At 38.5% G+C, this 144,179-nt stretch overlaps 9 protein-coding genes and 1 long non-coding RNA gene across 19 annotated transcripts; 5 read left to right on the forward strand and 5 right to left on the reverse strand.

Moving 5' to 3' along the window:
• Positions 1-388: 388 nt before the first annotated feature.
• SdhC (Succinate dehydrogenase, subunit C) lies at positions 389-62,370 on the forward strand. The gene is made up of 3 exons (XM_067763959.1): positions 389-407; positions 61,612-61,694; positions 61,751-62,370. Exons 1-3 carry the CDS (start codon positions 405-407, stop codon positions 62,271-62,273), a joined length of 609 nt encoding a protein of 202 aa, XP_067620060.1. The 5' UTR covers positions 389-404; the 3' UTR covers positions 62,274-62,370.
• Positions 1,920-4,508, forward strand: LOC137250627 (RAB6A-GEF complex partner protein 2). Of its 6 annotated transcripts, none has more exons than XR_010953024.1 (6): positions 1,920-2,149; positions 2,220-2,437; positions 2,514-2,785; positions 2,839-3,497; positions 3,659-3,728; positions 3,828-4,508. XR_010953024.1 is itself a non-coding variant. In XM_067783777.1 (5 exons), the coding sequence occupies exons 1-5, from the start codon at positions 2,034-2,036 to the stop codon at positions 3,660-3,662; spliced, it is 1,269 nt and encodes a 422-aa protein (XP_067639878.1). In that variant the 5' UTR covers positions 1,920-2,033; the 3' UTR covers positions 3,663-4,508. The 6 variants fall into 6 exon arrangements, 2 of the variants coding, with proteins under 2 accessions (XP_067639878.1, XP_067639859.1); XR_010953025.1 differs by having other exon boundaries at positions 4,183-4,508; XR_010953022.1 differs by having other exon boundaries at positions 2,839-3,728.
• Positions 4,287-5,460, reverse strand: LOC137250641 (RNA transcription, translation and transport factor protein). The gene is made up of 3 exons (XM_067783798.1): positions 5,309-5,460; positions 4,926-5,252; positions 4,287-4,861 (listed from the first exon to the last, which is right to left on the reverse strand). The coding sequence occupies exons 1-3, from the start codon at positions 5,367-5,369 to the stop codon at positions 4,509-4,511; spliced, it is 741 nt and encodes a 246-aa protein (XP_067639899.1). The 5' UTR covers positions 5,370-5,460; the 3' UTR covers positions 4,287-4,508.
• LOC137250650 (zinc finger protein 569-like) lies at positions 16,895-18,856 on the forward strand. Of its 2 annotated transcripts, XM_067783819.1 has the most exons (4): positions 16,895-17,236; positions 17,326-17,647; positions 17,717-17,817; positions 17,882-18,856. In XM_067783819.1, exons 1-4 carry the CDS (start codon positions 17,006-17,008, stop codon positions 18,821-18,823), a joined length of 1,596 nt encoding a protein of 531 aa, XP_067639920.1. In that variant the 5' UTR covers positions 16,895-17,005; the 3' UTR covers positions 18,824-18,856. The 2 variants fall into 2 exon arrangements, with proteins under 2 accessions (XP_067639920.1, XP_067639909.1); XM_067783808.1 differs by having other exon boundaries at positions 16,896-17,236; positions 17,326-17,817.
• On the reverse strand, positions 27,398-29,406 carry VhaPPA1-1 (Vacuolar H[+] ATPase PPA1 subunit 1). 2 transcript variants are annotated; one of them, XR_010953040.1, is made up of 3 exons: positions 29,316-29,406; positions 28,436-29,237; positions 27,398-27,924 (listed from the first exon to the last, which is right to left on the reverse strand). XR_010953040.1 is itself a non-coding variant. In XM_067783854.1 (2 exons), the coding sequence occupies exon 2, from the start codon at positions 29,211-29,213 to the stop codon at positions 28,575-28,577; it is 639 nt and encodes a 212-aa protein (XP_067639955.1). In that variant the 5' UTR covers positions 29,214-29,237; positions 29,316-29,406; the 3' UTR covers positions 27,398-28,574. The 2 variants fall into 2 exon arrangements, 1 of the variants encoding a protein (XP_067639955.1); XM_067783854.1 differs by having other exon boundaries at positions 27,398-29,237.
• Positions 30,491-36,823, reverse strand: ZnT86D (zinc transporter 86D). Of its 2 annotated transcripts, none has more exons than XM_067783840.1 (4): positions 36,518-36,823; positions 36,160-36,400; positions 32,833-33,273; positions 30,491-32,774 (listed from the first exon to the last, which is right to left on the reverse strand). In XM_067783840.1, exons 2-4 carry the CDS (start codon positions 36,338-36,340, stop codon positions 32,266-32,268), a joined length of 1,131 nt encoding a protein of 376 aa, XP_067639941.1. In that variant the 5' UTR covers positions 36,341-36,400; positions 36,518-36,823; the 3' UTR covers positions 30,491-32,265. The 2 variants fall into 2 exon arrangements, with proteins under 2 accessions (XP_067639941.1, XP_067639932.1); XM_067783831.1 differs by having other exon boundaries at positions 36,456-36,823.
• On the forward strand, positions 42,434-43,334 carry RpS25 (ribosomal protein S25). 2 transcript variants are annotated; one of them, XM_067783883.1, is made up of 3 exons: positions 42,434-42,545; positions 42,828-43,104; positions 43,165-43,334. In XM_067783883.1, the coding sequence occupies exons 1-3, from the start codon at positions 42,543-42,545 to the stop codon at positions 43,236-43,238; spliced, it is 354 nt and encodes a 117-aa protein (XP_067639984.1). In that variant the 5' UTR covers positions 42,434-42,542; the 3' UTR covers positions 43,239-43,334. The 2 variants fall into 2 exon arrangements, with proteins under 2 accessions (XP_067639984.1, XP_067639992.1); XM_067783891.1 differs by lacking the exon at positions 42,434-42,545 and adding an exon at positions 42,682-42,703.
• Positions 45,791-47,001, reverse strand: Tctp (translationally controlled tumor protein). The gene has a single exon (XM_067783870.1). It carries the CDS (start codon positions 46,881-46,883, stop codon positions 46,365-46,367), a length of 519 nt encoding a protein of 172 aa, XP_067639971.1. The 5' UTR covers positions 46,884-47,001; the 3' UTR covers positions 45,791-46,364.
• LOC137238937 (uncharacterized) lies at positions 57,935-59,049 on the forward strand. Its single transcript, XR_010949251.1, has 3 exons — positions 57,935-58,158; positions 58,213-58,413; positions 58,509-59,049. It is a non-coding gene; the product is annotated as an uncharacterized lncRNA (long non-coding RNA).
• Positions 58,953-60,051, reverse strand: LOC137238936 (uncharacterized). Its single transcript, XM_067763958.1, has 3 exons — positions 59,997-60,051; positions 59,719-59,899; positions 58,953-59,662 (listed from the first exon to the last, which is right to left on the reverse strand). Coding segments are annotated over exons 1-3 (768 nt in total). The 5' UTR covers positions 59,999-60,051; the 3' UTR covers positions 58,953-59,077.
• Positions 62,371-144,179: the final 81,809 nt, after the last annotated feature.

The raw sequence follows: 144,179 nt of genomic DNA on the forward strand, positions 1-144,179 counted from the left end.
TCACCCGCTGAAGATGGGCGCCGCCATATTGAACAGCCTGTCAAAACGCTGAAAAGTAGCCATATTGAACAGCCTGTCAGGCCGTTGACAGATAAGAGATCACACTTTGTCATCATTCACAATGGTGGAAAACACATACCATGTTTCAATTATGTACAGGTTGGCTCATCTCATCAACTGATTTTATTTATGTCATTGCATGGTCGAAGGGATTGTCAAAAGGAGATGGCAAACTCAAAATGAAACCAACACATTGGCAACATTTTACTTACACATACAAAAACTGCTAAGTTTTATGTTTCCATTCCATACCATTCGCACCAACACCAATACACAGATTTTGACAATTTGAACAGACATATTTTGTTGCTTTACAGATGAGCCAACCTGTATATAGTTGAACCATGACACATACCATAGATGAATGGATTTGCAACTCTTTGTTTCGAGAGAGCGCTGTCAAAATGCACATTCTTTATAACATTTATCAATGATGCCACTCCAAACAAAAATGAATAGATCTGAAAATTGGGATTTTTGACATACATTTCGCCGATTATAGTTTCAATCATTTAATAAAATGATAGTCGTAAAATATTTATTTCCTTAAAGTTATTTTACAATAATAAGACTAGTTAGAGTTAAATATAAACAAATCTAAGTAAAATTTACATTTCGATTAAATTAATTAGTCAAATATTGTAACGCATTTAACCCGCAGTGAAAACCATATATTCTTTTGAAATTTCAGTAAATCGGACCTATGATATAATAGTTAACATTATTTAATGGATAGGGCTTATCCTACATGTCTGGCGTTCCAGGTTCTGTGATCAAAATGGACTGGTTGCATCGGGAGTTCATATTTACAAAACCTATTTTTAGTAATAACTTTTAAATGGGAAATAATATTTACCCTCCGCCTTCGAACTAATAATACTTACACTAATAAGCCAATTACACGGCTCAAGTATCCTTGTGCCAATTACCAATTTGTACACGGATTTGCCCGGTGTGTGCACTGGTTGCGCTATTTGCGCAAAGAACTGCGCTAAAATCAAAACGATTTTGATATTTACGCATGTCTGCAAATATTGCACATGGTTTTTTCTTCGTGTGTGGTAAATCTTACACAGTTTACCTGGGGTTCCTGATGATATAGCATCAGTAATTATTGCTTAAAAATGTTAATATCGAAGGCGCAAAGACCATCTCTAGCTTGTAACAGGAATTCACACAAATTCAATAATAAATAATAATTTTTTTATACAATTAGAACACATGTGTCATTTGTTGCGCTAGTTGAAAAATGAATATTGTGCAGTGCTGCAATGAGTTGAGCTGGTCTTGCAATTAAAATATATATTTTATAAATACAATGGAAAATAAACACTTCTGTGCGAGTTTTTCGACTTATACCGTGAATTACCAGCACTGTGGAAAATAAATAGTGAATTTTTATACAATTAATACCTTTTTTATACAATTAAAATACATGTTTCATTTGTTGCGCTACTTTAAAAATGAAGATTGCGCAGTGGTTTTGAGCCGTGTATGTCAACATTTTCATTTGCACAAATTTCGTCGTTTTATATTTGCGCATGGTTTTTGTGTCATGTATGGGCCGTATAAAACAAGTATTTTTATCCTTTTTCACATAATTTTTGAACGCTATTCTACAGTTGTAGGTCAAACTAAAGTTTCCCAAAATTTTTGGCATTTTTCGTTTTGGCTGGCACATTTTTTGTTCTGGCACCCGCTTCAGCTGGCGCGAGGGATTTATCCGTGATTGTTGCCAGCAACAACTAGAAGATAAATCCCTCGTGAGTGCGAAAATATGAGAGCGTAAGAAAAAAATTCATATCAATCTAATCTATGACACATACCGACATTGTTTACTATAATCACACTTTGTCATCATTCACAATGTTTTCCACTGCTAGCACATTTATAAACAAGTGCAATTAATTACATTCCAAAATAAAAAATTAATTAAATTGACAAACAGAAATCAGTATAAGCAAATTACTAAAATGATCGAAATCAAAGCAAAATTAGTACGCGCAGATTCAGCAATATACGCCTCCGGGGAACATGTTGAATGTTTGATCGAATTTACTCACCGTGGCAAAGTCGACAATGACCCCAGGTATAATATGACGGACATTTTATATATGTAATTAAGTGCAGCGTCAAACTTTATCAATCTGAAACCACAGCCATGAAGAAAATTTAGCTTGGGCTTCAGCACAATTGCATTGTTTTCGTAAAACAAACTTTAATGTTGCTACTGGAGATAAGATCAACGAATTAACGGAATTGGTGGGAAAAACTGCGTTGGATGCTGTAACACAAACAGGTGGGGAGGTCATTATCGCAACAAAACCAAAGATTTTATTTTGCGATTTGAAGTTGCAGCCGGGCGAGAAGAAAGTTTGTAAGTTTAATGAAATGGGCATACATGAATCATAAAAGGATACAATTTTAAATGTTTGTATTCTATTCGATTCTAGACTTCTTCAACGAAATATTACCTCGAAATGGCCCACCTACTTATAAGGGTCATGACATTAAGTATTTCTATAAAATTACAATAGCCACTCAGCGAGTCAAATCTAAGGTGCAATTGCTCAATGTGCCCATACGTGTACTTCCAATACCGATTATAGCGCGCCCTGATGAAATGCATTTTACTGAAGAAACAAATGATCAATTGGCACCAACTAATCCATTTCTTGAAAAGCGTGAAATTTCCGAACTTGAGATATCATGGCATCACCTTAAAGTAAGATTAAAAGTATAATAAATATTTTCAAAGTGTTATAGGTCCTTTTTTAGAATGTAACTGCACGCCGTGCACCAAAATATTATCGCATTTCTAATAAGCGCGGATTTGTTGGACGCTTCTGTTTATTTAAACCATCATACAAAATTGGTGAAGATATTGTTGGCAGTTTGGACTTTAGCGATTGTAAAGTGCGTTGCGTGCAATTTTCTGTAAAACTACAGTCGCAAGAAATATTACAAAGCAATGCTAACACGGTTGGTGTTGATTTAAATGATAGCTCATCTGTAAATTCTCTAGACTTAGCTAGTATTGCAAGTGGTACAGCAATTGATAATCTACATAAATCGAAAACGTCTGGTAATGTACGTAATGTTGAAACTGAAGAACCTGTTGGAAAATTGAGCACACTATCCATTATTCATCAAGTGTGTTATGCAATGCTAAAAACTTCAGTTATCATACCTATTCCATTACATGTAACACCCTCATTTCGCACGGATTTGGTAGATTTACGATGGCGTTTACATTTCGAGTTCGTTACTAGCACAATGATGAACTTTGGAAAGCCTAATCCAGTAGAAGGGGAATTGAAAGCACCCGCAGAAATACCTGTCGAAACGATGGTATGGAATCTACCAATAACAGCAATTTATTCAGCCAACCCTCTTCAAATATATTCACCTAGTCAGACACATAGTCTTTTTATAAAGTAAGCAGTACTATCCGACTTGTTGATTGGAAGGAGCATGTACATTTTTGATCTAAATAAAATGATGTTTTGTAAAAACAATGTACTTTTAGCTTATCCAAAAATAGAAAAATTTATATCGCATCTTCTTGTAGCATTGCTTCTCCCCATCATATATGTAGGTAGCATCACACACAAATTGTCATCATTATCATTCAACGGAAGTCCAAGGAAACTTGCAGTTTCAATAGGGTAAGAGCATATCTTCTTTTATTATTGTTGTCGTTTAAGGGTTATGTCATGTTACCATTCATTCATTCATTACTTAAATATACCATTTCTTGATTTCAGTTTATTGCATTTTCATGAAATTTTTCTTGCTAAGTTAATTTTTCTTAATTCGTAACTGTATTTAGTCTGATTAATATGTTAAATTTGTAGACAAATAAATAAATAGTGAGAAATTGCTTTGTAAAGTACTAAGTATAATAATCCATTCTTATATGGAAAATGCATAAGTGTAACAAGAAGTGGATAAAACCCGAAATTGTGTTTGCAGACAAACCAAAAGCGTTATGTCATCTTCAGGTTGTATATAGACTGAATTGCGCAAAACTAAAAAAAATGCTATGGTTGACCATTAGAGAAAACTTATACTTTGTTGTGTTTTATTATATCTACATATCTGACATGTCTTATCCGTTAGCCCTTATTCAGCTACAATCAAGACCTCCGGATGTTACCATGCTCATTCCTAATACATACATCTGTTTCTTTGCCTGGGTATACTAATATTGAAACTGAAATAGCTGTTTTAACGTGATCCTTTATTATTGCATTTTTAGCTAAATGTCTATTTAGATAAAATACCAAAGTTATTTTTAATGCATCGGAAAAGGTGAATTAGATATTAAGATTCTGAATGTAATATAAATGTATGTATTTAAATGTAAACTAATTATGTATTGAAATTAAATGACATGCTGAAATAGTTCCTTCTTTATTTTTCCAAGTTGTTCTACTTCAAGCAAATTATCGTCCCACTTTGCCAAGTTTGGTGTCAGTTCTAGGATTTGCAGTCAATTCTTGGACAGCTACAATGGTTTCATTAATTTTTGTTTGCAACTCACGTAAACTTTGTATTTGTAATAGGCGCAAGATACGCACAGGATAATCTAAAGCAGTATCATCCGTTACTACATCATCACCCTTCTCGAATGGAAAAGGTTTGCCAGTTACCGCTTGACGATTTTTAGCTGAAGGAGAGAGTCTTTCATGTACGACACGTGCGATGGCTTCCAATTGTACTAGATGATTGGGATGCTGAGGTACTTTCAATTTGTTAGCCAGCGAGCGTACTCCAGCAATAAATTCTTTGGAATTAACTACAAAAACAATATTACATTTGCCAATTATTGAAATTTCAAGTATTTTTTTCTGTGAACTTACAATCCAAGTTATCGAAAAAGTTTTCAGCTTTAATGCTAGGTGCAGCAGACTTTTTTTGTTGTTTGGTTATTTCTATAGAGTTTATAACTTTGTAATTATCTGGCGCATCCAGGAATTCTAAACGAATAGCATAACCCAACAACCAAGTAAATTCTTCTAGTGGAGTTCGAAATTCTGGCATACAAAGATCTGTTTTGTAATTATCATACGCCTGTTCCCATATGTCAAGTTGATCCACCTTTCGGAGATCTTCGCGATCTTCTATTTTATATTGACGAATTTTTTGATCCTCCAGCCACAGAATGGTGCTGGCAAACACTTTCCTATCTATCATTCAAAATTGTTGCATTAATGTTACCTACAGATACACAAATTAAACTTACCATTAATATCCACGTTACTGGGAGCTGGATGTTCCAACGCCTCTAGTTTAAGTTTTATCATGATAAAACAGAACTACAATAAAATTACTTTACCAAGCTATACTTTATTTAGTTAGAGATGACACGTTTATTGGGTTCGTAAAACGTACTTTATCGATGCTTTCAAAAGGAACCCTACAAGAATGCTTTAAGGTAGATGGCTTGGGATACGTCGAGATATAGGTATACTGTTATACTGTTTTCACACAGAAACTTATACTGTTTTCACACAGAAACTTATACTGTTTTCACACAGAAACTTAATGATCTCATTTCACCTGCTAATGTAGTCGTAAATTTTTTGCTTTCACACAGAAGTACCTGCTCGATTAGTATGAAGGATGAGACAGACAATCATGGCGGAACGATACAAGGTGGGAGCATGGTGACATACCTACAAACAAAAAAAATTCCATGTACTTGTAAATTCGATGGACAAATGTCAAAATCGTACTGCGCCGGTAGTTGATGTATCAAATCAAATAAAAAAGGTTATAATCAGCTGTTCGATGCGGCCACCTTGTATCGTTCCGCCATGCAGACAATGACATTTGCTTTGAAAACTAAGAAGCGGAACGCTGCCAACAGAGTTGCATTGTGCTTTTGACTTCATTAGGCATTCGATTAGCTACTAATGAAATAATAATAGATGCGAATTTTGTAGGGAAGATTGAGCTCAATAAGCTTCTTAATGTAGAAAACTGCCTTTATTATTCAATAAGCCGTCTGTGTGAAAACAGTATTATATATGAACGTATTTTTTCACTGAACACTCGCAGGTAGCAAATAACTTGATATCTATTGCTGCAAGGTCTACCTGAGTCATCCATGATAGCTGTTATGAGTTTAAAAGCCAATACTTATACAAAATTATATGTACATTCATGGCGGAACTATACGAGGTGGTAGCACGGTGACATACATACAAATTCAATGTAGTTTTTTCATGTTCATTAATGGACTAATGACAAAATCGTATTGCGCCGGAAGCTTTAGTGTCAAATCTAAAAAAGTACCAATCAGCAGATTTCCGGTGGTCACCTGTTCTTGGTTCCGCTATGTGTTCATTTGATCTACTTTTACCCTTTCTCATCTATTTAGTCTAATGCATTTGCGCTGTATAACCCCTTGAATCATTTGGGTATTTAAGTTGCCGACAGGCATACTTGCCTCTGGTTTGTTTACAAACGCAACATCTTGATTTTTGTGACGATGTTCGCTTTTGAATTGAAATTCATGTACATGAGAAATTTCATTGTGACGTAGCATTCACACATAACGGGATTATCTTCATTTTCGTACTAAATTCATAATCGGTAATTAAGTAACATGGTTCAACTATATGTATGGTTGGCTCATCTGTACAACAAAATATGTTAGTTCAGATTTTCAAAATTGTCAATTGTGTTGGTGTTTGCGAATGGAATGGAATTAAAAACAAAACTAAGCAGTTTTTGTATGTATTAAGAATATGTTGCTAATGTTTGTTTTGCCATCTCCTTTTGACAATCCCATCGACCATGCAATGAAAAAAATAAAATCAGCAGATGAGCTGAGCCAACCATATAATTGAGCCATGTTAAGTAAGCAGCATTGTCCATATAAGATATTTCCTTCGATAATCGGTAATAATGAAGAAATTTTAGAGATTGCGATTTTTCGTTTTAGTCTTAGAACCAGCTCTAGGGTGTAATCTCTAAATGAAAGTACGAAATAAACGCCCGAACAAATGTAGCAGCAGCGGCGCTTCACTTTTTTGCTCATTACCGCGCCGCGCAGTGCTGCATTAGAATACATCCAAAGAATATTTTGCCGCGGAGTGTAGTGCAGCTCAATGTGCCCTTAGCTTAAAGGCCGTGACACAATAGCTATCATCCGGTGGCAAAATCCTGAGCCAGATAAATAATTTTGCATGTAAATGCAGCAACAACGATTTGAGCCAGATAAATCCAGATAGAAGTCTGGTTCAATTTGTGAGCCAGATAATTTGTTAATTACTTCTTTTTAGGTTGGCAACGCGGCCTTTAATATACCTACTTTTTCAAAAATAGATGTCGCTGCTTAGCCTTTCGCCGTATGAGTTAAATGAAAAACAGCGGCGACATCTGCCTATCACATTTCACGTGTGCGAAAATTTCACGACATCTGCTTCTCAAGTCTCTCAATGATCCAGAGCGTTCCCGTGAGAATTGAGCAGGACCTATAAAACTCACTGAAAGACTGTAAATGACATTTTTCATAAAGATGCGCCTAAGCATATATGACACTACTTTATTTTCTGCTTGGATTCCAAGCTAAAAAAACTGACGAAACTTTATCGGACCTTCAAAACACAAAAACAATTCCTATCATGAAAAAGCGAGACCACTATTCCCCCAAAATTAGTGAGTTTGACATGTTTTTGTTTGTGTTTTACATTTTATATTTATTTTTACATTAACACTTTTAACAATAAAAACAATGCAAATAACACGCGAAAATTATTTCGGTCTCTAATGGTTTACTTTTTTACAAGAAAGTTGATTTTAATTGTGTTTTTATTTTTTTGCAGCAAATTTTCAAACTAAAAACAAAATTTCATGTGTCAGAAAAAAATAAAGAAAAAACGGCCGAATGTCAAAAAAAGGTATTGAAATACGAACTGGCTCGTTTGTTTTTAATGAACTAGATTGTATTTTCTTTGTATTTCGTTAGTTTTTTGAAATATAGTTTACAAACTTACACCAGTGCTGAAGCCGTATTATGAGGGAGTGCGACAAAAAATTGAAGATAAAATATAAGAAAAAATACAAGAAAATAAAGAAGGGTCATATAGGTATTAACACAAGCTTATGCATTCCAATAACATCGCCACAACCATCCAAGATGTTGCGTTTGTAAATGTGAAAGAACTTCAGACTTGGCAATTGAAGTTTATTTCGCCTTGCACATTCACATAAAAAATTTCGCAAAGCTCTGAATAATAGAAGGTGGCGCATTGCGCATGTAAACAAAAGATCAGCTGTTTTTTTATAGGAAATTTTACGTCATTTTCCTTTAGCTCTTGTGTTTCTCCCTCTTTCTTTCATTCGTTGAAGCAGTCAAGTGTGACGTAGATGCGCAGAACGAAGCAATTTTGAACTCGTGAATTCGCAATCTTCTGTGTGTGATTTGTCCATATAACTACAAATTACCCACAGAAGATTGTGCATTTACAAGAGCTAAAGGAAAATGAGGTAAAAATTGCTCATAAAAAACAGCTGGGGCCCTATTCAGTAACTGTGAGTTTTAAAATGTACACTTTTTCTTCAACAGAGCTGTAAAACTGTGCAATCATTTTAAATTTTAAATCATTGATTTAAAGCTGGAGACATTGGTGCTTTATCGGTAACCGTATCGGTAACCTTTTAACAGCTGATTCGACCAACCTTATGAGAATTAATGCAATCGATTATTGGTGCCGCTAAGGTCGTAACCGTATCGTAGCCAACCAATTGGGTTTTGGTTTAAAGCCAAATTAAACTTCCTTAACCCTAACGCCATAGTCGTAACCATACCCATATCCATAACCATCTCAATGTGATCAATTAATGCTGCCTTAACCTAAAAATCGTGAAAATTTCATAAAAATGATGAAAATGTAAAAATTACAAACATATTCCACGAAAAATAAGTATCTTAGTCATAACGTATCCAAAACAATGAAGAAAATCTAAAAAAAGTTATTAAATTCACCAACTCGAATATTTTTAGGTTATGGATATGGCGAGAAACCAAAAACCAATTGATTGGCTATGGCGTTAGCGTTATGGTATGGCACCATTAATCGATTACATTCCTTTTCATAAGGTAGGTTCGATCAGCTGATTTATCTGGTTATGGCTTTATGGTTATAAGTCACCATTAAGCCGGAGTCATTGGTGCCGTATGTCGAATCGCTGTATCCGTATCCCTAACGTAATCAGCTGTTTATTGTTACGACGGCAAACCAAAACCCATTTGGTTGGCTTCGATACGGTTACGACCTTAGCGGCACCAATAATCGATTGCATTGATTCTCATAAGGTTGGTCGAATCAGCTGTTAAAAGGTTACCGATACGGTTACCGATAAAGCAACAATGTCTCCAGCTTTAATTCGCCCTTTAAGCCGGAGTCAATGGTGCCGTATGTCGTATCGCTGTATCCGTATCCCTAACGTAATCAGCTGTTTATTGTTACGACGGTAAACCAAAAACCAATTGATTGGCTACGATACGGTTACGACCTTAGCGGCACCAATAATCGATTGCATTTATTCTCATAAAGCTGGAGTCATTGGTGCCGTATGTCGTATCGCTGTATCCGTATCCCTAAAGTAATCAGCTGTTTATCGTTACGACGGTTAACCAAAACCCAATTGGTTGGCTACGATACGGTTACGACCTTAGCGGCACCAATAATCGATTGCATTGATTCTCATAAGGTTGGTAGAATCAGCTGTTATAAGGTTACCGATACGGTTACCGATAAAGCACCAATGTCTCCAGCTTAAGGTTGGTCGAATCAGCTGTTAAAAGGTTACCGATAAAGCACCAATGTCTCCAGCTTTACCGCCGTAACGATAAACAGCTGATTACGTTAGGGATACGACTACACCGATACGACAAACGGCACCAATGACTCCAGCTTAAGAATGCTTACTCTTCATTCATTCATTCATGGCCATAGTGTATAAGTACAAGTGTGTTGACTTCTTTCTGACAGGCACTCGCTTATATGAGCATAACGGAAAAATCTGGGTTGCCATTGTTGTTTCGGTTGAAAACGGTCAATTAGGGTTCTGTGCAGGGACGTAAAAGATTGAAACAGGGTTTATGTAGTCACAAAAGTGTTGCTCCTGTTCCACAGCATTTTAATTTTTTTCGTGGCGAAAATTGTTCAGTTTAGGGTTATTGACTTTCATTAAAAATTTTATTTATTATACAAGGTTACTTCTCTAAGTGTAAACAGCATAGAAAACATAGTTTTTTAAGTGAAAAACTTTTTAAACTCAACAACAAAGTATATCGGTAAAATATTTTCTAGGATTTCTGAATTTCTGTACCCAAGTTCATTATATTTGTGTAATAAAATAATCTGGTAACAGCATTTTTAAACGAAAAAACAACAATGTTATTGCATAAAAACGTATCTAATAGTTAAACTTTCATTAACTCATATTTTTGCCCGCTTCTTTGGTTTGCTTCCACTCACAGCACCGTTTTATTTTCGGGAGGCTTTCACAGCGACAGAAGTTAGGGCGGATTTACATAGACGCTTTGGTTGTGTTGCATCGATCTGAAGCCTTGGCAGGCCCATAATATAAAAATGAGACTCCTTGCCATTTTCTGCGCTTTGAAGCGATGAGAGTTGTAAATCCTCCTTTGAGAATTTCCAAACTTTTTGAGTCCTTTAACATTCAACAAACTTTGCTTGGAAAAATATAGGAGCTCCCATAAAATTAACTCATCTTTCGGGCGAAGCATCAAAAGATTTACATAAACGATTTGGTTGCATGCCTACGCTTTGACGACGCCATAAGAGAAACAATCAAACGCATTGCGTTATCGTTGATTTGAAGCGACCAAAGCGTTTATATAATTTTGCTTCATGCATTTGTGTAAACAGCCATAGAAGTGAAAATTTTCCTCAGGGAAACATGTTACACGCTTTATATTTTGTTAAGTTTCTCTAGACCTTTTTGACTCTAACTTAAGTAAATTTCGCTTTCGGTATGTTTCCGCATTGTTGGTGGCTACAAATCTTCTATTATATATGGGGTATTCCATCCCATTTCGACCAATTTTGAACCCGACCCCTTTAGAATTGGCTGAAAGTTTTTCTTCTTTTTCTAGCTTACGAAAGACGTTTTTCAGAATTTTTTTAAATTTTTTCATCCAACACAAAAAAAGTTACGAATTTAAAAAAAAAACACCGTTTTTGTTTTCAAAATGCTAAAACTTTTTAAAAAATTGACCGTTTGGGATCTTTTTTTTTAAATTTGTTTTAAATGTACTTTTCGGAAAAAATACAAAAACATTTTTAAAGTTTTTTTTTGTAATTTTTCAGTTTTTCGAGATTTTTCGAATTTCGCCATTTTTTTTTTCTCATAAAAAACTTCAATCAATTCTGCAATCATCCCCACTAATCCCGGAGTGCGCCCACTTTTGTTTATTTAATTGAAAAAAAAAATTTAAAATTTTTTTTGTATTTTTTCCGAAAAGTTTATTTAAAGACAAATTAAAAAAAAAAAGATCCCAAACGGTCAATTTTTGAAAAAGTTATAGCATTTTGAAAAAAACACCGTCTTTTTTTTTAATTAATAACTTATTTTGAGTTGGACACCGTTTTTGTTTCCAAAATGCTATAACTTTTTCAAAAATTGACCGTTTGGGATCTTTTTTTTTTTTAAATTTGTTTTTAAATGTACTTTTCGGAAAAAATACAAAAAAAAATTTTTAAGTTTTTTTACAATTAGATAAAAAAAAACAAAAAATCGGCCCACTCCGGGATTAGTGGGGATGATTGCAGAATTGATTGAAGTTTTTTATGAGAAAAAAAAAATGGCGAAATTCGAAAAATCTCGATAAACTGAAAAATTACAAAAAAAAACTTTAAAAATATTTTTGTATTTTTTCCGAAAAGTACATTTAAAAGCAAAAAAGTTTTAGCATTTTGAAAACAAAAACGGTGTTTTTTTTTAAATTCATAACTTTTTATGAGTTGGATGAAAAAATTTGAAAAAATTCTGAAAAACGTCTTTCGTAAGCTAGAAAAAGAAGAAAAACTTTCAGCCAATTCTAAAGGGGTCGGGTTCAAAATTGGTCGAAATGAGATGGAATACCCCATATATTTCCGCGGAAATATATGCACCTATTTAATCTGTTGAAACTACAAAGTTTTATTAAACTATCAAATGCAACTCAGCTTAAAGTACTCTTATGTACCAAAAATGCAACTCTAGACCTGAGATTTGCATCAGGTGAGCCATTGTACAGGTCTACAAGTAGGATATGTAGCAGCACGCACATACACAGCCACGCTCACCTGATAAAATGCTTGTTCTTGTTCGTTTTTTTTGTGGATGCTATTTGGCACTGTTGTACTTCTTAGGACCAAACAAAGTTTAGTAGCTGCTATCGAAAACTGCTTAAAATTTTTTTTTCTTATATTACAAAGAAATATACTTATTTACTTTCAAACGAGCACTTAATTACATCTCTCTTTAATAACCATATATTTTGGACAATTTTAATTAACAAATTGTGATACTTTTTTACGAGGACGATTGCTAAAACACGACCAAAACCGTCGGGGGAGGTATTAATAGACGCGTTTTTGCCTCGCTTCCAATAATTCGAATACTTTTTCTCTTCGGACTATTGACAACAGGACAAAACGCGTCTATTAATTTTTCTTTCCGCTTTTTTGGACGGGTTATTGCAGTCGACCTCGGTTTCAAACTGTTTTTCGCGGAGAACTTTTGAACGGGTAGAAAAACTTAACTCCCGCGTTTGTATTCTTAATACAGAAATAACTACTCGTCCTCAGATACCCCAATTGAAGACTTTTTTATAATTTTCTGAAGGACCCACATAGGTGCACTTAAAATTTCCTACTAAATTCGTTAAAAGAAATTTACCATCACAGCAACCCATATCTGATATTCCGATCCCTTTTTTGCTTCCCTGTGTCGCTTTCGACGAAGCAACCCCGGTAATTTTGACACTTCGTTCAGTGTCAAAACTCATGTTCCACGCAGGTTCCACTAGGTTCCACGCTAGTTTGACACTGACCGAAGTGTCAAACTGCCGTGTGTTAGAAAGGGAAAGAAATTGTTTCCCTCTCATACATATCATACTTGTAAACCTGTACAATGAGGTGAGCGAGGCTGTTTGTAATTTTGACATTTATCGCTTAGTTGACAATGATCAGGTGAGCGAGGCTGTTTGTAACACTGATTACCTGATATGAAACTTCTCGCTCTCTGAGAGCGCGTGAAAATGTGCATTTTTTACAACATTTTCCATAGATGCCATCATGCTCGAAACCAAATTTGGGCATTTCAGAATAACTTTTGGGTATTTTACATGGTAAAGGTTTAATTTATGATTTTCACCGAAAATTTACTCAAGATTGTCAAATGGGATATCAAAAAACTCGAATTTTTGTCAGAATTACAAATCCGAAGAAAAAATAACTCTTTTTTACCTGTGGAAAATTTATCAGTGACAATACCTTTCATCGAAGGGCTGCACACGAAATGGGTTTTGGTAGCAACTTTCGATTGAAAAAAAGCAGCTTCGTAGTCTTCGCATTGATGTAAATGGATGCATAAAGGCCATGTTTTTGTGGAGCGTTGCTACATTCCATTTTTGACAGCTGAGATAAATTGTAGGTATACGTATAGGTTAACGCAACATGTTTAATTAACAGCCTTTTGCGGACGCAGATACTTCACCAAGTGATATAATTTCGTAATTTCTTATACATTTTTTGCGTTTTTTATTGTATGTGGATATACATATGTATGTACATAAACGTTTTGGTCGCATCAAAGTGAAAAAAAGGACTAGCCGCTTATTGTTATCTTATGGCGGTGCCAGAGCAACAAAGCAAAGCAACGCAATTGAAATATATTATTTCATATTTTTTCACTTATCTACCACAAAATATTTCTACAAAACTTTACCTTTTTTATAAATTTTAATAAGTTTTTATCAGCTTACTTTGCTGATTTATTTGAAAATAATCAAACCGAACGGATGCCACTTTAAAACAAAACATGGAATCTCTGGGACTTTTTCCCACAAACTGTGCTATACCAACGCATTTCACAAATACTAACTCTTCTCTATTAGATTTATTTTTTGTCAATGATCTTCATAAAATGATTCACTACACGCAACTATCCGCCTCCTGCTTCTCAAAACACGACCTGATATTCCTAAACTACAACTTCCAAACATCATGTAGGCCAAGTTCGTTCGCGTATCGCGATTACAGAAGTATAGATTATTATTCCCTTGCTGAGTCCGTTGAGTCGGTTGAATGGAGCTTGATTCGTACGTTAACATCGGTTGATGACCAGACAAAGTTTCTGCAGGATAATATAAATAAGTTATTCGATGATCACGTTCCACTAAAAATAAAAACACTTAAATACAAGAATAGCCCTTGGTTCAATGCTACATTAAAACACCTTATCCACCTTCGTAACCAAGCCTACTCACGGTGGAAAAGGTACAAAACAGTCGAAGCGCATAGCTGCTTTAAAACAGCTCGGCTTATTGCAAACAAAGCCATAAGGCTGGCCAAGGCAAATTATTTTAAGTATAAGTTTAGTTCTGCTTTGAATACAAAGGAAAAGTGGAACAAAATCAAACAAATAGGAATTGGTAAGCCCAAAAGTGACCTGTCTCATCCCCCTGATGTCGACATCAACGAAATAAATAATACTTTTGTAAGACTACCAAACTCAGCCGACAATGTGTGTATTGATAACTACTCCGTGCGTATTAATGTTGACACTAGCCCTTTCGAGTTTGTTTGTGTCGATAATTGTGATGTTATCCAAGCCATACTTTCTGTGAAGTCTAACGCAATGGGGCTTGATGGTATATGTTCAAAGTTTTTAAAAGTCATTCTTCCCAAAATCCTTCCCCACATTACTTACTTGGTCAACTCAATTTTGACGACCGGTGTCTTCCCAATATACTGGAAAGCTGCAAAAGTTATTCCAATCCGTAAACAAAATAATGAGTATCGACCAATAGCCATACTCCCTTTCCTCTCTAAGGTCGTTGAACGTATTCTACATGGGCAAATCGTATCATATGTACATGAATACAAGCTCCTGTCAGATAGTCAGTCCGGTTTCAGGTCAAAGCGGAGCTGTACAACGGCACTATTATCTGTGACAGAAGAAATTCGTGAGCGAGTGGATGAAAGTTACATTGCCTTCTTAACACTTCTTGACCACTCCAAAGCTTTCGATTCTGTAGACCACACTCTGCTCTGTAGGAAGCTGGAAAACCTATTTAACTTCTCTGGTCATGCAGTTGCCCTTATAAGATCATATCTTGGCGATAGGACTCAAGCAGTATGTATAGATGGTGAAAAGTCTGACTTCCTTCATGTCTTAAGAGGCGTCCCTCAAGGCTCTATCCTGGGTCCTCTGTTATTTGTTCTGTACATCAATGACTTACCCGATGTCCTTAAGTATTGTAATGTTCATATCTACGCTGATGATGTGCAGTTATTTACGTGTTGTCCTCGTGATCAAACTAGCTTGTGCATAAGTAACTTAAACCACGATTTGAATCAAATATTTTCATGGGCTGCTATGAATGGCTTATGTATAAACCCGAATAAGTCAAAATGTATTGTTATTCATAGAAGGTCTTTTCCCACTAATGATTTAGAGAATGTAGTGTTCGACAATTCCGTTATAGAATACGTAGATACGGCGAAAAACTTAGGTGTAATTTTTAACAAAACATTGACATGGAAAGACCATATTTTTAGAACGGTTGGGAAAGTGTATGGAATGCTTCGTACACTATGGTTAACACAGTATTTCACGCCTTTGCACATACGACTACTTCTGGCTAAAGCGTACTTAATACCTACGCTACTCCATGGTTGTGTGATTTACTCAAACTGTGACTATCTGTGCAAGAACAAACTAAATGTTGTTTACAACAACATTGCTAGATATGTTTATGGGTTGAAAAGATTTGACCACGTATCTCAACATGCTGAAAGGTTGCTAAACATTTCTTTCGAAAATCTTTTAAAAGTCAAAACACTGTCCTTCCTCCATAAACTGATACACACGAAGGAACCTGACTATCTATATCGTAAGCTTATTTTTCTGCAATCATCAAGATCGGTGCTTCTTCTTAAGCACATCAGATACCGCTCGCTAACCTCTGAGCGCCAATTCTTTGTTACTGCAATACGTCTTTGGAACTCGCTACCTACTAGTCTTCGACTCTTAAGTAATGCTCTGCACTTCAGAAAAGAGCTAACATCATTTTTTAACGACTCTTAAACTGGATCTCAAATTGTTGTTGTTAAAATGTTCATTTCTAAGTCCTTTTCCTTTCTCTGTGTCTTCTTTCTTTGTTTGTTAAATACTATTCAATCTATAACCAGCCAAAGGTTATCATCACTACTGCTGTCTTTTAATATTTATTAACTACTTTTCTTTAGTTTTAAGATTTACATTTACATACATAAATATTTCACTATTGTCCGCTATATTTAATTTAATTTGATTAATCTAATTTATTATTATAAATGTTCAATTTTTATAGCTCATGCTATTCATGACTAGCACTGTTAAATAATTTGTCAAAATTGTTGTGCTAGGAACAAATTTTCAAATAAATACATACATACATACATACACGGATTTCTTGGAGAATTTTTTTTGCGTGTTTTAGGCAACTCTATAGCCATCTGACTTCAGACCCCATTCTTGGAAACGAATGAAATTTTGTTTACAATTGAATGAACAGACAGCTGATTTCAAGCCCCTTTCCAGGAAACAAATTGAGAGAATGAAAGTTTCGTATCAGGGTCATCAGTGGCTATGAACGAAACGACCCAACTCTTAGTTGGAACGTAATAATTGTGTACCACACTAATCCACGATGGCCAAAAATATAAATAATTACTTTAATGGGGAGTCAGGTGTGAAAGGGCAATCTGAAATAAGTTTAGATCAGAATATAACATCCGAAAATGGGATGCAATCAGCTGAGCTTTGCTGTCGTGTTTGCCTCCAACTGGAAGATTTAATGGTGCATATTTACGATGGTGGAATTGTGGAAGATTTACAATCGGATCTATTAACACTACTGGAGCGTTGTGGTGGTCTTAAAGTAAGTATAAATGAGCAGCCTAACAAGTTTTCATGTTATACTTTTTCCTCCATGATTTATGAATCATGATCAAACTCGATATATTGTAGATTGAAACATACGACAATCTACCCAAGTACCTTTGTAAGGAATGTACTATCGAATTACTTGTGGCAGCAAAATTTCGGGAAAAATGCGAACGCAGTCAACAATTACTAGCAGGCACAAATTTGAAGCATATTACAGAAACAATGCCAATAGATCTAAATAAGCTAAAAACAAATGATCACAAATCACCAACAAATGGGATTATCAATGGCGTACAATTATTAGACATACAAGCAGCAGACCTAATTGAAGTTGATTTAGACGAAACACTTGATGAAGGTGTTATATTGATAAGTACCAAAGAAGATGTTGAAATGCTAACAGGTAAACATGAACAAGAAATATGCACAGAATTGTATGAGGAAGATTATTCCAAAGACTACGACAATCTAGAAAATACAGGAACTGGGAACTTTGAACAAGAGGAAAAGGCATATAGTTCCAGCAGCACGTTTGAACAAATAACTGCCAAAAGCGTAGCTATGCAGCAAAAGGTATAACTAGGTATTTGGGAAATTACCAAATAGTGCTAAATTCTTAAATTATACTTTTTATTAGCCTCGTAATGGGTTCAAATGTAATTTATGTGGAGCAGTGTTTATGCAGTCTTCTAATCTTCAGCGGCATATAGACAAAGTTCATTTGCTGATGCAGCCATATAACTGTAAGCATTGCGGTAACACTTTTTCATTGGAAGAAACTTTCAGACAACACATGTTCACATGTTCAGGACCCGAAATTTCGACTACATCATCCCAACGTGAATGTACATACTGCGGCAAACATTTGCAATCACCATTTGCGCTTAATATGCACTTACGTACACATACCGGCGAACGACCATTTAGTTGCGCATACTGTTCCAAAGCATTCAAAACCCAATCGGCTTACTCTATGCATTTGAAACGACATGCCAAAAAACCAGATCTCATTTGCTCCATATGCCAAAAAACCTTCTATGAGAAAAGCAACTTAACAACGCATATGCGAACACACACCGGTGAGAAACCGCATTCTTGTAGTTTTTGCCAAAAGAGTTTCTCACGTGTATTTCTTTTACAACTGCATATGCGTACACATACTGGGGAAAAGCCATATCAATGCAAAACCTGTAATCGTAATTTCTCGCAGGTATGTGATTTGAGATATCACGAGCGGACGCACACTGGCGAGAGAAAATTTAAGTGCACCTATTGTGAAAAAGCTTTTATAAAACGTTGCTTATTGACAGCACACTTGCAGCGTCATGTCGTACTGGAATCTGAAAAGGGCAGTATAGCAGCGAATAATGCTAATTCAGAAGTTGTACAATCAACAACAGTGCATGATGAATCATTGAAATATACTATACTTGAGAACAATATATTGGAAGGAGACAGTTATTTTCTATCAAAAGCTGCTGAAGATGATTTTTGTGGCTTACCATATGAGGAGGTAACAAGTCTGACTGAGACAAACCAAGATATTGAATGGAGTAATTACGTTGTTGAGGAAGTTTGAAATTTTTACTAAAATAGAATCTTTAAATAAAAAGCCTGAACTTTTGACAAAAAAAAACCTTATAAATAAATGTGCGCATTATTATGAAAGTGGTCTAAATCATTTCCAACTCCTGGCCTCAAATGCATGGTTGATTTAGAACGAACACATATGTAGATGCTTCTACAAATATAAACTAATAATAATTGCAAATTTACAAATTACCACTGAATTGAAACGAAACGAAATGACTTCGACCACTTTTATAATAATTTCATTTTAAGTAATTTTCAAACCTTTATATAGTTGCATGCAAATCGAATTTTAAAATCGTCTGTTCATTGTCTGACATGATTTCAATAAGCGCTGAGGCCAGGGAATGGCTACGAAGAATTACAAACGATCAAAACCAAGAAGAATTAAACAAGGGATGCCACAGGGTGGTGTCCTATCCCCACTTTTGTTATCTCCTACATTTCAAAGCGATCTTCGCCATCAGATCGATGAGCTTTGCAACAGAATAAACGGCTACCTCCCTGATCTCTCCACTTTTTTCGCCTTGCGAAACCTGGCATTATCACGTACTAAATCATCCGCGACCTTATTTACACGTCGATGGCACTACGCTACCGACTGTCCTACACGCCAAAATCTTGGGTGTGACGTTTGATCAGAATCTACTTTTGGTGAGCATGCAGCCGCAATTGTGCCGAAAATCCAGAGCCGTAATAAAATCCTCAAATCTCTTGCTGGCAGTACTTGGGGAAAAGACAAAGAAACGCTCATTACCATTTACAAAGCAATTGGCCAGCCGATTGCATGCTACCCGTCCCCTATATGGTCGCCAAACCTAAAAACTATTCACTGGAAGAAGCTAGATAGATAGATAGATAGATGTTGTGAGGTTAAGCACTGCGACCTATTGGTCTATTGTGCCCTCATTCTCTTTACAACACTTCATCCAAGCCGAGTTCTCTGAGAAAATCGAGAATGGTTCTCGGCTTCAGAGAGTGTATGTGACTATTTTCTAGTTTGGATGACCCTAGGATCCTAAGTCTTCGTCTCGAGACTGCCTCACATTCCTTCAGGATGTGTTCTGCAGACTCATCTTCGAAATCACAAAATCAACAGAGGCTACTAGCTGATATGCCCAATTTATGCATATGGCTCTTTAGCCTACAGTGACCTGTGAGTATACCTGTTAAAATCCTAAGGCTACTTTTTGCGAGGTTAATCATAGCCTTATATCGCTTCGAGTTGTACCCTCCTATTAGTGCCTTTGCCTGCCGAAGTCCTGGACTTTCGCGCAAGTGTTGCTCTCTAAGGGACGCCTCCTTTTGTCTGAAGTCCTCCCTTACTGGCAACTGGGTGGATTATAATGGCATAAAAAAAATATATAAAAAAAACTGTTATGTATAAAAAGAAGAAATATATGGAAGAGAAAGTGCTCGATAGTGCAGGAGACATGAAGCGTATGTGGAAGTCTTTAAAACATCTTGCTGAGCTCACCGATGACATAAAGGTCGTTAGCAAAATAGTAATTAACGGTGAATGCCTCGAGAAGGAATACGATATAGCCAATGCCCTAAATACATTTTTTGTACAGAGCATAGCTGAAATTAATGATAGCATTGAAATAATTCCAATTGCGGCAGAAACAAGTGTAAATAATGCAATTGAAACTTTTCAATTCACCGACGTAGAGTTAGATGATATAATGAACATTACTAAATCTTTTAGAAACAAATATGGTGGAAAAAAGCTTTTGTCGGAGGGGGTATTTAAAGATGCCATGATTTACATTGCTCACTTCTACAAAGATATAATAAATGAATCAATAAACAGTAGCATTGTTCCAAATTGCTGGAAAGTATCAACTATAGTACCTGCGGAAAAAGTCAAAAATACAGTAAGGCCAGAGGAACTGCGCCCAATTAATACGCTACCCGCAGATGAAAAAAATATGGAAACGGTGGTTAAAAATCAATTAGTGGCATATCTAGATAAATACCAAATTATTATACCTGAACAATCTGGGTTTATGAAAAGCCATTCTTGCAAAACCGCACTGAATATGGTTATTGCGGAATGGAAAGAGGATATAACTGATAAGAAAGTTGTGATCTCAGTCTTTTTAGACTTAAAACGTGCTTTTGAAACTGTGGATAGAGAGGAACTGCTGAATGTTATGTTTAATAATGGGATAAGAGGAAAATCCTTGGAATGGTTCAGAAGCTATTTGAGTAATAGAAAACAGAAGACGATAATTGGAAGTGCAGTTTCACCGGTTGCTGATGTACATATTGGGCTACCGCAAGGTTCAGTATTGGTACCGCTATTGTTTACAATATATATTAACGATATTAAAGAATGCTTGAAATATTGCAATATTCGACTATTTGCGGATGATGCATTGATAACCATTAGTGAAAGAAGTGCGGGCTTTGCGGTATCGAAAATGCAAGAAGACTTAGACTCCCTTTATAAATGGCTATGCCATAGAAAGTTGAAAGTGAACGTGGATAAAACCAAAAGTATGATATTTTGCAAAAATCAAAGCATTATGGGTGCCAATAACCTTAGCAATATTACTCTGAAGATAAGAAATGTTGAAATTCAGCAAGTAGACAAGATCAAATACCTAGGAGTCTGGATCGACAAAAACCTTAGATTTGGAGAACACATAAGTTATTTAGAAAACAAAATTGCAAAAAAAAATTGGTTTTATGTACAGAACTTGTAAATATATTAGTCAACGACACAAATTATTAGTGTATCGATCAATTATTGAACCGCACTTTATCTATTGTCCAACAATCCTGCTATTAGCAAATGACACACAAATAAAAAAACTGCAGATACAACAAAACAAGGCAATGCGATTAATTTTAAAATGTTCGCTTAGAACACCAAAAACTACAATGCTAAATATGTTAAACTGGCTCAGTGTAAAACAGTCGATATATTATTTCACATTGAAATTTATACATCATATGAAATTAGGAATAACACCGAATTATCTGAACGGGAGAATACATTTTAATCATGAAATACATAACTATGGAACTAGAAGCAGCGGAAATATAAGACTGCCCAGAGTAAGAACGGAGTTCGCGAAGAAGACTTTAGAATATATAGGTTATAAAATGTACAATGAATTACCAAATGCGATAAAAGACTGTGAAAATATTAATAAGTTTAAAGCAAAATTATTTTTATACTGTAAGTCATTAAGCATGTAATGTATACAATTTATTTATATATATATATATATTTTTTTTTTTTTACCTTGAACTAGGTCTTAAAGACCGTAAATAAATAAATTATTATATATTGTATGTGACCCTATTGGCACCATAGGCTCGGGTCCTATTGGCTTTCCGGCCGCTGCCAACCTGGCAAGTTCGTCCGCTCGCTCGTTACCATCTACTCCTCTGTGTTCAGGTACCCATGCCAGAAGGACGGTGTTATTGACTCCTAAATTGTTTAATCTCTCCACGCATTCAAGGACCGTTGATGATTTAATCTCAACTGAAGATAATGCCTTGAGTGCAGCTTGACTGTCGCTGAGTATAGCGATTTTCTCGTTGGTATATCCCCGCTGTAAGTTTATCTCTGCACACCGGCTTATGGCGACAACTTCGGCTTGGAAGATGCTCGGATATTTTCCGAGTGTTAGGGATATTTTGGTTAGGGGGCCGAAGATCCCCGCTCCTATGACCTCCGGTGTCTTCGAGCAATCGGTGTACCATATTATAGTGTGTTCCTGGTGAAGCGCCTCAATCCTGGAGGTGTCCCACGTCCATTTGTTCCCCAGCTCTATTTTGAAGCGGTTCTCAAACTTAATTATCTTCCTCGTATCATCTCTGGGAAGTTGGATGAGTGGAATCTGCTCCTGCAGCTTCGCCATGCTCCGTGACTGTATCACTTTGCCTCTTCCACATCCCTCTTTAGCTTTGTTTACTAAAGTACTCCTGGCTGCCTGCTCAATTATTATATGTAGAGTCGTTAACTCAAGCAGCACTTCTATTGCTGCCGTCGGGCATGTTTGCATGGCTCCCGTAATGCAGACACACGCTAAGCGTTGAAGCTTGGGGAGCGATTTTTGTACGGTCACCATGGTTGTTCTTGATGCCAACGCAACTGCTCCCACTATCATAGTGTACATCCATCTTAGGATCTTTGGGATGCATCCCCAGGATCTTCCTGCAATACGTCTGCACACCATTATTGCTCTTGTGGCCTTTGATATGGTGTTGTCAACGTGTTTCTTCCATAAGAGCTTAGAGCCAAACGTGACTCCCAAAAATTTCACCTCAGACGTGTACTCCATCCATTGTGATTTGCCTAATACCTTCCAGTTTTCTTCTCCTGGTGAAGGGCACAATGGATGTCTTGTTAGGGTTGATGCTTAGCCCTACCTCAGTACACCATTCTTTCGTTAACCTCAATGCCCTTTGCATTATGTCGCAAAGGGTGCTCTCAAATTTGCCCCTTACAATGATAACAATATCATCCGCGTACCCCTGACATGTTGTTGTTGTTGTTGTAGCAATGCTCGCCCCACCTAATAGCCGCGACCGATCACAAATTGTCATCAATATCCTCTAACGGGAGTCCAAGGAAACTTGCCGTTTCAACAGGGTGGACCATAAGGAAAGGGGTGTTAGAGGCGTTGGTTCCACATTACAATTAAAGAGATGGTTGGTGTCATGTGGGGACACATTGCAAGCGGGGCATACATTTTGTATGTCGGGGTTGATTCTGGATAGGTAAGAGTTTAACCTGTTACAGTATCCAGAACGAAGTTGAGCAAGAGTGACACGCGTTTCCCTGGGGAGTATGCGTTCCTCTTCTGCGAGTTCTGGATGTTTTTCTTCAAGTACTGGATTCACCGGGCAATTCCCGACATAAAGGTCCGACGCCTGTCTATGGAGTTCACCAAGGACCTGCTTGTGTTTTTTCGCTTCATACGGCTGGGTTCTCAGGTGCCGTATTTCCTCAAAATGCTTACGGAGATGACTCCTTAGGCCCCTAGGCGGTGCTGGTTCGTCAATCAGATGTCTGTTGGGATGCCCAGGTTTCTGGGTATTCAACAGAAACTGTTTGGTCAGCATCTCATTTCTCTCCCTGATGGGGAGTATTCTCGCCTCATTATGCAGATGGTGTTCTGGGGACATAAGAAGACAGCCCGTGGCGATTCTGAGAGCAGTATTTTGGCAGGCCTGTAGTTTCTTCCAGTGGGTGGTTTTTAGGCTTGGCGACCATATGGGTGACGCGTAGCACGTAATCGGCTGGCTAATTGCTTTGTATGTGGTCAAGAGCGTTTCTTTATCTTTTCCCCAGGTACTGCCAGCAAGGGATTTGAGGATTTTATTACGGCTCTGAATTCTTGGAACAATTGCGGTTGCGTGCGCATCAAAATGTAGATCCTGATCAAACGTCACACCCAAGATTTTGGGGTGTAGGACAGTCGGTAGCGTAGTGCCATCGACGTGGATGTTCAATATGGTCGACATTTGGGGCGTCCATGTTGTAAATAAGGTCGCGGAAGATTTAGTCGGTGACAATTCCAGGTTTCGCGAGGCTAAAAAACTGGAGAGATCAGGGAGATAGCCGTTTATTTTATTGCATAGCTCATCGATCTCTGGGCCTGGGCCTGTGGTCATTATTGTGCAGTCATCGGCGTAGGAAACGATTGTGACTCCTTCCGGTGGTGAAGGTAGCTTAGATATGTAGAAATTAAACAAAAGCGGGGATAGGACACCACCCTGTGGCACCCCTTGTTTAATTCTCCTTTGTTTTGATGTTTCGTTTCTGAATTGCACCGATGCCTGCCGACCACCCAGATAATTTGCGGTCCACCTTTTAAGACATGGGGAAAGGGTAGACCCTTCCAGGTCTTGCAGTAACGAGCCATGGTTGACCGTATCAACCGGATTCCTTTGTCTGAGAGCCTCTGTAGAAGTTCATCTACTACCAGGCTCCACAGCAGGGGTGACAGGACGCCCCCTTGTGGACATCCTTTCGTTGTTTTAATCTCTACTATACCGTCCCCACTTGAGGTTTCGGCAATCCTCGTATGCAATAAGGCGTTTATCCACATACGAATTGGACGTTGTATCTCTCTTCTCTCGAGTACCCGATTCACACTTTGTTGTTGTTGTAGCAATGCACATTTTCGTGTGTCGTGTTGTCGAAAGCCCCCTCTATGTCCAGAATGCGCATAGAGTTATCTCCCCGCACTCAAACGCACTTTGGAGATCTGTGGACAGATGATACAGTGCAGTTTCTGTCGACCTGCCTGTTCTGTATGCATGCTGATCTTTATGTAGTGGCACTCTATCGAGAGCCTTTGATCTAATCTCGTGGTCTACAATCTTCTCCATTGCTTTGAGAGCAAAGGATGTCAGGCTTATAGGCCTAAAGGACTTAGGATTGGAGTAGTCCTTTTTAGCCACCTTAGGTATAAATACCACTTTTGCTCTTCTCCACACCGTCGGGTTGTATGTCAGTGCGAGACTATCCCTCATAATCCTGACCAGGTGTGGGATCAATTCCTCGCCCTGCTGCAGAAAGGCTGGATATATACCATCCACTCCCGGAGATTTGTAGCTCTGGAAAGACTTTACTGCCCACTTAACTGTGCCATCGTTAAAGAGAAGAAGCTACAGGCCTACCAAAATACTGCTCTCAGACCCGCCACGGGTTGTTTTCTTATGTCCCCAGAACACTATCTACATAATGAGGCGAGAATACTCCCCATCAGGGAGAGAAATGAGATGCTAACCAAACAGTTCCTGTTGAATACCCAGAAACCTGGGCATCCTAACAGACGTCTGATTGATGAGCCAACACCGCCAGAGGCTTAAGGAGTCATGTTGTTGTAACGATCAGTTTACTCCCCGAAGGTTTTGGGGAGCGTTATCGATGTGATGGTCCTTTGCCGGATACAGATCCGGTACGCTCCGGTAACACAACACCATTAATGTGCTAGCCCGACCATATCAGGAACGATTTATATGGCCACATTAAACCTTCAGGCCATCCCTCCCTCCCCACCCCCTAGTTCCATGAGGAGCTTGGGGTCGCCAGAGCCTCGTCTGTTAGTGAAACAGGATTCGCTACGGATAGATGAGGTTGACAATTGGGTTTTGAGAAGCTATATATTGCGCTTGCAACCTGAAAAGGTTGCGCTACACAACCCCTTGAATCTGGTATTTTAGTCGCCTCTTACGACAGGCATACCTACCTCGGGCATATTCTAACCCCCTAACCCGCTGGGGGTCTTAAGGAGTCATCTCCGTCAGCATTATGAGGAACACAACCGTATGAAGCCAACACACAAGCAGATCCTCAGTGAACTCCACAAACAGGCGTCGGAAACGCGAGTCACTCTATCTCTACTTCGATCTGGATACTGTAACAGGTTGAACTCTTACCTATCCAGAATCAACCCCGACATATAAAACATATGCCCTGCTTGTAATGTGTCCCCCCACATGACACCAACCATCTCTTCAATTGTATTGTGGAACCAACGCCTCTAACACCCCTCTCATTATTGTCCACCCCTGTTGAAACAGCAAGTTTCCTTGGACTCCCGTTAGAGGATATTGATGCACGCATCACACTGTCAGCTGCTACTTTCAAATTAGTAAATTTTCAGTGATTGGATTGTTCTTTAACCACTAGCCTTTGTCAGGGGTCCACTAGCACAAAGAAGTTTAAACCTAAAATTTCATTGAATTAAAAATTTAATAAAGCATTAACCCTTTTTTTAAATTGCATACACCTGGATGTATATTGCCCTCATACCAAACTATCTCGAAATGATCGGGAGTCACGAAATTAGCACGATTGGTCTAAAAATTACTTTAATATGATACCTACCGAATAAGGTACTAGAATGATTCCGAGATGTGCACGACTTTCAGGATCAATTAAGAAATGATTCACAAATGTTCCCGGTCGGTGTCAAATTCGCAAAATGGTTTCGAAAAAAATTTCGCAATTATCGCAGTTTATCCCGAAAACAAAAATCTCGAAACCACCTGAAAATACTACCGACCCAGCGGGTCAGGGGGTTAGAATATACCCGCGGTAGGTATGCCTGTCGTAAGAGGCGACTAAAATACCGGATTGGCCTGAAGGTTTAATGTGGCCATATAAATCGTTCCCAAGATGGTCGGGCCAGCACCTTAATGATGCTGTGTTACCGGAGCGTACCGGATCTGTAAACGGCAAAGGACCATCACATCGATCACTCCCTAAACCTTCGGGGAGCAACCGTATCGCTACAACAACAACAACTACCGAAATCATGGCGAGGTAATTTAATCCCAAAATGGGTGGAAATTGATCCTGAAAACCATCCGGAAATGAGCCACAAATAACCCCGGACAGCGCCAAAATCCCAAAAAAGTCCGAAAAGATCGCAGTCTATCCCGAAAACATCCTTTTATGGTCCCTGAAAAGACTCCCGAGAACAATTCCGAAATATATAAATCACGATAAATGGCTCAAATTCCTTTTAACTTTTATGGAATTCAGAAATTTTCCTATTCGACATACAACTTAAGACTAATTGAAAACTTATTTTTTTAGAGAACGAACAAAATAAATTTATTGTAGAATACTTTGGGATAATTTTGTTTATACAGTTGGTTTTTTCTTTTTATCTATACAAACAATAAATCTTAAATACGAATTAAAGTATTAAATATTTATGCATTGCCATTTTTATATACATACAATAATTAGTTAACTAAAAAAAAAAAAAGAAACACGCACTTTATATGTTTTAAATGTAATATCGTATTATTCATGCTTTAAGTTGATTCAAAGCGAATTTCAATGACTGTTACGTAAATATGCTTTTGTACTATGTATGCACATGTGAGGATGGCATTTGATGCTGAGTGCTTTACATATTTACATAGCATAACGAAAAAAATTCACTTGAATCGGAATATTCTATATCTTAACTCAATAAGTGAATGATGTTAATTAAAGCAACACTGAAGTCGTAGTCGCTGCGCTGATCTGAAACCCCTACTGAAGGTCGATTGAGTTTGTAGCAAAATAACGAAACTTTTCCCAATGAGAGAGTATGCCTTGTTCTAGATGTAGGTAATTTCCTTTATTTAATTTTTTAGTTATGTTTTGTATATTAAGATTTAAAATTAACTTCTAACATTTTGGTTTTCAGCAGTTTGCTGCTTATTTGCACATAGAAAAGAAATTAAGTAACGAAAAATATTTATGGAAAAAATGGAATGAGTTTTAGGTCCGCATTTGCTATTTTATCACGTTTAAATCTTATTCGGATGTATTGACTGAAGATTCTTGCTAAATCTTTAAAATAGAGTTTAGGTAGAATCTTCGCTGTTTAAACGAAAACCACCAATATTTTATTAATGAAAAAAATATTCAATTAATAACTTTTTTGCTTTAGGAGTCTTTCTAATGAAACCTATAATGGCCTCTTATCCCGTCAATTTAACATGTGATAAAATACGAAACTTTCGCACGAGCTCTCTACATTTTTAAGAATATGTGATGAACTTTGAATAATCTATTGGTTTTTTAAAAGATTATTAAGTTAATAAACTGTTTAAATTATATCCATACCATGATCCATACGTAACAACAGGTTCGTTGTTTTGCTGGAATTTTTGACTAATTTAGACAGGTATGCAATTATCTTTGCTAATATGATTTATATGTATATTGATAATACATTCCTCCTTTTCTGAGTTTGTGATATAATTTAATCTTTCTTATCACCCATTTTCACCTTGGAAGTCATATAAATGCCAACAATCAAGCCAAAAAGTCCAATGGCAGAGCCGAAAATTTCTACAATTAAAATCTTTACGAACAATGCTGAGTTTGCAGCATCAGCCAGCGCCGCACCCGATCCAACAATACCAACAGCAATGCCACAAAATAGATTCACCAATCCGACAGATAATCCAGCGCCAAACATAACATATCCACCAAACCAATTATTGTTCATCACAGTTTGGTTATCTAATGCTATGGACATTGTGAATTGTTCTAATAAACCAGATAATACAATGGCTGTAATTAAACCATAAATGGCTACTGCTTCACAGAAAATAACTGAAATTAAATTCTTTGTCTTGATACGGGGTGCTTTAACACCACCGCCCACAATGCTGGTGCCCGTCGTGTATATGCCCAATGCAGCTCCAACAACCGACAATGCTACGGCTAAGCCAATTCCCAGGCATGCCCACATATAGGGTGATGTGGATGTTAGGAACCAACCAACGCTCACTCGTTCGCCTTTGCCAGTAAGTACAAATTGAAGTGTTAGCACAACGCTCGTGGCCAAGAACATCCACCAGAATGTGTGGAGTACAACGGTGCGTATTTGTGCCATTATGCAAATTTACACGGTTCAACTCTAAGAAGAGCAATAATATTTTATAATTGGGAATAATACCAGATGGTAAAATTGATGAAAAACTAATTGAAAACTTACAAAATACGAAATTGCTTTACTGACAGGTGACCGAGAAAAACTTTACTCATCACATGACAGACGAGCAATGCTGCCCTCTGTTGGAAATAATTTTAGATTTTGAATGATGTATTCTTGCCACTCTGTGTATTTGCAAGGGCTGCCACGTTCCAAAGTTTTATAAAATAAAAATTACCCTAAAAGAATCGTAAATTTTAGACGAGTTTTTTTTACACGTAGTATCTGCTCATGGAACTTGGGGGTGGGGAGGAGGGATGGCCTAAATGTTTAATGTGGCCATATAAGTCGTTCCCAGTCGGGCTAGCACCTTAATACAGCTGTGTTACCGGAGCGTACCGGATCTGTACCCGGCAAAGGACCATCACACCGATAACACTCCCCAAAGCCTTCGGGGAGTAATCTTATCGCTAAAACAACAACAACAACCTTCTAGGCCATACCGCCCTCCCACCCTCTAGATCCATGAGTAGTTCGGGGTCGCCAGAGCCTCTGCTGTTAATGAAACAGGATTCGCCATGGATAGGTGCGGTTAACAATTGGGTTTGGAGAAGCTATATATTGCGCTGGCAACCTGAAAAGGTTGCGTTACACAACCCCTTGAATATAGTATTTTAGTCGCCTCTTACAACAGGCATACCTACCGCGGGTATATTCTAACCCCCTAACCCGCTGGGGTGATTACCACACTCCTAACATGTCGTTGTTGTTGTATCGATAAAGACTCTCTCCGAACGTTTTGGAGGGTGTTATCGAAAGGCCCATGAACTTTGACGGATATAGATCAGATAAGTTCCCTTAAAAAGTACCGTTAGGGTACATCCGGCTGACTATGTCGGGAACGTTCTAGGCCACCCACCCCTAGTTTCATGAGGAACTTGAATGCGCTTATCAGCCCTCTTGAATCTCACACTGTGGGTATCCTTTTCAGTATTTTATGTATAAATACCATATCCACCTTCCTCCACAGTAGTCATACACTGACCAACATAATAATAGAAAGATGTGTGCTTAGCTGAACCCCTACTGAATTAGCTCAGGGTAGACGCCGTTCACACACGAAGACATACGAGTTTCTGAAGTTCTCTTTGCCTTTCTAGTCTCTCCCAGTTATCAATTTGTTGTGTATTCCCTGCCGCTGTTATTATTGAATAATCAATCGATATAAATTAAACAGGTTTTTCGCGGTCACATTTACTGCGCTTGAATATATTTTTATTTAAACTGTTTTGATCGCTCGTTGTGTTTAGAAATTAATCGGTTTTTGACTGAACAAAATCTTAATTGGAATGATATTTAATACATACATATTTTTTGATTTTGTTAATTATTTTCATTTATATTTTTAACATGCTTCTTGCTTTCCTCAAATTCTTTATTTGCGAATGTACAGCATAATTATATTAAATAACTTAATGTGTATAAAAAAAAGTTCATAAACGTTTGTTATTGTTAAAAAAGTAGAAAATCATATTTTTATTTAATAACACTCGTTTGCATGTTTAAATAAATTATTTACACAATGTACAAATGCATAGCAGAATAACAATGAAAAGCGATAAATCATTTATGCGGTTAGCTGAAATGCATAAACATTAGACTTGGTCGAAAAAAAGTTGCTAATGTCCGCCCCTAAATTTAAAGATTATGTTGAGAGGGTTTCAGAAAATTTTTTTTTATTTTTTTTTGATTCTTCGAAATACAGCCTAAAAGGTGTTTTTGTTGTAACTTGGTTATTTGACGTCCGATTTTTAAAATTGATATGTCATTATTTTGGCCTTGAGAAGCTTCACATTTCCGTTTAATGTTCTTTTAAGCTATGAAGTGGGTTTTAAATGATTAGGTCAGATAACAAAGATATCGGCTTTCGAATTTCGAAATTCTACATTTCGAAACTAAATTTTTTTGTTAACGCGTTCAGCAAATTGAAAAAGTAAAAAGTAAAAATGTGGGCGTGGTCTGGGTTCCCTTATTTGAAGGGCTGAATTCCCTTTTTGAGAAATTTAGTATAACAGCTGTTATACGAGGTGAAAAGTCAGAGTCTGACTGTATTCAGAAGTAAAAAAAAAGTCGAATTTGTCGCATAGTGTTATTATTATAAATACGACACAACAGGTTTGACTCACTTATTTACTTTGACATCCCCTATTCATGATTTTTGGCATATCTTTATTTACTTTTCAATGCAAACCCTAATAATAATAGTTTTTCCTCCAAAAATATCATGAGTTTCAGGTCTAAGTATAATAAGAATCAGGTAAAATTATCATGAGTTTCAGGTCTAAGTATAATAAGAATCAGGTAAAATAAGAGTTGCAATAAATATTGAAAGTGCTATAACTTCTTTGTTTATTATTTTAGTAATATGGTTTCAAAGCAACATTTTCTTGAATTTTTAAGTACTTTCGTTTGGTAAAGAAAAAAGGATACATTGGGAGTACAACTTTGTTAGCTGACCTAATCATGTGGAAACGGCTTCATAGCTTAAAAGGACATTAAACGGAGATGTGAAGCTTCTCAAGGCCAAAATAGTGACATATCAGTTTTAAAAATCGGACGTCAAATAACCAAGTTACAACGAAAAAACCTTTTCGGCTGTATTTCGAAGGATCAAAAAAAAATTAAAAAAAGTTTCCGAAACCTTGGCAACATAATCTTTAAATTTAGGGGCGGACATTAGCAACTTTTTTTTTGTATGGGGACCAACCCAGTCTAATAAGCATATACTTATTTTAAATTTAAACCATAATTTCGTTTTTCATTAATACACCTTCAATACTTATCATGTGTTGTTGTAAATACCAGCTTCGCAATTCGATTTTGTTGCTATTGTAATAGTTGCTGCTCTTTACATTTGCTTCATTTAAATGAAGCAACAAAAAGTATTGAAAGAAATACGGCACATATTCTAAAAATTTGACTAATACCGTTTAGTCGTTATATCCCACTGCTATCACACGTAATCCAATTGTATATAGATTTGTTTAACGCCAACTGATTCGAATATCATGCGCGCATGTGTTACTACATATTTGGGATCAACATTTTTTGAAACTTCCAGTTTTATAGCACCCACATAAAAGTCGGAGCATAACGTCCAGAAATGTGGATCTTGTACCGCATAAACGCCAGCCAATCCAGTCACCTTTTGATAACATTGCGGCAACGCGCGATCAAGCGCTGATGGTTGTCTTTGCATTAATATTAATATGGATTCTTTTATTAGACCAAGTACACTCATAGCAATAAGCAAAGCAATAAATATTGAACAAATTGGATCCGCAATCATCCAACCAAACATTTGCATTAGCACCGCTGATACGATAACACCTACTGAACCTAAGGTATCGGCAAGAATATGCAAGAAAACACCACGCATAATTTGTGAATTACTGGAGGATATATCGTCAATGCCTCCATGTGAGTGTCCATGTCCACCGCCTCCATGGCTATGCCCATGTCCTGGTTGGAGGAAAACGTTACTGAAAATCATGTTTAAAATATGTAACTAAGTACTTACCACCATCTAATGTTATCGACTGATGATGATTATTCACATCGTTGTGATTATTTATAACTTGCGTATGTCCATGTGCACTGCCACCACTACCACCACCACCATGGGAGTGACCATGTCCTCCGCCTCCATGTGAATGTCCATGGCCGTGTTGAAAAGCATATATTCCAACCAAATTCACCAATAGTCCAAGCACAGATACAACAAACAACCGTTCGTGCTTTACCTCTGGCGGTTCGATTAATCTTTCCACACCCTCGGATAAAATAAAGAACGCAATAAAGAGTAAAAAAAGGCTATTAACGAAGCCGGCTAAAACTTCTGCACGAACATAACCGTACGAAAACTTATCATTAGCTTTCCATTTTGTAATTACCGAGGCGGCTAAACCGGCTAAAAGACCAGTGCAGTCAAAGAACATGTGAAAAGAGTCCGATATAAGACCTGTAATATTCAAAAGAAAATGCACTGTTACTTTACATATACAAATTTTCAAGTCAAAATGCGTGTGTGGTGTTCGTCGAAGCCACGACGGTCATTTGGGCTAACTTAAGCTTCTGGATGCTTCTCATCTCAAATAATGACCAAAGTGGGCAGTGCCCCCAGGTAAACAGAAGTACGGATGGTGTTGTTTCGTTACGAGTAACTACGAGTACATACTATATCAACATTCAAATTGATATTTTAAAAGAATCTTTTATTTTGATTTTAAATATAAAAATTTATTTTTGTTTATTTTTGAGTTTAGATATTTTCCAACTAACTAGAATTTTCTTTTTTTAAAGTTATTCAAAATTTTAAGTTAACACGAAAAATCAATTAAAATTATTTTAAAAATTAAAGTAAAGAGTACAAAGTAGTTAACACTATATTTACTCGCCAATATATCAACATTCATGTTGATATTTAAAAAAACTTTTATTTTGGTTTATAATATAAAAATTTATTTTTGTTTATTTTTGAGTTTAGATATTTTCCAACTAACTAGAATTTTCTTTTTTTAAAGTTATTCAAAATTTTAAGTTAACACGAAAACTCAATTAAAATTATTTTAAAAATTAAAGTAAAGAGTACAAAGTAGTTAACACTATACATACTCAGTTCTTTGCTCAAGTATTTTTCATAGCCGATTTCCTCGCATAAGTCCCTCCAAGGCGTATCAAAAGACGCGTTTTGGATACAGGATGATCGAAGAAGAAGAAGGCCACCGTGGTGTGGTGGTAGCGTGCTCCGCCTACCACACTGAATGCCCTGGGTTCACACCCCGGCAAAGAAACATCAAAATTTTGGAAATAAGGTTTTTCAATTAGAAGACAATTTTTCTAAGCGGGGTCGCCCCGGCCGTGTTTGGCAAGCACTCCGAGTGTATTTCTGCCATGAAAAACTCTCAGTGAAAACTCATCTGCCTCACAGATGCCGTTCGGAGCCGGCATAAAACAAGTAGGTCCCGTCCCGCCAATTTGCAGCAAAAATTAAAAAGGAGCACGACCCAAATTGGAAGAGAAGCTCGGCCTAAAATCTCTTCAGAGTATCGCGCCTTACATTTATTTTTATGGCCGAAGACCGAAGTCAAAAGTTTTGCGGCCATCAAAAGATTTTCACGAAAAATGACACCGGACATCTCCGAAAACGGGGGTGGGATCGATAGTACTTTTCGCATAACTACTTCCTGCTATGGCCGAATGGCTTTTGTTATTGTAGCAATAAAGACACTTCCGGAAGGTTTCGAAGAGTTTTACCGATGCTAATGGCCCTTTGCCGGATATAGATCCGGTACGTTCCGGTTACTAGTTGTTGTTGTAGGGATAATTACACTGTTGTTGTTGTAGCAGTCCCCGATATGGTCGCCAAGCCTAAAGTCCACTCGCTGGAAAAAGCTGCAGGCCTGCGAAAATACTGCCCTCAGAACCGCCACGGGTTGTCTTCTTATGTCCCCAGAACACCATCTACATAATGAGGCGAGAATACTCCCATCAGGGAGAGAAATGCGATGCTAACCAAACAGTTCCTGTTGAATACCCCGAAACCTGGGCATCCCAACATACATCTGATTAATGAGCCAACACCGCCCAGGGACTTAAGGAGTCATCTCCGTAAGCATTATGAGGAAATACAGCACCTTAGAACTCAGCCGCATGAAGCCAAAAAACACAAGCAGGTCCTCAGCAAACTCCACAAACAGGCGTCGGACCTTTATGCCAGGAATTGTCCGGTGAATCCAGTACTCAAAGAACAGTACCCAAAACTTGCGGAAGAGGAACGCATACTCCCCAGGGAAACGCGAGTCACTAGCTCAACTTCGATCTGGATACTGTAACAGATTAAACTCTTACCAATCCAGAATCAACCCCGACATACAAAATGTATGCCCCGCTTGCAATGTGTCCCCACATCACACCAACCATCTCTTCAATTCTAATGTGGAACCAACGCCTCTAACGTCACTCTCATTATGGTCAACCCCTGTTGAAACTGCAAGTTTCCTTGGACTCCCGTTAGAGGACATTGATGACAATTTGTGATTGGTCGCACCTATTAGATGGGACGAAGCACTGCTACAACAACAACAACAATAAGGACACTCCCCGAAGGTCTTTGAGAGTGTTACAGAGTCTGACGGTCCTTCGCCGGATGCAGATCCGGTACCAAGCCCGACCATCTCGGGAACGATTTGTTATGACCACATGCGACCTTCTAGGCCATCCCGCCCTCCGACCCCTACATCCATGAGGAGTTCGGGATCGCCAGGGCCTCGGTTGTAATGGCACAGGAATCTCCACGGATAGGCGAGGTTGACAATTGGGTTTGGAGATGCTATATATTGCGCTGGTAACGCGAAAAGGTTGCGTTACACAACCCCTTGAGTCTATTTGGTATTTTAGTCCTCTTATAAATAAAATAAAAGGAACAAAAAAATGGAAATTTCAGTACACAAATCACCGGAATATAGATTACTCTAAAAAGACACAATATATTAAAATGTTATGTATACCCCAAACGATTTTTAATTGCGACCAAAATTTATAAGTGACATGTTTGACCTTGGTATTACGTTTTAACGGGTTTAGAATGGAAAAAGTAGGTTATTTGGCTCATTTGATTTATCAACCACTGCTTCTATGGAAAGTATGTGGATGCTTGGAGTTATACATACTCACATAAATGTATGGGCGCGTACGTAAATATGTTACCACAAATCACTCGTTATTGCGATAACATTAAAGTTAGATCGCTAGACTTGAGATTATTCGTGCAACCAACAAATAAAACGTTTCTATATATCCCTGTTCCATAATATTATTAACCATATACCTTTGACCATACACTTACCTAGGCTATTCGTCAATATGCCATAGAAAAGTTCCACGAATGCAAAACTTAAATTTAATAATAGAAAAAGAAATAGATTGCGCGAATTACGATCCGAGAATATTAAACGCTTCCAACTATTAAGTTTTTCCTTGATGCGATAGCTGAAATTGTTGCGATCCTTAAGAGTTAATGGTATCATTGTCAATTTGTATGATAAGTGAAAGTATATGCAGGTGGCACTTGTTTTTTTTAAGTTTTGCTGAAATTGTACAAAAATGAATAATAATTAAGTGTTGCTTTTTTAATTTGCATACGTGTTTTGGTGACTATTTGGGCCTATGCACACGTTTAATATTAGGCTTATTCAAACAATTACCCTCTAACTGAATGTGCTATATTCTTATTGGAGTACTTTTGTTGATATCAGCGGCTGTTCTTTTCACTTTGGTACGCTCTCATACCACTCTTCGTATACACCAAATATAAATTTATGGTTTGGGTCCTTATAAACAATTTTTCATTCGCTGTTTTCTCATTTTGTTTAAATATTGGAGACACTATTTTGTTTAGCTTGATATCATATTAATTTTTGCTAAAATTGTGGTTTTTAATTAATAGTTTTTTAGGCAGTTTTTCTCAAACGCTTTTTACTGACGTTTCGTTAAATATGCTGACGTTTTGACATTTCGTACGTCATGCAAAGTCTTCCTTCTTAGCCGTTCACAACTAATCATTCACAGAAAAGAAAGAACACTTGTTAAAGCCTAAACATTGTGAATGCATAAATGTGACGAATATTTGACAAAACGTTTGTTTAATTACTTAACACCCCTATTATGAATTTTCATACGATAAACGATAAACGCTTGCTAGCGTATCGTAAAAAATCAACTTTCATATTGCGATTTCCACACGCCCGATAGATGTGCTATTGTGAATGACAGCAGAGTTTTGTTTACAAATTGTTGTGAATCTATACGAAACAGATAGCAAGACAAAACATAAATGCCAACAATTCAATTGTCTTGTACGTAAAAGTGGCAAAAGTGTTTAAAAGCTGTAACAATAAAATGTTAAATGTGTAAAAATAAATGTTATAAATAAAGGTAATAGTCTAGTTGAGGGGTCGACTGCTAATACGCTACCAAATATATCGAGAGAGGCGTCAAACGACGCGTCTTGACATCAGTATTAATAATCCGAAACTGGAAAATAAAAATATTAACTCGTTCAAAAGATATTAACGAAAAACCGAAAAAAGACCCGCGGGTACCTCCGAAACCGGGGGTGGGATCCATAGTATTTTTGCGCAGAACACCTTTCTGAGTTGGCGGTCTTCGGCCGCACTTATAACAAATAACCCTGGGCTACGCCGTGCCAAGTCCGGGTGTGTGGTATAACCATGGCTACCGCCACGGTGATGTCCTTCTGCGTTCACAATTTTTTTTGTGGGTACAAATTACAACAACCACATGAAAAGCGCCAACTTCAACTGCAATTATCTCCGGATAGAGATAAAATTTTTATTTTCCAGTTTCGGATTATTGTTATCGAGTCTAATGCACGTTTTTTGACACCTTTTTCGAAATTTTCAAACTAAAAACAAAAATGTCAAAAAAACCCAACAAACTGGCTCTTTGTTTTTAATGAACTAGATTGTATATTTTCCTTGTATTTCGTTAGTTTTTTTCAAATACAGTTTACTCACTTACACCAGTACTGCAGCCGTATTAGGAGGGAGTGCGACAAAAAATTGAAGATAAGATACAAGAAAAAATACACGAAAATAAAGTAGTGTCATATAGGTAATAGCTCCATTATCGTGCAAAAATTTACCAACGATAATTAGCGTAGAAAATTAAACATATGATGAGATGGAAGTTATCAAAGCTCCTCGCATCAGTGAATCCTCCCCGAGCCTCATCCGAAGCATTGATCAGCACATCCTTAAAAATAACGAGTTTATAGCGAAACAAATTCCAGACTCTGAAAAAAGACTTATTGAGTTTGTCTGTAAAAAGATAGAAGACAAATTTGAAAGCTTAAAGTTAGAGGACAAATTTGTGGGCTTAAAGCAGGATTTAAATGAGCTGAACGATAAAGTATCTCGTCTGGACGCTGTATTTGATCGTTTAGGACATCTCGAGGAAGAAGTTTCTCGTCTGGAGACAGCACTCGTGCGCATTGGGCATCTGGAGGATGAAATATCCGCCCTAAAGGTAAAGCTAACCACACAAGAGAGCGAAAGAGAAAACCAAGTAGCTGCTTGCGACGTCCGGGTTCATGGTATCCCAGCTGAGGAAGGGGAAAATCTCCAAAACATTTTCCACCATTCGTGTTTCACATTGAACTTGCAGCCACCCCCCATAAACAACATCTTTCGGTCTCGGAAATTACGCGACAGTGTCACTGATCCAACCATCGTCATAAGGTTCAAGTCTCCATCCGATAGAAATACCCTCCTAAAAACAATTTAGAGCTTCAGGCGTCCGGACCCTGAAAATAAAAGTAAACGAGGGCTCCGTCTAGTAGATGTGGGTATAAATTCCGAAGCTCCATTTTACGTAAATGCATCGCTGACGAAACGGAATTATGAAATATTCAAGGCAGCGATCCGCCTTAAAAGAATGAAAAAAGTAGCCGCTATCTTCACAATCAGAGGCATAGTTCACATAAACCGTAAAGCCAACGATAACCCCGAAAAAATCCCTAGCTTGGAGTCACTCAAGGACCTTGAGAATTCAAGCCCAGATGATGGTAGCTCCTTTCGAGACGAATCCATTAATCGATCTACTAATGCACAGAACGGGCTTCCACGTATTTAGTGTAATAAGTATATTACGTATAAGTCATTTCTTTCCTTTCTGTCACTTTTCCTCTTTCACCTTCATTTCCCATAGCAAATTGCATTTAACCAAAAGCAGTGCAAAGCTTATTGCCAAACCTTTTTATATATCTGGTGCTAAATTATTATAAGTCCACAAGTTTCAAAGACTGCTCTCGAACGTTGCTGTGCATACTTAGCCGGCGTGCGAAAGGTATAAATATCATACATATCAACGCGCAAAGCCTCTATAGAAAACTTGATGAGTTAAGATATCTTTGCGAGACCTCCGATATAGATATTATCTGCATCTCCGAGACCTGGTTTTCTTCACGCCATAACGATGAGATAGTGAAACTAAATGGCTATCGACTTTTCAGAGCTGACAGAAGTGGTCATGGTGGTGGTGTCGCTATATATGTTAAAAGTAGTTTGTCCTGTAAATTACGTTGTAGTTCTTGTACCGGTCATTCTGTAGAATTTGTGTTCGTTGATGTTTTTTCATCAAAGGGTGATAAGCTCCTTGTCGGCTGTGCATACAGACCTAATCACCAAGTAAATTTTTCTGACTTTACTGATTTTCTGCAACCTCTACTCTTAAGTTACGAAAATATAGTCCTAGCTGGTGACTTCAATAGCAACCTGCTCACAGATTCAAGTCTTAAGCTAAGTATGGAATCTCTGGGACTCTTCTCGGCTAACATTACCATACCAACACATTTTACCAACACTAGTTCCTCGCTGCTAGACCTCTTCTTTGTAAACGACTCAGAGAAAGTACTTCTTTACGATCAGCTACCAGTTTTTCTAAACACGACCTCCTATTCATTACTTACAACTTTCAAACGTTGTTTACACCGAGCTCGTTTACATATCGTGACTTTAAAAGTATAAATTATAGTGTACTTGCTGAAGCAGTGGAGTCTGTCGACTGGAGATTGATTCGAACGATGGCATCGGTGGATGGGCAAACTAAATCCTTCAAGACAGTATAAATAAGCTCTTCGACGACCTCGTTACTACGAAACTTAAGGTGACGAAACACAATAGCAATCCATGGTTTGACGCCAATATTATGCATCTATTCACTTGCGTAATCTAGCTTATTCCCGGTGGAAAAGATACAGAACTGTGGAAATGCACATGCGCTTCAAAGCTGCACGAGTCACTGCCAATAAAGCCATAAGATCGGCTAAAGTACATTTCTACGAAAATAAGTTCAGCACCACTTTAAATTCAAAAGAAACTTGGAATAGGATCAAGAAAATTGGAATTGGCAAATCCAAGGCCGATCTCTCTGTCCCCCCTGATGTAGATGTTAACGATATCAATGATAGTTTTCTAAAGTTACCTCCCTCGGCTGCTAATGTACAACTACGGTGATCGTGTAAATGTTGATGCTAGTCTCCTCGAGTTTGTTCGTGTCGATGACTGTGATGTTGTGAAAGCCATACTTTCTGTGAAGTCCACCTCTATAGGCTTAGACGGAATATGTGCAAAATTTGTGAAAATTATTCTACCCGTAATCCTGCCCCATATAACCTATTTAATAAACTCTATCCTAACCACCTCCGTCTTTCCAAAATGTTGGAAAGCTGTTAAAGTTATCCCCATTCCCAAACAAAACAAAAAGTACAGGCCGATAGCCATACTGCCTTTTCTTTCGAAGGTCGTTGAGCGCATCATACATGTGCAGATCGCCATATATGTGCATGTAAATAAACTTTTAACGGACCATCAGTCCGGTTTCAGACCAAAAAAGAGCTGTACTACGGCACTTATTTCTGTGGTAGAAGATATACGGGAGCGCATAGATGATAACTTTACGGCTTTCCTAACTCTTCTTGACCATTCTAAAGCCTTTGACTCTGTTGACCATACCCTACTATGTAAAAAGCTGGAAAACATGTTTAATTTTTCCAGCCATGCAACCAACCTAATCAGATCTTATCTAGACGGCAGAACGCAGGCAGTATGTGTAGATAATAGAAAGTCAAACTTGTTGGACGTTTCGCGTGGTGTACCCCAAGGGTAAATCCTTGGTCCTTTGTTGTTTGTATTGTACATTGATGACCTGCCTCGTGTTCTTAAGTATTGTGGCGTCCACATCTATGCTGACGATGTTCAATTGTATACGTGCTGTCCTGTCGATTGTATGAGTTTATGTATAAGTAACTTGAATCAAGACCTTAGTCAAATAGGTGTATGGCCTTCCATGAATGGTTTATGTCTAAATTCTAGAAAGTCGAAGTGCATTGTTATCCGTAGAAAGCTGCTAGCTACAAATGGATTAAACAATATTATGTTTGAAAATTCTGTTATAGAATATGTTGACACGGCAAGAAATCTTGGCATAGTTTTTAACAAAACATTGTCCTGGAGAGACCATATCTTGAGAACCGTAGGAAAAGTGTACGGTATGCTCCGTACACTGTCGTTGACACAGTATTTCACTCCGCTACATATTCGAATACTTTTATCCAAAGCGTACTTAATACCTACGCTCCTCTACGGCTGTGAAATTTTTTCTAACTGTGATGCTGTGAGTAAAAAGAAGCTCAATGTTGCCTACAATAACATTGCTAGATACGTTTACGGGCTGAATAGACTTGATCACGATTCCTGTTATTCTGCAAAGTTGCTAGACATTTCTTTTGACAACCTTTTAAAGTTTAGAACACTTATTACCTTGCATAAGATAATCTACACGAAGGAGCCTTATTACCTATATCGAAGGCTTTAATTTCTTCATTCTACGAGGACAATGGTTCTTGCACATGTTAAACACTGTATGCTAATTTCTGAACGCCAATTCTTCGTTACTTCGATCCGTCTTTGGAACTCCCTAATCTTGTTCTTTAATTGACTCACCTCTCCTTCTTCAACTGACTCTCTTTACTGATCTTCTACCTTGCCACCTCCTATTTCCTCAAATAATATTATTACTGTATTATTACTGTACTACCTACCCTTGCAATGTCCCCTTTATTCTTATTTCTGTTCTGTGTCCCTAGGCTAAGCTCTTTAAAATTTATTGTAACCATTAAGTCTTATTTTACAAATTATTTATTGTTTATCTAAGTTATTGAAACATTTTTTGAATTTTCGCCTTTGTTCTGTCACTGTTCTGACTAGCACTATAAAATAATTTTGTCAAATTGTTGTGTTAGGAAAAAATTTAATAAAATACAAATACAAATACAAATAGTTAGCGTATGGGTATACCACGATAAACGGTAACGATCGGGTTTCACAGGTTAGAATTTATTTCATAATACTGTATAACAGATTGCAAGCGTTTATCGTGTATCGTATGAGTTCATAATAGGGCTGTTAAAGTGCAAATTTTGTGTGCAAAAGAGTTTTCAATAAGTGCACATTTTTCAGTTTTTCACAATTAGAATGCACCTCCAACTGACGGAAAAATATTTTCAACATATCAAAATAATTGTGTTGAGTGTGCGCCCATTTTAACAACTCTGTGTTTATCTAACAGTCTACTGTGAATACCTGCTGTCAGTGTTGTGGTAGTACTGCTAGTTTCCGGCCTCCATCTTTTTGCTTTTGGTTTCTCACGATGGTGAGTCGTTTGCTATTATTTTCTGGCAAAACGTCTTGGTTCTGTTAAATTTACTTCAAAGTGCACTTTCCAAAAATGGCCTAACAATAAGTAAATTATTATTAGTGGTTGATTTTATATGAACGCATCATTTAGTATATCATTTTAAAATCCAAATGGTACACATTTCGCCGCATAAACTCGTTTTGTTCCAAATAAAAAGAATCAAGGCTTTTCTAGATTAGATATAAGTTTATATCCATTTGATATCGAATACCAATTTTGCTATTATTATATTTACAGCCACCAAAGAAGGACGCTAAGTCATCGGCTAAACAGCCACAAAAGACGCAGAAGAAGAAAGAAGGAAGCGGCGGAGGCAAAGCCAAGAAGAAGAAATGGTCAAAAGGCAAAGTTAGGGATAAGTTAAACAATCAAATTTTATTCGACAAAGCTACCTATGAAAAGTTGTACAAGGAAGTTCCACAATACAAACTTATCACACCTTCGGTGGTATCGGAACGTTTGAAGATTCGTGGTTCACTCGCAAAGAGAGCGCTGGTTGAATTACGTGACAAAGGTAAAATGTATTTTTGTTGATAAAATGAAAGATTTATTAAAATAGTATCCAAAATTTTAGGTCTCATTAGACAAGTCGTTCAGCACCATTCACAGGTGATATATACGCGTGCTACGAAGGGAGATGATGCGTAAATATTTTACCATTTAGGGCGGTGATTGTATGTACATGGAAACTGTATGAAATGACTTTGTGGAAGAATAAAATAATTTCTATCATTTAATACCGTATTTGAAACATTTCTTCGTTTGACTTGTCTACGCGATTTTGGGTTGCGTCAATAACTACCGAACACAGCTGTCGATCAGAACATTTTCAGGCCAGAGCATTTGTTGCAGTAGCATTAGGCAATACTTTGTGTGTTGCGCTATGTTAACACATTCGTTGGCATCACTGTTCCAGCCCGATCATGCAGAAACGAATTGTTCGACTTGTTTACCAAAAAGGTATGGGGCTTGGCAACTACGGTGAAGAAAATCGGCATAATTATTGTTCGAAGTAATGCACAGATGAAACAGGTGCGATGACTTAAAAAGTTCAGCATGGCCGAGTTCTTCACGAAATTTTTGGAAAACTAGTACCTTCATCAGGGCTAGACTATTAAGGCTCTGGCTTCGCATAATAATTGAAATGGTTGAAGCACGGACACCACTTCACTAAACCCATTTCGAAATTGAGTTAGATTCACTGCCGTCCTCTGCGAAGTGTTGTCAGTATTGACTGTCATTATCCGTATATAGACCCGCTACTTAGTAACACCAGCATGCTATGCTAGGGTGTTTGAGCCGCCCAATAATTGCAGCAGTATTGCTAAAGAGATACATAATGGATAGTATGTTACTTATAATCAGAGTAGAGGGTAGTGCATTAACGCAATATAAGAGTATTATATATGTATATGGATGGACCGTGTAGTGTAATGATAAAAAGTTTAATCCACTTAAAATTGAATGCTCTCTCCAACTACGCTTATACTAAATGTGCTGCTATAATGCAGTTAAAATTTATGGTGCATTTGATTTGCTAGTAAGATCAATATTTTATCAACAGCTATCCAAACTTTGTCAAAGAACGCGACGCTCTGTCATAAAAAGTAACACTGCTGCATCAACTGAATCTCGAACACATCCATACAAAAGAGAATAGAAATAAAAAGTGGCGTCACTTCGATATTTATTTGTAATGTACCAACTTGGCGGGTATTACAAAATTACCTTGTACACATTTTTAAGAAATTTATATTAACACATATTATGATTGTTGGAAAGAGGATGAATTGCTTAATTAATACAATCGCTTAAAACAAACAAAAATAACCCATAAAAATGTGTGAAAGCAATAAATTACCCGCAAATGGGACATTACAAATGTATTGCAAAAAGTACGAACCGATGCCCTTTATTATTTCTATTATCTTTGCCCATACTCATTTGCAACACGCATATAAAATGCATAAGAGGCCAGCACCTTCAACAGGCGTTCATAGTAGGTTTCGCCGGACGTGACTCGGGGGAGGAGTTACAGACTGTATTGAGAAGGTTGACGGCGCAGATTGGACACTGGGGAGAGACGCAGCTGCACCATACGTTGCCTGCTGCTGTGTTTTGGTTTCAGCAGGAATAGTCTCTCAGGTAGCACTCTTAAAAAAATTTAAGCATCCCGTGTTTTCAAGTTAAACAAAGCGTTCCACGAAGTCCGTTCATTCACCCTAAGCTTTCAGGGAACTTTTGGTGTTATATAACAAAAATGCAGTGTTACATTGGCGGCTTTGCCCAAGGTTCACTTGCAGGACGACAAATTATTCTTTTAACCCAGAGTTAACCTGATCTGAGGAGTTAAACTCATACATTTTTTTACAAATTTTTAAAATTAGCTGTGAGTTTAGAAAATAACTTGCAAGTGGGCCTTAGACACTGAAATACTCGCTTTAAATCCTATCATTTCACATTGGGCTCTGACCATATTTAGCGCTTCCCAATGCCACAATGCAGCTGGTTCTACGGAGCGACTCGGGATTTTTCCCGACCAAGGGCTACCATTTCAGTGTAAACACTACAACAACAACTATATTTATGCATGAAAGTGAGACGAATCACCGCTTGAAAATGTATTGCGACGCAACCCAGGTCAAAAAATGGCAAAGCCTTTTGAGCGAGATTAATATGATACAATAATATAAAACATTTTGTATAAATGTATGTAAAAGCTTATCTCATATACAATTGTCGATAATACAAGTGATAACTTTTGCGTGCATGTACGCGGGAGGTGTTGGGTGCAGATACCGCTGTAAGCAACAGATGTGTTTATTGATTAATGCGCATGATAGCACATATTTATATACCTACAAATGTATATTTATACAGAAACAACAGCAGTAATCTACATCTGCACATACATACCTAAGACGTCTGCTGGCTGCTACGCCTAATTTTATTGCAAGACAATGACCTTCCGAAATTTGCGACGAAGATTATATCGATGCCAGTTGGCTGAAATTCGCTAATCCATAATATGCATGTATGTACACATTTATTACCTTTTTCAACTTACGCCATTTTGTTTCGAGTTGCACCGATGACGTGAATGTAACGACTGCATATAAGACCAAGATTTTTTTGCCAACGACCTAATTATTTTTTTGAGGTTATGTGCAAACACACAACTCAAGTAATTATAACGCACCTTGTTGGTTGGTTGTTTTATGGCTTTTCTTTAATTTGTTTATATCGTTTTATCTTGCGTGGTACTGTTTTAGTTTAAGTGTATATGTATATATTTTCGACAGAGCAGTTATTTCGATTTATACAATATGCTTTTTTCTTTGCGATTTTTCTTACTTAAACAAATTAGTTAAAAAACCAAATAATTCATATTAAAATTACTCGAGTATATATGTATGCTGCATTTGTTCTTTCATTACTGTGTCGTATACGCTCACATTTGGAGAAGTAATATGCAAACAGCATTTTACACGTTGTGAGAAGTGTACAAATATTTCGAATAACAAATTAAATACATAATAGCTTTTTTTCATAAAGAGTATTACAACTGTAAAATTTGTAGTACATATTCAAAGATAGACGAAATATACGGTAGCATTTTATAGAAACATTACAATCGTTAACTTGATTTTCTGATCTAAACAATCTCTTATGATTCAATTGTAACTAAACAGTATTTACTAAACAAACAAAAAAATATATTTAATCGTATATGATGTGGTGTTTTTAATATGTATGATTACTACGTTTGCATTTTTAGCACTTCTCTTCCTCGAGACCGTGCTTGAAGAACATGAGCACTGGTGTGCTTGTACCATCGATTTCGCGATATTCGCACATTGCTACCATACCATCGCAGTCCATAGATTCGCCCGTGTAAAATTGTAGATCTTTAAAGCGGCCAAGTATTTCCTTCATTACTTTGTTCATGTTAGTTTTGAATACATCTACTTGATCTGGAGCATTTTCCTCCAACTTAGCCAGCACCTTTTTCATGTAGTCTTTGAGGTAGAGTGTGAACGATTTTTTGTCGCCAAATGCAAAGCATTCCTGTAAACGATGATTTAAGACAACATCAACGCCAGATTCCGTGGCTGAATCGGTGCCCTCATCAGCTTCTTCCGCTGATGGGTTGAAGCCGTCGATGTTAATTTCACCGTGAGAACGGGTAACTAGTTTACCATAAACTTCATAAATCACTTCATCTACTAATTTCATTTTATATGTATCGGCAAACATTTCATCGCCGGTGATAATATCCTTGTAGATCTTCATGTTTACAATAGTTTTATTGTATTTCGGTTAACTAGGAAAATTCGAGACCTCGACTTTTTCACAAAAATTAGTCACACCGAGCCACGCGCTCACGTCCACAGCAAACAACAAAAGGAAAGGACAGGCAAGCAGTGCTACCAAACGAAAATGTCAAAAAAAAAAGTAATAGAATGTATGCCAAAAATGCAGGTATGTATTTTTAGCAAATCGTTTCCATAATGACCGGATTTCATCGAATTCTGCGTTAAGCGGGAGTCATTGGTGCCGTATGTCGTATCGCTGTAGTCGTCTCCCTAACGTAATCAGCTGTTTATCGTTACGACGGTAAACCAAAAACCAATTGGTTGGCTACGATACGGTTACGACCTTATGCGGCAGTTACTCACGAACGTACGTACCAAAAACGTGTCAGCTGACACGACCTATCTTATGAGTGTGCAATGTAAACGAAAACTCACCGACGTGCAACGCCCGTACGTACGTAGCCCGGAACGTAGAAATCAAAACAATTTTGATTTTTTCCGTAAGAACGTGTCAGCTGATCGCTCTCTCACTAGACAGAGTTGCCTAGTAAACGATTTTGCGCTAATTTTTCACCGTTTGCAGTTTTATGCAAAAACATTTAATTAAAGTTTGAAAAATTGTGAAAATAATTCGAAATAATTTCGTAAAAGTGCAGATTATAAATATGTAATCTATTTATATTTATTTAATATTAATTCCAGCCTTTTACAACATCAAAAATTAAATTGGAAAAACAATGATGTTTCCATAAGCTTGCATGCAAAATGATCAATGGAAACAGTGCTTATCTGTAAACAATACAAACACAAATATGTTACGTACATGTACACAGACGCACACATTGATTCCTACGGGCTTGAGAGGTCGCTCCAACGTGTTTCGTACGACAAACGTCCGTACGTACGGCACACGTCGGTGGGTAACTGCCGCATTAGCGGCACCAATAATCGATTGCATTGATTCTCATAAGGTTGGTCGAATCAGCTGTTATAAGGTTACCGATACGGTTACCAATAAAGCACCAATGTCTGCAGCTTTAAAGTGCGTGCACACTAAGCGGTGCGACATGTAGCGGCAGCGGCGCTTCACTTTTTTGCCTATTTGATAAACATTGCCGCTCATGGCCTCGTCGCGCAGTGCTGCTGCCGCTAGGTGTGAATTGTTCCATTAGAATACATGCGAAGAATATTTTGCAGCGCAGTGTAGTGCAGCTCAGTGTGGCCTTAGCTTTAAGCGGGAGTCATTGGTGCCGTATGTCGTATCGCTGTATCCGTATCCCTAACGTAATCAGCTGTTTATCGTTACGACGGTAAACAAAAAACCAATTGGTTGGCTACGATACGGTTACGACCTTAGCGGCACCAATAATCGATTGCATTGATTCCCATAAGGTTGGTCGAATCAGCTGTTATAAGGTTACCGATACGGTTACCAATAAAGCACCAATGTCTGCAGCTTTAAAGTGCGTGCACACTAAGCGGTGCGACATGTAGCGGCAGCGGCGCTTCACTTTTTTGCCTATTTGATAAACATTGCCGCTCATGGCCATTGTACAGGTCTACAAGTAGGATATGTAGCAGAACGCACATACACAGCCACGCTCACCTGATGAAAATGCTTGTTCTTGTTCGTTTTTTTGTGGATGCTATTTGGCATGATTTGGCACTGTTGTACTTCATAGGTGCAAAAAAAGCGTATTAGCTGCCAAAGAAAACTGCGTAAAAAATGTTGAAATATTGGAATAAATAATTTATACTAAATTCTTACCAGAGATATAGTTTGTGTCAAAAATTTCCATGTTTTCTTAAATTTTTTTGATAATTTTATAAAATTTGTTTTAAGTTGGCGAAGTACGGAAAAAGCAACCATGTACGAAGATAAACAATCAGACCAACTCTAAATATTCTCGCGGAATTTTGTTCTCGCGGATTTTTTTATTCCCGCGGAAAAATTCCTCCAATTCTTTTCTCCTAGGGAGAAGAATAATTGGGGAATAGGAATTTCGAATTTTCGAAGTCAGCTGTTTTGTCAATTGAAATTTCGTTGCGCATTTCTTATTTTGTTTAAAATATTGTAAAGTTTAATTATTGTTGCCAATTTGTTTGAAATTAAGAAATAAGGTATAAACAATGCACATTATTGCTTTTCATGTGGTATTCACTGAAATGAGTAATGAATTGGTGCCAAGCACCATCAACAGAGGAGCATAAGAAGAAGACCGGCGGGATAACACAAATCCGCCGGACTTGCCTGCATTCATTCTGCAAAGCAATTTTCTGGCAGCCAGGTCAAGTTGAGTTTCGCCATATGCCAAAATCTATTTAAGCCTTCTTAAAAAATCATTGCGCAATTTCTGGATCGCTGCATCAAATATGCGAAGAGCTCTTCCGTTGCTTATGATATATTTTTCGACTTAAATAAAGAATATTGTGGTTGTTGTTGTATTAACAGTGAGAATATTGTGATAGAATGTAAATACATATTTTAGCACAAATTTGTACAAATAAGTGTTCTTTCTTAAAATAACCAATTTCCCTTAACGATTTTGATGCATTCCCTTTAATTTAACTAGTGAAAAAACTTCTATGAAATGGCAGAGAAATCTCCCTCTCCCTCACATTCATAATCAGCCCAATTCTAAACGAAAATTCCGTGCGAGTTTTCTCCCTTCTCCCATTCCTCGTATTCTAAATAAAAATTCCTTGTGAGTTTTTTCACTTCTCCCTTTCCTCCTATTCTGAACAATGTTCGAAAAAGCGGAAACCGGTTATGGGAGAAAAGTAGGTATTATGAATGTGAGGGAGAGGGAGATTTCTCTGCCATTTCATAGGAGTTTTTTCACTTGTTGAATTAAAGGGAATGCATCAAAATAGTTAAAGGAAATTGGTTATTTTAAGAAAGAACACTTATTTGTACAAATTTGTGCTAAAAGATGTATTTATATTCTACCACAATATTCTCACTGTTAATACAACAACAACTACAACCACAATATTCTTTATTTTAAGCCGAAAAATATATCATAAGCAACGGAAGAGCTCTTTATATATTTGATGCAGCCATCCAGAAATTGCGCAAGGATTTTTTAAGAAGGCTTAAATAGATTTTGGCATATGGCGAAAAGCGAACTCAACTCGACTTGGCCGCCAGAAAATTGCTTTGCAGAATGAATGCAGGCAACTCCGGCGGATTTGTGTTATCCCGCCGGTCTTCTTATGTTCCGCTGTTGATGTTGCTGTGGCATCAATTCATTACTCATTTCAGTGAATACCACATGAAATGCAATAAATACTGTGCATTGTTTATATTTCATTTCTTAATTTCCAACAAATTTGCAACAATAATTAAACTTTTCAATTTTGTAAACAAAATAAGAAATGTGCAACGAAATTTCAATTGACAAAACAGCTGACTTCGAAAATTCGAAATTCCTATTCCCCAATTATTGTTCTCCCTAGGAGAACAGCATTGGAGGAATTTTTCCGCGGGAATAAAAAAATCCGCGAGAGCAAAATTCCGCGAGAATATTTAGAATTGGTCTGACTACCTACTTTGCTCCCATAACTGGTTTCCGCTTTTTCGAACATTGTTCAGAATAGGAGGAAAGGGAGAAGTGAAAAAACTCACAAGGAATTTTTATTTAGAAAACCAGGAATGGGAGAAGGGAAAAAACTCGCACGGAATTTTCGTTTAGAATTGGGCTGAATTTCTCTTGTTCTTGCTTGTTCACAATAAAATGTCTTATAGATAAAATCCATATGTTTTGGACAATTTTAATTAACAAATTGTGATACTTTATTACCGGTATAACGATTGCCAAAACACGACCAAAACCGTCGGGGGAGGTATTAATAGACGCGTTTTTGCCTCGCTTCCAATAATTCGAATACTTTTCCGCCTTTGGACTATTGATAACAGGACAAAACGCGTCTTTTCATTTTTCTTTCCGGTTTTTTGGACGGGTTATTGCGGTCGACCTCGGTTTCAAACTGTTTTTCGCGGAAAACTTTTGAACGGGTAGAAAAACTTAAATCCCGTGTTTGTATTCTTAATACTGGAATAACTACGCGTCCTCAGATATCCCAATTGAAGACTTTTTTATAATTTTCTGAAAGACCCATATGGGTGCACTTAAAATTTCCTACTAAATTCGTTCAAAAAATTTACCATCACAGCAACCCATATCTGATATTCCGATCCCTTTTTTGCTTCCCTGTGTCGCTTTCGACGAAGCAACCCCGGTAATTTTGACACTTCGTTCAGTGTCAAAACTCATGTTCCACGCAGGTTCCACGCTAGTTTGACACTGACCGAAGTGTCAAACTGCCGTGTGTTAGAAAGGGAAAGAAATTGTTTCCCTCTCATACATATCATACTTGTAAACTTGTACAATGCTCATGGCCTCGTCGCGCAGTGCTGCTGCCGCTAGGTGTGAATTGTTCCATAAGAATACATGCGAAGAATATTTTGCAGCGCAGTGTAGTGCAGCTCAGTGTGGCCTTAGCTTTAAGCGGGAGTCATTGGTGCCGTATGTCGTATCGCTGTAGTCGTATCCCTAACGTAATCAGCTGTTTATCCTTACGACGGTAAATCAAAAACCAATTGGTTGGCTACGATACGGTTACGAACTTATGCGGCAATTACCCACCGACGTGTACCGTACGTACGGACGTTGGTCGTACGAAACACGTTTGACCGAACCCTCAAGCCCGTACGAATCAATGTGTGCGTCTGTGTACATGTACATAAGATATTTGTGTGTGTATTGTTTACAGATAAGCACTGTTGCCATTGACCATTTTGCATGCATGCTTATGGAAACATCAACTTTTTCCAATTTAATGTTTGATGTTGCAAAAGGCTGGAATTAATATTAAATAAAAATAAATAGATTACATATATATAATCTGCACTTTTACATAATTATTTCCAATTAATTTCACAATTTTTCAAACTTTAATTAGGAGTTTTTGCATAAAACTGCAAACGGTCAAAAATTAGCGCACAAAAGTTTACTAGGCAACTCTGTCTAGTGAGAGAGCGATCAGCTGACACGTTCATAAGGAAAAAATCAAAATTGTTTTGATTTCTACGTTCCGCGCTACGTACGTACGGGCGTTGCACGTCGGTGAGTTTTCGTTTACATTGCACACTCATAAGATAGGTCGTGTCAGCTGACACGTTTTTTCTACGTACGTTCGTGAGTAACCACGGCTTTATGCGGCAGTTCCTCACGAACGTACGTACCAAAAACGTGTCAGCTGACACGACCTATCTTATTAGTGTGCAATGTAAACGAAAACTCACCGACGTGCAACGCCCGTACGTACGTAGCCCGGAACGTAGAACGTGTCAGCTGATCGCTCTCTCACTAGACAGAGTTGCCTAGTAAACTTTTTTGCGCTAATTTTTGACCGTTTACAGTTTTATGCAAAAACATTTACTTAAAGTTTGAAAAATTGTGAAAATAATTCGAGATAATTACGTAAAAGTGCAGATTATAAATATGTAATCTATTTATATTTATTTAATTTTAATTCCAGCCTTTTACAACATCAAAAATTAAATTGGAAAAACAATGATGTTTCCATAAGCTTGCATGCAAAATGGTCAATGGCAACAGTGCTTATCTGTAAACAATACACACACAAATTTGTTATGTACATGTACACAGACGCACACATTGATTCCTACGGGCTTGAGAGGTCGCTCCAACGTGTTTCGTACGACAAACGCCCGTACGTACGGCACACGTCGGTGGGTAACTGCCGCATTAGCGGCACCAATAATCGATTTCATTGATTCTCATAAAGCCGGAGTCATTGGTGCCGTATGTTGTATCGCTGTATCCGTATCCCTAACGTAATCAGCTGTTTAACGTTACGACGGTAAGCCAAAACCCAATTGGTTGGCTACGATACGGTTACGACGTTACGACCTTAGCGGCACCAATAACGTTGACAATGGTGCTTTATCGGTAACCTTTTAACAGCTGATTCGACCAACCTTATGAGAATCAATGCAATCGATTATTGGTGCCGCTAAGGTCGTAACCGTATCGTAGCCAACCAATTGGGTTTTGGTTTACCGTCGTAAGGATAAACAGCTGATTACGTTAGGGATACGCTGTTGGTGAGTTATCACCTTTTGCAATATCAAATACATATTAAAGCCGACAATAAAAACTATATTTACTTTAATAGTGCATGAGGGACAAATTTATAAACATATCAATAAAAACAAAATACAAAAAAAAACTCATTACAAATGAGAATATTCGTACAAACTGCATATAAGGTTTCAATGACCTGTCCAATTTAACTAAACTATTTTTTGAACTTCGATTTAACGGATATGTTTATACGTTTTTTTTTTATTCACTATTACGTTTTGTATTGCTGCCGTTCATATATATGCATGCTTGTGCCATTTAGACAAGCCATGGTTTGCCAACCCGGCAAACGAAGCAGAAAAGATTTTTACCTTCGCCGATGCTCCGCACCTTTTAAAGCTTATCAGAAATCATTACTTGGATACGGGTTTGATGTGCTGGGGGGAACTGCTGACTAAGAGGACCATTTGTGATACCTTAAAATGCACATCAACGTCGGCTTTATCGATTACTCATACGTTGTCTGAAGACCACCTTTCTGTTAAAGGAATCGGTATGTTAATATTACTAAGGGTTTTCGTTTGTTCACAAGGGAAATCCAATTTACAGGACGACAAAAAGTTAAAACAGCAGCGAAGACAAATGCCATTAGATGTTGTCACTCGCTAGGGTTCAATGTTTACAAATCAAAGGATACAGCAGACTTTATTCAGCTCGTTAATGATTGGTTTGATGTTATGAACTCGAACATGAAAACATATGGTTACCCTGGAAAGGTAATCAGATACAACAGGCATGCTTAACGAACGAAACGATATCATTTCGTTACGATAATCAACGCTAATAAACGAAACGAAGTCACTTCGTTTCGTTTATTAACGTTAAAATCGTCAAATTAACGTTAATTTGACGTTCTTAACGTTAATAAACGAAACGAAGTGACTTCGTTTCGTTTATTAGCGTTGATTATCGTAACGAAATGATATCGTTTCGTTAGTTAAGCATGCCTGAGATACAACATGTACAACCATTACTTGACCTTTTAATAAAATATCTTTTTGAAACTAATAAATTTTTAAAGGAGCTGTTTGGAAGATCTCTTTCAAACCAGCTCGATATGCTAAAGAGAATGAACGAGCTCATGATGCAGCCGATTGTTCCAAGATTTAAAAATAAAAATAAACACTATGTCGTAGAGCTCTTCCAAAATGGCATAGTCATGTCTAATCGGGCTTTAGTCATGCTATACGAGTACTTAAATACTAACTCGGATGTGGAATACATTTTAACACATAGGCTAAACCAGGGCGTTCTGGAAAATTTATTTTCTGCTATCCGCAGCAAAGGAGGTCCTAACGATCACCCTACTCCGAAGGATTTCAGATACAGACTCCGGAAATACATTTTAGGTATGATGTTAATTGCTATTGGTATGTCTTACCAACTATGTATCTTCAAATTTTATTTTTGATCTGCATATAGCACGAAACACTGAACACCTGCAAGGTACCGGTAATGTGGGCCAGGATACCACTAATTGACTGCTTACTTTGGATTCCACTCAACCTCACTCCAAAAACTTGTGTGCAAGTGACTTCCTTTGGTAAAGCAATGCGTTCGACGAGAGCCTTGATGAAGAGATGCAGTCGGAAGTTCTCGAAGCCCTCAATCCACCACAAGAAGACCCTTCAGACCCATGCACCACTCTTAGAAATGATCCATTGGAGTATATCGGTGGCTACATTATAAGAAAGCTTCGCCTTGAAGATGAGAAAAGCATGTCAATTTCAAGTGGATGGACCAGCTCGTTGTCTAAGGGTAGTTTAATTATACCATCTGCCCAATTTTTGGATGGCATCAAAAGACTTGAGGACATATTTTTTCAAATAAACGGTATGGATATACTCCATTGCAAAAACATAAAGGAGCGTTTAATTCAAAAAAGTGCCGGCGTTGATCTTCCGGAACACGTCAAACGATTTTTTTTAAATGTCGGATTCATTTCCGTATTCGGAACCTAAATAAACGACTGAAGATTTGTAAGGCCAAACAGAGACTAATGGGTTTCAGAAAGTACATCAAATTGAAACTCTAAGTGTTGTAAGTATGTACAAACTATATACTATATATACAAATATATAAATACATATCTATCTTTGGTCACAACCAGCTACGTAAGCGGCATCTCAATAACTTCATTTTGGGCAAGATTAAGCGTGGAATTGGTATTAAATTACGTGGAAAAGATCGCGGTCAGTTAAATTTGAAATGAATTTGTTTATGGATGAAAACAAGAGTTTAATTTATATATGATCTTCAATTGATTTCTAATCCCGTAAAATCCCGTGTTAATGTGCACAGTTGAAATCATTTATTGGTAGCGAGTTGAAGAAAAATTCTAAATAGATTAAGCCGAGTCTAAATGCTTGAAAATTTCCTTAATTCATTAATATCAAATACTTTCATCATCTTCTTGTAAACTTAACATCCTCTTCAGCAAGCTTACGTATTAAAACATTCATTTACATTTACTTTTGTTTGTTGGAATGCATTTATTTTCTCTGTTTGCAAGAATATGAAAAAAAAAATTGGAAAATGTGAATATATCTAAGCTTTATTTATGTTAATAAATAAACCAACATGTATATATATATATATATATATATATATATATGTGTGTACATTAGTAAAAGAAAGTGCTGGGCTGGATTCAGTAACTGAGAGCTTTTAAATATAATTTACATAAAAAGTGCTTACAATTTACCCAAAATGTACATTTCAAAACTCCCACTTACAATACCTAGACCCAGACTGAAACTTTATTTGCCTTTCCCATAAAGGGTAATTCTATACGACAGCATGATACTCTTAATACACATCCAAAAATATCGGGAGGGGTGTCGAAGGACGCGCTTTGAGCGAGATTCGCGAATCCAAACACGTAAATAAAAAATTGTACGTCTGTGACGTGTACTAAGAGTATCATGCTGTCGTGAAACAATCGCCATAGTCAGTGACAGTCAGGCCGCACTCAATCGGCGTTTGAAATAAAGTCCTGGAATGTGATGCAATCTCAAGACGCAGGGCTAAGTTTATTGGCTTACCGTGGTCAGAGCATTCCCTCGTTCAATCCCTTTTTTGTCGCACTCCCTCCTAATACGGCTTCAGTACTGGTGTAAGTGTGTAAACTATATTTGAAAAAATTAACGAAATATAAGGAAAATACAATCTAGTTCATTAAAAACAAACGAGCCAGTTTGTATTTCGATAGGTTTTTTGACATTCGGCCGTTTTTTCTTTATTTTTTCCTGACACATAAACATTTTGTTTTTAGTTTGAAAATTTGGTGCATAAAAACACAATTAAAATCAACTTTCTTGTGAGAAAAGTGAACCATTAGAGACCGAAACATAATCTTCGCGTGTTATTTGCATTGTTTTTATTGTTAAAAGTGTTAATGTAAAAATAAAATGTTAAATATAAACAAAAACATGTCAAATTCACTAATTTTGGGGGAATAGTGGTCTCGCTTTTTCATGATAGAAATTGTTGTTCCGATAAAGTTTCGTCAGTTTTTTTTTTAGCTTGGAATCCAAGCAAAAATAAAGTAGTGTCATATATGCTTTAAGCGCCAAATACACGACACCACCATTTCCGCGAACATTCCGCAATCTTGTTCGCAGCTTTGGCCATACACCATACGAACTTTTGGCCGAACATTAGTTCTCTTTCAGACAGCGATGAATACGGACAACAATTTACTTCTTTTAATTTTTCGTCGCATAATCATTATTCTTTTTAATTCTATTACAATAATCTTTGCTTTTTACTTGCCACAATGATGGCAAAGATTTATACATTTCGATAAATTCACTCAGACATTTTTTATTGTCCATTTTACTTTTCCGCGCAAGTCTGTTCCGTTCAGAAATTACTACGATTATGAGCTATTTCGCCATACACGCACGAACAGTTCGCGCAAATGTTCGCCAAAAATTAATATTTTGATTTTTGGCGAACATTTGTGCGAACTGGCAAACACCACCATACACGACAGAAAAGGTCGCAGAAACACGACATAACGGGAATGTTCGCGGAAATGTTCTTGTCGTGTATTTGGCGCTTTAGCAAATGATTTAAGTAATCGAATGGCCATTTGTATAAATTCACAATGTACACAAGTGTCTTATGTCCATAAGCCGCTGTCAAAAAAAAAAATAGGGGGACTCATGTAACCGTATAAATGCCTTATAAAGTGTGTAAACGTATAAATTTATCTAGTTTACGCACGAGCTGTCAAATTTTGTATGAAAAATCATTTACACAATAGGGGGACTCATGTAACCGTATAAATGCCTTATAAAGTGTGTAAACGTATAAATTTATCTAGTTTACGCACGAGCTGTCAAATTTTGTATGAAAAATCATTTACACAATTTGTATAAATTTACGCGCACATTTCATTGTGTAAACGCGGTAAACTCAAAGGAATGCAACCTTGCAGACATTACAGACGGCATTTTCATCAAAAATCTCCAACATCAGCAAGTAAAGGCGTTTTAGTTTTGTTTTTTCACTTAATCTTGGTATTTTTTAATTTGTATAACAATCAAAAAAATTTTTTTGGAAATAATACAGCTGAAAAACAATGAAGTTTATCAAGAGTATTACTAGGTGCGTTCATATAACCGAGTGTGTAAATGGATATAATTTTACACCTTATAAGTTTATATGCTATCATGAGTCCCCCTAATATATATTCAGCCCTATTCTGCATTTCGATTACGTCCCCGTTCTCCGTTACGTTCAAGTCGAAGATAGGTATTCTACACTACGGCGTAATCGAAAGAACAAGAGGAAGAGTGATCAAATTTTCGAAATCAGCTGTTTTGCGTGGAATGTGTGAAACAAGAACACAAAAATAGAAAAATATTTATCAAAAATTGTGAAAAATTGCTAAAAATTGTGAAAAAATTGTAAAAATATTGTGAAAAAATTATAAAAAAAAGAGCCAATGGAGTCGATCGCAGCAGCTTTATTGATGGAAGAGGAGGACAATGCGACACAAATGGCTGAGGCTAAGGCTGAGAGACGGAGAATGCGCGATATCTGTAATCCATTTCCGATGAGTGAAGAATTGTGAGAATCTTGTTTACCAGTGTTCAATGTTTTTATATTTGCTTTATTTTTTAGATTCAGGAAGAACTTTAGGCTAAATAAAGATGCCTTTAAATATATTTTGGATATTTTTACCCCAGAAGCACAATCAAATAAGAAGTATTGATGCCAGATATCCTGGATGCAACCATGACTCACACATATGGGGTTTAAGCAAAATTAATGAGTACATGAAACGGCGATATGAGGAAGGTGAAAGAAATACGTGGCTCTTAGGTATTGCTTTACTATATATATAAATAATTGTACATTTAATTAAAAATAATTCAAAATTAAAAAAAATTAATTTAAATCAATAATTTTATTGACAGGTGATGCTGGATATCCATTGCTACCTTGGGTAATGACTCCTTATCGCTCTGTTCATGAAGGAAGTCCACAAAGCAATTACAACATGCGGCACTCCAAAACCAGGAATATTGTTGAACGAACGATTGGAGTGTTGAAGAACCGTTTCCGTTGCTTATTGGGTGCTAGACAGCTGCATTACTCACCTTTAAAAGTTAGCAAGATTATAAATGTTGCTTGTGCCCTCCACAACATTTGCATTTATTATAGAGTGGAAGCTTTAGATAGCAATGAATTGAACTTTCTTTTTCTTATGAAGATCATGACACTAACGACGAGGATTATTCATCCATAGCGAATGGTATACGTATAAACATACTTGCTTCTTTTCAAAACAGATAAAGATGCAAATTTATTTTCATAAAATTTCATTTTTAACTTTATTGATTCTTCATCTATTTAAACAATTAAAATTAGTTAATATTTCATTGTATATGTTATGTATATTTAAATATTTCAGTCTTTTGATTATTCAGTCGTTTTACAAATATAAAAAATTAATAAAATAAAGGAATTTGTTTTTTCTTTAAGCTTAATTATTTCCGTCATAGTCAGGGTGCTCTAATTGCAGCATCTTCATTTTTATTTCAATTTTTCGCTGTAACAGCTCCTCTTTAATCCTGTTGTGTCTTTGTTGTTCTTTAAATTGTTTCGCTGGAGTCTCCGCCAAACTTTCGAGCGATTGATTCATTCGCCGCAAATATGTACACATTTTGTCCATTTTATTCAAAGAATTTTCATGGAACTTCGTGGCATTTGTATAAAATTCACTCTGAATGTATAATTGTTCTTGCAGCAAGGAAGAAGTGGTCTCCTTTACTGCTCTTCTTTCCCTGGGCTGGCTACTAGCTCTGCTAGTGGAAGGTAGATTATCATCAAAGGAACGGTTGGAAATGTCCATTTCAGACAGCTGACCATTTTCAACCCCTACCCTTCCACCGAAATCTTGCGCACCTCGAACACAGCTTGTGCATGTTTCCAGCCCAGTTAGCCCTATCACTTTCTCCTCAAGTGGACTTATGCGTTGGATTTTACACTGACCGCCACCTGTGCCCATCATTTCCTTTTTGTTGCTAGAAAGCTTGCGTTTTATGTAGCACTTCCAATCGATCCACACCTGCAATAAATCATTGCATTTATTTTCAAACAATTAAATTCTCGGTAATCTCTTACCTTTTTCCAGGCAGTAGAATCCTTCCTTGGCGGACCAAGTGCATTTAGTGTACGCGCGACCTCCTCCCAAAACGCTTGTACCTCTTCTTTTGGGCGCTTTTGAAATCCTTGGGCGATGTCCCTCTTACTTTCCAACATTTCGGCAAGTTTCTCATATTGCCCGGGTGTTGTTGTTTTTGACCTACAACCAATCAAAAAAAAAACCACCAGATTATCAAACCAATTGAAAATTTTTATTTTAAATTTATTTTACAGTGATTAACAAACATTTAACTTACATTTTTTATAAATTTTTATCTTTTAAAAGCGCGCAAAACACAAATTGAAATTTTCTACGTCAACAAATTTGCAACGGAGAAAAACGCAACTACGATCGAAATGCAGAATACACAAAATCGAACGATTCGAAGTTGGATCGAAAGAGATTGGAACACAGAATACCAAAATTGCCAAATCAAAAAAATTCCAATCCAAGTCGAAATGCAGAATAGGGCTGATTATTTTTTTTGCTGAACCTCGTTACTTGAAGAAGACAGGGTAAAGAGGAAAGTGGATGTGCATCGAGTTTCTTGGGCTCGGCAACTTGCTTTGTGGTTGTTTCTTCCGCTGTTAAATTCTGGTTTTTGTACAGTATTTCAAAAAAGTGTGCAGTGAATCAAGGCCCGAACACATAAGAATAACCTATTTGACGATCCCCATACAAACATATGCGGTCAACTGCGGGATCGTGTGCTGGCAAATGATTTGACTGCATGTGTTTGTATGGGGATAGTCACAAACGTTATTCTTTTGTGTTTGGGCCTTTATATCTATAAAGAAATAAATAAGTTGAAATCCAAGATACCATTAACTTTATGTCTCTGGTGAAAATAGCAAGAAAACTCAAAATGTAACCGTATTTTCTTTTTCGTTTATAAATGCCCTTATTAATAATTTCTATTTTCAGGAATATACTATCGCGAAAATGCATAAACTTCAGTTCATTTCAGCAAACAATTCGTACATTAAATGCAGCATCGACTCTCCAAATAAAGATTAAGATAGTACCACCTGAAAAACCGGAATCGTTCGGACCCAGAAACCGACGACTTGGAAGGCTTTTCTCACCAAGCTTAAGTATTTATAAGCCACAATTGACTTCTATGTTGTCGATAACGAATCGCACAAGTTCTATTTTAATAACCTTGTATACTTGGAGTCTTGGCGTTGGTGCTCTAATATCTTCTCATGACAATGCACATTTTGTAACAATGCTAGAAGGTCTTAATTTGGGCTCGACTTGCTTATTAGTTTTAAAATTCATGATTGCCTTCCCATTTGCTTATCATGTTTGCGCGAGTACACGTGTTTTGATATGGGAAACCGGAAATTTCCTTTCTTTACAAGGAATTTATATAAGCGGCTATGTTGCACTTGCATCAAGTTTTCTTACCGCTATTGTATTAGCATGTTTATAAATAATTGATTAAAAAAAATATAAATGAACCAAAAAATTATACGATTACAACTCTTGCTCTTGATTTGTTTCACGCTTTGCCAGCTCTTTACATACATAAAACTTTGTGTAGGCGAAGAAGCGCAACAACGTGTTTTATGGAAATTTGGCATTCAAGTGAAGAAACGCAGTCTGCGTTTCATGTAAATTTGGCTTTAGACCGTAGATTCGAATATTGGTTCATCAGGATGCTTCACCATCTTCGCATAACAATATATGTAGGTAAAGAGGATATAGGTATTCCGGTTGAAATGTCTTTTGAAATCATGAGCATTTTTATACTTGGTAGGTTTTACAGGGTTTAAGGTTTGAACGAATTCTTATCACGACACTAGCCTTTATTTTCTGAATCACCCAAGTCATAGCCTACTGTGAACCAAAATCGGCAATGAAGGAAAGAACAAGCACTTAGTATTTTGACAGAAAAATCAAGACGTACAGACACACAGGCTAAAGTAAAAACAAGCAAAGTAATAACAATGTAAGTTAATTTACCATTTTGTTAAATTTATAATAAATAATTTTATTAACGTACAGGTATGCCATAACACGCTCTCTCATTCGTTCTACGGCCTTGTGTCAGGGTATTCAAAAGATGCAAATAACTGCTCCTGCACGGCAAGTAACCTTGAAAGTTGTGTCGGCTACTGAGGCGGTACCAAAGGAAACATTTGATGAAAAAAATATACGTCTGGGGCGTGAAATGTCGCCACATTTAACTATCTATAAACCACAATTAACTTCAATGTTGTCGATCACTCATCGCGGTACGGGATTCGCATTGACTGGTTATGCCTGGATTCTGGGTTTGGGTGCTTTAATGTCTTCGCATGATATTTCACATTACTGTACTATAATTGAGGGTCTGCATATGGGCTCAGCGACATTGATTGCACTCAAATTCGTTTTGGCCTTCCCAGCTGCTTTCCATACATGCTGCGGTGTACGCCATTTGTTCTGGGATACAGGTCGTTTCCTGAAAATTACTGAAGTTTATTTGACTGGTTATGTAACACTTGCTATTAGCGCCGTGCTGTCAGCTATTTTGGCTTGTTTATAAGTGTATATGCATAAAACTTAAAGCTTTGTTTTAGTGATGAGAGTTTATTTAAACTGAAATTTAGAAATTAAAGTGAAACTATTAATTGAGCTATCTATTTAAGTTTTTAAACTTGTTACCTTATTTCTTAGTTACGCAATGAAAAATTACTATAATACACTCATGTAGAAAAGGGCAATGTAGTGCAAGCTCTTAGAATATACATGCGGTGAGGCATGTCTGACGTAAGAGGTGACTTAAACTCACAAACCAGAAGGCTCGAAGGATCAAAATAACCGTTGTAACATAAACACCAACGATTCTGGATACTGTTACACGTTTAACACTTGTCCGGAATCAACCCCGACATACGTAATGTATGCCCTACATGCGATGTGTCTCTACATGACAGCAGCCATCTTTTCAATTGCATTGCCTCTATGCCTATAACAGCGGCATCGCTATGCTCCAACACTGTTGAAACTGCTAGTTTCCTTGAACTCCCGCTAAAGGGCTTGATGACAGTTTATGAGTGGTGGCACATATTGAATGGAACGAAGCACTGCTAACACCACTACAGTGCGGTGTGTCAAAGGGTTGCTCATATCCGTGATATTCCCGCTAGTCTTGCAGGTTTTTATGGCTACAATGAAACACAAATCGATGCCTGATCCAACTTCATCATCAACACGCTAACATTGTTATGTTTTCTTTATAAACACGGTTGGAGAGCAGATACATAAGTGAATCGACCCGATAGTTCGAGGTGTCAAATAAAATTGTCACGCGTCAGTCGGGGTAGTATCAGAAGGTGCTAGTCCTCGGAGCCTATCGGATCGAATTCATATCCGTAAAACAACTGTCCATATTCGTAACTCTACCTTAAAATTTTCGGATAGGGGTTTTGCTGCTACGACAAGAACGCAATTAACCATATTAGTGAAATAAAATATTTCGTCTGCTTAATTGTTTGGGGCCGCGTAGTGTGGTGTTGTTTTAGCAGTGCTTTGTCCAATGAAATAGGTGCGACCACTCACTAATTGTCATCAATGACCAATAACGCCTAACGCTACGCCTAACATACCGGAGTTCCTGGGTTCAAGTTCTGAGAAAAGCAACATAAAAATCTTAAGAAAACAGTTTCTTCAATTAGAAAACAAATTTGTCTAAGAGGGATCGTCCGTTGGTGGTGGTTGGCAAACACTTCGAGTGTATTCTTGCCACCAAAACTTTCCTAGGAAAAATGCATCTGCTTGCCAATGCCGTTCGGAGTCGACATACAAAATGTAGATCCCGTCCCTCCAATTTTCAGGGAAAATTTAAAAGAAGCACGACGCAAATCGGAAGAAAAGCAAGGCCAAATTCTGCTCGGAGGTTTATTGCAAAACAACACAGCATCCAGTCTCATTCTTCTACGGCTATATGATTCATAACATGATGGATAAGAGGCGTCGGTGTCTGCCTAGGGCACAATACTTTAGAATTTTAAGGTATAACTGATTGGTTAGGCACTTATCTGCTCGAAATCATAACCATCGCTCTAACATTTCACTACAATCCATGGCACGCGCTTGCCAACTGTCAGTATATGTGGTAGAAAACTGCCACAGCTCACAAGATATACTATCTATCGTCAGCGGGAGGTAAATAAACTGCTAAATCTTGCATCTGACCTCCTGCCCATATTCGTGTCAGGAATGAGAACTTCGCGGTATCATCGATTGGGCCGGGTCTAGAAGGTTCAATGTGATCATATTAAATCACACCCTATGGTCGAGCAGGTGCTTTGGTGGTGCGTGCTACCGTAACGTACCAGATCTACATCCGGCAAAGGACCATCAACACCGATAGCACGGTCCACAGCGGGTTAGGGGGTTAGAATATACCCGCGGTAGTTATGCCTGTCGTAAGAGCGACTAAAATACCAAATAAATTCAAGGGGTTGCCAGCTTAATATATAGCTTCTCCAACCCAATTGTCAACCTCACCTATCCGTGGCGAATCCTGTTTCATTAACAGCCGATGCTCTGGCGACCCCAAACTCCTCATGGATCTACCGGGTGGGAGGGCGGTATGGCCTAGAAGGTCGCATGTGGTCATAACAAATCGTTCCCGAGATGGTCGGGCTTGGTACCGGAACGTCCTTATCGCTACAACAACAACAACAACAACAAAAACAACAACCGATAGCACTCCTCCGCTTCCCAAGGCTGTCGGTTTTATGTACCGAAGCGACTCGGGATTCTTCCCGACCAAGGACTATCATTTCAGTGTAACCCCATTTAATTTGTTATGCCCCTCCCACAAATTATCATCCTCCCAGCAGCTCCTTGCAGCGGGACTGCGCCATACTATCTTGCTCCGGGAAGGTATCGAGCCCAATCCGGGTCCGTCTCCCGACCTCGTTACTGAGAAATGGTTTTGCTGCGTTTGGCGAAAAATAATCTTTTTAGGACGGTCATACTCTTGTCAGTGTGTTACGTGCAAGGGATGGTTGCATCGGACAGGTTGTTCTGGGCTAGATCCCAAAACCCGACGTCCTCGTAACTTTTATAAATCTTTTGTGGCTCCTTGCTGTTCACGCCCAAGGGTGTCCCGTAGTCTACGCCTACGGCGTAGTCACCCGTCACTTACTCCTAGAGTAACAACGTCTCCCCCACTGCACTTCAGAATTCTGCAGCTAAACTATAATGGATTAACTGGGAAGATCACGGAGATAGTCGATTTCTTGAAGCGGCACAACATCCGCATTGCTGCGGTTCAATAGACTAAACTCACAGCAATATCTGCTTTTCTGGGTATAATGTCCACAGAAAAGATCGCGAGAGCGGAAATGGAGGCGGTCTCGCGTTTATCACACACCACTCAGTGCAATATCACATATTTGATCCCGACATCGGCCGCAGGGACAATGTCTTAGAACGTCACAGCTTATCTGTCCGGTCAGGCGATGTAAACCTAGAAATAATCAATATCTACATCCTTCGTGCCACCTGCTGCCCCAGTGGATTCCGCCCTAACATCAGCGCCTTACTCACTGGCGATAATCGCATTATCTTAGGCGATTTCAATGCCCATCATGATCTATGGTATTCAAACTTGCAGGCGGACAGCAGGGGTGAGATGTTGGCGGATTAAATAGAAGAAACGACGTTCTGCAAAATAAAGGAAGACGCCCCCACTCGTATGGTAGGAAGCTGTCACAGTTCGCCAGATATATCAATCGTGAGCGCAGGACTCGTAAACTCCGTCAACTGATAGCCGATGGTAACATTAGCATCCGACCACCTGCCAATACTTATTTCGCTCGAGCGCACCGCCGACTTCATCGTCACCGAAAAACGCGTTTCATAAAGTTTAAAAACGGAAAGTGGGATGAATACAAATCCTTTACAGACAGCCGCTTTGCATCCCTCCCTATACTGATTGATGCTCGCCAAGGGGGGCATGCTTCCCGCAAGGTCATTGAATCCGCCTCGGCTTGATTTATTCCCGCCGGAAGAATTCCCGAAATTCGGCCTCATTTTCCGGCGGAGGCCGCAAATCTAGCGAGAGAAGTTGACCTTATAAGACAGCTCGATTCCGGCGACCGCATCAGATTGCTTGTGGATAAACAAAAGCGGGCGAAATGGGAGGAGCATCTAAGTAGTTGTAACCCCTCTGCCGGTGTGGGTAAGCTTTGGCCACCGTAAAGTCCCTATCGAATCCGTCCAAGCACAATGACAAACTTTCCATCGACTTTGGGGATAAAGCGCTGTCGCATGCGAAAAAATGCGCAACCGCTTTTTGCCGACATTCTACGGTTGACAAAGACAGACGGTGGGCCAACAGACGCGCACATAAACATAAATTCAGCGCGTCCCCAATTACCATTACCGCCAAAGAGGTTGAGGATGACATTTGTCAAGCTAAACCATCTAAAGCAGTGGGCCCAGACGGCATAGCCATGCCGATGCTTAAAACCTTAGGAACAGAGGGTTTCAAATATTTAGCACATGTCTTAAACCTGTCCCTTTCCACCTTTGTCATTCCCGCAAAATGGAAAATGACGAAGGTGGTCTCGCTACAAAAGCCTGGGAAACCAGCTAAAATGGGAGATTCATATCGCCTGTCATCGGCATGGCTTTAGAAAACTTCATACCACAAACACCGCGCTTAATGCCACTAGCATCCAAATAAATTGCGGTTTAAATCAAAACCCCCACCATAGAACAGTACTCGTTGCGCTAGACCTATCAACAGCTTTTGATACGGTCAACCATGGCACGTTACTGCAAGACCTGGAAGGGTCTACCCTTCCCCAAGTCTTAAAAGGTGCACCGCAAATTATCTGGGTGGGCGGCAGGCATCGGTGCAATTCAGAAAGGAAACATCAAAACCAAGAAGAATTAAACAAGGGGTGCCACAGGGTGGTTTCCTATCCCCACTTTTGTTTCTACGTATTGTGACGAATATTAGCAACACTAAAGGATACTATCATCTCTAAGCCGATACTGAGCAGTGACTTATATGCACATAACCAAATAAATCATTATGTCCATACAAGCAGCGGAGAGCAACGCACAACCACATGCATATATCGAGATACTTCCAAAAGTAGGCAATAATTTGTGGAAGTATCACTCACATACACATGCGCATATGAGAAGCTATAAACGTAGTTAAAGCTGGTAATTTTGATGACAGCTAACTAGTAAATTCTAGAAATGGAAGCGCCTAGAAATATGTCAACGAGGAAACCAAACAGTATAAAAAGCAGGAACAGTTGAGGCACGATAATCAGTTTGATTTAAGCACGCTATCTGTCGAGAAGTAGTAGTGTTATTTGTGAAGTACTTGAATAAAGGTCATTTTGCATTATTGAATAGTGGAGTTATTTATTCAACAGTTTAGTGATTCGAACGTTAGTAGAAGGTTGCAAATAAGAGGAATTTCAGGAAATTCGTTACAATTGGTGTCAGAAGAGAAATTGTTGAATAAATTCCAGAGTTGCAGAGCACAACAAGGACATGGCGAAGTTAAGTGAATTAAGGATCCAGTAACTGAAAAATGAGTTGGAAGCCCTTGGATTGAATACAATCGGCAATAAATCGAACTTCAAGCACGGCCACGAGACGCTATGGAGTCGGAAGGAATTAATGTGGACGATGATGTCTTTCATCCTGATGGGGACGAGACAACAACAAAAATTTAAGAGAAAAACGAAACATCGCAGGCAGCTACCAGCACAGACTTGAACGTGATATTGGCTGCAATATCTGCACAAACGTCGACAGTAACATCGAAGATTGAAGCACAAGAAACAGGTATTTCAGAAATGTGGACACAGATAACATCAAAGGTGGAAACTCAACTGGAATCGCAGGAGACACGTTTAACATCCAAGATGGAAGCACAGGAGGCACGCATTTCAGAAATGTCGTCGCAAATGTCATCTCAACTGGAAGAACAAAAGACAAGTATAACATCCCAACTGGAATCAGAGGAGACACGTATGACATTAAAGATGGAAACACAACTGAAAGAACAAGAGACACGAATAACAGTACTACTCGAAGCGCAAGGGGCGCGTATATCATCAAAACTCGAAGCGCGTATGGACGAGAAAATAACGCAATTTGAGGAAAAAATCGAAGCCGAGGTGGATGCTTTGAGAGGTCGTATACAGGAGTTGCAATTAAATTGCCCAGCTGTTTCAGCAAGCAATCCAAAGGTAAAAACAGTTTGAGAAGACCGCAGCAGTGAACAACTGGAATGCTCAAGATAAAGTTGCAGCTCTATTCGTAGCATTGAAGGGGCCAGCAGCCGAAATCGTACAGACGATTCCCGAAGGAGAGCGGAACAACTATGAAGCACTGAGAGACGTTATGGAAGCGAGCATAGAAAACAGATATACCAAATTGAGTTTCAAAACCGTCACCAAAGAGCGATTGAGACTTTGCAGGAATTCGCCTCGGATGTTGAAATATTGGCTCATCTCGCAAATGCGGACGCACCCGTGGAATACACCGAGAGGGTAAAAATCCAGAGTTTTATAAATGGCATACGAAACGTGGAAACGAAGCGAGCTACATACGCAAACCCAAAGCTGACATTTGCTGAAACGGTATCACATGCATTGACTCAGGAAACTGTCTCCCTATTGAGTAAACCAGCATATAAGGCTCATCGTGTGGAAGTAGAAAGACCAGAGTGGGTAGACACAATTTTGGAAGCATTGAAGGGTACGCAGCAGAAGAATAATGATGCAGTCAAATGTTTTAAGTGTGGAAAGCCAGGGCACATTGCGCGTTATTGCAACACCAACCCTAACAGTTCCAACAATGTGGGTGGTCGTAAACGCAGAGCTGAATGAGATGAGCAGATCTCCAAGACCAATCAATCGTTAAACTAAAGCGAGTCAGCCGCAAGGACCGACAGCTGGCTCCCTCAACTGAATGCCCCATAATCTCTATCTCTCAAATTGGAAGAAGGTCAAACAATCTTACTGTCGGAGGACATGTGGATGGAAGGAATGGTTACTGAATGTAGATACGGGTGCATCTCATTCCATCATTCGAGCGGATTTAGCCAACAAGAAAATAAGACCATTGCATGGAGCAAGATTGCGTACAGCCACTGGAGAAGACACCACGGTTCTAGGAGAGTATCATGTGAAGTCGCAATTGGGAACGTCACGGTAGTACACAATTTTATAGTGGCAGAGATTGTTGATGAAATCATAATTGGAGTGGACTTCTTAATCGACCCAAGCATCAAGATCGACATGCAAAGCAAGACGATGCGAAATAATAACACGGATGTGCCACTTGATTTCGGCTACGAGAGAGACTACAGCAGTAAGCGAGTGCTGGTGGAAGAGAGTCAGCAAATACCACCAAAATCAGAAGCAGTAATCTGGGCAAAAGTTGATGGAGATTTTGGGACAAACAAATTGTGGGTTGTCGAAGCAGCAAACAAATCAACACTGAACGTACTTGTAGGAAGAACCCTGGCTATGACAAAACAAGATGGACATATTCCGGTAAGAGTACTCAATGAGTTCAAGTCACCACTCAAACTGACCAAAGGAGCTATTTTGGGAAGATGCCAAGAGGCTGAAGTAGTTATTAACTGTGAACAGCTCCAGGAACACTTTTCATCTAGTAATACTAATATCTTTCAAATGACATCACGGCATGGACGGAGGGGTTAGAGGAAGCCTATCAGAGTAAGGCAAAACAACAGCTCCTAAAGTACGCGAACATATTTGACCAGGATGGCTCCAAACCAGGCCGCACCAACGTTGTGAAACATCAAATTGACACTGGAGATGCGAGGCCGATCCGTCAAGCTCCTTGCAGTGTACCACTGGCGAAGCGGGAAGTTGTGAGTCAAATCGTACAAGAAATGAGCGACAGTAGTGTCATCGAACCATCAGCTAGTCCATGGAGCTCACCTGTAGTACTTGTGAAGAAGAAGGATGGAAAAATGAGGTTTTGCGTGGACTATTGAAAGTTAAACGACGTTACTAAAAAGGATAGCTACCCATTGCCAAGAATTGACGACACACTGGACTCGCAATCTGGTACGAAATGGTTTTCCACACTGGACTTAAAAAGCGACTAATGGCAAGTGGAAGTAAAGGAGGAAGACAAAGAGAAAACAGCCTTCAGTGTCGGTGATGGTCTTTGGAAATTTACAGTAATGCCCTTTAGACTTTGTAATGCACCAGCTACTTTCGAGAGGCTCATGGATCAGGTATTGAAAGGACTACATTGGAAAACATGCTTGGTGTACCTGGACGACATCATCTTATTGGACAAGAACTTTGATGAACATCTTAAAAACGTGGAGGAGGTTTTCCAAAAAATAGCTGGTGCTGGTCTGAAACTTAGTCCCAAAAAGTGTTCTCTGTTCAAGAAGCAAGTTAGTTACTTGGGTAATAAAGTACGACGGAGGGCATCTGCACCGCGAATGAAAAGATAGAAGCAGTGAAGGATTGGCCAAGACCACGCAAAACTGCATCAATTGAGAAGTTTCCTTAGGCTGTGCACATATTACCGCCGATTTATACTAAATTTTGCCAGCGTAGCCCATAGCCTCCACGAGCTAACAAGAAAAAATAAAGCTTTTGAATGCAAGAAGGAGCAAGAAGTAGCTTTCCAAACATTGAAAGAGCGTTTGTGCACTGCCCCAATGTTGGCATATCCGATTCCAAGAGCAACGTTTATTCTAGATACAGATGCGAGCAGATATGTTATAGGAGGCATTTTATCACAACTGGTCGATGGACAGGAAAAGGTAGTTGGATATTACAGCCGTTCGATTGGAAAACCAGAGAGGAACTACTGCGTTACGCGGAGAGAGCTGTTGGCATTGGTAGAGTGCATTAAACATTTTCACAAATACCTCTGCGGCCAGCGATTCCGTGTCAGGACAGATCACGCAGCGTTGAAATGGCTTATGCAGTTCCGTAATCCGGAAGGACAATTGGCACGGTGGATCGAGCGACTACAAAGCTATGACTTTTCAATTGAACATCGAAAAGGTAGTACCCATGGAAATGCTGATGCCATGTCACGAAGACCATGTAGTTTGGAATACAAGCACTGTTCAAAGGCCGAGGCTAAAGAAGATATTATAGATGTCCGGCTAATGACTATAACGTGTACGGATGAATGGGACAAGGAACAACTAAGAAAGTGTCAGCTAGAAGATACAGATCTGTCACATGTTATGCAAGGGCTCGAACGAAACGAAAGGCCAAATAGAGAGGAGATGTCAGCAGTGAGCCTTATTGCGAAGTCATATTGGGCACAGTGGAACAGTTTAGAATTTATATCCGGTTGCTTGCATCGAGTATGGGAGAGTGAGCATGGTCAATGTAAGAGGAAACTGATAGTTGTTCCCAGGAAAAGGATTCCTGACGTTCTCAACAAGCTACATAATGGTTCAAGTGGAGGTCATCTGGGAATCACGAAGACGCCCGAGAAAATTAAGCAGAGAGGTTTGCAGCAGAGCGAAAGGACCCAAAACCCGAAGTCATGGCCAGATGAAGCAATATAACTCACGTGCGCCATTTGAAAGGATCGCTACGGATGTCGCAAGTCCGTTTCCTACTAGCAACTGCGGAAACAAATATGTGCTGGGGGTTGTAGATTATTTTAGGAAATGTCCAGAGGTATACCCAATCCCAAATCAAGTAGCGGAAACAGTAGCAGAAGTGTTTATAAACAATTGGGTTGCAAGTTATGGTGTACCAATAGAGTTACATTTTGACCAAGGCAGGAATTTCGAATCAGCTGTGTTCCAGGAAATGTGTAAATCATTGGGCATTCGAAAAACACGGACAACTGCATTGCATCCTCAGTCCGATGGTATGATGGAACGTTTCAATAGAACCTTGGAGGAGCATTTAAGGAAAGTAGTAGACAAGTACCATAAGGAGTGGGATACACACATATCATTATTCTTGATGGCTTTTGGCAATGACCTTCGACTGCCAGCTGATTTGAAGTTTGGGATAGATGCCGATGCGGAGAGAAATGTCAAGAAATCTACTGATGTCTTGGAAGAAGAGCCGAGAGAGATACACGATCTTGTAAGGCAACGAGCAAAGATTATGAGTGACAAGATGAAAGCCAGATACGATAAAGCAATTAATTCCAAAGGTTTTCAGGAAGGAGATTTCGTGCTGTTATACAACCCACAACGAAACAAAGGGTTGTCCCCGCAATTGCAGTGTAATTGGGAAGGCCCATACAAAGTTGCAAGACGGATCAACGATGTAGTGTACCGCATACAAACCATTGGAAACCACGAACCAAAATGAAAGTGGTTCATTTGGAAAAGCTGGCGGCGTTTAGATCGAGAGATTTGTCTGATCGGTACGATCAGACTTAGGTGGATGGCAGTGTGACGAATATTAGCAACACTAAGGGATACTATCATCTCTAAGCCGGTACTGAGCAGTGACTTGTATGCACATAACCAAATTAATCATTATGCACATACAAGCAGCGGAGAGCAACGCACAACCACATGCATATATCTGAGATACTCCCAAAAGTAGGCAATAATTTGTGCAAGTATCACTCACATATACACGCGCATATTAGAAGCCATAAACGTAGTTATAGCTGGTAATTTTATAGCTGATAACTAACTAGTAAATTCTAGAAATAGAAGCGCCTAGAAATATGTCAACGAGGAAACCAAACAGTATAAAAAGCAGCAACAGTTGGGGCACGACAATCAGTTTGATTTAAGCACGCTATCTGTCGAGAAGTAGTAGTGTTATTTGTGAAGTACTTGAATAAAGGCCATTTTGCATTATTGAATAGTGGAGTTATTTATTCAACAGTTTAGTGATTCGAACGTTAGTAGAAGGTTGCAAATAAGAGGAATTTCAGTAAATTCGTTACAATATCAAAGCTACCTTCGCCACCAGAAGGAGTTACTATCGTTTCTTGCGCCGATGACTGTACAATAATGACCACAGGCCCGGGCCCACAGATCGATGAGCTTTGCAACAGAACAAACGGCTAATTCCCTGATCTCCACAGTTTTTTTCGCCTCGCGAAACCTGGAATTACCACCGACTAAATCCTCCGCGACATTATTTACAACATGGACGTCCCAAATGTCGATGGCACTACGCTACCGACTGTCCGACACCCCAAAATCTTGGGTGTGACGGTTGATCAGGATCCATATTTTGGTGATCATGCAGCCACAATTGTACCGAAAATCCAGAGCCGTAATAAAATCCTCAAATCCCTTGATGGAAGTACTTGCGGAAAAGATAAAGAAACGCTCATTACTACTTACAAAGCAATTGGCCAGCCGATTGCATGCTACGCGTCCCCTATATGGTCGCCAGGCCTAAAAACTACTCACAGGAAGAAGCTGCAGGTCTGCCAAAATACTGCTCCCGGAATCGCCACGGGCTGTCTTCTTATGTCCCCAGAACACCATCTATATAATGAGGCGAGAATACTCCCCATCAGGGAGAGAAATGAGATGCTAACCAAACAGTTCCTGTTGAATACCCAGAAACCTGGGCATCCCAACAGGCATCTGATTGATGAGCCAACACCGCGCAGGGGCTTAAGGAGTCATCTACGTAAGCATTATGAGGAAATGCGGCACCTGAGAACTCGGCCGTATGAAGCCAAAAAACACAAGCAGGTCCTCAGTGAACTCCAGAAACAGGCGTCGTACGTTTATGCCGGGAATTGCCCGGTGAATCCAGTACTCAAAGAACAGTACCCAAAACTTGCGGAAGAGGAACGCACACTCTCCAGGGAAACACGAGTCACTCTAGCTCAACTTCGATCTGGATACTGTAACATGTTACTCTCTTACCTATCCAGAATCAACCCCGACATACAAATTGTATGCCCCGCTTGCAATGTGTCCCCACATGGCACCAACCATCTCTTTAATTATAATGTGGAACCAACGCCTCTAACACCCCTTTCATTATGGTCCACCCCTGTTGAAACAGCAAGTTTCCTTGGACTCCCGTTAGAGGATATTGATGACAATTTGTGATCGGTCGCACCTATTGAATGGGGCTAAGCACTGCTACAACAACAACAACAAGGATCAAAATAACCGTTGTAACATAAACACCAACCCTTCTGGATACTGTTACAAGTTTAATACTTGCCGGAATCAACCCCGACATACGTAATGTATGCCCTACATGCGATGTGTCGCTACATGACAGCAACCATCTTTTCAATTGCGTTGCCTCTATGCCTCTAACAACGGCATCGCTATGGTCCAACACTGTTGAAACTGCTAGTTTCTTTGAACTCCCGCTAGAGGGCTTTGATGACAGTTTGTGAGTGGTGGAATGGAACGAAACACTGCTAACACCACTACAGTACGGTGTGCCAAAGGGTTGCTCATATCCGTGACATTCCCCCAATTCTTCGGGCAGGTATTTATGGCTACAATGAAACAATTTACAACTCGCTGCCTGATCCAACTTAAATCATCACCTCGCTAACAATCCTATGTTTTCCTTTATAAACACGGTTGGAGAGCAGATAAGTGAATCGGCCCGATAGTTCGAGGTGTTAAATAAAATTGTCACGCGTCAGTCGGGGTAGTACCAGAAGGTGCTAGGCCCGGAGCCTATCGGATCGAATTCATATCCGTAAAATAGCTGTCCATATTCGTAACTCTACCTTCAAATTTCCGTTTAGGGGTTTTGCTGCTACAACAATAACGCAGTCAACTATATCAGCGAAATAAAAGAGTTCGTCTGTTTGTTTTCGCGACCGCGTAGTGTGGTGTTTATTGTTGTTGTTTTAGCAGTGCTTTGTCCCATGAAATAGGTGCGATCACTCATTAATTGTCATCAATGGTCAACAATGGTTCGCTTGATGTCAGCTGTAACAATCCCAAAAAATCATTTCCCAGTTAATGCTGGAATAGCGAAAACAATGTCAGCCTAGGAATGAAACGTAGAATTATTCTTGTCAGCAAGAGCCCTATCGACGAATAAAAATGGGATTCAAGGGGTTATCTAGCGCAAACCTTCCAAGGGGATTTATAACTTCTCCAACCCAATTATCACCCTCACATACCCCTACAGAATCCTTTTTCTTTAACAGGCGAGGCACTGGCGAATTTAAATTCCTTATGGAACTAGGTGGTGGAGGGTTTTGATGGCCTAGAAGGTTCAATGTGGTCATATTAAATCACATCCGAGATGGTGCGGCATGTACTTTAATGGTGCGGTATACCTTAACGTACCGGATCTACAAAGGTCCATCAACACCGATATCACGGTCCCCAGCGGGTTAAGGGGTTAGAATATACCCGCGGTAGATATGCCTGTCATAAGAGGCGACTAAAATACCAAATACATTCAAAGGATTGAGTAGCGCAACCCTTGCAAGGGGTTGCTAGCGCAATATATAGCTTCTCCAACCCAATTTTCAACCTCACCTATCCGTGGCGAATCCTGTTTCATTAGCAGCCGAGGCTCTGCCGCACCAAAACTCTTCATGGATCTAGGGGGTGGGCTCATAGTAGAACGTAAAAAATTTTTCACGCGAGACAATAGACTAAGTTCCAAAGTAGTGGAAGGAGTAGGGTCTGCGGTATACAGTGCTGATCCGGAAATAAGCAGATCCTACAGGCTGCCGGATTACTGTAGCGTTTTCCAAGCGGAAATATTAGCCGTAACCAAAGCAGTAGAAACCCTGGAAGAGAATAGCTTAAGCTGCAACCGTGTTAACTTTTATATTGACAGTCAAGCAGCAATTAAGACAATAATCTCGCATAGCACAGCATCTGAATGCGTGTTAGAGTGTGAGCAGTCTCTGGAGAGAATCGGGACAGGGAGAAGCATATATCTATATTGAGTCCCAGGGTAAATGGGAATAGATGGGAATGAAAAAGCGGACGAACTAGCTAAAAAGGGCGCATCCCTTGAAGCTTGCTCCGTACACGTCCCAATTATACTGGGCGAGATTAAGCGAAGGCGAGAGGTGCACATGATCGACCAAGCGGGAAAGGCGTGGGTTCAAGCGCGGGGCTGTAAAGTGTCGAAGACTATGTGTAGGTCTTACAACCTTAGACTAACAAAAATGCTTCTATCATTAAAAAGAGGACTGCAGACTCATGACGGGTATTCTGACTGGACACTGCCTTCTTGAGTCACATGCCTTTAAATTAGGCTTGGTCAATGATAGCAGATGTAGGAAGTGCGGGTTGGAGGAGGAAACGATCGAGCACGTTCTGTGCTCGTGCCCTGCACTTGCCAGGCTAAGACTCCAGCTATTAGGAGTGATACATCTGTCAGATCTAGAAGCAGCAAGTGGCTTGAGTCCTAGGAAGCTTGTATTATTTGCCAAGAGGACGGAGTTATTTTATAACATAGGCCCTGGTTTTTGATAGGGTTTTTCAGTTTGGTCGTTAAAACAAACTTCTGGTAACAATACGGACTCAATCAGTCTATGTGAGGTCCTCATGGACCGGCCAGTTCAACCTAACCTAACCTAACCTAACCAATAGACTAAAAGAACGCTCCCCTTCAGCCACACTGACTGGAAGTGTGTAAAATATTGTTAATGCTATGCAGATGTTCAGAAATAATACTTCCATCTTCAAGTCATGAAATTTGTTCAGAAGTTGAAATGGCAGCAGCGAATCACTCCCCAAATGGATGGCTTTGAGATGAATAATTTCATCTATTAGATCCGTAGAAATATCGATACCATAAATCGTGCAGAATGCCGCTGCCTTTTCTCTGAGCTCTTCTTCCGTCAGATCCTGATACTTCCACAAAAAACTAAATATAATCACAATGTCATAAACGGTTTCGAAACGTCTTGTCATGTTACCAATCAAGCAGTCCAAAAGAAGGTAAAAAACTTGCTGTTTGAATTGAGTTTCGGAATCACACTCAGGTGATTCGCCAGGTAATTCATCGAACTGGCGCTTTCTTATCTTCCTTCTTTTCTCTGCGAAGGTATTCACAACGCCTATACTCCCTGCCAGAATCTTATATGCTTGAAGATGATGATATGATCGACCAATGATCCCTGAACTTCTTCAAAGGCTACGTATATTTTCTGTTTCTACGTCCAGTGTGGCATTTCTAGCTTGCAGTACCAGATTTCGATGGTTGATTACCATCAACACTTTGAGCCAAATGAAGGCTAAGAGGATACACTCAAATTTCCCCATATATGCTTCAATACCTTTCAAATCCGTTACTGTTTCTGAACTCAGATTCAAAAGCTTGATTTCATCAATAGCTTTCAATATTTGGGGAATGTGAGGTGCGAAAGGTTTCACACTATCCACACGAGCAGACCATCGTGTTTGTGACATGCGGTGCAAGGAGCAATTAGTTTTTTCCTTGAGAATTTCCCATCTCTTCTGCACAACATTCAGCAGCTTGCACTCCACATAAATTTAAACTATGACAAGCACAAGGTGCAAATATTGCCAGGGAGTTATCTCTCAGGATATGACTCTGCGCTCCTTTGTAATGACCGCTTATATTACTGCCATTATCATACTCTTGCCCACGGCAGTCATCCAGTGGAATATTGTGCTTTTTTAGAGTGCTGCGAATCAGCTCAGCGATAGCTTCTCCTGTTTTTGCGTTACAATCGACAAACTCTAAGAAGCGTTCTTGGATTTTCCATTTTCCGGAGTCCCTGTCTAATAAAACATAACGCAATAAAACAAGTAAAGAAGGCTAAGTTCGGGTGTAACCGAACATTACATACTCAGCTGAGAGCTTTGGAGACAAAATAAGGGAAAATCACCATTTAGCAAAATGAACCTAGGGTAACCCTGGAATGTGTTTGTATGACATGTGTATCAAATGAAAGGTGTTAATGATTATTTAAAACGTAGTGGGCCTTAGTTCTATAGGTGGGCGCCTTTTCGAGATATCGCAATAAGGGTGAACCAGGGGTGACTCTAGAATGTCTTTGTACGATATGGGTATCAAATTAAAAGTATTAATGAGGGTTTTAAAAGGGAGTGGTTTTAGTTGTATATGTGAACGCGTTTTCGAGATATCGACCAAAATGTGGACCAGGGTGACCCAGAACATCTTCTGTCGGGTTCCGCTAATTTATTTATATATGTCATACCACGAACAGTGTTGGGAAAAAATCAATACTATATGTTTGATAGCAATTTTTATTTAAATTATTTTAGCGCTTCAAAAAATTATAGTTTAAACAAGAAAATTTTCCCCAATGAATTAAAAATCAAAGGTAAAACTCCTTTCTCAATATTATTGACATGGATTGCTATGAAATATAAAATTACAGTTTGAACAGCAAGTATCTGTAACAGCAAGTGTCTGTAACATCCTCTCCCCCGTTAAAATTTCACGGATTTTAACCAGCCACATCTAACCTTGCTAATTTGGTTACAGGCCGCTTAAATATTCCATATTTTGTTTTTACGGTAGCACATCTAACATTTCCATCTGCTGCTTGCATTACAGATTGAACGATCCCCTTTGGCCAATTATTTCGAGGCAAATTCGGATCTACTATAATGACAACATCATCAATTTTAATTGGATCAACCTTTTGAAACCATTTACTTCGACGTGTTAAAGTTGGTAAATATTCTTGAATCCAACGCTTCCAGAAAATATCAGCAAAGTATTGTACCTTTCGCCAGTTCTTTCGCAAGTTGCAATCGGTCTCAGAAAACTTGCCCAAGGGTTTACTACCGCTGGAAGATCCAAGCAAGAAATGATTTGGAGTTAAGACTTCATCTTCTGTGTTTTCCAAATCTACGTAAGTCAGTGGTCTGGAATTTATAATACGCTCACATTCCAGAAGCGCAGAATACAAAGTATCGTCTCTAAAAATATGATTTGGCATGATGTTGTAAAGTACTTTCTTCACGGATTGTATTAAACGCTCCCAACTTCCACCCATATGTGGTGCTGCTGGTGGATTAAAATGCCATGTTGTTGATGAAGTAACAAACTTTTCAGCTATCTGTTCAAAATCCAATTCACAAACTGCTTTCTTTAATTCAGTTTCAGCGCCATGAAAGTTTGTACCATTGTCGCAATAAATCTCGATCGGTATACCTCTTCGCGCAATGAAATTCTGAATTATCATTATGCAGGTGCTTGTTGTCATATCTCTTGCGATCTCGATGTGAATTGCCCTCACAGTGAGGCAAGTGAATAAGACACCCCATCGTTTTTCTTGATGGCGAGCCACTTTGACTTGCATCGGTCCAAAGTAGTCAACACCAACATAAGAGAATGGACGTGCGAATGTGGATAGTCGGGACCGTGGTAATGTAGCCATTTCTGGAACCGCTGGCATAGATGCTGTATTTCTGCAAAACTGACAAAGCCTACGCACTCTTTTAAGTTCCACTCGTAAACGAGGTATGTAGAATTTTTGTCGGATTTCATTTAAGCAGGTATCATGGTGCATATGACGCAGCTCTTCATGAAAATGGCGAATTATAAGAGTCGTTCCATAATTGTTTTTTGGCAAAATAATAGGTCGCTTTGAGTTTTCGGGTATAGTCAGCGCTAAATCGATTCTACCTTTTATACGAAGTACATTATTTTCATCTAAATATGGCGAACACTTGAAAATAGGACTAGCTTTTTGAATATTGCGTTTTTGTTTCAGAGTAGCAATTTCATCCTTAAAAGTACTAAATTGTATTTTTCGATATATGTAATTTTCTGCCATTGCTAATATTAAACTTTTATTTGGCATGTCGTAATCCTTGTTCATCTTTAGGGCTATCCTCTTCTTTAGCTTAAGACCAAACATGAAAATAGTAGCAGTAACTCGTAAAAGGCGATTCCAGCTTGAAAATTTGTTCAAGTCCAGACAATTATCGTCGAAATTTTCCATAACGTGAACAAATGCTATATGTGGTCTTAATTCCTCCTTGGTTTCCATACTGTTCGTGATTCTTTGAGGCCACGCAAATTCCGGTTGCCACAAGAAATCTGGTCCTGCAAACCACCTACTTTTCAAATCAAACTGGAAAGGTTTCTTCCATTTTGTAGCATCATCTGCAACGTTAAGCTTAGTAGGCACATATCGCCATTCTGAAAGCTTACTTCCTTCGAGGATTTCACCAATACGGTACATTACAAATTGTTTGAAGTTTCGAGGATTTGATCGTAGCCAAGAAAGGACAGTATTGGAGTCTGACCAAAAAGTTCTGCTGTTTACCTGCAGATTGTGCTGCTTGCAAATCATATCACCTATTCGAACTCCTAGTACTGCGGCCATCAGCTCAAGACGAGGGATGGAAACTGGTTGTTTCGGAGCGACCTTTGCTTTAGCAAACACAAGGCATACATTCAGTCCAGAGGATGAGTTTATACGAAAAAATCCTACAGCTGCATATGCCAATTCACTGGCATCTACGAATATGTGGAGTTGAATATCTGAGTCTGAGTTTATTAGGTACCATCTTGGAATTTTAACTTTTTCTATGTCGGGTAGTAGCTTCAACCAAATAAGCCACTTCTTAAACACTTCTTCGCTAATTTCATTTAACCAACCTTCAGTTGTTCTCCAGACTTCTTGTAATATAATCTTAAGATAAATAACGTAGTGTGAGAGGAAACCTAGCGGATCGAATAAAGACATCAGAGTACGTAAGACATCTGTCTTTGTCGGTTTTTTATGCCCATTGAGAATATCCTCATCCACTCGATACAATTTTAAGCAATAAGTGAACACATCACTCTCAGTAGACCACCACATACCCAGGATTTTTTCATTTCCCATTTCAGATGACTGATCCTTGATGGGTACAGGAGTTTCTTCTTCTATCTCTCCAAGACTTTTTAATACAGCTCTAGAGTTGGATTTCCAATTTCGTATGAAGAAACCGCCTTCTTTATGGATAAATCTAACTTCCTTTGCTAACCGAATCGCATCTTCCTCAGTATCCGCGCCGTCTAATAAATCATCTACGTAATGATGGTGCATGATCGAGTCTGCGGCTCTCGGAAACTCACCTGCAAACTCTAATGCGTTTTTGTTTTTAACATATTGTGCTGATGTTGGAGAGCAGGCTGCGCCAAACGTCATCACTTGCATTACATATACGTCAGGCTTTCTTTGAACCTCGTTGTTTCTCCAAATGAATCGCTGTGCGTTTTGGTTAGATTTTAGAAGCCGCACCTGGTGAAACATTTCTTTTATGTCAGCACTTATGACGAATTTAAAAGTTCGAAAACAGAAAAGTACAGATAAGAGCGGAGTCAACAAGTCTGGACCCTTAAGCAGCATGGAATTCAGAGAAGTTCCACGAACTTTAGCAGCTGCATCCCAAACAAGTCGAACTTTCCCAGGTTTGTTCGGATTAATTACTGTGAAAATAGGTAGATACCATATAATTCCACTATTTTCAAAAACTTCATCTGGAGAAAGTTTTCGGGCATATCCCTTTTCAACTAAAGAAAGTATTTGCTGATTTATAATAGGTATATGCTCCGGACCAGACTTTGTCTCTAGACAAGTTAAGCGTTTCAAAGCCGCAGGATAACTGTTTGGAACTGCAGGTATATTATCTCGCCATAACAAACCTGTCTCAAAACGATTTCCTATTCTCCTTGTCGTTGATTGTAAAATTTTATTTGCACGTTCATCTTCGGGTGACTTGAGATCGACTGTTTTGCCTATATTTTCGAGTGAAAGGTAACTGGAAACAATTTCATGTAACCTTTTTAACTCGGATTCACAATCGCATTCTTCGATTTTATGGAAACCCATGGTGTTGTTTGTGGTTTCATTTCCTCCATGAATTACCCAACCAAGTCGAGTTTTAGATGCAAACGGTGCATATGGAAATCCTTCCCTAGTCTTCAAACTGTTGCATAAATATCCATTGTTGAGCCCAATAAGAACTTGTGGCACGGCATTTTCGTAAAACTCCAAAGGTATATCCCTCAAATGAAAATAGCATGACAAATCTTCCTTTGTGACACTTTGTACTGGAAGTGCTAAGTTTTTGACAGTGTGGGCGTTTAAAATATCATACTTCTTGGCATTCGGATGTCGCTGTGAAATTTGCAGGTTTACTAATTTAGAACCATCTTCATTGCGTGTAGTATCCGATGTCCATTTCAGGCACAAATTTTTCGGTTCCCCTTTAAGATCTAATTTTTCGCATAAATTTCTCTCCAGGAGAGTAACGTTAGATCCGTCGTCTAGAAAGGCAAAAGTATCAACCTTTCGGTTGATATTATATAGTGTAACCGGAACTATTTTAAAATATGTTTTATTTCTACTTAACTGATTGGAATGAGCGGTAACAACTATAGATTTGGGTGCAAAATTATGCAGGAGCTTGTGGTGCCTTGCTTCGCAGCCATTAATACTGCATTTTATCTCAGAGCAGCGAAAATTTCCATGCTTCTGCAAACAAATTCTACACAACTTCTTCTGCTTCACCTGGTCCCACCTCTCTGAAAGCGTCATTGCGTTGAACTTCACACAATTCGTTGCTATATGGTTCCCATTACAAATACTGCAGGTTGACTTCAAATTCTCCCTTTCGTGGGTATGCAGACTTCCGCTAACTTTAAAAATACCTGGACTAACTTTAACAATAGCTTCCGAGACGTTTAGTAGCCATTTTGAGAATGAACAAATATCGGCTTCTTCGTTTATACTGTACAATGCCCAATTCATCTTTATTTGAGGAGGCAGCTTATCAACCATCTCCTGAAGTAATAGGGGATTTTTCATGTGGGACTCTAATCCAGATGCTTCAATTGTTGAACACAGGTTTCGGACAGTAACTGCGTAAGATACAAGCGTGTCTAATTTGTCAGCTCGTGGTGGTACTTCGGACAGAAGTTTACTCAACAAATCGTAGATGATAATTTCCGGGCGACCAAATATCATTTTCAAAGTTCGTATTACCTCAGCGACATTTTTTGGGATTAAAAGAAGAGAGCTTACCACTTCCAACGCTTTTCCTCTGAGACATTTCTGGAGTCGTAAAAGATTTTCAGCATCACTAAAGTTACATAATTTATTGCTTTCTTGATACGAGCTGTAGAAAAGCGGCCATTCTTCCGGTTTTCCTGTGAAGATTGGAAGCTCCTTTCCAAAGCTTTGGCGTATTGCAAGTTGTACATTGGTAAAAGGTTGGAGTGGCTGTGATGCTTCTTTCTGAGGTTGAACTTGCGCAACCCATGCCTTTGTTCTCGATTCGGGTTCAACGCAGCTGCCTTTTCCTTCTGAAACTTCAACTTCTGTTAGCAATTGCATTCTCTTCTCGTGATACTGTTTTTCACGTTCCGCGCGCTCTAACTCCAAGCGTTGTAGCTCTAAATTTATTTTCCGTCGATTCGAACTTGATTTTGAGTTCGCTACAGCCGTTCTTGTTGTCCTTCCACTTCGGGCTGACCTTACTTCCTCACTCTCCCTGCATTTAATGCACTTCCAAGGATGGGTTTCGACTTCAGAAGTCACTCCGGCGCAGTTGTAGTGATTCCAGGCATCACATACGTCGCATTGGACCATCTCGTCAGTATCGCCATGATTGCAGAGAGTACAGCTTTGGCCATTTGTTTTCGGAGGTGTACGAAACATTTTTAAAATTCACAATTTGCGCGGCGTATATTGAAATTAATAAAACGATATAATTAATAATATATAATTTTTTGAAGAATGTTGGGAAAAAATCAATACTATATGTTTGATAGCAATTTTTATTTAAATTATTTTAGCGCTTCAAAAAATTATAGTTTAAACAAGAAAATTTTCCCCAATGAATTAAAAATCAAAGGTAAAACTCCTTTCTCAATATTATTGACATGGATTGCTATGAAATATAAAATTACAGTTTGAACAGCAAGTATCTGTAACAGCAAGTGTCTGTAACAAACAGTATTCCTGCCAAAATTCCAAGGGCTTTTGATTTCGCCCTGCAGAACTTTTTCATTTTCTTCTACTTAATATGGTAGGTGTCGCACCCATTTTACAAAGTTTTTTATAAAGTTATATTTTGCGTCAATAAACCAATCCAATTACCATGTTTCATCTCTTTTTTCGTATTTGGTACAGAATTATGGCATTTTTTTCATTTTTCGTAATTTTCGATATAGGAAAAGTGGGCGTGGTCATAGTCGGATTTTGACCATTATTTATATCAAGATAAAGTGAGCTCAGATAACTACGTGAACTAAGTTTAGTAAAGATATATCGATTTTTGCTCAAGTTATCTTCTTAGGGGCCGAGCGGAAGGACAGACGGTCGACTGTGTATAAAAACTGGGCGTGGCTTCAACCGATTTCGCCGATTTTCACAGAAAACAGTTATCGTCATAGAATCTATGTCCCTACCAAATTTCACAAGGATTGGTAAATTTTTGTTCGACTTATGGCATTAAAAGTATTCTGGACGAATTAAATGAAAAAGGGCAGAGTTACGCCCATTTTGAAATTTTCTTTTATCTTTGTATTTTGTTGCACCATATCATTACTGGAGGCGAATGTTGACATAATTTACTTTTATACTGTAAAGATATTCCATTTTTTGTTAAAATGAGACTTAAAAAAATTTTTTTTTAAAAGTGGGCGTGTTCGTCATCCGATTTCGCAAATTTTTATTTAGCACACATATAGTAAAAGAAGTAACGTGCCTACCAAATTTCATCATGATATCTTCAACGACTGCCAAATTACAGCTTGCAAAATTTTTAAATTACCTTCTTTTGAAAGTGGGCGGTGCCACGCCCATTGTCCACAATTTTTCTAATTTGCTATTTTGCGTCATAAGGTCAACGCACCTACCAAGTTTCATCGCTTTATCCGTCTTTGGCAATGAATTATAGCACTTTTTCGGTTTTTCGAAATTTTCGATATCGAAAAAGTGGGCGCGGTTGTAGTTCGATTTCGTTCATTTTAGATAGCGATCTGAGATGAGCGCCCAGGAACCTACATACCAAATTTCATCAATATACCTCAATTTACTCAAGTTATCGTGTTTACAGACGGACGGACGGACATGGCTAAATGAATTTCTTTTTCACCCAGATCATTTTGATATATAGAAGTCTATATCTATCTCGATTAGTTTATGCCGTTACGGATTACCGTTATGCGAACAAAGTTAATATACTCTGTGAGCTCTGCTCACCTGAGTATAAAAATATCCAAAACGGTATCAAATGCGCGGAAAAGTATGCAACATTTACTACCATATGGCACACGGAATATATACTTTTAAATGGAACTTAGGCGGTTATTCCTTATGACCACTTCTTTCTTAATGTTGCATACCTTTCTGCGCACTTGATATGGATACTTTGATAAATATATAATACAATTTTAGCATGAAATACACATGTGGTACATACAAGCATAAGTAATATTTTTTATACTCAGCGCGCTTTGCACACATAGTATATTAACTTTGATTGGATAACGCTTGGTTGTACAGGTATAAAGGAATCGAGATAGATATAGACTTCCATATATCAAAATCATCAGTATCGAAAAAAAATTTGATTGAGCCATGTCCGTTCGTCTGTCCATCCGTCCATCCGTCTGTCCGTTAACACGATAACTTGAGTAAATATAGAGATATTTTCACCAAATTTGGTACACGAGCTTATCTGGACACAGAATAGATGGGTATTGAAAAATGAGCGAAATCGGATGATAACCACGCCTACTTTTTAAGTATATAAAATTTTGGAAAACACAAAAACCTGATTATTTAGTAAATAATACGCCTATAATGTTGGAATTTCATATGTGGACTGATATTGAGACTCTTGATAAAAATTTGAAAATTTTTTTAAATGGGCGTGGCACCGCCCACTTGTGATAAAATCAATTTTACAAATATTATTAATCATAAATCAAAAATCGTTAAACCTATCGTAACAAAATTCGACAGAGAGGTTGCCTTTACTATAAGGAATGCTTTGAAGAAAAATTAACAAAATCGGTTAAGGACCACGCCCACTTTTACATAAAAGATTTTTAAAAGTTCGTGGATAATATATTTGCAAAAAAGAGCTTTATATCAACGGTATTTCATTTCCCAAGTGGATTTATAACAATAAATAGGAAAAACTTCAAATTTTTAAAAATGGGCGTGGCACCGCCCCTTTTATGACTAAGCAATTTTCTATGTTTCGGGAGCCATAACTCGAAGAAAAATTAACGGATCGCGACTCTGTTCATATCCGTTATTTCCGCAAGTCCTCTTATTGATGTGACTGCCCGGGGATATATGGTGAGGTGTCCTCCTTCCCTCTTTTGCTATCGAGCGAAAATTTGCATTCGTAAAAGTAGTGGGTTAAGTCGTCTTCATTTGTGCAGTATAGGGTTTTCAAATTTAGTTCGAAAATTTATTCCGTCCACTTCCCTGCATACTGCTGCTCCACTATCGTTTCTCCTCATTCCTATATGCCAACAACAACTCTATTAGCATTCCCATTTCCTTTAAACAGCGAGAGGTCAGAAGCTGGACAGGGTACACAAATTTTCCCTATAGCAGGAAATATTTCTAGAAAAAATGGACGAGATCGGTTAAAGACCACGCCCACTTTTATATAAAAGATTTTTAAAAGGGTTGTGGACGAAAATAATAAGCTTTATCTTAGCGAAAAAGAGCTTTATATCAAAAGAATTTTACTTTCTAAATTGAATTATAACATTAAATTGGAGAACACTAACATTTTTGAAAATGGGTGTGGCACCGCCCCTTTACGACTAAGCAATTTTCTATGTTTAGGGAGCCATAACTCGAAGAAAAATTAACATATCGTAATGAAATTGGGTACACATATTTTCTTTATAGCAGAAAATATTTGTAGTAAAAATGGACGGGATCGGTTAAAGACCACGCCCACTTTTATATAAAACATGTTTAAAACGGTCGTAGACTAGAATAATAAGTTATAACTTAGCAAAAAATAGGTTTGAATCAATGATATTTCACTTATCAAGTTTTATTGTAAGAGGAAATAGGGAGACATTTTTTTTAAACGGGCGGTGCCACGTGTTATGTAGAAAAGTAATTTATCTGAAATGAAATGTACAATTGAAGATCACGCTGAGTATATAATGTTCGGTTACACTCGAACTTAGCCTTCCTTACTTGTTTGATTTCATTATATCTGATACTGGCTCTGTGTAGTAAGAGCTGCTATCATTGAGCTTCCTTGTCAGTTATGTAGTCGGTACTGCGTGGCTGCCTTTTATTTGTTACATATGTTTATGGAAACGTGTGTTACTCGTTTCCGTTGATGGCATCGTCACAAAGCTGACAGCTGTGCTGTGATGGGTCGATGGTGTTGGCGATAATGTCTGGACATGACCTCAATTGAAGTGGTTCATGTCATTCAGTGTGTTTGTTATTTGCTCGTGTTTTTTTTTGCATAAAAATATCATTTCGTGTGTATTTGGTTTTGTGTGGGTGCGTGTATATGGTTCATGTCCGCCTATCATCTTGATGCAAAATGTGCATGTTCTAATAAATGTTGCTGCTGCAAATTCCATGTGGGTGATCATTTCCTTGTATATGTAAACAAACACATGCATTCATGCTTCCATAAAGTTATAGATTCTCACAAATGTTCGATAAATTTAATAAATTCTTACCTGTTCTAATTCTGTGGTCTGGACCTATATGATTTTAATCATGAAATAGTTGGGCGTGATCAGAGTAGTTGCTGAATTTTCTAACACTGTAAAATATCACTCAGGCTGTCCAGCTTCTGGCTTCTCGCTGTCTAAAGGAAATGAGAATGCTAATACAGTTGTTGTTGACATACAGGAACAAGGAGAAACGATAGTGGAGCAGCAGTATGCAGCGAAGTGGACGGAATTAATTTTCGAACTAAATTTGGAAACCCTATACTGCACAAATGAAGACGACTTAACCAACTACTTTTACGAATGCAAATTTTCGCTCGATAGCGAAAGAGGGAACAAGAGACACCTCATCATATATCCCCGGGCAGTGTCATCAATATTATGACTTGCGGAAATAACGGAGATGAGCAGAGTCGCGTGGATCATATTTATCAGAGTAGCTAAAGAGTTCACGTAGCGCCCATCCATAGCAGAGGTTAAGTCAAAAGAGGTACGGAAAATTTAGCAAACCGTGGGATGTTAGGATTTGGGCCGCAGCGCCTCAAAACAGATGGTTGGTACTATACTCTGAGCTCTGGCAGGGAGACTTAAAATCCGGGAGAGTTGCGCAAAGCATTTCCCCTTCAACAAAAAGCAAGAAAGATAATCTCTTCGACCTTCCTCCTCATTTTGCTATCACAGTCGCTCGAGCTGTTCTAAGTTTTTCTGATTATTGAATCTATCTGTACTGAAATTACCGAACTTTAGTTATTCACCCAGTTTCTTTCAGCTTTCATAAATACCTTCCTAGAGACAGAGTATCTGAAACAAGAGTTACCATTATATGTCCCTATTATCAACATTTTACTAACGTAAATTAAACAAACAAGAAAATGTGAAAACATTTTTATCTTGTTACCGTGAAAAAGAAACTGAACAAAAAACATAAAATATCCAACCTCACCAAATTTTGTTGGAAAAAAGTTGTGTAAAACAATAAAAGTGGGAAACAGGCTCTCGTTCGTTGTTTGGCATACAGTCTGAGTGATATTTCCGCTGTAGTTGTAGTTAGTACTAACATCAATGTCATCAATATGGTTTTGAAAGGGTGAATGTCATTAACATGAATTTCCAGATGTACATATATATGTACATATAAGTACATAAAAACATATTGGTATCAGAAGGGAGTTAACACCCCAGCGGGTTAGGGGGCTTGTGGTATTTTTTTATTCCGCACCACGTGGGACCGCCGTTAGGCATAATGTCACGGGGGGGGGGGGGGGGGGGGGGGAAGGCGATATAGTCGCCACTACTTCGTATGCGCACTTCTCTGCGCTCCCTTTCAGCATGCATCAATTTCGTCATTACTGTAAAGGCCATCTTGCTCAACGCAGATCAACAATCTATTTTTCCGCACATCCGTGGAACTAAATTCCTCCTCTCCAAAAACTCTGTGTACAGACAGTCTTTCGCCGTGAAAACGAGGGCAGTGAAACATTACATGTTCTGCGCTTTCCAATTCGGAGGGACAGTGTGGACAGCTACCCTACATGCTATTCGTATAGCAGTAATAAGGTAGGCTACTAGTATATCTTTTTGGTGCACAAGTTAGTTTTGAGTCTCCTGATTACTCCTAGATATTTCAAGGAAGGCTTTGAATTTATTTGATAATCTCCTATGGTTAGGACAAACTCATCCACAGTCCGCTTTGAGCTCACCAGAACCACTTCTGCCTTATTGCTAGCCATCTCCAGCCCCATGTTCGTCAGCCATTCCTTTATTCTTTCCACGGCGTCATTACATAATGCTTGGAGCAGATCAAGTTTCTTGGCCACTGCTACTACGATATCACTGCTACTACTAATATCATCTGTATAGCCGGGTTAGGGGGCTTAGAATATACCCACGGCATGTATGCCTGTCGTAAAAGGCGAATAAAATACCAAATTGATTAAAGGGGGTGTGTAGCGCAACCCTTTCAAGCCAGCGCAATACATAGCTTATCCAACGTAATTGTCAACCTCAACTACCTGTGGCGAATCGTGTTTCTTTAACAGCCGACGCTCCGGCGACCCCAAGTTCCTTATGGATCTATGGGGTGGGAGGGCGGTATGGTCTAGAAGTTTTCATGTGGTCATACCAAATCTTACCCGAGATGGTCGGGATAGTACCTTAATGGTGCTTTTTAACGGAACGTACCGGATATGTATCCGGCAAAGGACCATCAATATCGATAACACTCTCCAAGGCCTTCGGGGAGTATCCTTATCGCTTCAACAAGAACAACAACAACAAGGAAGTTAACGGGAGGCCCTTTCATTGTCTCCTTCAGACCATTGAATAGTGGATACTTTTCATCTCAATTAACGCCAAAACGAGGCATAGACGGAGGAGGGGTGGAAGTATTGCTAAATATACAAAACTAGGGCAAGATTTGAAGTTGAGAGGGGATATATACTTTGAACTTTAAGTAGTATGCAATTTTGGCAAAATGGTGGCTGACACGCCCCTTTCTTAGATCTAGCCAAATACGTTATATCCCCACATGAATGTGGAGAAGATAGATAGAGATTTAGCTAAGGTAAATATATCCTACAATTGTTTGAGATGAGTGGGAGGGGAAAAAGGACAAACAACTATATAAAGGTGGAAAACCAGGGGAAGAGGGGAGGGGTAGAGATAGTTAATAAGTTTAAGAAATATGCCATTTGGGGAAAGTGGGTTATGCCACGCCCCCCACACAGAAAAAAGTGTTATTCACTGTATCTCTGAAAACATTTTAAGTATACATATGATGAGAGAATTGGAAAAGATTAAGATTATGTGGGAAAAAGAAAATGAAAGGAAATGAATTGAAAAGAAAACGCCAAAGGGAAAAGAAATATGAACAGGAAAAAGAATGATGAGAGAAAGGGGTAGGGTGACGAGGAAAGGTAGGCTTTGGAAGGGGAAGACAGAGTGAGAGGAGTAGAAATGAATGGTAAGAAGAAAAGTAATCACAGATCAGAAGAACAAATAGAGGAAGTGAACGAAAGGGATGAGTTGTGAAAAACGAAAGGGAGAGAGAGGAAGATTAAAAGAAAGAAGAAGGGCATTAAAAAGGTTGTGGGAAAAGAAAAGAAGGACAGGATACATCAGAACAAGTAGAAGAGAGAAGGAGAAGAAGAAGAGTAAAAATTAAGCGGCTGTTGGAGACGTAGCAATAGGGAGTGGAAATGCCGAAAGAAAAACTAAGAGAAATAGGACGGGAAGGGAAAGGGGAAAAATACGAAGCAGAAGAAGAAGAAGTGAAGGAGAAGGAGAAGTGGCAGTTAAGGGGCGTTGAAAGAGCCAAGGAAAGCAGTGGGAGCAAATAAACGGGAAAAGGCAGAGGGAGACCGCGGAAGAGCGAATAAGAACGAGATGGTTGGCCTAGGAAAGGGAGACGAAGAAACGGGAGAAGAATAAAAAATAGAGGAACAGCAACATGAAGAAGATGGTACGGACGAGTCAGCACAAGAAGGGGAAAAAAGAGGAGGAAAAATAAAAGGAAAAAAGACATGAAGAAGAAAGAGAATTAAATGAAGAAGAAAGAGAACTAAATAAGAAAACAAGAAAGAGAAGACGAAAAAAAGAAGGGAATGAAGCTAAAAAATATGATGAAGAGGCAGAAAAAGAAGAATAAGAAGGAGAAGATGATGAAGGAAGAAAAATAAAGAATGAAAAAATTGAGAGTAAAAGCTAGAAGGCCGGATATAAAGAGTGACATAAGGCCAACGGCCATAACGTCAGTTGAACTTATGACCACTTTAAATGGTCGCAAATTAAGTATCCTCTGGGTAGCCGCTAAACACCCGTTTAGCGGTGAGCTAATGTGAGAAGGCGACAACCTGGCTAGGCCACTCTGACATAATCGGTTTAAGGGTGTATAAAATACTCACTGCACTAAGCACTTTATTTGAGTGGAAAGAGGGCACACGTATATATGTATATCGTATATTCACAATTGGGGTTTTTATTTTAAATATAAACCAAAATATAAAGTTTAATTTAATTAACTTCAATTATATAAATAAAGAAAATAAAACTGCGCGACGGCGGGCGGGCGATAATAAAAACTGCGTTGGGTAGCGAACACGAGCGGGCACGATAGATGCGTGAAGGCGGGTAGTTTTAGATAAACTAAAAACAATGAGAGTGAGAGCCGTGGTGGCTGGCAAGCCACAGCTGAGCTGCACTGCCTGCGCTTGGCCGCACTGGCCGGGTGTTGCCAGACGGAGGGGGGCGGACTTAGTCCGAAAATTGGATCATGTCTTCAACATTGTCTTCCATTGGATCTTCGGACATAGGGGAGAGCGGTCGGGAGTTGAGGACCGCCTCTATGCGTACTAAGAGGGTAGTAAGCTCTTCGAAGGAGAACTTCTGGTTTCCTGCTACTTTCGTAAAGTGTATCTTGAAACTTTTCACGGCCGCTTCCCATAGCCCACCCATGTGTGGAGCGTATGGTGGGATGCATTTCCATGAGAATCCGTGAGTTGCATATTTTTCTGCGACGTCTGTAGCGACTTCCTTGAGAAATGTGGTGAATTCCCTTTGAAATACGCGTTGTGCGCCGACGAACGTCTTTCCGTTGTCAGAAAATATCTGATGGGGTAGGCCACGGCGACCAGTGAATCGGGCAAAGGCTGCGTTGAAGGCGTTGGTGGTGAGGTCAGAACACACTTCTAAATGAACAGCCTTTGTGGAAAAACAGACGAACACACAAACGTAAGCTTTCACATACGAAGCTCTGCGAAGGGGAGAAGTTTTTACCATAAATGGTCCAGCAAAATCGACTCCTGTTGTATGAAAGGGTAGAGAATATGTTGACCTCTCGGGTGGCAAGGCTGCCATTATCTGCGTTTTCATCTGCTGTTTATAGATGGTGCAGGTTTTGCAGTGGAAGACGAGCTTTTTGACCTTTTGCTTCAAACGTGGAATGTAGTACTGTTGCTGTACCATTCGGATCATCAGCTGTTTGTCGGCGTGCAGCAAGTTCGAATGGAGGAAGTCTAACAGAAGAGAACAAAATCGAGAGTTTTCGGGTATGATAATTGGGTGCCGCTCATTAAAGCTATAGGTGGCATATGCTAATCTTCCAGAAACTCGCATGATTCCTGAGTCATCTAGCATGGGGTTTAATGTCAGAAGGGTGTTCTTTCTGGGTAAGGGTCCTGACGTTTGAAGCAGCTCTATCGTGTCTCCGTAATGATTCCGTTGAGTTTGAATGAAGATTTTGATTTTGGCATCATTCACTTCGGCGTGGGTGAGGTTGAGCGTGGCTGGAACTTTCAGTTTCCTTGCTTTCATATAGGCCACGACTCTAAGCGCTCGAGAAAATGACGAAAAACGGTCGATTATATCTTTATTTTCTTCCTGCAGGGTGTGGAATACTTCCACATGTCGTTGTTCGGGGGGAGTTGGGTGGTGAGAAATATCCTTTGGCCACGAAGTTGATGGATTGATAAGCCAATTAGGTCCTTCCCACCATAATGGACATTGGACTAAATCCTGAGGCTTGCAGCCTCGAGTGCCCAAATCCGCTGGGTTATCCTTACTGGAAACGTGCCTCCAAGTGGCGTTGTCAACGTTCTTAAGAATTTCAGAGGTTCTGTTGGCGACATACGTTTTCCAGGTATGGGGTGGTTTTTCTAACCAGGCCAGTACGATGGCAGAATCGCACCAGAGAATGAGTTCGTGTTGGGGTAGATTCAGCTCACTTCGCAGCTGTTTCACTAGCTTGGAGAGTAAAACTGCTCCACAGAGTTCCAACCGTGGAAGACTCACGGTTTGGAGGGGTGCTACTTTGCTTTTAGCAGCTAGCAAATGGGATGAAAAACTATTTTCATGGGTTTGTACTCGTAAATATATACAGGCACAAAATGCTTTTTCTGAAGCATCTGAGAATCCATGCAGCTGGATTAGTTTATCGGGGGAATACTGTACCCACCTAGGGATTTTAATGTCTCTGATATGAGGTAAATTTTCATAAATTGAGGTCCATTTTTCGAGAGCTCCGGGCTTCACGTCCTCGTCCCAATCCGTTCCTTCCATCCAGAGTTGTTGCAGCAACATTTTGGCAAGAATCATTATTGGTGAAAGCCATCCTGCGGGGTCAAACAGTTTTGCAACTGCTGATAAAATCTGCCTTTTTGTAGTCGTGTTTTCTGCTGATGGTGGATCATACGTGTATGTGAAGGTGTCGGTTAGCGCGTTCCACTGAATTCCAAGGGTTTTTGGGGAACTCGAATCATGGAATTTAAGGAAGTCGACGTCTAGCAAATCAGGGTCGGGAACGGGTTTTAAAATTTCAGGGTGATTTGCCGACATCTTCCTCAAAGGGAACCCTGCCGATTTTAAGGCTTCGATAGCTTGAGTCATAGAGTTCAAAGTGGACTGTATATTATGACCGCCTGACAAAATATCGTCGACATACGTTTCATTCAACAAAATGTCTTTAGCGAGCGGATATTCATCTTGACAGTCGTGGGCGAGTTGGTGTAGGGTTCGAATCGCCAAATATGGCGCGCAATTTACACCAAAGGTAACTGTTTTTAGTCGGAAATCTTCTATCGGCAGAGTTGGGTGTTTTCGAAAAACGATTCGATGAAAATCTTTATCTTCTTCATGGATGAGTATTTGGCGATACATTTTCTCAATATCGCCGTTGAAAACAAACTTATAAAGTCGCCATTTAAGTATGACGAGCATTAAGTCATTTTGTAGAATGGGGCCTGTATGAAGCACGTCGTTCAACGAGTTGCCAGAATGCGAAATTTTTGATGCGTTGAAGACGACTCGCACTTTTGTGGTTTTGCTGACGGGTTTTATGACAGCATGATGGGGTAGATAAAATGATAGATATTTACCATCTCTAATTATCTCTTGTTGGGAGGCGGGTTCCATGTGATCCATGGTTAAATATTCATTAAGGACTTCAAAATATTTGTCTCTTAATTCGGGTTTTCTTTCGAGGGTTCGTTCGATGCTGATATACTGCTGTTGTGCCGCGGGTCGTGAATGACCGAGTGCCAGATTGGCTGGAAATTCCGATTTGAAGGGTAGTTTTACTCTGTAGCGTCCATCTTCCTCACGAATTGTGGTTGTCCGGTAGAGTGCTTCGCAGTATTCATCATCTGCTGATCGTTGTTGGGTTTGGTGAACTTCTTCCTGTTCCCAAAATTGTCTCAAAAGTTTATTGATGGGGTCATCGGTGCATTCCGTGACATGAGTGCTGAAGGTTGATACCTTTTCAGCTACAGGGCCGCTTAATATCCATCCGAATATTGTGTTTTGGGCAAGTAATGTTCCACTCACATTTCGTAGGAGCCCTTCGGTGAGGATTTGCGGGGTGATATCGCTGCCGATTGCCACATCGATTTTAGATGGTATCGAATACTGCGGATCGGCTAACGGTAAATGGGACAGTTCTTCGAGATCGATGCTTGAAACTCTGACTGTGGGCAAGAACTTCGTTAGTTTTGGCAAAATTATTGCTTGTGCGTCTATCATTTGGGTTAAGTCTGCTGAACAGAATGTTATCTGGCAGACTTTATTGGCATTTTTCACAACCGTTCCACCCATTCCAGATATCTGGTGGAGAGACTCTTTTGTGGGTAGACCAAGAACCTTTTGTATACGGGATGATACAAAAGTTTTTTGTGAACCTTGGTCTATTAGGGCACGAATTTTATGAAATTCGCCAGCAAAGTATACTGATACTATTGCTGTGGGTAGTAGGGTGGTTCCATGATTACTCGAGAAGAGTGAAGAAACCGGGTTTTTGTCTTGAGACTGTAGGGAGGAGGTGGCTCTTGCGGCGGCTTTCGATGTTGAGGCTCGCTCGTCGTCCGTTCTCCTAGGGGTGCCGGCTTGGGCATTTTGAGCTCTGGGGTTTGGTTGTGATTGTTGGGGTTTGGGCTGCAAATGCAGTAGCGAATGATGACGCTTTTGGCAATAAACGCACGTGAAACTACTTTTACATTCGTTCTTGGGGTGTGACGTAGACAAACAGTTTTCGCAATAACTATTTTCTCTCACAAATTTGATTCGGTCTGATACCGATAAATTTCTAAACCTAACGCAAGATTTGACTGCGTGGTATTGATTGCATAATCTACACGAAGCCGTTTTATTGAACTCCGTGTGATATGCATGGGTTCTATTATTGTTAGATTGGGTCGAGTTTTGATTCACCGTTCGTGGCGTAAAACTCGAAAATTGGGGTTTCGCCTTGCCTGGTCGATAGGTACTTATTCTCTCTACTACCTCGTATCTGCTGGTCAAAAATTTATTCATATCCTCCCAAAGTGGGAGTTCTTTTCGGGAGCTGAGGGATTGTTCCCATAGTGAAAGGCTTTCACTTGGCAGCTTGGATGAGCAGAGGTAAACGAGGATTGGGTCCCAGCCCGTTGTCGGGATTCCTTGGGTGTTAAGGGTTGACATGCAGTTGTTGATTGTTGTCTGCATCTTCTGTATTTGTTCTCCGTTTTCTGCGAAGATTGTGGGTAGGTTGAACAGCGTCTTCAATTGGTTGTCGACGAGTATCCTTTTGTTCTCGTACCTAGATCTGAGCGCTTCCCAGGCAAGCTCGAAATTATTATCGCTCAGTGGGTATTGTTTTACAATAAGCCCAGCTTGTCCTTTTGTTTTCAGGCGTAGGTGGTATAATTTTTGAGCGGGTGATAATTTAGGGTGGTTTTTATAGACTGCCGTGAACATATCTCTAAAGGATGGCCAGTCTTCGTATCCACCATGAAATACTTCGGTGTCGCATGGTGGTACTTTTAAATAAAAACCGTTTGCATTTGAATTGTTCATTGGGTGGGCGGGTATTTGTTGTTGGTTGGTGCTAGCAGTATTAAAAAGCTGTAAGGCTTCTAAAATTTCTGATTTGCATGTTTGGTAAGTTTCCAAGCATTTAGCGAATTTTTGCTCAACCGAGCCGCTAACATCTGTGTAATTATCTGAGAAACTTACTTCTCGATGGGACTCTAGCACCTTTGCCCATATTTTATCAAGATCTTCTAATTTGACCTTAAGCATACACTCTGATAAATCGGTAGCTTGGGAGGGTGACCATCTTGAGCAGTAAACCTCTACTTGGTTACCGTCATATATGAATTTCTGCAGGCATTTATCTGCAGGGGTAAATTTTTGGGTTTCGTCCGACGATTTCGGCATTATAAATTAGTTTGGTTTATTAAAAAATGGGAGCTTTTATTAAGCTGTGAAAATCGAAAAAAATTTTGTCAAAAGTGCAAAAAAAATTTTTTGAAACCAGCCTAATGTACGCTTGGTTTTTAATACGGGCTTGTCTCAGCGCTTCTGAGTACAAGTAATGTGAGTATATAATAATATAAATATTATAATATTTGTGTTCACTGAGATTTTATTTTTTATTTTTTGAGACCGGCCTAATGTGTACCGGCTTTTTGCTTTGTTATATGTACTTGTCTCAGCGCGTCTGAGCACAAGTAATATGGGTATATAGTACGTATGTATGTATTTATATATATGTATGGGTGAAATATATTTGCCGACAAACTGTGGTGTACCAACAACCTTTTGTTTGCCGTGCCAATGCACTTGATCTGTATTGACAAAGTAAATGTATGCAAAATATGTAACCGAAGATCTTCTTTGTTGATTCCTTCTATTATGTTGTTACGTATGCTCATGCAATTACTTTGTTGAGGGTGGGTTTTTGGCTTATGCAAAAAGATATACAAGTGCGTGTGGGTATTATGGGTGCATATAATTGTAGGTTTGTATGCAAAATTAATATTGGGTGCACCGGTAAAATAAACTTTTGGAAAAATGACAAAAATTTGGCAAAGTTTGTTGCTATGGGTTTTTTATAAAATATATATTATGTAATATATGTATATAAGGGTAAACTGGGCAGCGGTGCTTTTCACGCTGGAGAAATATGTAGCTCGGGTAATATTACCGAGCTAAGTGGGTATATACATATATTACATATATACGTATATATTTTTATAATTATGTAGATATTTAGCGCAACGAACTTATTGGGTATATAGAACCGAGCAGTGGATTTTCCGTTGGTACGGGAATGCAAATTTACTTGTTGAAAAATTTATATGGGTTTTTTGAAGGGACTGTACCTGTTGGTAACAGTGAGTCAGCAAATGAAAATTTTGCCGTTTAGGCTTTTGATGTGGGTTATATACCCAGGGTCCGGATCTTAAGATCGGAGGGGTATATAAATTTTGGGATTTTTTGAATTTGGGTCCGTACTTTAGACGGAGGGAATATATATGGGGGTATATATTGGGTATGTTTATAATGAAGCGGTCCGGATTCTAAGATCGGAGGGATATATATGTATGTATATATATGGGTAACAAAGTACTCACTCTGACATGTTATTTCTTCTTACGTGTTTGTGTCCTGGTTTTTGTAAAAATTCCTCTTTGTTTGTGTAGTTATTTAATGTTGTTGTTGTATCTTCGTTGTATTGTTGTGATGGTTATGTGTTTTTTTTTTCAATTAAGTTTTACAAACAAAATTGTATTTTTTGTCTTGTTTTTCTTTCCAACAATTATATTTTTATTTTTTCAAATAAATTTTTATTTCCTTTAAACTTTTCTTTCCTTTCTTCACCCACTTTTTTGTAAATAATGTGTTTTCCAAAAACTTTCTTTTTCTTTTTTTTTTTTTATTTCTTTGCACAAACTTTGTTTTAGTAAAATTAATTTTTTCCGTTTTTGTCACACCTTAATGTTTGTTTTATTTTTTGGGTATACACGTTTGGCTGTATGTATATGTTTTTTGTATGTTTCTTTTTCTGGTTTAACACCTTTGTTGTTTGTGTCCGTACCGACCGCGTTTACTTTTATATTTATTATTTATGTAAAAAATGGATTTTAATTTTTGTAGAAAAATTTGTGTTGTTTTTTATTTATTTTAATTAAATTTTTTTTTTGTCGCTGGTGCACTTTTTGGCACAAAAGGACCATGTACAAAATACTCACTGCACTAAGCACTTTATTTGAGTGGAAAGAGGGCACACGTATATATGTATATCGTATATTCACAATTGGGGTTTTTATTTTAAATATAAACCAAAATATAAAGTTTAATTTAGTTAACTTCAATTATATAAATAAAGAAAATAAAACTGCGCGACGGCGGGCGGGCGATAATAAAAACTGCGTTGGGTAGCGAACACGAGCGGGCACGATAGATGCGTGAAGGCGGGTAGTTTTAGATAAACTAAAAACAATGAGAGTGAGAGCCGTGGTGGCTGGCAAGCCACAGCTGAGCTGCACTGCCTGCGCTTGGCCGCACTGGCCGGGTGTTGCCAGACGGAGGGGGGCGGACTTAGTCCGAAAATTGGATCATGTCTTCAACAAAGGGCTAGCCGGGGGAGATTTCATCGGCAGCGTCTGTACACCTCTAGGTGCGGCTGCAAGCGGGCGTCTGTCTTGGAGCAAGCGGCTCGCTATATAAACGTGCCAAGTAATATTTTCACCCCCGCTGAGCGGGTTGTGCGCTGGGCTTGGGACCCGCCACGTAAAACCATACTCCAATGAAATATAACAACAAGCCTCGGATAAATACACTCTCTATTGATGACGACCATGGCAAACGTTTGAAGGACAATGAATTGAGGGCATGCACCTGGAACGTCCGCTCCCTGAATGGGATTGGTGCAGATGCCCGGCTGGTTGATGTCCTCGTCAAAGCAAAATCTGACATCACCGCCATCCAAGAAATGCGTTGGACGAAGCAAGGAAGAAAGAAGATCAAAAATTGTGACATATATTGGAGTGGCCATGCGAATAAGCGCAGTTTCGGCTTCGGATTCGTGGTGGGAGAGAGACTTTGTCGCCAAGTGCTGGCGTTCACGCCTGTGGACGAGCGTCTCGCCGCTATTCGAATAAAAGCAAAATTTTTTAATATATCATTCATCTGCGCCCATGCGCCGACAGAGGAGAAAGACGATGAGGTGAAAGACACTTTTTATGAACAATTAGAACGCACATACGAGCGCTGCCCCCGTCATGATATAAAAGTCGTGCTTGGCGACTTTAACGCCAGGGTGGGCAAAGAAGGTGTTTTTGGCCCTACAGTCGGAAAGTTTGCCGGTGCTCGAAACATGGTCATATCAAGCACGAGGTTCATGCATAAAAAGATACATCAAGCTACATGGCTGTCTCCTGATCGAAATACTCGCAATCAGATCGATCACGTTGTGATAGACGGACGGCATGCCTCCAGTGTTTTAGATGTGCGAACGATCCGAGGACCTAACATCGATTCGGACCATTATCTCGTTGCAGCCAAAATACGCACCCGCCTCAACGCGGCTAAAAACAAGGAACAAAAAACACAAGGAAAGCTAGACGTCGAAAAGCTTCAATCACAACAGACTGCCAATGATTTCGCAACTCGACTCTCACACCTGCTCTCTGAGGGCACAACTCATCCTGAAGGAATACAGGAGCAGTGGGAGCATATCTCCAAAGCACTTCATACTGCCGCCGAGGAAAAAATTGGTTACCGGCGGCCACGAAAAAACAACTGGTATGATGAAGAATGCCGCGTTGCAACCGAAAGAAAAGACGCTGCCTACAGGGCTACGTTAAAAGCGAGCGCGACAAGAGGAGTGTGTGAACGCTATCGTGAGTTGAAAAGGGAAGCGAGACGCCTTTTCAGGAAGAAAAAAGCAGAAGCAGAAAGGCGTGAGTGCGAGGAGCTTGAGCTGCTAGCCACCAGGAATAACGCCCGAAAATTCTACCAAAAAATACGGCGACAGACGGAAGGTTTTAAGACCGGGGCAAACTCCTGTAGGAATGAAAACGGCGACCTTGTAACTGATGTCCAGAGAGTGCTTAGATTATGGAGGAAACACTTCTCTGCTCTCCTAAATGGAGGCAGCAATTCACCGCGCAGAGATGAAGAACCTGATCCCACAATCGATGATGATGGAATATATGTCCCCCCGCCCGATTATAACGAAGTTAGAATAGCAATAACCAGATTGAAAAACAACAAGGCCGTGGGCGCTGATGGATTGCCTGCGGAGCTATTCAAGTTCGGCGGCGAGGAGTTGGTAAGGCGCATGCAGCAGCTTCTTAGCAAAATATGGGCGGACGAAAGCATGCCCGACGGTTGGAATCTAAGTGTTCTTTGCCCAGTCCACAAGAAGGGGGATACTGCAAAATGCACCAACTATCGTGGCATCAGCCTTCTTAATATCGCATATAATGTCCTTTCAAGTGTATTGTGCGAAAGATTGAAGCCCACCGTGAACCGGCTGATTGGACCTTATCAGTGCGGCTTCAGACCTGGTAAATCTACCATCGACCAGATTTTCACAATGCGCCAAATCTTGGAAAAAACCCGTGAAAAGAGAATCGACACACATCACCTCTTCGTCGACTTTAAAGCCGCCTTCGACAGCACGAAAAGGAGCTGCCTATATGCCGCTATGTCTGAATTTGGTTTCCCCGCAAAACTTATACGGCTGTGCAAAATGACGTTGAGCAACACCATCAGCTCAGTCAGAATTGGGAAGGACCTCTCCGAGCCGTTCGAAACTAAACGAGGTTTCAGACAGGGTGACCCCCTATCGTGCGATTTCTTTAATTTAATGCTGGAGAAAATTATACTAGCTGCAGAACTTAACCGCACTGGAACAATATACTATAAAAGCGTGCAATTACTGGCATATGCTGATGACATTGATATCATCGGCCTAAACACCCGCGCTGTTAGTTCTGCTTACTCCAAGCTGGAAAAAGAAGCGGTAAAGATGTGTTTGATGGTGAATGAGGACAAAACGAAGTACCTGCTGTCATCGAGCAAAGAGTCAGCGCATATGCGCCTTGGCAACCACGCTACTGTTGGCAGTCATAATTTCGAAATAGTAAAAGACTTCGTTTATTTGGGAACCAGCATCAACATTAGCAACAACATCAGCACTGAAATCCAGCGAAGAATCAATCTTGCCAATAAATGCTACTTTGGACTAGGTAGGCAATTGAAAAGTAAAGTCCTCTCTCGGCGAACGAAAATCATACTCTACAAGTCACTTATCGTACCCGTCCTGCTATATGGGGCAGAAGCATGGACCATGACAACAGCAGATGAAGCGGCTTTGGGAGTGTTCGAGAGAAAAGTTCTTCGAAAGATTTATGGACCTCTACGCGTTGGCGATGGCGAGTACCGAAGAAGATTTAATGATGAGCTGTACGAGCTATACGCAGACATCAACATAGTCCAGCGAATTAAAACGCAGCGGCTGCGCTGGCTAGGCCATGTTATGCGAATGAAAGATGATGCTCCGGCCAAGAAAGTGTTTCTATCGGAACCCGCCTATGGAAGCAGAGGTAGAGGGCGGCCCCACTCCGTTGGAAGGACCAGGTGGAAAACGATTTAAACTCCCTTGGTGTGACCAATTGGCGCCGGTTGGCGGAGCGAAGGAGCGACTGGCGCGCCTTGTTGGACGGCCATAACCGTTTAGACGGTTAAGCGCCAATTAAGTAAGTAAGTAAGTAAATTAAATTCAAGTTATGACCAAATGAAATGATGACAACGTCAAATTTTAAATAATTACAATGACAACGATATTGAAATTATGACCATCTTGCTTTCCAAAACGGCCACAAAATAAAGTCTTTTTTTCTAGAAGGTCAATTATTTCGTTTCGCACTTTCCCGTATAGCATTGTTAACCACTGTTAAGTTACAGTTACGTTTAAATGTATTCCCAATATATTAGCTCACTCTGAAACACTGGCCCAACGAGGTCCTATCTGAGATAAGAAGAACTTATTCAAATATAGGTTTAGAATAAATGCATTACATTAATTAAATTGCAATATAGGCTGGCTTGCTGAGGCCTCTTTTCAAAAAACCCCAACGTGCAGAAATTTTTTGCTTTTGCGATCATCTTAAATTCGTGGTTATGGTTAAGTTCTTTTCCCTTTAATGGTTATAAGGTTAAGCAGAAACTTCCTAAATGGTAATAAAGTCAATCAATGACTATTTGAAGTGGTCACAAGGCTAATTGATCTTGTGGCCATTTGAAGCGGTCATAACGTAAATTGGCCTTTTGGCCGTTGAACTTATGTCACCCAACCAGTCAGATATAAAACTAAACTGCAGCCAAGCAATGTCGGGTAGGGAAGTGTAGATATAATTTGACAAGGAAATTACTGATACAATTTTGGATTACTTTAAAATCGTCTGAATTTGACATTAAAGGATAAATGAGTGAATGATTATGAGGAAATGAGACAAATTTTAAACCTTTTGCAACTAATGGCATGATTTGTTATATAAAATGTTTCGGAAACCTCGTTAAGTTATATATTTATACCTTTCATGAAAACGAAATGGTATATTAACTTTGGCACGAGTCTCAAAATTATTAGTCCTTAAAGGAAAATAGATAGACCCAGTATACCGAAATAATCAGGATGAAGAGCTTAGTCGATTTAGCCATATCCGTCTGTCCGTCTGTCGGTTTGTATGCAAACTAGTCCCTCAATTTTTGAGATATCTTGATAAAATTTGGTGAGCGGGTGTATTTAGGTGTCCGATTAGACATTTGTCGGAACCGGCCGGATCGGACCACTATAGCATATATGATATATCCTCTATACAACCGATTTTTCAGAAAAAGAGGATTTTTGTCATATCTTCCTCAATTTATCAGATTGAAGCTTCAAACTTCACCATATGCTTTCGTATATTGCATATATTGTTGTCTGAAAAAATGGATGAGATCGGTCATATATATAGTATATATCCCCCACAACCGATTGTTCAGATAAGAAACTTTTCGTAATTACTGTCCCATTTTAACAGCTAGAAGCTTCAAATTTAACCAAATTCTTACGTATATAGCATATACTGTTGTCTGAAAAAATCAAAGAGATCGGTGGTATATATATTATACACCCCATATAAACTGTAATTTTTGCCCCTTTTTACGGCTAGAAGCTTCAAATTTCATCAAATACTTACGTTTACGTCATATATTGTTGAAATACGTGATTTGTAGTCATAGTTTTTACATGCAGACCACAAAAAACGTGAAACTTTGCATCCTCACACAAAGTACCTACTTATTTTTTATTTATCTTAAAAATCGTTTAGGTATGTACATCTGTTCACTATATATTTCTTATATTATACAGCCGATTATTTGGAGATTACGAATGGGATAAGATTATTGTTCCGCCCGATTCATGAAAGGTATGAAGTCTTCGGCACAGCCGAAGATAGTCCCGTCCTTATTTGTTTTAAGTGGAATTTTTATATATGCAGTTGTGATGTATTGAAAATGAGCACAAAAGAAGCTACTGCAGCCTCAATTTCCGCTGTCACTTACACACAACTATTTGGAAATACCATTACTGCAACTATAAAGCTTGTGTTTAAAGGGTTTCCCAATAGCTTAATGTAAAGTAAAGTTTGATATGGAATTCTCACATCGTTGGCCTTAACAAACATGTAGTAAGGTCAGTCTTCTCTGGACTAAGCAATGAGGGCAAAAAGCTAGGTCTTTCGAATCAAAATAGTGGCGCATTCGGCCTTGGCTGCTTCGCCAATGTTGGTTGGTATGAGTACGAAACAATGAACGACTTCGACTATCTCGGGAGCAGTGCTGACAGTGAAAGCAATTTCATTCGCACTTGTTAACTATTGATTTTATCTACTGAGTTGTGAAACCAGAAAAATAAGTCCTTTTCTTTAGCAAAGATCACGCTTTATAAGTTTCTCATCATACTTGTTCTGATGTATGGCTAGAAATGATGGATACTGTCTTAAACCGGGAAATTTATATTGGTATAGCAAGTTTACATCACCAGCTCAATTTGCCACACCCTACACTTTAATGCAATGCTATTTACTCGAAGTAGTTGCTTATACAATCTAAAGGCAACGTCATAAATGTGTTTTGTTGTTGTTAGTACATTATGCTCAAAGAAATAATAATGCTTAAAACATGCAATAAATATGTATTGGTATATGTACATATATCCCTGCAAAAATCCCTGCAAAAATCGTTGGATCATGTGGTCCACTGGAGTACTTACCATTGTACTCCACTGTAATGCAGCAATGGACCAACTCATGTTTCTACACGAACATATTGTAAGCCGATCATTGCTCGTTTTTAACGATTGTATTCACTACACGATGTTTATTGGATTGTGGTTACTCCATGGATTACTCTGATGTAATGCGGAGCTGGAGTATATGGTCCAGTCCTAGGACATCGCAATGTTAATTGGACCATATTTTTTGTATGAATTGTGGTTAATTTTGGAGCACTCGGTTGGTCCATCCCTGCAAAAATTGTTGGATCATGTGGTCCACTGGAGTATTTACCATTATACTCCACTGTAATGCAGCAATGGACCAACTCATGTTTCTACACGAACATATTGTAAGCCGATCATTGCTCGTTTTTAACGATTGTAATCACTAAACGATGTTTATTGGACTGTGGTTACTCCATGGATTACTCTGATGTAATGCGGAGCTGGAGTATATGGTCCAGTCCTAGGACATCGCAATGTTAATTGGACCATATTTTTTGTATGAATTGTGGTTAATTTTGGAGCACTCGGTTGGTCCATCCCTGCAAAAATTGTTGGATCATGTGGTCCACTGGAGTATTTACCATTATACTCCACTGTAATGCAGCAATGGACCAACTCATGTTTCTACACGAACATATTGTAAGCCGATCATTGCTCGTTTTTAACGATTGTAATCACTACACGATGTTTATTGGACTGTGGTTACTCCATGGATTACTCTGATGTAATGCGGAGCTGGAGTATATGGTCCAGTCCTAAGACATCGCAATGTTAATTGGACCATATTTTTTGTATGAATTGTGGTAAATTTCGGAGCACTCGGTTGGTCCATAGCGAGTACTTCATATACGCATGCATGCAGTACTCGCGATTTTTGCAGGGATTTAGCTCAACTGCCTCTCACTGCCACTGCTCTCCTAAGCTGGGAGAGAGCTTAACTTCTTGATATATCAAAAATATCCTCATTTTATAATTTTTGTGCTGAAAATAAGGATATGACGGAATATGTTTAAATAAACATATTTAAGTATATTGCTGCCAAAGGAAATCGCCTTACTGGTATGTAAAATGTGCTTCGCTCAAGTTGCCATACTCGCCATTAAAGTACGGTGTACACAAAATATTTGAATATTGGCAATTTTGGCAGAAGTTGTGGGTTAAACGTGTCAGACATCAAAATGTTGGGTTCTACCATGGCGCAACGATACAAGTTAGCAGCATGGAACAGCTGATTACAAACTTTTTTTATTTGATTTGATACATCAACTTCCGGCGCAGTACGATTTTGACATCTGTCCATCGAATTTACAAAAACAAAGTACATGCAATTTTTATTTATGTTTGTAGGTATGTCACCATGCTGCCACCTGTATCATTCCGCTATGGGTTCTACCTCTCTTCCACTGAATATGTAATGACATATTGTTTGTGTTTTTATTTTAACTTCAGGTAAAACGTTGTTAAGAAGATGGAGTGCTGAGCTTCCCTATTAGAGTTCAGTGGTTCAAAAAAAAATTTGTTTTTTCAGTTAAATAAATAAAAAAAAAAATGTTGTCTTTAGCGTTAACATTAAAGTACGTGTATTTAGGATATGATATGAATAAGGTTACATTAAAAACTCAAGCGCATGCTTCGGCTTTTCTTTGCCATTTCATCTAAAACTTCATCAATGGTAACAATTTGATCACGGTGGATGCTTAGTGATGCACAGCCATTCAATGGATTTTCACTCATCGTATTTCTCAAATAGTTTTTAATCAGTCTAAAAGTTGAAAAAGATCTCCCGTTCGTTGCCGTTGTTACTGGAAGCATACACAAGATTTTCAACAACATGTGAACATTAGCAAAAGCCACAGAATCGTATTCCTGTAATATTAATCATAGATAAATTGATAAAAAAAACACCGAAGTACCTCCTTCAGGAATAAGTAGAATTCATGCTTTTTGAGTCTATGTATGAGATCTTACGTATACGTATATAAATTTCAAAAGAAAGAGACTGGTCGAAAAGAAAAAAATTTTATTTAAAAAAGTCATATCTACACGAAAATGTGTTTTTTACATTTTAAAATGTGAAAAACACATTATTTTTCATTTATCAAATAATTTGAATTTTACATTTTTGAAATGTGTTTTTGACATGAAAAAAATGTAGATATTACATTATAATAATGTGTTTTCCACATGGAAAATAATGTCAAATTTGCATTATATTTCAAAATAGGAAATGTGTACTTCAAAAAAATGCTGTAAATTTAAGATTATTTAAATGTAAAATTTACATCAAAAAGATGCTAGATATAAAGGAAAAATAATGTAAAATTTGCATTTTTTTCAATGTAAATTTCACATTCAAAATAATTTAAAGTTTACATGAAAAAATAAACTGAATGTTAAATTTTTTTAAATGTAAAAAACACATAAGTGTTTTTTCCGTGTAGCCCCGGACTGTGTTGTTAATGTACCAACTTACCTCCAACAAATCGTGAGCATGTTGCCGAATGTAATCGAATGTTGTTGTGTTCGATTTTTTGCTGTTCTCTGATATGTATGTAGATGGTCGTTAGGCAAATTTACAAGGAAACTTCTTTATGAAATTATAGTAAAAGGTAACATGTACATTTGTATATTTAATAAATTGGAGAATTATTATGAAACAGAATACATACGATTAAAATATGTAAGTGTTCACTTTGTACAAACATATGCTTGCATATTAAAAATATAATATCACCAACAAAGTAAATACGTAGCAGAATTATAAAGAAATTTATTAACATAGACATAAAAACATCAAATATTTGAATTGTAACGACCTAAAAAATCAAATGATCCTGAGGCAAGGGAGCCGCCCCCTTCCCCCCCGTCGCTACGCCCCTGGTTTTTGGTAATTAATTATCGCACTTTTTCAGTTTTTCGAAATTTTCGATTTCGAAAAAGTGGGCGTGGTTATAGTCCGATTTCGTTCATTTTAAATAGCGATCTGAGATGAGTGCCCAGGAATTTACATGCCGAATTTCATTAACATACCTCAAAATTTACTCAAGTTATCGTGTTTAAGGATGGACGGACGAACGGACATGCCTAAATGAATTTCTTTTTTCGCCCAGATCATTTTGATATATAGAAGTCTATATCTATCTCCATTAGTTTATGCCGTTACGGATTACCGTTATGCGAACAAAATGAATATACTCTGTGAGCTCTGCTCAGCTGAGTATAAAAGGAAGCGGAAAATATGGGTTTGATGCTGAATGAGGACAAAGCGAGGTTACTGCTGTCATCAAGTAAAGGGACAGTGCATTTACGCAATGGGAACCCCACCACTGTTGGAAGCCATAATTTTGAAATAGTGAAAGACTTCAGCTCTTAAGTCCAGCAAAAACCAATCTTGCCAATATATGTCACTAGTCCAAAGAGGCAATTGAAAAGTAAAATTCTCTTTGCCTACCAAAAATCATGCTCTACAAGTCATTTATCGTACCCGTCTTGCTATATGTTGCAGAAGCATGGACCACGACAACGACAACATCACATGTTACGCGAATGAAAAATGATGATCTGGCTAAGAAAGTATTTTTATCGGAACCCGTCTATGGAAGCAGAGGAAGAGGGCTTCCCCACACCGCTGAATGGACCAGGTAAAAACGATTCAAATTCCCTTGTAGGACGGCCATAACCACCTAAACGGTTTAGCGCCAATTAAGAAAAAAGAAGAATATGAGTGTCATTATTTTTTATCTTGAGTTTTTATTAATCCTTCTAATGTCCTTTTGCGCTCGGCAGTCGTGTTGTCACAGTTTTGTCTGCTAAAACCAGTAGCCTTTTAAAGTAAAATTTTCTTTCACCAAACTTTGAATTAAACGACTATGTAGAAAAACCTGCAGAGCCCGGTTGTCGCACAACCAAGCTACAATAAAAAACAATTAAGCCTTAAGGATTTAAAAAAAAAATACATTTTCCTCATGTAACTATGTTCTTAAAAATCTAAAAGAAATCCTTTTCAAGTACATCAAACTAAAAAGTGGAGCTTACGACTTCTTCTTGATTACAAGCGAGAATTTAGAGACACGAGAAATCGATTTCCCATGGTGTTCTCGAATCTAAAAAACTCGTCAAAGCTTGCGAACTTCTCGACATATTGTTACGAATATTAGCAAAACTAAGGGGTGTTGCTATCTTTAAGCCGATGCTAAGCAGTGACGTGAATTCACATCAATAATTCAATCATTATGTATCTACATAAACGAATCAATAATTGCGTCTACACATATGTACGTATACGAGCAGCGGAGAACCAATGCACAAGCATATGCATATATCTTATCTGAGTTGTCACAAGAGAGGGCAATAATTTGTGCAAGCATTACTCAAATGAGAAGTTATAAACGTAGTTGTGGCTGGCGATTTTGTAGCTGAAACAAACTAGTAAGTTCTGGAATAGAAAAGCCTGGAAGTATGCAATGAGAAATCAAAAAGTATAAAAGGCGCGACAGTAGAGGCGAAGAGGAGTTTCATTTGAGCTATCAATCAGTTTGGTTATTAAGTAAGCTATTCGTTGCAAAGTTTGAGTGTTATTGTGAAGTACTTTAATAAAGGCCATTTTGTATTATTAAATATTGGAGTTATTTATTCAACAGTTTAGTGATTCGAACTCAGCAGAAGATTGCAAATAAGGGGAATTGCAAGTAAATTCGTTACAATATGTATAACTTAGCAGTTGCATTGGCAGTGTTATATGCAGAGCTTACGATTTCTTCACAAAGGAGTCTCCAATTTCGAGACTCGAAAACTTGAGTTCTCGCGAGATTTTTGAATCTAAAAATACTCATCAAGATTGCAAGCTTCTCGAAATTCAATTTAGTCGTTGATTTTGGCAGTGTTATACATATCTATGTAGAGCTTTTTATATTTTTACTTTGATGTGTTTAAAACCGTGTTTTTTAGTTTTTTTAAACTATGTATAGGTATTTTAATTGTTACTAAACTTGTATGTATGTAATCCCAGTAAAATGTGTACTTAATTGCATAAAGCAGTAAAATTAAATGCAAAAACCATTATTCAATGGAAGGTTTAATTTAAAGCGTCGGCGATCTCATCGCTTTAAACGCAATTGAAAAGACAACACAACAAGTATATTGGTAACAAAATCTAATATATATTATAAATGGGAAAGTTTGGATGTTAAGATGTTTGGATGTTTGGATGTTTAGATGTTTGGATGTTTGGATGTTTGGATGTTTGGATGTTTGTCCAGACGTTTGTCTTTGTGACTCAATAACGCAAGAACGGCTGGACCGATTTGGATGAAATTTTGCACACATATAGCCAATAGTCTAGAAGGATCTACTAGCTATATATTTTTCAAAAGGGGCGTGGTCCCCGCCCCCTAGGAACAGTTATAATTTAATTATTATATTTTTTCGTCTTTGCGACTGAATCACGCCAGAATGGCTACACGGATTTTGATGAAATTTGGGACACAGACAGTAGTCTACTAGCGTAATTTTTTTCGAACATGGAAAGAGGGGTGGGGGTCCCACGACCCTTCGAGAAATTATTTTTCATAATTTTTACACATTATAACTTTACGTATACTGGCCTTCACCAATATCAGAGACTTAAGGGGTCAAATAAGTTGAGGGCTTACAAAGTAAGCTGTGACACCCTCCGCCCGCCCCCTTTATCACCCCCTCTGGTGTAAAATCCATAAATTGTTATAACTCAATCTAAATTTTCTCCTAAATCAATAGTTTTTGGTATCTGGTACATACAGAACGAGATCTAGACAATTTTGGAGGAACGATCAGTGGTCCTCTCCTCTACTCCCGCCATCCGCCCTCCATCAATTGTTTTTATTAGCACGCTTTTATTAGCTTTACCTGTATGTTTCTATCTAACTTTTTATTCGCTCCAATGCGCCTGCTGCCTTATTAACATGGTTTTATAATTAGCTTCACCTTATTTGTAATCCCGTAAGGGTCATATCGAGACCCTTCCGCGATCATTTCTGGATGGTTTTCGGGATCGGTCCGGGATTACGCCGGGGTAATTTCGGGACTTTTTCGGGACTATTTCGGGATCATTTTGGGACCCTTCCGGGATCATTTCTGTATAGTTTACGGGATCCGTCCGGGATCCCGTCGGGGTTATTTTGGAACATTTTCGGGACTATTCCGGAATCATTTCGGGACTATTTCGCGATCATTTGGGGACCCTTCCGGCATCATTTCTGGATGGTTTTCGGGATCCGTGCGGGATCTCGTCGGGGTCATATGGGGACTTTCTCGGGATCATTTGAGGGCTCTTCCGGCATCATTTCTGGATGGTTTTCGGGATCCGTCCGGGATATCGTCGGGGTCATTTGGGGACTTTTTCGGGATCATTTGGGGGCTCTTCCGGCATCATTTCTGGATGGTTTTCGGGATCCGTCCGGGATCTCGTCGGGGTCATTTGGGGACTTTTTCGGGATCATTTTGGGGATCATCCGGCATCATTTCTGGATTGTTTTCGGGATCCGTCCGGGATCCCGTCGGGGTAATTTCGGGACTTTTTCGCGACTAATACGGGATCATTTGGGAACCCTTTCGGCATCATTTCTGGATGGTTTTCGGGATCCGTCCGGGATCCCGTCGGGGTCATTTCGGGACTTTTTCGCGACTAATACGGGATCATTTGGGAACCCTTTCGGTATCATTTCTGGATGGTTTTCGGGATCCGTCCGGGATCCCATTAGGGTAATTTCGGGACTATTAGGGGATCATTTGGGAACCTTTCCGGCATCATTTCTGGATAATTTTCGGGATCCGTCCGGGATGCCGACGAGGTCATTTCTGGACTATTTCGGGATCATTTGGGATACCTACCGGCATCATTACTGGATGGTTTTTGGGATTCGTCCGGGATCCCGTCGTGGTCCTTTTGGGACTTTTTTTCGACTAATACGGGATCATTTGCGGACCCTTTCGGCATCATTTCTGGATAGTTGTCGGGATCCCGTCACGGTCATTTCGGGACTATTAGGGGATCATTTGAGGACCTTTCCGGCATCATTTCTGTATTGTTTTCGGAATCCTTTCGGGATCCCGTCAGGGTCATTTTGGGACTTTTTTGGGGCTAATACGGGATCATTTGGGGATCCTCTAGGGGTCGTTTCGTGACTTTTTCTGTTTTATTTCGGGATCATTTGGGGACCCTTCCGGCATAATTTCTTGATGATTTGCCGGATCCATCAGGGTCATTTCGGGACCATTTTGGGATCATCTGGGGACCCTTCCGAGATCATTTCTGGATCCGTCCGGGATGCCGTAGGAGCCATTTCGGGATCTTTTGTTACTTTTCCGGGATAGTTTTTGGACCCTTCCGGGATCATTTCTGGATCTGTGCGGGATCCCATCTGGGTCATTTCCGGACTATTTCGGGATCATTTTGGGATCCTTCCGGAATCATTTCTGTATGGTTTTGCTGATCCGTCGTTGATCCCCTCGGAGCCATTTCGGAACCTTTTCTGGAGTATGTCGGGGTCATTTGGGGACTTTTTCGGGATCATTTGGGGCTCTTCCGGCATCATTTCTGGATGGTTTTCGGGATCCGTCCGGGATATCGTCGGGGTCATTTGGGGACTTTTTCGGGATCATTTGGGGGCTCTTCCGGCATAATTTCTGGATAGTTGTCGGGATCCGTTCGGGATCCCGTCACGGTCATTTCGGAACTATTAGGGGATCATTTGAGGACCTTTCCGGCATCATTTCTGGATAGTTTTTGGAATCCTTTCCGGGTCCCATCAGGGTCATTTCGGGACTTTTTCGGCATCATTTAAGATTGGTTTTCAGGATTCGTCCGGTATCCGTCAGGGTAATTTCTGGACTTTTCCCAGACTATTTCGGGATAATTTTGGGACCCTCCCAAGATCATTTCTGGATGGATTTCGGGATCTGTCCGGGATGCCGTCAGGGTCATTCTGGGACTATTAAGTGATCATTTGAGGACCTTTTCGGCATCACTTCTGGATGGTTTTCGGTATTCGCTCAGGATCCCGTCGGAATTATTGCGGGACTTTTTCGGGATCATTTGGTGTCCCTTCCGGCATCATTTCTGGGTGGTTTTTGGTATTCGTCCGGCATCCCGTCGGGTTCATTTCGGGACTTTTTCTCGCCTAATACGGGATCATTTGCGGGCCCTTTCGGCATCATTTCTAGATAGTTGTCGGGATCCGTTCGGGATCCCGTCAGGGTCTTTTCGGAACTATTGGGAGATCATTTGAGGACCTTTCCGGCATCATTTCTGGTTAGTTTTCGGGATCCTTTCCGGGTCCCATCAGGGTCATTTCGGGACTTTTTCGGCATCATTTAAGATTGGTTTTCAGGATTCGTCCGGTATCCGTCAGGGTAATTTCTGGACTTTTCCCAGACTATTTCGGGATAATTTTGGGACCCTCCCAAGATCATTTCTGGATGGATTTCGGGATCTGTCCGGGATGCCGTCAGGGTCATTCTGGGACTATTAAGTGATCATTTGAGGACCTTTTCGGCATCACTTCTGGATGGTTTTCGGTATCCGCTCAGGATCCCGTCGGAATTATTGCGGGACTTTTTCGGGATCATTTGGTGTCCCTTCCGGCATCATTTCTGGCTGGTTTTTGGGATTCGTCCGGCATCCCGTCGTGGTCATTTCGGGACTTTTTCTCGACTAATACGGGATCATTTGCGGGCTCTTTCGGTATCATTTCTGGATAGTTGTCGGGATCCGTTCGGGATCCCGTCAGGGTCTTTTCGGAACTATTGGGAGATCATTTGAGGACCTTTCCGGCATCATTTCTGGTTAGTTTTCGGGATCCTTTCCGGGTCCCATCAGGGTCATTTCGGGACTTTTTCGGCATCATTTAAGATTGGTTTTCAGGATTCGTCCGGTATCCGTCAGGGTAATTTCTGGACTTTTCCCAGACTATTTCGGGATAATTTTGGGACCCTCCCAAGATCATTTCTGGATGGATTTCGGGATCTGTCCTGGATGCCGTCAGGGTCATTTTGGGACTATTAGGTGATCATTTGAGGACCTTTTCGGCATCACTTCTGGATGGTTATCGGTATCCGATCAGCATCCCCTCGGAATCATTGCGGGACTTTTTCGGGATCATTTGGGATCCCTCCCAAGATCATTTCTGGATGGATTTCGGGATCTGTCCGGGATCCCGCAGGGTCATTTAGGGGTGCGTTCGAGATCACGTCAGGGTCATTTCGGGACTTCTTCGGGAATATATCGGGATCATTTCTGGATGGGTTATGGGATCCGTCCATGACCCCTTAAGGGTCATTTCGGGACTATTAGGTGATCATTTGAGGACCTTTCCGGCGTCACTTCTGGATGATTTTCGGTATCCTTTCGGGATCCCGTCGGAATCAATGCGGGACTTTTACGGAATCATTTGGGATTCCTTCCGGCATCATTTGTGGATGGTTTTCGGGATTTGTCCGGGATCCCGTCGGGGTTATTTCGGGACCTTTTCGGGGCTAATACGGGATCATTTGGGGATCCTCTAGGGGTCGTTTCGTGACTTTTTCTGTATTATTTCGTGATAATTTTGGGACCCTTTCGGCATAATTTCTTGATGGTTTGCCGGATCCATCAGGGTCATTTCGGGACCATTTTGGGATCATTTGGGGACCCTTCCGAGATCATTTCTGGATCCGTTCGGGATGCCGTAGGAGCCATTTCGGGATTTTTTGTTACTTTTCCGAGATAGTTTTTGCACCCTTCCGGGATAATTTCTGGATCTGTGCGGGATCCCATCTGGGTCAATTCCGGACTATTTCGGGATCATTTTGGAATGCTTCCGGAATCATTTCTGTATGGTTTTCGCGATCCATCGTGGATCCCCTCGGAGCCATTTCGGAACTTTTTCTGGAGTTAGTCGGGATAATTTAGGGACCCTTCCTGGATATTTTCTGGATGGTTTCTGAGATCCGTCCGGGAGCCCGTCAGGGTTCCTATCAGGTTATCAGCTCATAAAGTTCTTTTTTTTACTCAATTACAAAAATAAAATGCATTAGACAGAAAAAAAATTTTAAACAGATAACTTTATAAGCAGGCTAACGTGAATAGCCCACATATTTCATTTTCTCCTTGCGGACGGGCCGCGGGTAAAGGCTAGTATACACATATATAAACAATTAAGGAAGGTTAAGTTCGGGTGTAACCGAACATTACATACTCAGTTGAGAGCTACGGTGACAACATAAGGGAAAATAACCATGTAGGAAAATGAACCGAGGGAAACCCTGGAATATGTTTGTATGACATGTCTCTCAAATGAAAGGCACTAAAGAGTATTTTATTAGGGAGTGGGCCATAGTTCTATAGGTGGACGCCATTTAGGGATATCGCCACAAAGGTGGCTCAGGGTTGACTCTAGAATTTGTTTGCACGATATGGGTATCAAATGAAAGGTGTTAATGAGTATTTTAAAAGGGAGTAATCCTTAGTTCCATAGGTGGACGCCGTTTCGAAATATCTCCATAAAGGTGGACCAGGGGTGACCATAGAATTTGTTTGTTCAATATGGGTATTAAAAGAAAGGAGTTAATGAGTATTTTAAAGGGAGTGATCCTTAGTTCCATAGGTGGACGCCGTTTCGAGATATCGCCATAAAGGTGGACCAGGGGTGACCCTACAATTTGTTTGTACGATATGGGTATCAAAAGAAAGGTGTTAATGAGTATTTGAAAAGGGAGTGGGCCTTAGTTCTATAGGTGGAAGCCGTTTCGAAATATCGCCATAAAGGTGGACCAGGGGTGACCATAGAATTTGTTTGTTCAATATGGGTATTAAAAGAAAGGAGTTAATGAGTATTTTAAAGGGAGTGATCCTTAGTTCCATAGGTGGACGCCGTTTCGAGATATCGCCATAAAGGTGGACCAGGGGTGACCCTACAATTTGTTTGTACGATATGGGTATCAAAAGAAAGGTGCTAATGAGTATTTTAAAAGGGAGTGGGCTATTCTATAGGTGGACGCCTTTTCGAGGTATCGCAACTTAGACTTTGTTTGTACGATATGGGTATCAAATGAAATTTGTTAATGAGTATTTTTAAAAGGGAGTGGGTCTTCGTTCTATAGGTGGTCGCTTTTTCGAGATATCGCCATAAAGGTGGACCAGGGGTGACTCTAGAATGTGGTTGTACGATATTGGTATAAAATTAAAGGTATTAATGAGAGTTTTAAAAGGGAGTGGTGGTAGTTGTATATGTGAAGGCGTTTTCCAGATATCGACCAAAATGTGGACCAGGGTGACCCAGAACATCATCTGTTGGATACCGCTAATTTATTTATATATGTAATACCTGCCAAGATTCCAAGGGCGTTTGATTTCGCCCTGCAGAACTTTTGTCATTTTCTTCTACTTAATATGGTAGGTGTCACAACCATTTTACATAGTTTTTTCTAAAGTTATATTTTGCGTCAATAAACCAATCCAATTACCATGTTTCATTCCTTTTTTCGTATTTGGTATAGAATTGTGGCTTTTTTTCATTTTTCGTAACTTTCGATATCGAAAAAGTGGGCGTGGTCATAGTCGGATTTCGTTCATTTTTTATACCAAGATAAAGTGAGTTCAGATAAGTACGTGAACTAAGTTCAGTAAATATATGTGAATTTTTGCTCAAGTTATCGTGTTAAGGGCCATGCGGAAGGACAGACGGACGACTGTGTATAAAAACTGGGCGTGGCTTCAACCGATTTCGCCCATTTTCACAGAAAACAGTTAACGTCATAAAATCTATGCCCCCACCAAATTTCCAAAGGATTGGTAAATTTTTGTTCGACTTATGGCATTAAAAGTATCCTAGACAAATTAAATGAAAAAGGGCGGAGCCACGCCCATTTTGAAATTTTCTTTTATTTTTGTATTTTGTTGCACCATATCATTACTGGAGTTGAATGTTGACATAATTTACTTATATACTGTAAAGATATAAAATTTTTTGTTAAAATTTTAGTTCTCCGATTTTGCTAATTTTTATTAAGCGTACATATAGTAATAGGAGTAACGTTCCTGCCAAATTTCATCATGATATCTTCAACGACTGCCAAATTACAGCTGGCAAAAGTTTTAAATTACCATCTTTTAAAAGTGGGCGGTGCCACGCCCATTGTCCAAAATTTTACTAATTTTCTATTCTGTGTCATAAGTTCGACCCACCTACCAAGTTTCATCGCTTTATCTGTCTTTGGTAATGAATTATCGCACTTTTTCGGTTTTTCGAAATTTTCGATATCGAAAAAGTGGGCGTGGTTATAGTCCGATATCGTTCATTTTAAATAGCGATCTGAGATGAGTGCTCAGGAACCTACATACCAAATTTCATCAAGATACCTCAAAATTTACTCGAGTTATCGTGTTAAGGGACGGACGGACGGACGGACGGACATGGCTCAATCAAATTTTTTTTCGATCCTGATGATTTTGATATATGGAAGTCTACATCTATCTCGATTCCTTCATACCTGTACAACCAACCGTTATCCAATCAAACTTAATATACTCTGTGAGCTCTGCTCAACTGAGTATAATTAATATTCTACATATACATATATAGTACTCGTATATACATATCTATCTTCTTATGTGTTCTAATAAATATATAGAGCACGCCAATATAAGCCACTGTTGGCAGCGTCTAAAAAAATATGTTTTATCCGCTTCATTTATTAATAATTTCCGACTTCACTGCACACAGAGAGAGAGGTTGGCGGAAATTTTTCGTACAAGCTCATGAACTCGCACACACACACATACAATCATATCTACATGTAGCCATGTTTGTACTAATTCTCTTGGCGTAGCATTATGCGGTTAATATCCTCCATTATTATTTTAGCACACAAATAACAGTTATGAGTGCGTTGGCTAAGATGAGCCGCTTGTAAAATAACTTTTTATCTAAAAAAATTTTATGATTTGCACATAATTATAATTGAAATTACTGTTGTAGAAAATTTTTTCTTTTCGCTCTATAGCCATAAGTCGCTAAAAAGGAAAACGTAGATGCTTGTGGATGTTTGTAGGCAGTGGCGGATCTACGGGGGGGGGGGGGGGGGGGGATGGGGTTGACTGGGGAAACTCGTTAATTTTTGCTCTCGTTATTTATTTTCAATGCCAATATACTTTAAGTATATTACACCTCAATGTTCCAAGGAGGATGAATTAAAAATTAGTATGAGCTTGAGAAAGAATAGTTGAAAAAATAAAATAGAATAGTGAGAAACTTGCCATGCCAGAAATACTCGCAAAATCATCGTCGAGGGGCGATTCGGCTCAGAAAAAGTTTTCTAATTGAGAAAACTTGTATATAAATTTTTGATGTTGCTTTGGCCGGCAATTGAGCCAGAATTTTCGGTGTGATAGGTGGAGTACGCTACGCTATATAGCAGCGGTCGTCACCCTATATGCGCGTTCACGCATTTGTTTTTGCAAAACGTTTAGGCAAGCGTACCAAACATCCCCGCGCGCACGCATTCTATCCTCTCGCCCACAACCGAAGCTAGTATGCTATGACCATTAGGAACTAAACTTCTATAATTTCGTGTAAAATGAATTTTGAAGTAATATTTTTGGTTCAAATGTACGAAAACAATAAAGCTTTGTTTGATTTATTTCATTGAAGGCATGTAGAAGTATTTTTATTTTTTTTTGAGAAATCAAAATGACGTCAATGTGACGTACCTACATGCGCAGACCATATTTTTTGAATTTTGAAGTAATAAAATTAACATTGAATATTTCTAACAAATAAATATATATATTTAAATTTTTTTACAGTGTATCTACTTTTTACTAGATCCGTCGCCATTTTTTTATTGTTGTGCAACAATTTTGTTTCTATGTAGGTGTGCTCACGCATCCATAAGAACTTTCTGTCGATCGCTGCTATATAGTATAAGAGAATATCGAAGTTTGGAAACTAAATTTCTGACGTGTCCCGTAAAAAATATTTATTCAAAAAATAAAAAAATTACTTTCGAATAAACATATTTAAATTTTTTGGTTATTTCAACAAACCTTGATACAATTCTACCAAACGTAGTATTTATTCTTTATTTTTTTATATTAATAGTATCGCTGAAGTTTCAACTGACTGACTGATGTCCCGTACAAACGGATGCTTCTTTGCTAATTTTTACACGCATGGACAAATATTTCAAGTGCAGGTTTCAAATTTTATTTAGACATGTACCACACGATATAAATACACTAAATACTTTGTCTGAAAAAGTTATATTGGTAAATTTAATAGCCTTGTTTAATATAATTTGATAATTTTAATTGAGCTTTAGGCCAGATTATTGAATAAAACCTCCTTCTTTTGTAGTATTCAAAATATATTTATTTGTTGGATATTTCGACTTCAACCTGAAGTCATCATCAAGAATCTACGAAAAGAAAACAATTAATATTTTTAAACATACATTTCCGTAGCAAAAAAACGTAACCATTCTGGAACATGAAAAACATTATAATAAGCGCTTCATTTTGGAAACCTTACCCATTTTGAACACCCCTAATGATATAAAAATGAGTTTTAAGTCAGATGTAGACCACTGTGCACAAACATACAGAAATTTGGTCTTAAAACAACAACATCACGCTGCTGTCAGTTAACCCTACAAGAAACGCTGATAGTTTTACTAATACACTCACACTTGTAATTGACAATGCTGATCCTGCGATGACGTAAACATTGATACTCAAATTTATGTATGTTCCTTTGTTCGCTCACACATGTCCGCATGTACCCAACGACAGCCTATAATCATGAAAAAGGACTTAAACTGGGAAAGCTTCGGACACCTGGTACAGAACAAAAGAACATACAGCAGATACCATTATGCATGTGAGACAGATACATAATTCTCAACGGAATTTTATATATGCGAGAACAGTTTATCCGATTTAATCATGTTGTCACTACTGACTGTCATATGACAATCAAATGATTATCACTGTTGTTTTGTTGTTTTTTAAATTCCGCCATTTTCAACCGACGAAAACCATATAAAAAATAAGTTTAAAAAATGAAAAAGAGAGCATTTCAAAGCTCCATGCTAAAAGAAAAAAAAATCGAAAATAATATTAAAAAATACCAAAAGCTGTCGGAATGTGTGGGGCGCACTCAAAAAATTGATACGCGAAAAATAATAGTGGTTAGTGGTGATTCATTTTTAAAGGTGTTTCCGCATGAGGAAAGCGCTCTTCTGTTGTTTTGTTATTTTCTGAATTTAAATTGAACATTCTGAACTCGAATTCTTATAAAACTATTTATTTTAAACAAATAAGAAACACGTATGCTTTTATCACGTACAAAATTAAAAACGTAATGAAATAAAGTAAATAAAAAGCAAAAAGCATTGTTTCATTTTTGGCGGAATATAATAATGGTCATTTATGATAGTATAACAGTCAAACCTGATATCTACAGTAAACTATCATTTATGACACTTTTTGATAGTTAGAGTGTCAGCACTGATCCAGGAAAATGAATGAGAGTGAGCAGTACGGCTATATACTTAATCAGTAGGCCATGTTGTTGCATAAGAAAGAGACAACAACTCACACGTACACAGTTGTTTACATCACATTTGCGCAAGTCCCCTTAAGTTTGTGATAGAAAGTTTGTATGAGGCGCTGATCGTTAGGTTGACATTGTTGACAATCAGATGATAATCATATGATGGTCAGTATTCTTGTAGGGTAAGTACACTCACTAAACTTAAGCTGTAGCAATAACTCTAGCAATGCTGAGAGCATAACATACATTAAATACGTACATACATACATACATATATATATATATATATATATTTAACTTTTGCTGATACATTTTTTATTTTATACACATGATTTTTGTTTACACTTGCGGTAAATCAAATTGTTTATATTCGCGGTAGTTTTTGATTTATCTTTAAGCCGGATTTCGTATCCCTAAAGCGCCAAATACACGACACGAACATTTCCGCGAACATTCCGCAATCTTGTTCGCAGCTTTGACCATACACCATACGAACTTTTGGCCGAACATTAGTTCTCTTTCAGACAGCGATGAATACGGACAACAATTGTGCTGCAGCAATATTGCTCGCTGTGGCAATTAAGCGTAAAAAAAATTTATACATTTCAATAAATTCACTCAGAAATTTTTTATTGTCCATTTTACTTTTCCGCGCACGTCTGTTCCGTTCAGAAATTACTACGATTATGAGCTATTTCGCCATACACGCACGAACAGTTCGCGCAAATGTTCGCCAAAAATTAAAATACAGAAAAGGTCACAGAAACATGACATAACGGGAATGTTTGCGGAAATGTTCGTGTCGTGTATTTGGCGCTTAACGTAATCAACTGTTTATCGTTACGAGGGTAAACCAAAAACCAATTGGTTGGCTACGATACGGTTACGGTGCCTTAGCGGCACCAATAATCGATTGCATTGATTCCCATAAGGTTGGTCGAATCAGCTGTTATAAGGTTACCGATACGGTTACCGATAAAGCACCAATCATGGCGGAACGATACAAGGTGGCAGCATGGTGACATACCTACATACATAAATAACAATTCTAGGTACTTTGTTTTTGTAAATTCGATGGACAAATGTCAAAATCGTACTGCGCCGGAAGTTGATGTATCAAATCAAATAAAATAAGGTTATAATCAGCTGTTCGATGCGGCCACCTTGTATCGTTCCGCCATGGCACCAATTGTCTGCAGCTTTATTTATATTTTTCGCTGTTTTGTTTCTACTAAAATTATCTTGTCATAATTTCTGTTTAGTCGATCATACATATCCATATGCATAGATGAATGGATTTGCAACTCTTTGTTTCGAGAGAGCGCTGTCAAAATGCACATTTTTTATAACATTTATCAATGATGCCACTCCAAACAAAAATGTATAGATCTGAAAATGGGGATTTTTGACATACATTTCGGCGATTATAGTTTCAATCACTTAATAAAATGATAGTCGTAAAATATTTATTTCCTTAAAGTTATTTTACAATAATACGACTAGTTAGAGTTAAATATAAACAAATCTAAGTAAAATTTACATTTCGATTAAATTAATTAGTCAAATATTGTAACGCATTTAACTCGCAATGAAAACCATATATTCTTTTGAAATTTCAGTAAATCGGACCTATGATATAATAGTTAACATTATTTAATGGATAGGGCTTATCCTGCATGTCTGGCGTTCCAGGTTCTGTGATCAAAATGGGCTGGTTGCATCGGGAGTTCATATTTACAAAACCTATTTTTAGTGATAACTATTGAATGGGAAATAATATTTACCCTACGCCTTCGAACTAATAATACTTACACTAAAACAAGTATTTTTATCTTTTTCCCATAATTTTTGAACGCTATTCTACAGTTGTAGGTCAAACTGAAGTTTACCAACATTTTTGGCACGTTTTTCGTTTTGGCTTGCACATTTTTTGTTCTGGCACCCGCTTCAGCTGCCGCGAGGGATTTATCTGTGATTGTTGCCAGCAACAACTAGAAGATAAATTCCTCGTGAGAGCGAAAATATGAGAGCGTAAGCAAAAGATTCGTATCAATCTAATCTATGTCCATATGTGTAAGTCGTATTTTTGCTACGGAAATGTATGTTTAAAAATGTTAATTGTCTTCTTTTCGTAGATTCTTGATGATGACTTCAGGTTGAAGTCGAAATATCGAACAATTAAATATATTTTGAATACTACTAAAAAAAAGAAGTTTTATTCAATAATCTGGCCTAAAGCTCAATTAAAATTATCAAATTATGAAAAAGTTATAGCTTTTCTTTTTCGTTAAGATTTAAAAAAAAAAAACAAACCGTGGAGTGCTTCAGTAGCAATTATTGTGAAGAGCGTGTGGAACATTATCACCTTCGTTGGGTGCTTCAAAGCTGCCTTCCTTTAAGATGACGTAAACAACTTCCCTATAGAATCTGAGCACTCTCTGAATATTGGTTAGCAGGTCGCACTTTCCCTTCTGACAGACATTTTAACCGGGCTTGAAACCTTCGGTCTTTCGCCGAATTTTTCGGCACATCTTAAATTTGTTCAATACTCTATGCCATATTTTTCTTTCGGGTGAATCTTTTAATGTTTAAGCTTTAGCTGGCTATAAAAGCATTTCGGGAAACAGCGAAGTCGATTGTCCTCACTACATTAAGGAATTTCTGTAATATGTACATTTTTTCATCGCCAAATACATCGACAAAAGCTGTAGTTGCTACAGATCCCCAATTCGTATGTATATTCTCGATGTGTATTTTTCAGTTTTATATAGAAAGTGGGCGTGGTAATCAGCTGATACTGTGATTATTGTCTAGGACAATTCTATTCTAAAAACGAAACCCGCTTATAAATAATAGTTGTTCAACTGTTTTTTAAGTCGATCCAAAAATTTTCATAAGATTCGAGCGTTCTCTTTTTCAAGATATTTAGCATTGTAGCTTTATAAATTACGGAAATATCTCGTGAAGTAATAATTATCACAGAATAATGTTTAATTTTGAAGTAATATTAAATTTGTGCAGGAGTATTAGTCACGGTCAAAAGAAGCGGTCCGATGAATTTCATTACAATACATTTCTTTAAATGAAAGTTATGACCGATAAATGGATGAGTAAAGCTGCAGACATTGGTGCTTTATCGGTAACCGTATCGGTAACCTTATAACAGCTGATTCGACCAACCTTATGAGAATCAATGCAATCGATTGTTGGTGCCGCTAAGGTCGTAACCGTATCGTAGCCAACCAATTGGTTTTTGGTTTAAGCCGGAGTCATTGGTGCCGTATATCGTATCGCTGTAGTCGTATCCCTAACGTAATCAGCTGTTTATCGTTACGACGGTAAGCCAAAACCCAATTGGTTGGCTACGATACGGTTACGACCTTAGCGGCACCAATAATCGATTGCATTGATTCTCATGAGGTTGGTCGAATCAGCTGTTAAAAGGTTACCGATACGGTTACCGATAAAGCACCAATGTCTCCAGCTTTACCGTCGTAACGATAAACAGCTGATTACGTTAGGGATACGACTACAGCGATACGACATACGGCACCAATGACTCCCGCTTAATGCTAACATAGGGTTACCCCCTTTATCCCCAAAATCTAAATCCCCAAAGTCAAAATCCCATAATCAAAATCCCCAACACGAAATCCCCATTTTTTTCGCGGCGACTTTAAACCTAATTTAAATGTTTTTCACACAGAAAAAGGATAGTTATGTTTATTCCATTTCCAAATTAACACTTCAATATTGATGATTTCACAAATATTTAATGGGCACATTAAAGAAAATACAGTGCAACGCAATAACTTATAAATACAATTAATACAGTATTTACATAACAAAAAAATTCAAAATTCATTGCATTGCAGATAAACACCGGAACATTTTTTTTTTGTTTTTACAAATTATAAATACATATGTACATGCATATATTTTTATGTATAAATTACATTATAAAACCCTGCCAGCAGTTATCTGATAATTTTATCGTCTATCGCCAAGAAGTAACTAATTCGATACATTTTGCAGTTATTAAGGCGATAGAAATTCATTTGACAAACAAAACTTATACTTTAACGAAATTTTTTTTCCACCAAGATATTTAGGCGATGGAGATCTGTAACGTTTTGAATAATTTCAATTTGAATAATAAATTAATTAATAAATTAATATTAAATAAAATTAAATAAATCAAAATTAAATAAATAGAAAGTGAAAATTAAATCCGTGATCTGAAATTGAACCGACGACTTTTACACGGTAGTTGAAGACCTAAGCCTCTGTGCCACTTATGTGCAAAAGAAGTTGTTGTAAAAATTCGCAATATAACATTGACATGGTTAGAACAGAAAGAAGATATGAAAACACAATGCAAATAGAACGTGTACCGTTATACTGTTTTCACACAGAAACTTAATGATCTCATTTCACCTTCTAATGAAATCGTAAATTTTGTGCTTTCACACAGAAGTAGTTGCTCGATTAGTATGAAGGATGAAATGTCAAGCGAATAAAATGACAATGCTATATGACAGACCATGACATTTACTTTGACAAATAACATTTTTAAGCACTGAACACACTAAAAACTAAGAAGCGGAACGCTGCCAACAGAGTTGCATTGGGCTTTTGATTTCATTAGGCATTCGATTAGTCACTAATGAAATAATTATAGATTCGAATTTTGTAGGGAAGATTGAGCTCAATAAGCGCCTTAATGTAGAAAGTTGCCTTTATTATTCAATAAACCGTGTGTGTGAAAATAGTATTAGGTTATATACTTCGTCCTTATAATCATACTTAAATATATATGCGTAATTATGTTTATACGCGTCAGAACTTTACCTTATGATTTAATTAAAATTTTTGTGATTTTGTGTTCGAGGTTTTTTGATATTTCCTCAAAAACGGTTTGGGGATTTAGCCCCAAAAAAAAGTGCGGGGATTTTGTGTTGGGGATTTTTGTTATGGGATTTTAAATTTGGGGATTATGCATTTGAGATTTTTTTTTACCTGGGGATTCTGTGTTTGGGGTTTTTTTTTTTGGGGGATTTAGGGGCACTCCCGCTAACATAGCCTTTTTTTCGGTTGACACTACCGATTTTCGGTAGACTTAAAGAGGATATCGAAAAAATCGATATGTGGTACCACCAATCAAGACGGTAGTGGCTACCGAAAAAATCTGATTTTTTTTCTAGAAGTTACTTCCCTCAAAATGCCTCTTTGGATGCGCCCATGTTTGTGTGTATATACACATAAAATTGTGTATGTTTATAATCACACGCGTGCTTGGCACTAAATAATAGAATCAAGTAATAAAGTGAGCCAAGAAAGAATAAGATATTTAGCAGCATCAGCAAATAGCTAAGCAGCAATTTCCAACAGCATTCAATGCCAAGTTCTGGCTGGTAATAAATGAAGTTAATTATTTAAGATAATTGAAATTTTTACGATGTTTTAATGCCAAGAAGGAAAGCGCTATACATTGTTACATACATACATTCACCTATGTATATATATTACTTTATACGAGTATATCAAGTATGTATTCATAAATAGATAGATAGTCCTCCTTAAGTGAGTATTGTAATTTAATGGCAGTTTCATTAACAAAATCACAAAATATTAAATATTAAAAATAAATAAAATTCAGACTAAAAGCCAATCAATTGCACGCCAACATATCCGTAACACCAGAAAATACGGGTACTGGTGCGTATGCGTAACATTTTTTTTTTATTTGGCGTACAAAGCATATACATATACAAGTGAAGCTAATATAAGCTTGTTAAAAGGATACAAATAAATTAGCTTTGTATAAGAATTTGTTAAAATAATAAAAAAAACATTAATCCAACAAAAACGTTAAAGAGTAAACATTTTGTACGGGATACGTACGAAATTCTGTTTCGAAATTTCTATTTTATTATCTACTGTGCACAAAAATCTATGTAGTGCTTATCTAAAGCATTGTTTATGCTTGGAGCTTTATTCTCATTTGCTTATGTTTTTATACTCAGCGTGCTTTGTACACCGAGTATATTAACTTTGATTGGATAACGGTTGGTTGTACAGGTATAAAGGAATCGAGATAGATATAGACTTCCATATATCAAAATCATCAGTATCGAAAAAAAATTTGTTTGAGCCATGTCCGTCCGTCCGCCCGTCCGTCCGTCTGACCGTTAACACGATAACTTGAACAAATATTGAGATACCTTCACCAAATTTGGTGCACGAGCTTATCTGGACCCAGAATAGATTGAGCGAAATCGGATGATAACCACGCCCACTTTTGATATAGATAACATTTTGGAAAATACCTAAAACCAGATTTTTTAGTAAATAATACACCTAGAATGTTGAAATTTGACGTGTGGACTGATATTGAGACTCTTGATAAAAATTTGAAACATTTTTTAAAATGGGCGTGGCACCGCCCACTTGTGAAAAATCAATTTTGCAAATATTATTAATCATAAATCAAAAATCGTGAAACCTATCGCTATAAAGTTCGGCAGAGAGGTTGCCTTTACTATAAGGAATGCTTTGAAGAAAAATTAACGAAATCGGTTAAAGAACACGCCCACTTTTATATAAAAGATTTTTAAAAGAGTCGTAGACGAAAATAATAAGCTATATCTTAGTGAAAAAGAGCTTTGTTTCAATAGAATTTTACTTTTTAAATCGAATGATAACATTAAATTGGAAACAAATAAAATTTTGAAAATGGGTGTGGCACCGCCCGCAAGTTTTTATGTTTCGGGAGCCATAACTCGAAGAAAAATTAACATATCGTAATGAAATTGTGTACACATATTTTTCTTATAGCAGAAAATATTTTTAGTAAAAATGGAGGGGATCGGTTAAAGACCACGGCAACTTAGATATAAAACAAATTTAAAACGGTCGTAGACTAGAATATGAAGCTATAACTTAGCAAAAAATAATTTTGAATCAATGATATTTCACTTTTCAAGTTTTATTGTAAGAGGAAATGGGGATACATTTTTTTAAACGGGCGGTGTCACGTGTTATGTAGAAAAATAATTTATCTGAAATTTATCTGAAATGAAATGTGCAATTGAAGCTCACGCTGAGTATATAATGTTCGGTTACACCCGAACTTAGGCACCATTACTTGTTTATGTCAAATTTACATATTTTAGGTCATGGTTAGTTTATTTACACGAACGCACATCCCGAATTTTTTCAGCTATTTCCGGTTCAATTCAGCAAAAAAAAAAAAAAATGGCACTGAATGACTGTTTAATCTAGAAAAAAAAACCAAGAGAAGATATACCAATCCACTAGGAATCCAATTTTATTAGCTTTTTTTTGTTGTATCACTATGTGCTTCCAATGTGACCTATCGCACCTAAGTCACGACCGCTATCCCTGTTTAGCTATAACTGACGCCAATCAAGAACACCAATTGAGGTCAAGTCTTCCCAGACCTGCCTCTCCCCACTCAGTGTAGGTCTCCCCCTTCGGCATCACAAACAGGACCATAAATCTTCCGGAAACCTTTTTTCTCGAACACTCCAAGAGCTATTTCATCTTATCTCGACACCTTCAATGATAAGCGACTTATAGTGCGTGATTTTTGTTCGTCGAAAGAGGACTTTTCTTTTCATTTGTCTACTCAGTCCAAAGAAGCACTTTTCGGCAAGAGTTATACCCCGTTTGATTTCTAAGCTGTCATTGTTTTTGCTGTTAGTGCACAGTTTCGAGGGACGTGACTGCCAAGGCGCGAATGTGCCGAATCTTTCTTGGATGACAGCAAATACTTCGTCTTGACCCCATTTACAACAAGACACCCTTTTTTGCTTCTTTATCTAATCCAGGGAAGGCAGAACTCACAGCGGGTTTGTTCTGGCCGATAATATCAATATTATGAGCATATGCCAGTAATTGTATGCTCTTAAAATAGATTGTGCCATTACGCTTTAGTTCTGCTGCTGGAATTGTCTTCTCCAGCATTATGTTAAAGAAATCGCACTATAGTCAGTCGCCCGCTCTGAAACCTGGTTTGGTTTCGAATAACTTGGAGACCCAATCCTTACGGAGCTGGTGGTGTTGGTCTTCGTCATTTGGCAGAGCCTTATTAGCTTCGCAGACAACTTAATTTCAGACATAGAAGCAAACAATCAGCTTCTTTTCGCGGTATCAAAGGCTGCATTCAATTCGACGAAAAGATGGCGAATGTCAATTCTCTTATCGTGAGTCTTCGCCAGGATCAGCGGCATTGTGGAAATCTGATCGATAGTAAATTTACCAGTTCCGAAGCCGCACTGATAAGGTCCAATCAGTTTGTTGGCGATGGGCTTCAGTATTTTGCACAGTACGCTAAACAAACTTTATACGCGTTGTTAAGTAGGCTAATTTCGCGGCAAATGGCGCGGTTTGCGGGATCGCCTATCTCATCACTTTAAGAAAATGCTAAATTTTCGTAAAAATTACTCACCTAAGATTTATCTTTTATACGTTTCATATTTTGTTGTTTTTGTTGAAGCGATAAAGACGCTCTCCGCATGTTTTGGGCAGAGCTATCGATGTTGTTGAGGGTCTTTTACCGGATATAGGTCCGGTACGTTCCGTTTAACAGTAGTGGCCGTCCAATAAGGCGCGCCAATCGTTTTTTCATTGGCTTAACTGGCGCCAATTGGAAATAATTGGAATCGTCTTGTATGTTTCCGATAAAAATACTTTCTTAAACGGATTATCATTTTTCATTCGCATTACATGGCCTAGCTAGCGTACCCACTGAGTTTTAATCGCTGTACTATGTTCGTATAAAGCTCGTACAATGCGTACTTGCGTACATATCCGCAAATCTGTTGAAGAACTTTTCACTCGTAGTTAAATATATTGGTAATTTTATCAATACTTACCATGAGGTCTAGATAGTTGATTCCTCCCTCTTTTTCGGTTCCCATTGTAAATTTTATGTTCCCGCGCGTCAACATAAGAAAAAAAAAACAACATTCATGCAAAAAAGGCTAAGCGATTAGAATTACTGACTTCTACCTGTTACAGCTAACCACTCAAATATTTTAAATGGATTATACATATTTTAAGAAAACAAGCAGGTACTAAGTAGAAAGAGGTTGGCTGCACTCGGTAAACCAGTTTTCAATGATGTGTCATTCGAGCTCAAAGCGATAGTTAAATTATTTACTCCATAGTACAGTAAGGCTACCATATAGGGTGTCATAATGGACCCATTGGTGGCCTTAGTGCTGAGCTGGAAATGGTACTTCTCGACCCAGTCTTTTTACCCTAACCTTAGCTAAACTTGTGGTATATTTGGTCTATAATTAGTCAGACTAATTCGGGATGTATCCTGAACTAATCGCATTTTTGGAAGGGAGCAAGATTCTTTTTCATGTATGTATATTTAAAATTTACGTAGCTGACAGATTTCAGGGTCAATGTTCAAGGAGGTATGAAGGGCCGAGCTACTACTAGAAACAAACCGATGAATTCAAATTTTGATCACGAGTTACATCATAAAGTGAACAATACAAAAAGGCTCTAGGCACTTTAAGCTCACTTAAATGAAAAAAGAAGTAAATTGCATTAATAAAAATGAAAAAGGAATTAAATTCCATTTTATAATAACATCGCATGCAATGGCAATAATGTTATAAAAAATGCAATAATGGTTAATCTATTGACGTGTGGTCTCCCCTTATTTTCATATTTTTTGCAAAAATCTGCATGGTCTTATTTATAAATTTCCCGCTCTTCAATTATTTATGTGCTCCCAAATGATATTTTATGTATTGCTGCTTGGAAATGGCGGATGACCCACGAATGTATTGGAAAATGTGGCCACATGAAATTCTTTACATTTATTTTTTATCTCAACTACAAGGTTTTAAACATGAGAAGTTTTGAAATATCTTAATCAACAAAGATGTGGCATCACTTTTCTTTTCAAATACGTAAATTGCAACCACACTTGAACCATAAACTACCAACATGGAATTGACCGTTGGGTTCAATAAAGTGTAAAGTACTGGCAAAACTGAACATTCTTTGTTAACACATTAAAATTAAATATTAAATTTAACAACATTCAAACATTGTTGGATATGCATTTTATTTTTATTGTTTCTCAGTTTCTCCTTCATTATCTCTGAAAATTATTGCGGTTTCAAATATGGTTGTATGTGAAAGTATGGAATATACAATTTGTTGATGGTATTCTAAGAAAAAAAAAAAACAACAACCCTGTTATGTTATAGAAAATGTATAAAACTTTGAGTAAAAAAATAGTAGCAAAATGTCTAGGGAAGGTGTTTCAAATTTTCGTCCGTTTTAAGCCGGAGTCATTGGTGCCGTATGTCATATCGCTGTATCCGTAGCCCTCACGTAATCAGCTGTTTATCGTTACGACGGTAAACCAAAACCCAATTGGTTGGCTACGATACGGTTACGACCTTAAGCGCCAAATACACGACACGAACATTTCCGCGAACATTCCCGTTATGTCATGTTTCTGCGACCTTTTCTGTCGTGTATGGTGGTGTTTGCCTGTTCGCGCAAATGTTCACCAAAAATCAAAATATTTTAATTTTTGGCGAACATTTGCGCGAACTGTTCGTGCGTGTATGGCGAAATAGCTCATAATCGTAGTAATTTCTGAACGGAACAGACGTGCGCGGAAAAGTAAAATGGACAATAAAAATTTCTGAGTGAATTTATTGAAATGTATAAATCTTTGCCATCATTGTGGTTAAGTTAAAGCAAGGCGGTGATCAAGGGGACTCGCTTTTCTCATTATTGTATCCCGTTTCGTTATGAGTGGCAACAGTTTTTGTAAAAGTTGGTCAAATGTTGCCTTGCTCATACGAACGTAATTTTTAAAATCATTTTGTGACGTGAATTCCAGTTCTTTAATAAGCTCACTTTGTCCAAGAACTGCTCGTTTTTTAAACCATTCTTTGCACCAAATTCTTTTTTTGCGATCTTCTCTCTTTTTTTACGCTTAATTGCCACAGCGAGCAATAGCTGCAGCACAATTGTTGTCCGTATTCATCGCTGTCTGAAAGAGAACTAATGTTCGGCCAAAAGTTCGTATGGTGTATGGCCAAAGCCGGAGTCATTGGTGCCGTATGTCGTATCGCTGTATCCGTATCCCTAACGTAATCAGCTGTTTATCGTTACGACGGTAAACCAAAACCCAATTGGTTGGCTACGATACGATTACGACCTTAGCGTCACCAATAATCGATTGCATTGATTTTCATAAGTTTGGTCGAATCAGCTGTTAAAAGGTTACCGATACGATTACCGATAAAGCACCAATGTCTCCAGCTCAAAGCTGCGAACAAGATTGCGGAATGTTCGCTGAAATGTTCGTGTCGTGTATTTGGCGCTTTAGCGGCACCAATAATCGATTGCATTGATTGATAAGGTTGGTCGAATCAGCTGTTGAAAGGTTACCGATACGGTTACCAATAAAGCACCAATGTCTCCAGCTTAACACAAGATGTTGCGTTTATAAATACGAAGGAACTTCAAACTTGGCAATTGAAGTTTATTTCGCCTTATACAACAAAAAAAATTGCTTACATATTTTGTGTCGTATTCACTTGTTATATTACAGGTTTTAATTGGAAAAAATGTTAGAAAAGTTACCAACGAGTGGGAAATATAATTTCACTTTCAAGGTGTGCCAGCACCCTTAGCCAAAGCATATGTCAAATTCCTCTTCTTATACTTTGCTTGCAACAAAAGTTTGCAAGTTGGCTACCTTATCATGTCAGATCGCGCCAGTGTCGCTCAATCTACCGTTCCCCATCAAAATACGTGTGCAATCTATTCATAATGCGTCTATATGAAAAACTGCTTATGTGACGGGGCTTTAACTAACAGTCGATACCTCAGTTCTCAGTTAGCATGGATAAAAGAGATTTTCGATAACTTAAAATAAATAAATTACTGCCAGGCGCGACAACCTTCGAAGAGATTTTAGGCTGAACTTCTCGTTACATTTGCGTCGTGCTCCTTTTTTTAATTTTTCCTACAAATTGGAGGGACGGGACATACACACGTTAGTCGACTCCGAGCGGAATTTGCAAGCCAGCTGAGTTGAGAAACTGAGAAGCTTTTCATGGCAGAAATACACTGGGAGTTCCACATTGGAACTGAAAAGGTGGTTGGTGTCGTACATGCAGGACATACATTATGTATATAGGGGTTGATTCTGGATAGAGTAGAATTTCACCTATACGGTATTCAGCTGGAAGTTGTGCCAGAGTGATTCCCCGGGGATTTGGCTTTCTTCAACTGGGAGCTTTGATATTGGACTCTGAAAACAGGGTTCGCCTGGCATTTATCGGCTACGACATTTCCGATGCTTTTTGAGTTGACGTGGTGAATATGTGTGTTAAAGTTACACCATAGTGGGGATGGAACACGCCCTGCGGCATCCCTTAATTAATGTTTCTTGGTTTTGATGTTAGGTTCCTGAACTGGACCGAATACTATGCATCACCACAGACGATTAAAAGTCCTTTGGCTTAGAATTTGATTGAAAATAATAAACAATCGCAAGGAAAAAATGAACTTGCACGAAATTAAAATTTTTGTTCGTTCGTTAAAAAAATCGTCAATGACAATTTAAAGAAAAATAATAATTGAAGAAACTTAAAAACTTCAAAAGCATTTGACAGTAACTTTTTTCCTAAATTAAAAAACAAATACACGGTTGTGGCATTACGGGATCTTTAGTCATTGGTTTATGGTGGCGACCACCTCGATCAATTACACTATGCGACAAAATCAATCTTTTTTTCTGGGTATTGGACCAAACCAACTTTTTTGAGGGGATTGAGGCTTAAGTATAAAAAGTACTATCTCCGTACTCCTAAGTTAGCCTTCAAAAGATGGATACCGGCTTTCGAAGTTCGAAATTCTATACTTCGAAATTTTATATTTTTTCTAACGCGTTCAGCAAATTAAAAAGTAAAAATGTGAGAAATTTAGTATAACAGCTGTTATATGAGGTAAAAAGTGAGAACTTCATTTTTTTTCATATTTTCGAAGCTCTAACTTTCCACCACGTATAACAGCTGTTATACAAAATTTTTCAAAAAAAGAATTCAGACATTCAAATAAAAGAAAAGGGCGGAGCACGACCACATATTTGCTTTTTTAATTTGCTGAACGCGTTAAGAAAAAAATAAAATTTCGAAATGTAGAATTTCGAACTTCGAAAGCCGTTATCTATTTTTTGGAGGCTAACTTCGAAAAACAGGGATAGTACTTGGTATAGTTAAGCCTCAATCTGTACAAAAAAGTGGGTTTGGTCCAATACCCAGCCGGCTGTTGCACAGTGTTATAGCTTGTGTAAGGTTTTGGGTGAAAGTGCGTGCTAAAATTAAAAATTTGTTTATGGCAAATACAAAAAGCTTATTAAGCGTTTAGAATGAATAATTTTCTGTTATAAGAGCCTAATAAGCGTATTTAATTAATGACTATAATGTAAAATTTTAATTAGTTAAACAAACAGATTCATATTGACGCATATACCAGCGAAATAAAAGGAACGTGGCTTTGACAAAATATTTTGCTATAATTTTTCAAAAGAAAATTTCTTAGTAATTGTTTGTTTATATAAATGTATATTTGCACAGTTGAATTGTGTTATCAAATTGAAATTACTGTATTATTAGTGAATAGGTATAGAAAAGTACAAATGGTACACGTAATTAATTTTATCTATTTGCAGACTGTTTTTGTTTCTATTGTATACTGCCACACCCATCCGATTTGGGAGCAGTGCACGAGATTCTGAGCAACAACACTAATCGAACTTAAATTCAATTCAATTAATTTATTTAATGCACATATAAGAAATGGTCTTTTGGGCTGACATAATCAATATCTTTCGTTAAGTGTTAATAAGGCGTTAATTTGTTGTGCATTTAAACGTCTGTTTAACTCCTATACACTTACAGCACTTTTGTTTTTGTTTTGCCCTGAAGAATAGCCACAGGTACAAATTCACACTGAATATAAACAAATTTTCATAACACTCCCATATGCTCTCACATATAAATTCGATTCATATGAAAGAGCCTAAATTTCATATAAGAGCGAAAAAGAAAGAAGAGCCTACACGGCACTCTATGCATGCAAGAGGATGCTAGGATGCTAGGATGCACGTTGGGCCTATCACCCAAACTCTATCATTGAGTATTTACGGCAATTGTCAAACCCATACTTTACTATGGGGTTCTTGTTTGGTGGACAGCCACACAAAAAAGTACGTATACCAAAAAACTTGAGAGGGTACGCAGAGTATCAATGAGGAGCATAGCGGGAGCCTTAAAAACTACCCCGACAGCAGCATTGCATGCCATTCTACACATACCGGCTGCAGACCTAACGGCCAAAAACAGCGCGTTAGCAACGGCAACAAGGCTTGAGTGCAGGCCTTATGGCTACAGTTGTATAGCGCCATCTAATATCGGGCAAACGGAATATACAGTCCCCTGCCTGAGATTCGGAAGAGATATTAGGGCCACAATTGAGCCGGAGGTCTGTTGTCGTGGTGCAGAAATGGCAGAACACGTGTATACAAATGGTTCCAAATTAATGCAAGGTGTTGGGTCTGCTGTTTACTGTGTCGACCCATAAATAAGTAGATCCTATAGGCTGCCAGATTACTGCGGCGCTTTTCAAACGGAAATTATAGCCGTGAAGAAAACAGCAGAAATTCTGGAAGAAGCGTGCTTAAGTTGCAGTCGCGTTAATAAATATATGGGGTATTCCATCCCATTACGACCAATTTTGAACCCGACCCCCTAACAATTGGCTGAAAGTTTTTCTTCTTTTTCTAGCTTACGAAAGACGTTTTTCAGAAGTTTTTCAAATTTTTTCATCCAACTCAAAAAAAGTTATGAATTTTTAAAAAACACCGTTTTTGTTTTCAAAATGCTATAACTTTTTCAAAAATTGACCGTTTGGGATCTTTTTTTTTTTTTTAAATTTGTTTTTAAATGTACTTTTCTAAATAATCTCACGCAGTACTTCATCAAGAAGTGTTCTGAAATGGAAAGAAGCATTGAAAAAACCTCGCTCAGGCAAGACCATACATCTATACTAGGTTCCCGTTCATAAAGGGATAGAAGATAATGAAAAGACCGATGAGTTGGCAAAAGAGGCTGCAGCACTCACTGAATCGACGGTAGACGTGCCGATCCGTTTGGGAGAAATCAAGCAGGAAAGGCGTGATTGGGCTGAAAAATTTTTAAGATAATTTGCAAATTCTATGATATTAGACTCACTCACTCAAGACTTAACGCTGACTAGCTGGACACTGTTTTCTGACGTCACATGCTTATAAGTTGGGCGCCTACAATAACAACAGATGTAAGAAGTGCGAGCTGCAGGTTGAACTGCTTCAGCACGTTCTGTGTTCGTGTCTCGTGCTCGCCAGGTTACGGCTCCAGCTATAAGGGGCGGCAGAGCTTCCAGATCTCGAGGCAGCAATTAAGCTTGGTCCTAGAAAACTTCTAGTATTTGACAAGAGGACGATGTTTTTCTATAGCATTAGTGCTGGCACCTGATTGGGTTCATCGGTTTAGTCGTCAAAGAAATCCTGGTAACAATATGGACACATTCAGTCTATGTGAGGTCTTTATTGAACGACCAGCTCAAACTAACCTATTCTACCCTATTACCCTATATTTTCAATAAAACGACAATTTTTACACTCTTTGTGCATCTACACGACGGATCATCTACCTAATGCATCGAGTTTGGGCAAATGCTTACTTTCCATGCATGAGGTTTATATAGAATGTCCGCAAAAGGCGTACAAGTTCTTCAACCTGCTTATTTATATTATTGATTATAAATGAATAGATTTAAATAATGATTTTACTGTGCAATATTATGTGTCAAATCTTACCAAAATTCAAACTGTAAGATTTGTGTCAAAAGGCTTTAGGCATAACTCACTAGAGGTTTACGCCGATCCCTTTATCGGCAGCGGCGGCGTAGGCACTATTATATACTGGCGTCGGCGGAGAGGGCGGCGTTACTTTAAAAAACTTGATTTTTTTATTTAAAAAAATTATATTTAGGAAAGGTTTTTTATATGTATTTAAGGAAATCAACATTTTGGCCATTTCGGAAAGACCCGGGGGTTTTGCCTCAAAGTCTCCCGAATCGTTCAACAAATTTTAGGAGTGGCTCCTTGCGGAGCGACTGTCCTTCGTTAACTTACTCCAGGGAGGCTTCGAACCTAATCCCGGTCTTACGGACTGGTACTGCTGCGTCTGCCGAAAAAAATTTAAATACTTAAGATGGTCACACATAATTTCACGGAAGGAGATGTACTGGGCTAACTTCTGATACTCGTTGTCGACACGATTTCTTTAAATCATTTGTGGCTCTTTGCTGGTCACGCAAAGAGGCGACTTACGGTTGTTATTAGTGGTCTTTTAATACTCACTGACTCTCGTGGCACAATTTTAACGATTATCATCAACGCTGGCCTATTGTTGATCGCGCCAAAAGGCGCCTCCTGTTTTTCGGCTGTTTTAAGATATGCGAGAACAATAGCAATCACGACCACCAGTCGCTACCACGCCTCCTGGCCCTAACACCATATGCTAGCACAAAAGCTATAGGACTGCGACTTCGAACTCATACCTTCGTTGACGTTACTTTCCTAGAAGCTCTAGGTGTAGCTTCAAAGACTTTCTTACGGATGTTTTTTGTCGCGCTATGCAGCCGAGCACTACCAAAGAAACACCTTGAAACGTTAGGGAGTAACTATTCGAAATAACTCCCGCCCTCGAAATCATAAGCAGTCGAAGTGGATGTCATTGCGTAACTCATGGGTGAAAATAGTAAAATACTCGGTACATCTACATAATCTAAATTTTACAAGGACCCTGAATAAAATTTTCAAAATCGTTAAACCGATTTTAAGTTGAAAGATCTAAAGGTTATATGTTCAGTGAAAACTGTTGGGTTCCGCCCATTTGATTCAAGAGTTCATTATGAATAACCGCGTAACTTCAGTTTTCAGACTAGCTCGACTGCCCACGAAGTTAGGGTAGTTGCACACCCGGTCATTTGTTCCACTGTCTTGGGAAAGCTTTTGCTTAACCACTTTGAGTGTTTTTGCGAAGGACAAAGCCTCACCAGGTAAATATATGTGCCTACGTATTCACATATGCAACAGGAGCCGTAACGTTTAGGTGATATTTAAACTTGATTGATAGGCTATCACCAATGTGATTCATTCCAAGGCACTAGTTGGGATAGGACTACCAGACTAGGTTGAACTGGCCGGTCCATGAGGACCTCACATAGACTGAATGAATCCGTAGTGTTACCAGAAGTATATTTTAATGACCAAACAGAAAAACCCTATGAAAAACCAGGACCTATGTTATAAAATAACTGCGTCCTCTTGGCAAATACCAGAAGCTTGCTAGGACTTAAGCCATTTGCTACTTCTAGATCCGACAGCTGTATCACACCTAATAGCTGCAGTCTTAGCCTGGCAAGCGCAGGGTACGAGCACAGAACGTGCTCGATCGTTTCCTCCTCCAACCCGCACTTCCTACATCCGCTATCACTGAGCAAGCCTAATTTAAAGGCATGTGACGCCAGAAGGCAGTGTCCAGTTAGAATACCTGCCATGAGTCGACAGTATAGGGCTGCCAACTTTAGGAAATATCAAACTGGAAGACTTGTGTGTTTAATGATGAAGTGTGAAAACCAAAATTAACATTTTAGACACTATTTTAAAGTTTCTCAAATAAACAACATGTGTTTGAATATAAGGCCAAGTGATTTTTCAAACCCTTCTCATACATACATATATCTTCAACTTAAGTATGAGGTAGGAATCATTTCAAAGGAGTGTTTAAACTCCTGGAACCTAATAAAAGATTTTGCATCGCTGACTTCGCTTATTCTTTTAGCCAATTGGAATATAGAATTTTTGAAAAAATGTTTTTTTTAACAACTTGAGGACAATTTGAAACTTGTTCGACTTGGGTAATTTTACTTGAATTCATTTTTCTTTATTAATTTTTTTTTTTTAAACTATGCAAAGTGAGCATATACATTTGTTATATCAGTTTACAGTGTTTTGTTTTAATAACTTGCAAAATCCGTGTTAAGCCGGCATGGAAAGCGCCTGTTTTTATACTCAGCTGAGCAGAACTCACAGAGTATATTAATCTTGTTCGCATAACGGTACCCCGTAACGGTATAAACTAATCGAGATAGATATAGACTTCTATAAATCAAAATGATCTGGGCAAAAAGAAATTCATTTAGCCATGTCTGTCCGTCAGATCGCTATTTAAATGAACGAAATCGGACTATAACCACGCCAACTTTTTCGATATCGAAAATTTCGAAAAACCGAAAAAGTGCGATAATTCATTACCAAAGACGGATAAAACAATGAAACTTGGTGGTTGATCTTTTGACGCAGAATAGAAAATTAGAAAAATTTTGGGTAATGGGCGTGGCACCGCTCACTTTTAAAAGAAGGTAATTTAAAAGTTTTGCAAGCTGTAATTTGGCAGCTGAGTATGTAATGTTCGGTTACACCCGATTCCTTACTTGTTTTAAATGACTTTTGAACGGTGTAGTAACGCGCCGCATGCTGCCGCCGCGGTAATATTTTTGACATTCGGCAGCGGCATGCGAAAAACGACGAAAATCGGCGGTGGAGGCATCGGCGTTTATCGGCGGCGTATAACTCTAATACTCACTGACAAAGTCACAAACGTTAACATTAATAATATATACATAAATACAATATACATAAATACAAACAATATATATACATAAATACAAACAATACAAATACACTTTAAGTAGAATAAGAAGCAGCATAACATACAAACCTCAATACGAATTCATAAGCCCTTTGTTGTTATCTAAAATTATGTCAAATACTCTTTCATTCGCCTATAAGCAATTCGACTCCAGCAACGACATACGTACATATTTACGCACATTATGTGGCATACATTCATACATAACTATTTCTTCTTAGCTAACTTAGTATTTACCAGAAAAAAAATTTAGCCTTGTATAAGGCTTATTTCCTCTGAGCGTCGGCTTTAGTTCGACTCAGTAGATTCCTTGTCCTTCTTTTTGGCCATGTAGCTCTTGATTGTACTCTTCTACTTTTGTTGAGCTTTATACATGAAATTTGAATTTCCCCTTTGGCTGGATCTAGGGGATTATCCATTTCGACGCTGGTTATTCCCTCATTTCCTTTCGCTTAGCCGCTATGTGTCAGCTAATTCATGTTGAACTTTGTATAGGCTGGTGAGATTGCATCACCTATAGAGAGCTTCCCACCACCTTATAGAGCCATAAGCACTGGCCGCACAACTGCTCATAGAGTGATAGCACTATATTTGGCTTGTTAACCCATTTTTGACCTAACGGCGACTTACAGGCGAAAAAGCGTTGCAGGCTTTCCATACCTGCTCTCGATGTCCGCTTTCCAGTTGATCGATTGTTAGAGCCACATACTTAACAGTATATGAAAGAGTTACTTGGTGTCCATTAGCTTTGGTAATTCAAAAGTAGGTCCATATTCCCCGAATTAAGCCTAAGGCCACACATCTTTTTCCACCTACTTAGTTTTACCAATGTACTTTCCATGATCTCACTCATGACGGAGGAGACCAGAACTGAAGGGATCGGCGTACTCCACAATCCGATATCTTGCAATCTGTCCTACTGCGGGGGGCAAAGAAAAGGTGGAACGAACCCGTTAATAGTGCGGTGTATCCTAGATGTAAATAGTGACAAAGCAGATGTCTTCCACTTGTAAGAGTGGGTTTGTGCTCACTCTTCTTTTTGAAATAATTTGAAACTTTGTTAGGCTATGATGAATGGTTGGCATCGGTTCTAGAGTAAATGTGATTATTAGCTGGGGAGTTTCCCTATTCTACAGCGGACGGACATTTTAATTCGATATAACAGAAATGTTGTAATCGCAGCCCTTAATTATACTGAAGGATTTCCTGGTGCTCAGAAAAGGTCGTTCATATCCTTTAAAGCTTGTATTAAAATTGTGGAATTGTATCATGTATCTGATGAGCCATGCATGAGATCGTGATGCAGCGAATTATTTATGCTTAGAATAGAATGGTAACGGAACTCAAGATGAAGTTGCCTTACAACCGGATGCCATTATCCTTAAATTGGTATGGAGTTTTGATAGACAAAGCATCATACTAAGATTAGGTATTTTGATTGTACTCCCGACTATAAGCTAATTTTGTACCAATGAGTCGGCTAGGAAGTGTTTGGCCAGGGAACATTGAGCCGATAGTTGGAGTACTGATCATACAATTATATCCGTTGTGTTTTGAAACCGTTATGTTGATCCTAAAAAGGCAGGTTCTCAAGTTAAATTATTAGGCTTTTCTTATTAAGAGAGAATGAGTGACAGCTCTGCCGTTGGATTCCTTATTGCTTGCAACCGCTTATGAAATTTTTTGCTGGGCACCTATGCGTACACGCACACATGCACATACAAAATTCACTGTTCCTTGTCATCGACGTAATTAAACGGAAACTGATTTAATTGCATATTTGATGAGTTGCCTTTGGTGTGTTTATGTTGCTTAATTTGGTGTTTCATTGTGTGTTGATATTTGCCATTGTTGTTATTATTCTTGGTAGCTTTTAGCTGTACCACTTCGGGTTTATTATTATAGTTGTATAGGTACGCGCTCAAGATGTTGTTATTGGCTATGTTGTTGTTGTCGTGTATTGCATTTATGTTAGTTGTTATAATATTTATGAGTTGAAAGCGGCAGCAAAACAGACACACCCTCATACATTCACATCGCAGACGTTTACATTCATGACAGTATGACCTCTGTTAATTTTGGGTAGCTTAAAATAACTTATTGTCTTGAATTATGTTATAGAGAGACGATGTGGAGAGATATCTGCAATGCAGTTTATATAATGGTGGTCAAAAGAAATACAATCTATTTGAAGAGTCGCATATTCTGACCGATGTATAACTAGTCTGAAAAGTAGTATTTAATGAACTTCTCCTTCTACTTGCAACAATCCCGACACATCTAAATTAGTGATTTGCTGAAGCGAGCAAATCCTTCGGCTGTAAGTTTGGCTTCGCCGAAAAAAGTTTTTTGCCCGATTTAAAAAAAGTAACTAATTTCATACCAGTAATCGGTCCCAAAAAAATACCGGGTTCCAAAAAATTAAACCACTTTCAAACAAAGTAACCGCCCCGAAAAAATAACTGGTTTCAAACAAGTAAGCATTCCCCAAAAAGGGATTAGTTTCATACAACAAACCGGTTCCATAAAATAAATTTTTTTTCCCTATAAATAATCAGTTTCAAAAAGGCAATTGGGTTCTTATAGAAGGGGTAACATATTTTATATTGAAGTTTTAACGGTATATGTTTCATAGCAAGCCGATTAATCGTTGACACGCCGACACCAAATTGGTAACACTCCGATGAGAAATCGATAGCTTCGATAACAGTTCGATAACTTCTTGAGAGCAAAACGACAACTTTATGATATAAAAGCGATAACCATTCTATAACAAATTGGTAAGAATCGAAACCTTTTCGATAGTAAGTTGATAACTTTTCGATAACAACCCGATGACTCGGTGAAAAAATTGGCTCATCGATAACCTTTGTTTTGTTTTCTTATCTTTTCTCATAGTGAATAGGCCCAAGACGACAAGGAATCAGAGGAAGAGGGTGGCTCTCAATCCATTGGAAGACAAGGCGGAAAGGATTTAAATTCCCTTGTTGGACGGCCATAACCGGTAAAGCGGCAATTAACCAAAATCGATACGCATGTCTTCTGTAAAGATATTCTTAACAGGCAGTTTAGGAAATGACGTAAGGTTTGTTAAGGACCTCTCCAAATCATTCGAAGCCAAGAACTAGGGTACTCATTGTCGTGCGATTTCTATAAACTTACACCATAGAAGATAAATCTAGCAGCACATAAGCAACGCCTTGGTGCAATTTCTGTTTGATAATATTGTGACGAATATTAGCATCACTAAGTTGTTAGTAAATAATCACGCAACAACAAAAACATGAACCAGCCACTCCTATGTACGTGTACACATTAAAGCTAGCAACACTTATGTAGAAGGCGACGAAAAGCTATTTCACACACACAGATGTAGTCATCAGCCGAAGTAGTTACTCACACACACACATATATGGTTAAAAACTACAAATATACATGTACTTTTATAGCTGGCAACTAACCAAAGATGAACTACAAATGTTCGGCAAATTACTAGACTTTAGGAGAAATGGGTTAACGAGGAAACCGAAAGTATAAAAGCAGCGCAAGCTGAGTAATAACGAATCAGTTTGATTTAAACACGCTATTAGTTGCGAAGTGCAGTATAATTGTGAAGTGTAATTGTACTACTCCCAAAGTTATCTAAATAAAGCCCAGTTTGTAATACTGAATTTTGGAGTGATTTATTCAACAGTTTAGCGATTCGAACATTAGCAGAAGGTTGCAAATAAGAATTTTCCTGAATTCGTTACAATATTATAAGTGCTCATTCCTTAGCATTGGATAAAGAGGAAGCAAAGGAGGAATTCAAAGGGGGTGTATTGCACAGCTCTTCCAAGAGATTGTCAGTGCAATTTAATGCTTTCCCGATGCAAACCCTGTAAATTTAACTGGCGAGGCTCTGATGACCCGAAGTTGCTCACGATAGGGGGAGGTAAGATGGCCTAGAAGGCACAAATCGCGCCGGCGATGTTCAAACTGGTACATCAATAGTACTATTTCTAGTAACAGATCAATATTAGGCAATGGAGCAAGAATATCGATAAAGCTTTCCAAAACCTTCGGGAAATTTAAGATAAATTTAGGTAAATTTAATAGATGAGTAAATGAATTGGTTTTGAACGTCCGTGCGTGGTGACCTTACATAGAATAAAAGAAATTGTTGGTAGAAAATCGGCCAAAGTCAGTAAGAAATTGCAATTTTCTCTCAGCTTAATATTAACTTCTCTATTTATGTAATTATATTTCTCAAACAATTTACAAATTTTTAATTGATAAGCAACTGAAAAATTGACGCGAATACCTCAATTAAAACTGACAGCATTTGACTTGGCAAATAATAAATGCAAAACGTCATATGAAAATGAGAATAGTCAATTGTAAATGCGAAAGCATCACTACGATGTGGGAAAAGTTCCTCATGGAAATAGGGATTGGGGGGCGGAATGGCCTAGCAGTTTCAATGTAGATAGGTAGGTAGGTGAAATGGCTGCGACCCTGGTCGCCCAAGTAGCTATTTAAAGCCGTTTTGATGCCATGTAACTCGTCTAAAAACCTACGGAATGTTACGGTCAATGTATTACAACCAGCCAGAGTTGTTAATAAAATTAAGAATATTCGGGATTGCTATCACAGAAAACCCTCTGAGGTCTTCTAGAAACGGGGTTCCAAGGAACCTTAGACGGGCTCTAGCTAGAGCCGGGCATTTACGCATAAAGTGTTCTACTGTCTCCCTGGCATTTGGATATTTGCAGCTTCTGCAGTAGTCGTTATACGGAATGCGCATCTTTTCCGCATGCGCACCTACTGTCCAATGACCGGTACAGACTGCTATCAGTTTGCGTGTGTTAGCCCTGGATTTGGTCAGAAGACTTCTCGTCCTCCTTTCATCATAATTTGGCCAAATGAATTTTGATATTGCACAGGTGGTGATGTTATTCCACTTTGTATGTGCTTTCTTCAAGTAGAAGCTTTGGATATTCCCCTTGGCTACTGCTGAGGTATGCCTACTTCGACACTGGTTATTTCCTCGTTCATCTCCGATGAGCCCATGCGTGCTAGCTCGTCGGCCTTCTCGTTACCCTCTATCCACCTACGACCCGGGACCCAGAGAACGCGTAGTTCTAGATTGGTGGATAACTGGGATATGAGTCGCTTACAAGCCCACATTAATTTTGAGTTAATGTGTGGCGAGGAAAGCGCTTTTATCGCTGCTTGGCCATCCGACAGGATGCAAACTTTACCAGCTACATTCAAGCCCTCCAGTGATTTGCAGGCTAGCCAAATCGCGAGGATTTCTGCTTGAAACACGCTGCAGTGCGATGGGAG

The sequence above is a fragment of the Eurosta solidaginis genome, chromosome 1 (assembly GCF_040869045.1).
Source record: "Eurosta solidaginis isolate ZX-2024a chromosome 1, ASM4086904v1, whole genome shotgun sequence".
NCBI lineage: Eukaryota > Metazoa > Arthropoda > Insecta > Diptera > Tephritidae > Eurosta > Eurosta solidaginis.

What these genes read in the sequence shown, in the direction of transcription:
- SdhC (XM_067763959.1), top strand. An exon ending in ACAAGCAAAGTAATAACAAT is followed by an intron (nt 61,695 to 61,750) that starts GTAAGTTAATTT and finishes ATTAACGTACAG; the next exon opens with GTATGCCATAACACGCTCTC.
- LOC137250627 (XM_067783758.1), top strand. Translation starts at nt 2,034, where the DNA reads ATGATCGAAATCAAAGCAAAATTAGTACGCGCAGATTCAGCAATATAC. An exon ending in AAAGTCGACAATGACCCCAG is followed by an intron (nt 2,150 to 2,219) that starts GTATAATATGAC and finishes CTGAAACCACAG; the next exon opens with CCATGAAGAAAATTTAGCTT. An exon ending in GCCGGGCGAGAAGAAAGTTT is followed by an intron (nt 2,438 to 2,513) that starts GTAAGTTTAATG and finishes ATTCGATTCTAG; the next exon opens with ACTTCTTCAACGAAATATTA.
- LOC137250641 (XM_067783798.1), bottom strand. Translation starts at nt 5,369, where the DNA reads ATGATAAAACTTAAACTAGAGGCGTTGGAACATCCAGCTCCCAGTAAC. An exon ending in CAGTAACGTGGATATTAATG is followed by an intron (nt 5,253 to 5,308) that starts GTAAGTTTAATT and finishes TTTGAATGATAG; the next exon opens with ATAGGAAAGTGTTTGCCAGC. An exon ending in CTTTTTCGATAACTTGGATT is followed by an intron (nt 4,862 to 4,925) that starts GTAAGTTCACAG and finishes TTGTTTTTGTAG; the next exon opens with TTAATTCCAAAGAATTTATT.
- LOC137250650 (XM_067783808.1), top strand. Translation starts at nt 17,006, where the DNA reads ATGGCCAAAAATATAAATAATTACTTTAATGGGGAGTCAGGTGTGAAA. An exon ending in AGCGTTGTGGTGGTCTTAAA is followed by an intron (nt 17,237 to 17,325) that starts GTAAGTATAAAT and finishes GATATATTGTAG; the next exon opens with ATTGAAACATACGACAATCT. An exon ending in GCGTAGCTATGCAGCAAAAG is followed by an intron (nt 17,818 to 17,881) that starts GTATAACTAGGT and finishes ACTTTTTATTAG; the next exon opens with CCTCGTAATGGGTTCAAATG.
- VhaPPA1-1 (XM_067783854.1), bottom strand. Translation starts at nt 29,213, where the DNA reads ATGGCACAAATACGCACCGTTGTACTCCACACATTCTGGTGGATGTTC.
- ZnT86D (XM_067783840.1), bottom strand. Translation starts at nt 36,340, where the DNA reads ATGATACCATTAACTCTTAAGGATCGCAACAATTTCAGCTATCGCATC. An exon ending in CATATTGACGAATAGCCTAG is followed by an intron (nt 33,274 to 36,159) that starts GTAAGTGTATGG and finishes TGAATATTACAG; the next exon opens with GTCTTATATCGGACTCTTTT. An exon ending in GTCGATAACATTAGATGGTG is followed by an intron (nt 32,775 to 32,832) that starts GTAAGTACTTAG and finishes TCCTCCAACCAG; the next exon opens with GACATGGGCATAGCCATGGA.
- RpS25 (XM_067783883.1), top strand. An exon ending in GGTTGAATTACGTGACAAAG is followed by an intron (nt 43,105 to 43,164) that starts GTAAAATGTATT and finishes CCAAAATTTTAG; the next exon opens with GTCTCATTAGACAAGTCGTT.
- Tctp (XM_067783870.1), bottom strand. Translation starts at nt 46,883, where the DNA reads ATGAAGATCTACAAGGATATTATCACCGGCGATGAAATGTTTGCCGAT.
- LOC137238936 (XM_067763958.1), bottom strand. An exon ending in ATTCTACTGCCTGGAAAAAG is followed by an intron (nt 59,663 to 59,718) that starts GTAAGAGATTAC and finishes GATTTATTGCAG; the next exon opens with GTGTGGATCGATTGGAAGTG.